Raw genomic sequence first — 144179 nt, 5'->3', positions numbered from 1 at the left:
GTGTCCTTGATAGGTATGTCCCTGTCAGGCAGGGAGGAAATGGCCGAGTGAGGGAACCATGGTTCACAAAAGAGGTGGAATGTCTTGTGAAAAGGAAGAGGGAAGCTTATGTAGGGATGATGAAACAAGGTTCAGATGGCTCGATTGAGGGTTACAAGTTAGCAAGGAATGAGCTGAAAAAGGGGCTTAGGAGAGCTAGGAGGGGACATGAGAAGTCCTTGGTGGGTCGGATCAAGTAAAACCCCAAGGCTTTTTACTCTTATGTGAGGAATAAAAGAATGACCAGGGTGAGGTTAGGGCCGGTCAAGGACAGTAGTGGGAACTTGTGTATGGAATCAGTAGAGATAGGCGAGGTGATGAATGAATACTTTTCTTCAGTGTTCACCAAGGAGAGGGGCCATGTTTTTGAGGAAGAGAAGGTGTTACAGGCTAATAGGCTGGAGGAAATAGATGTTCGGAGGGAGGATGTACTGGCAGTTTTGACTAAACTGAAGGTCGATAAGTCCCCTGGGCCTGATGAAATATATCCTAGGATTCTTTGGGAGGCAAGGGATGAGATTGCAGAGCCTTTGGCTTTGATCTTTGGGTCCTCACTGTCCACGGGGATGGTGCCAGAGGACTGGAGTGTGGCGAATGTTGTTCCTCTGCTTAAGAAAAGGAATAGAAATGACCCTGGTAATTATAGACCGGTTAGTCTTACTTTGGTGGTTGGTAAATTGATGGAAAAGGTCCTTAGGGATGGGATTTACGACCATTTAGAAAGATGCGGATTAATCCGGGATAGTCAGCACGGATTTGTGAAGGGCAAGTCGTGCCTCACAAATTTGATAGAATTTTTTGAGGAGGTAACTAAGTGTGTTGATGAAGGTAGGGCAGTTGTTGTCATATACATGGATTTTAGTAAGGCATTTGATAAGGTCCCCCATGGTCGGCTTATGATGAAAGTAAGGAGGTGTGGGATAGAGGGAAAGTTGGCCGATTGGATAGGTAACTGGCTATCTGATCGAAGACAGAGGGTGGTGGTGGATGGAAAATTTTCGGACTGGAGGCAGGTTGCGAGCGGAGTGCCACAGGGATCAGTGCTTGGTCCTCTGCTCTTTGTGATTTTTATTAATGGCTTAGAGGAGGGGGCTGAAGGGTGGATCAGTAAATTTGCTGATGACACCAAGATTGGTGGAGTAGTGGATGAGGTGGAGGGCTGTTGTAGGCTGCAAAGAGATATAGATAGGATGCAGAGCTGGGCTGAAAAATGGCAAATGGAGTTTAACCCTGATAAATGTGAGGTGATTCATTTTGGCAGGACTAATTTAAATGTGGATTACAGGGTCAAAGGTAGGGTTCTGAAGACTGTGGAGGAACAGAGAGATCTTGGGGTCCATATCCACAGATCTCTAAAGGTTGCCACTCAAGTGGATAGAGCTGTGAAGAAGGCCTATAGTGTGTTAGCTTTTATTAACAGGGGGTTGGAGTTGAAGAGCCGTGGGGTTATGCTGCAACTGTACAGGACCTCGGTGAGACCACATTTGGAATATTGTGTGCAGTTCTGGTCACCTCACTATAAGAAGGATGTGGAAGCGCTGGAAAGAGTGCAGAGGAGATTTACCAGGATGCTGCCTGGTTTGGAGGGTAGGTCTTATGAGGAAAGGTTGAGGGAACTAGGGCTGTTCTCTCTGGAGCGGAGGAGGCTGAGGGGAGACTTAATAGAGGTTTATAAAATGATGAAGGGGATAGATAGAGTGAACGTTCAAAGACTATTTCCTCGGGTGGATGGAGCTATTACAAGGGGGCATACCTATAGGGTTCATGGTGGGAGATATAGGAAGGATATCAGAGGTAGGTTCTTTACGCAGAGAGTGGTTGGGGTGTGGAATGGACTGCCTGCAGTGATAGTGGAGACAGACACTTTAGGAACATTTAAGCGGTTATTGGATAGGCACATGGAGCACACCAGGATGATAGGGAGTGGGATAGCTTGATCTTGTTTCAGATAAAGTTCGGCACAACATCGTGGGCCGAAGGACCTGTTCTGTGCTGTACTGTTCTATGTTCTATACTCTGTGCCTCTCTTTATAAACCTAAGGATCCTATAAATCTTGTCAACAACTGTTTCAATGTGCCTGACCATCTTCAGAGAATGATGCACTTGAACCCAGAGCCCCTCCCCCCCGCTCCTGTACTCCCCTTAAAGTTGTACCATTGAGCCTGGATTGTTTCCCCTTGTTTCTTCTGCCAAAATGCATTACCTCACGTTGTGCTGTGTTGAAATTCATCTGCTCGGTGTCTGCCCATTTGGCCAACTTGTCCATGACCTTCTGAAATCTCTCCACATCATCCTCACAATTCACTATTCTCCCTCGCTTAATATCACCTGCAAATTTAGAGATTTTGACCTCAACGCCCATCTCTAAATGGTTCATTTAAATCAGAAAAGGCGAAGGTCCCAACACTGATCCCTGGGCAACACCATTTTCAACTCATCTCCAGTCCGAGAAATGCCCATCTATACCTACCCTCTGTTTCCTATCTTTGAGCCTATTTCTAATCCATGCTGCCAAGGAGCCATCAATCCCAAACATTTCTAATTTGTTAACCAACCTGCCACATGGCACCTTATCAACCGCTTTCTGAAAGTCCAAATATACAACATCCACGGCACTCCCTTCATCCACTGCCTGTGTCACCTCATCAAAGAACTCAATTAAATTTGTCTGGCATGACTTGCCTTTGACAAAGTCATGTTGATTGTTTCATATTAACTAATTTTTTAACTAACTGCAATTATCTTATCCCGAATTATGGTTTCCATCAGTTTTCCCAGTATTGATGTCAAACTGACAGGTCTGTGGTTTCCTGTGCTATCCTTTGCTCCTTTCTTAAACAACGGCGTCACATTTGCAATCTCCCAGTCCCCCAGAACTAATCCTGTGTCCAGAGAGACCTGGAGAATTTCTGTCAACAGCTCTGCAATTTGCTCCCTTGCCTCTCGGCAATCTAGGATGCATCCCAACCTGGCCTGGCGTCTTCTCTACTTGGAGTGCTGCCAGCCTTTTTAGCCCCTCTTCTTTATCTGTCACTATACTGCTCAGTTGCTCAACATCCACATTTTCAACTGGGTCACTGTGGCATCTAAATTTTAAAAAAATTCTGCAGAGCAGTGGAACATTCTAATGAAGCTCTAGCAGCCAAACTGGAGATGATGGGAGGAAAGGAGACTTTAGGCTAGGAGAGGATCTGGGCCTTTCCTGAAACACGAGCAACAGTGTTGTGGTACTGTTTTTAGAAAGAGAAAAGAGAGGTTGATGAGTCTGCCGAGTGTTTCCAGGATTTGCTGTTTGATCGGTTGGAACTGATATTACTGTCAGCATGCCCACAGTTCTTTGATCTCTGTGTTGAGTGCCAAACAGCAGAGGAAAGATTTTAATGTGTTCAGCAGCAGTGCTGCTTCCTGTTCTCACCCTGAACTGGAAAGTTTCATTGACCTTGTTTCCAATTTACACCCTTTTCTCACCTTCACATGACCCATCTCTGACTTTTGCCTTCCCTTCCTGGACTTCACTGTCTCCATTTCTGGGGATAAGCTGACAATATTTATTAGAATCCCACAGCTGCCTTCCATTCCATTCTCCCAGTTGCTCTGTCTCCACCACTTCTATTCAGATGGTGCAACCATTCATTCTAGCACTTCCAAATTTAATTCCTTTTACCTCATGCCTGCCGGCATAGTTTGCAATCCCTCCACCTATTGCAAGCACTTTTCTCTTGCCCCTTCCTCCACCTTCCAGAATCATAATAAGTTTCCCTTGTCTCATCTTCCATCCCACCTGCCTCCATATTCAACCATTTCATCCTCTGCCATTTTTGTCCCTTTCAGCGTGATGGCCGCCATCAAATAGCTGCACCATTTCAGACTGTAAACTCTGCCTCCATCTTGTGTGTGTTTTTCCTTTGCTGGTTTGGTCTTGTCATTTCCATCCAAACAGCTGAAATGTAGTCATTCGCACCTCATCTGAACACATTTTGTTTCTTTTTGTCTCTCTGGTTTTTTCACCATGGAACCTTTTGTAATTTAATCTCCCCCGCCCTGCATTGTATCACAGACCTTCCCTTTTCTCTTGTTGCTCCTTCCACGTGTAAATAAACTAAGCTTGTCAATGTCATTGAGGATTTATTCCACTCTCCAGCATCAAATCAAACTGCATTATACTTTGCATTTATATTTAAGATGTAAATTCAATGCAATTATCACTCAGTGCATTGACTGACTGGAGTAGATCATTGATTGTGCATCTGTGTTTTCAGTTGTGAAAATTTATTGCAACTAACTTGACTTTTTCTCTCTCCACCCCACTCCCTCCACCTCAGCAGTTGCCTCGTGGTTGCGGCTCAGTCTGAAAGGGATAATGGAAAAGTTTCTAATAGCTGAGCTGCTGAATTCTCCCACTACTAGAACTCCTGCCTGGCAATGGGAAGTCAGTGATTCACTTTGTGCTGTAGAGCCTTCACCTGATGGAAGTTGATCACTTTACTGCCTTATGCCAGCTTTGAAATGGTTGCAGAATCCTGCTATCACTGAACTAACTTCGAATCCAGAATTAGCTCATGCAACATTTCTCAAAGTTGCTCATTTTAGGCTCCAAACCGATCATTTCAGGGATTAATCGTTTTACTGAGATATTTGAGGATCGCTGAGAAATGTGATCTGGTTACCTGACTTTTATGGTCGAACTTATTCACTTTAAGCATATTGTTGCACTAAAATTGTTTTATTTTTGTTTGGTCTTTCATTATTTTAAATGGAATTGGCCAATTGCAGCAAAACATTATAAATTATGAGGTGTTTCTGAACATTCAAGTTGTTTTAGATTTATGCCTTATTTGTATAGAAAACTATTTGAGATGCATGGGAGGGAAAATTGCACAGATGCGCAAGTAACTGAGTGTTAGCTCAATGTTCTGTGTTTCTACCCCAAAGCGTCGATACACATTATGGCGTGAAGATGTTACTTTCTGTAACATAAGTTTATTAGATTTTTCAAAGCATTTATATTTAGCTGGCAACAGCAACAAATTAGGCAGAGAAGTATCTAACATTATTGACAATGAAACCACACAAAATGTTTTGTAACAAAGTGAAGAATTAAAGGGAGTGTTATCGATATCCATTAATTTTTCCAAGAGTTGCAGAAAGGCCCAGAACTCAATGCAGGTGACGGAATGCAATTTCTGCTGTTAATATTGGCAAGTAATTGGAATATGTCAGCTGCCAGCACACTCATAGTGACACCCCCTTCATGGCGTGAGCCCTGGTGCAGTAGGAGTGTTTGTATTGAGATGGGGAGTACCAATGCAAATATTCCAATCCTTTTTAAGTTTTAATTGTGTATCTTTTTAATAATCAAAGCAGTAGATTTATAAACTAATGCAATAAGGCATTATAATCAATTTTAGTTGCTTGCAGACATTTTGTGTAAATATTATATAATGTGTTGTATGATATATTAATTCATTCTTAAAAAAGGAATGCTGCTCGGGACAAGGTTCCAGCTGTTGGTTAACCCCCCTCTCCAGCTCCAGCTGTTGGTTAACCCCCCTCTCCGGCTCCAGCTGTTGGTTAACCCCCCTCTCCGGCTCCAACTGTTGGTTAACCCCCCTCTCCGGCTCTAGCTGTTGGTTAACCCCTCTCTCCGGCTCCAGCTGTTGGTTAACCCCTCTCTCCGGCTCCAGCTGTTGGTTAACCCCTCTCTCCGGTTCCAGCTGTTGGTTAACCCCTCTCTCCGGCTCCAGCTGTTGGTTAACCCCCCTCTCCGGCTCCAGCTGTTGGTTAACCCCCCTCTCCGGCTCCAGCTGTTGGTTAACCCCCCTCTCCGGCTCCAGCTGTTGGTTAACCCCTCTCTCCGGCTCCAGCTGTTGGTTAACCCCTCTCTCCGGCTCCAGCTGTTGGTTAACCCCTCTCTCCGGCTCCAGCTGTTGGTTAACCCCTCTCTCCGGCTCCAGCTGTTGGTTAACCCCTCTCTCCGGCTCCAGCTGTTGGTTAACCCCTCTCTCCGGCTCCAGCTGTTGGTTAACCCCTCTCTCCGGCTCCAGCTGTTGGTTAACCCCTCTTCGGCTCCCTCAGAAATGACATTGTTGGATTTTCAGATTTTTGTGCTTTAGATCTAACAAAATGCTTATTTGATTTTGAGCCAGTGATTGGCTGACCTCTGTCCCACAATAAGGCAGTCCCGTTCTCTCTTCTCTCCCCACCCCCCCCCCCCCACCCCCCCCGCCCCGCCCCCGCCCCACTTCTTGCACTTCCAGTAAGATCATCATCTGCTGGCAAGTGTCTTTTATAAGATCCCTAATCACCTCACCTCTTGAGTGAGTTGCAGACAGAAGCAATTGAGAACTGATATTTCCAGAGCCATTGGATAACGGGTGAATTTTTTGATCGGATGTAAATTAAGTCAGCTTCATCATCGGTCTGCTGCAGGGAGGAGGGTTTTAGTTAGAAATGGGATATTTTAAAGATGCATGCCACTTACAGGTGCCAGGGCTAGTTAATTGATAACACCCATATTTAATAGACAATCGTGGGCTCTTCATTTCACAGTTCCCTCCACCCTTGAATATGACCAAATATCTATGCATGGGATATTGCGTGTGTATGTGTTAATATGGACGTTGCTTCTGAAAAATTAATGCATTATAGAAATTTGAAAAAATATTTTAACATTAGCTTAAATTGGATTGAAATGGAATAATACATACTGTGCATTTAATCAACTGCTTTAATGTTTTTGTGGAAAATCTCCAGTTTAATTGTATACAAGCAGATATACCCAGAGCTCTGTAAATGACTGATTTACAGTAAAAATATTCTGTGATAGTAAGTGCTGCTTACACTGAAATTGTTATAATTGCTTATTGCATGTTGCAGGGGCTTTGAACTTGCATCATATTTTTATACAAACTGCTCTCAATTAAAATTCTGATGATTTTAATTTTTACATTGCTTAGTTCAAATTATTGGATAAATTATTTTAGCACAAAATACAACTCTGAATTGACAAGAGCAGGCTCTATGTACAAGTTTACTGAGTGATTTGATGCTCATTTTATTGTAATGCCTATTTCCCTTTTTGTGTCTTGCATTGTTTGGTGTTCAGATTTTTTTAAAGATACAAGTTCCACCTCACGACTGACATTCAAAATCCTGCCTTTTGTTTAGCTAACAGTTGGTTGTGACCGGGTGAACTCCATTTTTATCTCTATCACTAGTAATTCTTCTGGCATTCCCTGTCCCTGGGCTTCACAAGGTAATGGGGCGGCTCTTCAAAGCCACACTCACTGAGGGAGCAAGACTGTTGGTGAAATGGAGGCCGAATGTAGGTGATTTGCACTTGAGATTTAGGGCTATAAATTGTTTAACTACTGATATTGAACATACAACTAGTTAAAGGATGAAAATAATCAAGGTATTAACTAAGCTGGCAGAATCTGTCCAACTCTATCCAGCTGCTGCCTTTATGCTAGTACATCGAATATTATGTCTGCAATTTTCAAGTCATGCCTTGTTTTATTCACCTGCAATATTTGGATCACTTTATACATTAAAACATTTGCAATAAAAATAAATGGATCAATGAAAATGGGAAAAGATGCTTTATTTGAGAAAATATCTATTTAAGGAAAGATGTAAATGTGTTAGAAGCAGTTCAAAAAGGTTTGCTGAACTAATATCAGGAATGGGTAGGTTATCTTACGAAGAAAGGTTGGACAGGTTTGGTTTGTATCCACTAGAGATTAGAAGAGTAAGAGATGACTTGAACAAAATCTTAAAGACACGGAGGGTTATAGACAGAGTGGAGATGGTGAGGATGTTTCCTCTTGTCGGAATATCTAGAATGAAGGAAATTTTTTCTGAAGGTCTTGAGCCTCTGGAACTCCCATCCTCAAAAGGCAGTGCAAGCAGTGTCTGAATATTTTTGTGGCAGAACTAGATAGATTCTTGATTAACGGGCTGTCGGGGGTAGGCATTGAATACATTCTGATCAGCCACCATCTTATTGAATGCAGAGCAGGCTCGAGGGGCTGAGTGGCCTAATCCTGCTCCTGATTCATATGTTTGTACGATGTTTCATGATTTGTGATATTTTTCTGTCTTTGTATCACCACCTGTTTAATTTGTTCATTTTTACTGTTGGAAACTGTTGTCTTGAGTATTGATCCTCACTTTCATTTGAAAAGTCATTTGCTTTAGGCCACTTTTGATCTCTAATCAACTAATTGTGCTGCAATTTTCTGTGCATTTATATTTATGGATTTTTGTTATGTTGTGGCTATCATGGTGTCTTTTCATAAAATTCATAGTACTGTGCAGGAGGAAGCCATTCAGCCCATCGAACCTGCACCGACAACAATCCCACCTATCCCGTAACCCCACATATTTACCCTGCTAATCCCCTTGACACTGTGGCCAATCAACCCAACCTGCACATCTTTGGAGTGCGGGAGGAAACCGGACCACCCAGAGGAAACCCATGCAGACATGGGGAGAATGTGCAAACTCCACACAGACATGACGTGGAGATGCCAGCGTTGGACTGGAGATTATTAAAGAGGAGATAGCAGGGCATCTGGATAGAAATGGTTTGATCAATCAGACGCAGCATGGATTCATGAGGGGAAAGTCGTGCTTGACGAACATGTTGGATTTTTATGAAGATGTGACTAGGGCGGTTGATGGAGCAGAACCGGTGGATGCGGTGTTTTTGGATTTCCAAAAGGCGTTTGATAAGGTGCCCCATAAAAGGCTGCTGAAGAAGATTAGGGCACACGGAGTTGGGGGTAGTGTGTTAAAGTGGATTGGGGACTGGCTATCTGACAGGAAGCAAAGAGTCGGAATAAATGGGTGTTTTTCCGGTTGGAGGAAGGTAACTAGTGGCGTGCCGCAGGGATCGGTACTCGGGCCGCAACTATTTACCATTTATATAGATGATCTGGAGGAGGGGACGGAGTGTAGGGTAACGAAGTTTGCAGACGACACAAAGATAAGTGGAAAAGTGAATCGTGTGGAGGACGGAGAAGATCTGCAGAGAGATTTGGACAGGCTGAGTGAATGGGCGAGGATATGGCAAATGGAGTACAACGTTGATAAATGCGAGGTTATACACTTTGGAGGAAATAATAACAAATGGGATTACTATCTCAATGGAAACAAATTAAAACATGCTACCGTGCAAAGGGACCTGGGGGTCCTTGTGCATGAGACGCAAAAGCCCAGTCTGCAGGTACAACAGGTGATCAAGAAGGCAAATGGGATGTTGGCCTATATCGCGAGGGGGATAGAATATAAAAGCAGGGATGTCTTGATGCACCTGTACAGGGCATTGGTGAGGCCGCAGCTGGAATACTGTGTGCAGTATTGGTCTCCTTATATGAGGAAGGATATATTGGCATTGGAGGGAGTGCAGAGAAGGTTCACCAGGTTGATACCGGAGATGAGGGGTTTGGATTATGAGGAGAGGCTGAGGAGATTGGGTTTGTACTCGTTGGAGTTTAGAAGGATGAGGGGGGATCTTATGGAGACTTATAAGATAATGCGGGGGCTGGATAGGGTGGAGGCGGAGAGATTCTTTCCACTTAGTAAGGAAGTTAAAACTAGAGGACACAGCCTCAAAATAAAGGGGGGTCGGTTTAAGACAGAGTTGAGGAGGAACTTCTTCTCCCAGAGGGTGGTGAATCTCTGGAATTCTCTGCCCACTGAGGTGGTGGAGGCTACCTCGCTGAATATGTTTAAAGCGCGGATGGATGGATTCCTGATCGGTAAGGGAATTAAGGGTTATGGGGATCAGGCGGGTAAGTGGTACTGATCCACGTCAGATCAGCCATGATCTTATTGAATGGCGGGGCAGGCTCGAGGGGCTAGATGGCCTACTCCTGCTCCTATTTCTTATGGACGCAGTAAGAAGTCTCACAGCACCAGGTTAAAGTCCAACAGGTTTATTTGGTATCATGAGCTTTCGGCACGCTGCTCCTTCATCAGCTGAGTCAACTGATGAAGGAGCAGCGCTCCGAAAGCTCATGCTACCAAATAAACCTGTTGGACTTTAACCTGGTGTTGTGAGACTTTTTACTGTCCACACGGACAGTTACCCAAGGCCAGAATTGAACCTGGGTCCAAAGATGTGCAGGTTAGATTGATTGGCAATGCTAAATTGCCCCTTAGTGTCCCAAGATGTGTAAGTTAGGGGGATTAGCTGGGTAAAAACATGGAGCTATGAAGATCGGGCCTGGGTAAGATGTTCTGTTGGAGGATTGGAGCAAACCTGATGGGCCGAATGGCCTCGTTCTACTCGAGGGATTCTATGATTTGTAAATCAATGGAGAGATCCTAAAGCTTTGTTCTAGAACGTTTTAATTATGCATAGTCCCAGATATAGTCTTGCATGGCATTCTGCCATCAAGCTTGCTGCTTTGTGAGTTCTGTCCTAGACTGTTGACAATGGACTACATAATTTACTCTGTGGACAGTGTCACTCTCCAATCCATCATTTACTCTGCCACCCAGCTTACTCTACAATGCATGCAGATACTATCATCACAATACAATACAAACTTGCATCTTGGCAGTTCTTGCACACAGTTTGTCACTTGTGAAGGAAATGGTTGTGGTACTCTCTGGTACTTAAGTCATGTAATAAAGTTTCTTCTCTTCCTAGCCTTTTGATTCGGCACCTTTTCCATTGATCAATTTAGTTCTTGTGCATTTCCATTAGTGTAACCATTTCAGCAATCTTGTCCTGGCATGTTTCCTTCTCTGCCTGAATTGTTGCTTTGTCTTGTTCTCTCTAACACACCTCCTTCAGCTGAGTAGCTTAATTTAAGCTTAATCTTTCCTTCCATCTTCTGTATCAATCAATCTTCTGCTTAGACCTGAGTTCTTTATTCCATGCATCCGATTTTGCAATCGATTCAATTCATCTGTTCAAGTTTTTTTCCAAGGTGAATCGATCATTCTCTTTGAACAACCCCTTCCTACTTATACCTTGCATCTTTTCACACAACTGCTCCTTTTGTTATAGTTGCATTGAACTCTTACATTCAACATTTCTTTCTACGTTCAGGGTTTCTTTCTTCATTGTCTTTTTTTTATTAGACAATTTTCTGAATTGCTAACTTTTTCCAACAATTGTGTTCTCTCTTTGCTTTGTCCATTGTTTTCACATGCAACTGCAGTTTGATCACTTAATTAGAACCCTAGAAAGTTTAAAGTTTTTAAAAAAGTTTATTAGTGTCACAAGTAGGCTTACACTGCAATGAAGTTACTGTGAAAATCCCCTAGTCACCACGCTCCGGTGAGGGAGAATTTAGCATGGCCAATGCACCTAACCAGCACGTCTTTCGGATAGTGGGAGGAAACAGAAGCACCCGGAGGAAACCCATGCAGACACGGGGAGAATGTGCTGACTCCGCACAAACAATGACCCAAGCTGAGAATCGAACCCGGGTCCCTGGCATTGCGAGGAAGCAGTGCTAACCACTGTGCTGCCCCATGGCTCTGGTAAATTATAGCTCTACTCTAATTTGTGAGATTCTTGCAGTAGATGATACAGGATGAGCGCCGTGGATCAAATGTTTCAGGTGCTTTACCCTGAGACGAGCAGTTCTCACCGATGATGAAATAGATAGCGTCCATTACATGATAATTCCTTGGCTCTTCTAGTCCCATGCTATGACCTCTATAGCTGAGTTCCACCTGTGCTTTTTCTCTCGATCTTCTTACCTTTTATTCACATCTTTATTGTCTAACTCCAGTTCCTTCACCATTTGTTTGTGAGTGTTGTATCGTTTTTTACTGGCCCTGATACTAGCTACTTCCATTTTTTTCATAGTGAAGCTTTGATGTCGCTGGATCTCTTCTCATTAGATTAAGGGTCACAAACTTTATTTTCTATTTGCTGTAGTTCTCAATGAAGTTTATCCAACTCTTCATTCTTACTGCTACTTCTGCTGTGGTTTATCTTTCTGACTGATTACAGCTTTATTGTTTGCTTGTATTTTATTGCTGCAACTTTAAAGAACTTCTCATTTTAATACAAAAGGATGGGACACAACTCTGTTTTGGTTTATGCTGTTCATTTAGGTATTTAGGGTTTTTTGGTGCCCTCTTGCTGGGGTCTTTCATTGCCCTCGGACTTTTTGTGCCCTCCGAGGCCTTTCAGTGCCACCCTTTAGGGACCTTTTGGTGCCCCCCTCTCAAGGGACCGTTACTGCCGACTAGGTCTAGTGTTGCTTCTTTCTTGAGGTCTTAATTTCCTCCTTTTAGGTCTCATTGCTTCAGACCTGCCCTGCCATTTTTAGAGTTGTTCTGAATCTGGGGTCTTCTCTGATTTCCTTGTCCCTTCTCCCTTCTTATGGTTGTGGCATTAAATGTTGTCCAACTTTAAATGTATTACTCTTTTAAGACTGTCCGTTATTTTAAACTGCTAACAGCTGCTGTTTCTGTCTCTCTGCTTTTCCTGCATATTTTGGGTTTTGGCAGGAACTCCTTCTTGGACCTTTTTTTAACTTTTATGAGCTGATGGAAGTTTTTTTAATATCAATATCTGAAGTTTTCCCTTTTTCTGTTTGTTTCCGTTTTTCTCTCCTTTTAACGTTGATGTTTTTGTCAAGTTCACTTGTGGCGTCAGTCGGGAATATTTTAAATATTTTCAACTGCTTTATTTTCAAACAAAATTTCAAACCTGGCTGCCTGCAGACCCCCAGTGCAGGGACCACTGCCAGAGATGGCTCTTCTCGGATCGGGGTCTTACGAGTCTGAGCCTCTTCATCTTCCCATCGCTTTTGGGAGAAGTCCTCTAGCTCCTTGGGGTATTTTCTTTCCTTTTACTTCTGAACTTGTTTAACTGGACCAAATCTCTACCTTTTATTTCAGATTTCTCCTTTTTAAATCTGAAACACAGCTTTATTATAACTGGATATATCCTCCTTGTATTTCAAACTCCTGTCATTTTTTAGTTTCTCTTTCCTGCTTCTGAACTAATCTCCATTTTAAGTTTTAAAATATCTTTCTAAATCTTTGATTTGATTTATTATTGTCACATATTAACATAGTGAAAAGTATTGTTTCTTGCGCACTGTACAGACAAAGCATACCGTTCACAGAGAAGGAAATGAGAGAGTGCAGAATGTAGTGTTACAGTCATAGCTAGGGTGTAGAGAAAGATCAACTTAGTGCAAAGTAGGTCCATTCAAAAGTCTGATGGCAGCAGGGAAGAAGCTGTTCTTGAGTCAGTTGGTACGTGACCTCAGACTTTTGTATCTTTTTCCCGACGGAAGAAGGTGGAAGAGAGAATGTCCAGTGTGTGTGGGGTCCTTAATTATGCTGGCTGCTTTGCCGAGGTAGGGGGAAGTGTAGACAGAGTCAATGGATGGGAGGCTTTTTTGTGAGATGGATTGGGCTACATTCACGACCTTTTGTAGTTTCTTGTGGTCTTGGGCAGAGCAGGAGCCCATACCAAGCTGTGATACAACCAGAAAGAATGCTTTCTATGGTGCATCTATAAAATGTCTTGACTTGTTGGCCACACTGAGTTCGTTACTTGGACTGCCCTCAGAGTCTGACACGGTCCAACAACTCGCGCTGAGTCGAAGAACTATCCTTCTTTTGCAACTTCAATTAAACCTGATACTCTCGGATAATCTGCCAATTAATCGATTCCATTTCGTCATCAATATGTTATGTTGTGGCTGTCATAGCGTTGCCAATAGATTTCAGACTTTGTCAGGAACCAAAGGTATTTTTTGATCAAAGAAATTTTGGTAAAGAGGTTTATGCAGAATGAAGGCTGCCCAGGAGCAGAGCCCAGTTCTTATATGTTTACAACATGGTCCCAGAACACACACTGGCGTAATCATTCACTCAGTTTCCATGTGTCCCTCAGGTCAAGTAACTCACTTCTGCTGTAAAGTTTTAAAAGTTAATTTATTAGTCACAAGTATGGCTAACACTGCAATGAAGTTACTGTGAAGGTACTGTCGTAAAGTGACAGACACCACATAGACATCAATGGTAGCCTCATTATTGCAAAAATTCTTAATTTTAATTTAGTTCTTAACTGACCCAGGGGAGGTTAAATGGTTCAGTGCTGGTCGAATAACAGGTGAGAAATTGCAGTGTTAAATGGCCCAGTAACTAGGTTTACTACAGACTCTGTTCCACTAGTTTGTTTGAAAGTTGCACCTTGAAGTCTAATCCATCAATAACATGGTAACGGTATGATATGGTTGATATCAGACTACCTTTTTGTATTATTGGTTCTTTCTATAGCTGGCTGTAATACGGAAGTCATGATGTGGAGATGCCGGCGTTGGACTGGGGTGAACACAGTAAGAAGTCTCACAACACCAGGTTAAAGTCCAACAGGTTTATTTGGTAGCAAAAGCCACTAGCTTTTGGAGTTCTGCTCCTTCTTCGTCAGGTGAGTGGGAATTCTGTTCACAAACATGGCACGTAAAGACACAAACTCAATTTACAAAATAATGGTTGAAATGGGAGTCTTTACAGCTAATCAAGTCTTAAAGGTACAGACAATGTGAGTGGAGAGAGGGTTAAGCACAGGTTAAAGAGATGTGAATTGTCTCCAGACAGGACAGTTAGTGAGATTTTGCAAGCCCAGGCAAGTCGTGGGAGTTACAGATAGTGTGACATAAACCCAAGATCCCAGTTGAGGCCATCCTCATGTGTGCGGAACCTGGCTATCAGTCTCTGCTCAGCGACTCGGCGTGTGTGTCGTGAAGGCCGCCTTGGAGAACGCTTACCCGAAGATCAGAGGCCGAATGCCCATGACCGCTGAAGTGTTCCCCAACAGGAAGCGAACACTCTTGCCTGGTGATTGTCGAGCGGTGTTCATTCATCCGTTATCGTAGCGTCTGCATGGTCTCCCCAATGTACCATGCCTCGGGACATCCTTTCCTGCAGCGTATCAGGTAGACAACGTTGGCCAAGTTGCAAGAGTATGTACCGTGCCCTCATAAGAACAGGATATGGTGCTCGACTCATCGATCAACAGTTCCGACGCGCCACAGCGAAAAACCACACCGACCTCCTCAGAAGACAAACACGGGACACAGTGGACAGAGTACCCTTCGTCGTCCAGTACTTCCCCGGAGCAGAGAAGCTACGACATCTCCTCCGGAGCATTCAACATGTCATTGATGAAGACGAACATCTCGCCAAGGCCATCCCCCACACCCCCACTTCTTGCCTTCAAACAACCGTGCAACCTCAAACAGACCATTGTCCGCAGCAAACTACCCAGTCTTCAGGAGAACAGTGACCACGACACCACACAACCCTGCCACAGCAACCTCTGCAAGATGTGCCAGATCATCGACACGGATGCCATCATCTCACGTGAGAACACCATCCACCAGGTACACGGTACATACTCTTGCAACTCGGCCAACGTTGTCTACCTGATACGCTGCAGGAAAGGATGTCCCGAGGCATGGTATATTGGGGAGATCATGCAGACACTACAACGGATGAATGAACACCGCTCAACAATCACCAGGCAAGAGTGTTCTCTTCCTGTTGGGGAACACTTCAGCGGTCACGGGCATTTGGCCTCTGATCTTCGGATAAGCATTCTCCAAGGCGGCCTTCACGACACACGACAGCGCAGAGTCGCTGAGCAGAAACTGATAGCCAAGTTCCGCACACGAGGACGGCCTCGACCAGGATCTTGGGTTCATGTCACACTATCTGTAACCCCCACGACTTGCCTGGGCTTGCAAAATCTCACTAACTGTCCTGGCTGGAGACAATTCACATCTCTTTAACCTGTGCTTAACCCTCTCTCCACTCACATTGTCTGTACCTTTTAAGACTTGATTACCTGTAAAGACTTGCATTCCAACCATTATTTTGTAAATTGAGTTTGTGTCTTTATATGCCCTGTTTGTGAACAGAACTCCCACTCACCTGATGAAGGAACAGCACTCCAAAAGCTAGTGGCTTTTGCTACCAAATAAACCTGTTGGACTTTAACCTGGTGTTGAGAGACTTCTTACTGTAATTGGAAGTTAGTGCTCTCAATATGACTTGTATTTAAACTCAAGGCTTCTGTTTCTGTTTCATGAAATGTCACACTATTTGAATTTAACTTGACTAAAAGATAATCAATTCTGCCCATTGATTCTGCACCAACTCTCCAAAAGAACACTTTACCCAGACCCTTCTCTGTCGCATTGCTCCATAATTATTCTAAAGCACTTTGAGACGTCTGCTGCTGTTTTTTTCCCTCAGTGAAGTTTTGAATCATCTGTCTCGAATTTCTTAATGTGGCAATGTCACATCTTGTTTTATAAACCAATGTATAGTATTTTATTATGAACATAGAACTGTACAGCACAGAACAGGCCCTTCGGCCCACGATGTTGTGCCGAGCTTTATCTGAAACCAAGATCAAGCTATCCCACTCCCTATCATCCTGGTGTGCTCCATGTGCCTATCCAATAACCGCTTAAATGTTCCTAAAGTGTCTGACTCCACTATCACTGCAGGCAGTCCATTCCACACCCCAACCACTCTCTGCGTAAAGAACCTACCTCTGATATCCTTCCTATATCTCCCACCATGAACCCTATAGTTATGCCCCCTTGTAATAGCTCCATCCACCCGAGGAAATAGTCTTTGAATAGTCTATTATGTTAAGAGTGTTATATAAATTCAATTTGTTTCTTTTGCTGTATGAATTTTAGTGGTAGTATTTACCAGAATTAACCCCAATTCACATTGATAAAAAAAATTCCACTTGTACTGCTGATGTTTTATAGCCAGAGGGAGCCATTCATTTGCAGTGGTTTTGGAAAGATTGACTCAGCGGCAAATTCTGCAAAATGATCAATTTCTTTTCCATTAATCATCTCTTTTGAGAGGTAATTTCATATAAATGAGGAATTGAAAATGTCTTCAGTAGGAAAATTTTACAAAATTACATGGAAACAACCCTTTTATCCCAGTGTCAAAATATAGTTTTACAACTTCAGTTTCTGATAACTTTGTGTTTTTGACCAATAGGTGAGAGGGTATAAGTGCACTCCGATGTGTCCTTTCATTATTTTCTAAACAATATATTAGCTGAAAACAGGATTATTTTGGCCCACCTTTCCTGAGAGTTATGCTACATATTCCAGGTTTAAACTACTTTAAAGGGGAATTTTTCTTTGGAAAATCCCAGTGGATTAATCGACTAATTGGAAAATATTTCTAGCTATTTAACAGTAGGGAATTTTATAGCTTGTGTCAATAAACGAACAAAGAAAATTACAGCACAGGAACAGACCCTTCGGCCCTCTAAACTTGCACAGACCATGCTGTCCATCTGAACTAATGCCCGCCGCCCATACCAGGCAACATCTTGGTAAATCTTTTCTATACTCTCTCCAAAGCCTCAACATCCTTTTGGTAGTGTGGCAACCAGAATTGAACACTATATTCCAAGTGCGGCCTAACTAAAGCTCTATAAAGCTGCAACACGAGTCGTGCCTCACAAATTTGATTGAATTTTTTGAGGAGGTAACTAAGTGTGTTGATGAAGGTAGGGCAGTTGATGTCATATACATGGATTTTAGTAAGGCATTTGATAAGGTCCCCCATGGTCGGCTTATGATGAAAGTGAGGAGGTGTGGGAAAGAGGGAAAGTTGGCCGATTGGATAGGTAACTGGCTGTCTGATCGAAGACAGAGGGTGGTGGTGGATGGAAAATTTTCGGATTGGAGGCAGGTTGCTAGCGGAGTGCCACAGGGATCAGTGCTTGGTCCTCTGCTCTTTATGATTTTTATTAATGACTTAGAGGAGGGGGCTGAAGGGTGGATCAGTAAATTTGCTGATGACACCAAGATTGGTGGAGTAGTGGATGAGGTGGAGGGCTGTTGTAGGCTGCAAATAGACATAGATAGGATGCAAAGCTGGGCTGAAAAATGGCAAATGGAGTTTAACCCTGATAAATGTGAGGTGATTCATTTTGGTAGGACTAATTTGAATGTGGATTACAGGGTCAAAGATAGGGTTCTGAAGACTGTGGAGGAACAGAGAGATCTTGGGGTCCATATCCACAGATCTCTAAAGGTTGCCACTCAAGTGGATAGAGCTGTGAAGAAGGCCTATAGTGTGTTAGCTTTTATTAACAGGGGGTTGGAGTTTAACAGCCGTGGGGTTATGCTGCAACTGTACAGGACCTTGGTGAGACCACATTTGGAATATTGTGTGCAGTTCTGGTCACCTCACTATAAGAAGGATGTGGAAGCGCTGGAAAGAGTGCAGAGGAGATTTACCAAGATGCTGCCTGGTTTGGAGGGTAGGTCTTATGAGGAAAGGTTGAGGGAGCAAGGGCTGTTCTCTCTGGAGCGGAGGAGGTTGAGGGGAGACTTAATAGAGGTTTATAAAATAATGAAGGGGATAGATAGAGTGAACGTTCAAAGACTATTTCCTCGGGTGGATGGAGCTATTACAAGGGAGCATAACTATAAGGTTCGTGTTGGGAGATATAGGAAGGATATCAGAGGTAGGTTCTTTACGCAGAGAGTGGTTGGGGTGTGAATGGACTGCCTGCAGTGATAGTGGAGTCAGACACTTTAGGAACATTTAAGCGGTTATTGGATAGGCACATGGAGCACACCAGGATGATAGGGAGTGGGATAGCTTGATCTTGGTTTCAGATAAAGCTTGGCACAACATCGTGGGCCGAAGGGCCTGTTCTGTGCTGTACTGTTCTATGACTTGCCGATTTTTAAACTCAATGCCCCGGCCGATGAAGGCAAGCATGCCATATGCCTTCTTGACTACCTTCTCCACCTGCATTGCCACTTTCAGACCTGTGTACCTGTACACCCAGATCCCTCTGCCTATCAATATTCTTAAGGGTTCTGCTATTTATTGTATATTTCCTATCTGTATTAGACCATCCAAAATGCATTACCTCACATTTGTCTTGATTAAACTCCATCTGCCATCTCTCCGCCCAAGTCTGTATCCAAGGCTATACATCTTGCACCCATTATGTCTGGAATATTATAATATGTTCCTGACTATATAATAATGAATAAAGCAGAATCTTGCGAACCTGGAAAATCAGGCTGACCTTTAGGAGCAAAAATAAACAGGCAGTGAAATACTGCAAGATCAAAGATTGCAGGGAGAGTTTACTCTAGGTTCAGTAGGACAACTTGCTGATGGTAGTGTTGCATGTATTTTATTTTGCATTATTGTAAACCTGTGACCTCTACCACCTAGAAGTACAAGTTCCCCTTCAAACAACACACCATGCTAACTTGAAACTCTATTGCTGTCCATTTTCAGAGAGATGGATGATGCCCACCTGCAAAATATACCATGATGTAAGAAACATAGAAAACTACAGCACAAAACAGGCCCTTCAGCCCCACAAGTTGTGCCGAACATATCCCTACCTTTTAGGCCTACCTATAACCCTCCATCCTATTAAGTCCCATGCACTCATCCAGGAGTCTCTTAAAAGACCCTATTGAGTTTGCCTCCACCACCACTGACGGCAGCCGATTCCACTCGCCCACCACCCTCTGTGTGAAAAACTTCCCCCTAACATTTCCCCTGTACCTACCCCCCCCCCCCCCCAGCACCTTAAACCTGTGTCCTCTCGTAGCAGCCATTTCCACCCTGGGAAAAAGCCTCTGAGAGTCCACCCGATCTATGCCTCTCAACATCTTGTATACCTCTATTAGGTCTCCTCTTATCCTACGTCTCTCCAAGGAGAAAAGACCGAGCTCCCTCAGCCTATCCTCATAAGGCATGCCACTCAATCCAGGCAACATCCTTGTAAATCTCCTCTGCACCCTTTCAATCTTTTCCACATCCTTCCTGTAATGAGGTGACCAGAACTGAGCACAATACTCCAAGTGGGGTCTGACGAGGGTCTTATATAGCCGCATCATTATCCCCGGACTCCTAAACTCAATCCCTCGATTGATAAAGGCCAGCACACCATATGTCTTCTTAACCACCTCCTCCACCTGCGGGGCCGATTTTAGAGTCCTATGGACCCGGACCCCAAGGTCCTTCTGATCCTCTACAGTGCTGAGAGTCTTTCCCTTTTTATTTCTCCTTCATCCCATTTGACCTACCAAAATTGACCACTACGCATTTATCTGGCTTGAAGTCCATCTGCCACTTCTCTGCCCAGTCTTGCATCCTATCTATGTCCCTCCGTAACTTCTGACATCCCTCCAGACTATCCACAACCCCACCAACCTTCATGTCGTCGGCAAACATACCAACCCATCCCTCCACTTCCTCATCCAGGTCATTTATGAAAATGACAAACAGCAAGGGTCCCAGAACAGATCCCTGGGGCACACCACTGGTGACCGACCTCTAATTAGAAAAAGACCCATCTATACCCACTCTCTGCCTCCTTTGGTCAAGCCAGTTCTGGATCCACCGGGCAGCAGCCCCTTGGATCCCATGCCCTCTCTCTTTTTCTAGAAGCCTTGCATGGGGGACCTTATCGAACGCCTTGCTAAAATCCATATAAACCACATCTACTGCTTTCCCTTCGTCAATGTGTTTAGTCACATTTTCGAAGAATTCTACCAGGCTCGTAAGGCACGATCTGCCTTTGACAAAGCCATGCTGAGTATTCTTGAGCATACTAAACCTCTCTAAATGCTCATAAATCTTGTCCCTCAGGATCTTCTCCATCAACTTACCTACCACTGAGGTTAGACTCACCAGTCGGTAATTTTCTGGGCTATCCCTATTCCCCTTCTTGAAAATAGGAACCACATCCACAATCCTCCGGCACCTCTCCCGTCTCCATCGACGACGCAAAGATCATCGCCAGAGGCTCTGCAATCTCTTCCCTCGCCTCCCACAGTAACCTGGGGTACATCCCATCCGGACCCGGCGACTTATCTATCTTGATGCCATTCAAAGATTCCAGCACAACCTCGTTGTTAAAGTCCACATACTCAATCTTTTCAGTCCACCGCACGCCCGCAGTACATCCACCCATGTCCTTCTCCTCTGTGAAAACCGAGGCAAAATACCCATTAAGCACCTCTGCCATTTCTACTGGTTCCATACTGATTTTCCCGCCTTCACCTTTTATAGGCCCTAATATCAGTCTAATATCTTTTATCTGTCCCAATAAAACTCATATTGATATAGTACTTTCTGATGGTGTCAAATTTATTTGAAAGACGAGACAATAAAGGAGATATCCCTCCCTCCCTCCCTCTAACCAAAGGAAAAGTGAGAAGGTAAAAGTGAAGGTAAGAGTTTTATAAATTTTCTCAAATAATTTAATTGGTGCTCGAAATGTCGGTCAGTGGGGTTAAGTGCTGCACTTGTGAGATGTGGGAGATCTGTGACGCTTCCAGCGTCTCGGACGACTATGTCTGCAGGAAGTGCACCCAATTGCAGCTCCTTACAGACCGCATGGATAGATTGGAGCAGCAGTTGGATGCACTTAGGAGCATGAAGGAGGCGGAAAGTGTCATAAATAGTAGCTTTAGAGACGTGGTCACGCCCAAGGTGCAGGCAGATGGATGGGTGACTGCTAGAAGAGGCAGGCAGTCAGTGCAGGAATCCCCTGTGGTCGTCCCCCTCTCTAACAAGGATACCGTTTTGGGTACTGTTGGGGGAGATGGGCTATCGGGGGATAACAGCAGAGGCAGCCAAAGCAGTGGCACCACAACTGGCTCTGTTGTTAAGCAGGGAGCGACTAAGAACATTACAGCAATAGTTATAGAGGACTCTATAGTTAGGGGTGCAGATAGGCATTTCTGTGAAAATGAAAGAGACTCCAGGATGGTATGTTGCCTCCCTGGTGCCAGGGTCCAGGATGTCTCTGAACGGACAGAAAGCATTCTGAAGGGAGAAGGTGAACAGCCTGAGGTCGTGGTACATATTGGTACTAACGACATAGGCAGGAAGAGTGATGAGGTCCTGCAGCAGCAGTTTAGGGAGTTAGGTAGAAAGTTAAAAAGCAGGATCTGCAGGGTTGTAATCTCAGGATCACTCCCTGTGCCACGTGCTAGTGAGGCTAGGAATAGGAAGATAGTGCAGCTCAACATGTGGCTAAACAGCTGGTGTAGGAGGGAGGGTTTCAGATATCTGGAACATTGGGGTCTCTTCAGGGGCAGGTGGGACCTGTACAAGAAGGACGGGTTGCATCTAAACTGGAAGGGCATACATATTCGGGCCGGGAGGTTTGCTAGTGTCACACAGGAGGATTTAAACTAGTTTGGCAGGGCGGTGGGAACGAAAGCAAAGGTGAATTAACTGAAGGGGAACCAGAGAATAGGGCCAGTAAGACTCGGAGAAAGAGCAGGCAAGGTGGGGTTGCTAATCAAAGAGGGTCTGGTGGACTGAAGTGCACCTCAATCCGAAAAGTGTAACAGGTAAGGCAGATGAACTTAGAGCTTAGATTAGTACTAGGAACTATAATGTTGTTGCCATTACAGAAATTTGGTTAAGGGAAGGATACAGATGTTTCAGGTGGGATAGAGGGGGATGTAAAAGGGGTGGGGGAGTTGCACTACTGGTTAAGGAGAATATAGTAAGAAGTTTAACAACACCAGGTTAAAGTCCAACAGGTTTATTTGGTAGCAAAAGCCACACAAGCTTTCGGAGCTGCAAGCCCCTTCTTCAGGTGAGTGGGAATTCTGTTCACAAACAGGGCATATAAAGACACAGACTCAATTTACAGAATAATGGTTGGAATGCGAATACTTACAACTAATCAAGTCTTTAAGAAACAAAACAATGTGAGTGGAGAGAGCATCAAGACAGGCTAAAAAGATGTGTATTGTCTCCAGACAAGACAGCCAGTGAAACTCTGCAGGTCCAGGCAGGCTGTGGGAATTACAAATAGTGTGACATGAACCCAATATCCCGGTTGAGGCCGTCCTCATGTGTGCGGAACTTGGCTATCAGTTTCTGCTCAGTGACTCTGCGCCGTCGTGTGTCGCGAAGGCCGCCTTGGAGAACACTTACCCGAATATCAGAGGCCGAATGCCCGTGACCGCTGAAGTGCTCCCCAACAGGAAGAGAACAGTCTTGCCTGGTGATTGTCGAGCGGTGTTCATTCATCCGTTGTCGCAGCGTCTGCATAGTTTCCCCAATGTACCATGCCTCGGGACATCCTTTCTTGCAGCGTATCAGGTAGACAACGTTGGCCGAGTTGCAAGAGTATGTACCGTGTACCTGGTGGATGGTGTTCCATTGTACATGGTACATTGGGGAAACTATGCAGACGCTGCGACAACGGATGAATGAACACCGCTCGACAATCACCAGGCAAGACTGTTCTCTTCCTGTTGGGGAGCACTTCAGCGGTCACGAGCATTCGGCCTCTGATATTCGGGTAAGCGTTCTCCAAGGCGGCCTTCGCGACACACGACGGCGCAGAGTCGCTGAGCAGAAACTGATAGCCAAGTTCCGCACACACGAGGACGGCCTCAACCGGGATATTGGGTTCATGGCACACTATTTGTAACCCCCACAGAGTTTCACTGGCTGTCTTGTCTGGAGACAATACACATCTTTTTAGCCTGTCTTGATGCTCTCTCCATTCACATTGTTTTGTTTCTTAAAGACTTGATTAGTTGTAAGTATTCGCATTCCAACCATTATTCATGTAAATTGAGTTTGTGTCTTTATATGCTCTGTTTGTGAACAGAATTCCCACTCACCTGAAGAAGGGGCTTGCAGCTCCGAAAGCTTGTGTGGCTTTTGCTACCAAATAAACCTGTTGGACTTTAACCTGGTGTTAAACTTCTTACTGTGTTTACCCCAGTCCAACGCCAGCATCTCCACATAAGGAGAATATCACAGCTGTACTCCAGGAGGACACCTCGGAGGGCTCATACAGTGAGGCAATATGGGTAGAGCTCAGGAATAGGAAAGGTGTTGTCACAATGTTGAGGGTTTACTATAGGCCACCCAACTGCCAGTGGGAGATAGAGGAACAAATATGTAGGCAGATTTTGGCAAGGTGTAAAAGTAACAACGTTGTTGTGGGAGATTTTAACTTCCCCTATATTGACTGCACGGTAGGCGGCACGGTAGCACAGTGGTTAGCACTGCTGCTTCACAGCTCCAGGGACCTGGGTTCGATTCCCGGCTTGGGTCACTGTCTGTGTGGAGTTTGCACATTCTCCTCGTGTCTGCGTGGGTTTCCTCCGGGTGCTCCGGTTTCCTCCCACAGTCCAAAGATGTGCTGGTTAGGTTGATTGGCCATGCTAAAAATTGCCCTTAGTGTCCTGAGATGCGTAGATTAGCAGCTAAATGTGTAGGGATATGGGGGTAGGGCCTGGGTGGGATTGTGGTCGGTGCAGACTCGATGGGCCGAATGGCCTCTTTCTGTACTGTAGGGTTTCTATGATTCTATGACTGGGACTCACTTAGTGCTAGGGGCGTGGATGGGGCAGAGTTTGTAAGGAGCATCCAGGAGGGCTTCTTGAAACAGTATGTAGATAATCCAACTAGGGAAGGGGCCATACTGGACCAGATATTGGGGAATGAGCCCGGCCAGGTGGTCGATGTTTCAGTAGGGGAGCAGTTCGGGAACAGTGACCACAATTCAGTAAGCTTGAAGGTACTGATGGATAAAGATAAGTGTAGTCCTCAAGTGGGCAAGGCTAATTACAACAATATTAGGCAGGAACTGAGGAATGTAGATTGGGGGCAGATGTTTGAGGGCAAATCCACATGTGAGAGGCTTTCAAGTGTACGTTGATGGGGATTCAGGACCAGCACATTCCTGTAAGGATGAAGGATAAGTATGGCAAGTTTTGGGAACCTTGGATAATGAGAAATATTGTGAGCCTAGTCAAAGAGAAAAGGGAAGCATTTGTCAAAGCTAGGAGGCTGGGAACACACGAAGCAAGTGTGGAATACAAGGAAAGTAGAAAGAAACTTAAGCAAGGAGTAAGGAGGGCAAAAAGGGGTCACGAAGAAGCATTGGCCAGCAGGATTAAGGAAAATCCCAAGGCTTTTTATACATATATAAAGAGCAAAACGGTAGCCAGAAAGAGGGTTGGCCCACTCAAGGATAAGGGAGAGAATCTATGTGTGGAGCCAGAGGAAATGGGCGAGGTCTTAAATTGAGTACTTTGCGTCAGTACTCACCAAAGAGAAGGACTTGGTGGATGATGAGTCTGGGAAAGGACGTGTAGATAGTTTGAATCATGTTGAGATATCAAAAAGGAGGTGATATTGGGGTTCTTGAGAAACATTAAGGTAGACAAGTCCCAAGGGCCTGATGGGATATACCCCAGAATACTGAGAGGGGCAAGGGAGAAAATTGCTGGGGCCTTGAGAGAAATCTTTGTATCCTCACTGGCTACAGGGGAGGTCCCAGATGATTGGAGAATAGCCAATGTTGTCCCTTTGTTTAAGAAGGGTAGCAAGGATAATCCAGGTAATTACAGGCTGGTGAGCCTTACATCAGTGGTAGGGAAATTATTGGAGAGGATTCTTCGAGACAGGATTTATTCCCACTTGGAAATAAGTGGACGTATTAGTGAGAGGCAATGTGGTTTTGTGAAGGGGAGGTCGTGTCTCACGAACTTGATCGAGTTTTTCAAGGAAGTGACAAAGATGATTGATGAGGGTAGGGCAGTGGCTGTTGTCTACATGGACTTCAGGAAGGCCTTTGACAAGGTCCCTTGACAGACTGGTGCAGAAGGTGAAGTCGCATGGGATCAGAGGTGAGCTGGCAATGTGGATACAAAACTGGCTCGGTCAAAGAAGACCGAGGATAGCAGTGGAAGGGTGCGTTTCTGAATGGAGGGCTGTGACAAATGGCATTCCTCAGGGATCAGTGCTGGGACCTTTGCTGTTTGTAATATATATATAAATGATTTGGAGGAAAATGTAACTAGTTTGATTACTAAGTTTGCGGACGACACAAAGGTTGGTGGATTTGCGAATAGTGATGAGGACCATCAGAGGCTACAGCAGGATATAGATCAGTTGGAGACTTGTGCGGAGAGATGGCAGATGGAGTTTAATCCGGACAAATGTGAGGTAATGCATTTTGGAAGGTCTAATACAGATAGGAAATATACAGTAAATGGCAGAATCCTTAAGAGTATTGATAGGCAAAGGGATCTGGGTGTACAGGTACACAGGTCACTGAAAGTGGCAATGCAGGTGGAGAAGGTAGTCAAGAAGGCATACAGCATGCTTGCCTTCATCGGCCGGGGCATTGAGTTTAAAAATTGGCAAGTCATGTTGCAGCTTTATAGAACCTTAGTTAGGCTGCACTTGGAATATCATGTTCAAATCTGGTCACCACACTACCAGAAGGATGTGGAGGCTTTGGAGAGGGTACAGAAAATATTTACCAGGATGTTGCCTGGTATGGAGGGCATTAGCTATGAGGAGAAGTTGGAGAAACTTGGTTTATTCTCACTGGAATGACAGAGGTTGAGGGGCGAACTGATAGAAGTCTACAAGATTATGAGAGGCATGGACAGAGTGGATAGTCAGAAGCTTTTTCCCAGGGTGGAAGAGTCAATTACTAGGGGGCACAGGTTTAACCTGCGAGGGGCAAGGTTTAAAGGAGATGTACGAGGCAGATTTTTTACACCGAGGTTGGTGGGTGCCTGGAACTTGTTGCTGGGTGAGGTAGTGGAAGCGGATACGGTTGTGACTTTTAAGGGGCGTCTTGACAAATACATGAATAGGATGGGAATGGAGGGATATGGTCCCTGGAAGGGTAGGGGGTTTTAGTTCAGTCGTGCAGCATGGTCGGTGCAGGCTTGGAGGGCCACAGGGCCTGTTCCTGTGCTGTAATTTTCTTTTCTTTGTTCTTATATTAGGCAAAGGCATCAAATTATTGACCAAAGAGGTAGCTATAAGAAGAGTTTTAAAGGAGAAAGCAGAGGAAGAGAGGGACTCTATTCCTGTTTGTGGGAGGGAGTGTTGTCTGGTCATTTACATAAAGTTACTCATTCACAGCCTCAATTCCTACACTAAAAGTTAGAGATTAAGATTCTGATTAAAAGCTACTAAATATAATTTCCTGTTTTTGTCAGCTACAGGAGGTTTGTTGATCTGATATCTGTTTGAGGACAGGAAGTTGAGAGTTGGCTCTGAACAGAAGTGAAGCATAAATTAACTACTTGTCATTGTATAGAATATTTAATAAAATGTCAAAGTTCTTCACATTTTTGCTTGAGTATGAAGACACATATTCCCCATCATCCTGCTCATTTTTCCCATTTTCAAGTATTTACAAATTCCCTTTTGAAAGTTCCTGTTGAATCTGGTTCCACTGCCCTCTTCAGACAGTGCCTTTCAGATCACAACTTGCTGAGTGAAATAAATCTCTTCTTCCCCCACTGTTTCTTTTGCTAATTCCCTTAAGTCTGTATGTCGTGGTTACCAAACTTCCTATCATTGTAAACTCTCATTTATTTTAATCAAAGCCCTCCATAAAATCTCCCCATCTCCATAACCTGCACTGCTGCTGCTGTAAGGACCATGCCAGTTTCTGCAGTCTCTCATAGCAATATAGAAACTCAGACCAGCAGTAGGTCATTCAGTTCTTGGCTTCCACAGCTTTCTGTGGTAGAGAATTCCATAGGTTCACCACCCTGAGTGAAAGAATTTCTCCTGATCTCCATTCTAAATGGTCTACCCCATAGCCTGAGACTGTGACCCCTTGTTCAAGACCCTCCCTCTCCTAGCAGAGGAAACAACATCACTGCATCCAATCTATCCAGCCCTGTCAGAATGTATGGGTTTCAACTAGATCCCCTTTAATTCTTCTAAATTCCAGTGACTACAAGCCTAGTCGACCCAATCTATCCTCGTGACAATCCTGCCATCCCAGGAATTAGTCTGGTGAACCTTTGCTGCACTCACTCTATGGCAAGTATATCTTTTCTTTGATAAGGAGACCAAAACTGCGCACAATACGATGGTGTGGTCTCACCAAGGCCCTGTACAGCTGCTGTAAGACACCCTTGCATGCTTGATTTCAGTGACTGATGTACAAGGACACCTTCATTTGACAACATTTCCCAATCTATCACAATTTAAATAATCCTCTACCATTCTGTTTCTCCATCCAACTTCACACTTATCCGCGTTCTACTGCATTTGCCGTGTATTTGCCCACTCACTCATCTTGTCTGAATCATCTTGAAGCCTCTCAACACCCTCGTCCTCACTCACGTTCCCGTTGGTTGTTGCGGGGTTTTGTGGCGAAGGATTTTATCTTTCTGTGGTTTGAACTAATCAGACTTTCAGATCAGTTGGCAGGAATGAGGCTGGGGAGAAGCTTGGACCTGGAAGGTCTGGACTGCAACAACGTTTCCAGACTATTTCTGTTATTTGTGATTTTTAAAAAATCTTGTCATGGATTTGTTTTTAATCACAAAGCGCCATTCAGGAGGAACCCGGGATGAGGAGCTCTGAAAAGTCAAAGGTTTGACGCATTTCCATTGAGTTTATCCGATCAATGGTCTCACATCGGCGTTACAGACAGTTAACCTTGCCTGTCTTTTAAACGCTGGAATCAGTGGCGGTTACATTGGACTGATCTCAGAGTTAAATTAAAATTATCTCCATTTCAGAGCCAGCTGAGTTAATCATGGACTTTATTTAAAAACTTGCGGCGATGTTAAATACCGAAACGGAACCAGTGACTTCATCGAATATGCTGTGCTTCATAGAATGGCTGCAGCACAGAGGAGACCGTTCGGCCGCTCCTGTCTGTGCTGCCTCTCCTGAAGGAGCAATTCCCTGGCTTCTCCCTGTAACCCTGCACATTCTCCCTTCTCAGAAAATAATCCAATTCCCTCTTGAATTCGCCACCGCTCACAGGCAGCGCGTTCCAAATTCGTGTTAAATAATGAATTTAATCTTATCTCCAAACTTTTCCGGTAGATTTATGGAAGATATTCTAATATTTCTGAGGAAAATTTTTAAGCGCAAAAAACAGAAAAGTAGAGAATCCCTGAAAGAAAATGTCGCCGGAAATGATCAGTTTTCTCATTTGTCTAAGTTTCACTCGGCTAATATCTCCCTCCCTTTTGTTTGAACCAATTGGTCAGAATTGCCGCAAAATAACGAGGATTTTTGCTAAGTGTCCATAAACAGATCACAATAGGAGCACCGGGCTGAATAATAAACAGCCGAGTTTAGATACAAACCCATTTTACTCGAGTCCGCGACCTTAACCTACTAACACAAATTGTTAATTATTAACCTGCCTGGTGCGTTTAAAGTTTAAAATAACAACAGCCAAAATTTCAATGAAACGGAATGCTCTAGACATTAACTTACTGATTTAAATGTGTCTTATTGAAACACCGAGATGATTAGGAACGGAAAGAAAAGCAAAAAAAAAATCCACGCTCGATAAACAAAGGAATGTTTCTCCAAATGAATGATGTGTAATTTGCTTTAAATATTTCACAGTCCAGCAACTCCGTCTCCCGAGCTGACAGGAATCGCGGAAGGTATTCGGAGTAATTGGTGCTGGGACAGGAGTATGGTAATTATTAGGTCCAAGAAACTTCGCAGAAATCAACTTAAATAAAAGATTCTGGATTCAGGATTGATTAACACTGTCAGTGTTTTTGAATCTTGACAACAATTTTATTTCGAATCTGTACCTCAACCCTGGGCGAAGGAAAGATGTGGAGATGCGGCGTTGGATTGGGGTAAACACAGTAAGACGTCTCACAACGCCAGATTAAAGTCCAACAGGTTTATTTGGTAGCACAAGCCATTAGCTTTCGGAGCGCTGCTCCTTCATCAGGTGAGTGGGATTTGTAAATTGAGTTTGTGTCTTTGTGCTCTGTTTGTGAACTGAAATCCCACTCACCTGATGAAGGAGCAGCGCTCCGAAAGCGAAGGAAAGATCCAGAGCTCTCAGTCATTCAAAACATTCCTGCATTGGGAACTAATGATCCTGATATCTTAATGAGAGTCAAATTTGCTCAGTGCCCCAAGCTCTAAATCAGACTGACACTGCATTGCAATACTGAGGGAGTGCAGCACTGTCGGCGATATCTCCTTTGGGACCAAAAGAGAAAATGCTGGAAAATCTCAGCAGGTCTGGCAGCATCTTATAAGGAGAGAAAAGAGCTGACGTTTCGAGTCCAGATGACCCTTTGTCAAAACTGAGGAACCTTCTTTGGGATGGTATTTTAAACAGGGCCCTTGATCGCCTTCCTGGTGGATGGAAAAGATCCCAATGCACCACTCGACTGATATAATTGGGCGCGAAGGCCCGCATTTGTAGCCAATCCCTATTGCCCCGAGGAGGTGGTGGATATTCCTAATACTGCGTTGATTCCCTTCTTCAGAGGGCCGTTAAGAATCACTCAATTTGGTGCGGGACTGGAGTCACATATAGACATTTCCCTTTCTCGAAATACAGATTGATATTAATTGGAATGTAAACAGGAATGATTGGATTTATTAATAAACAAATGGGCGAAATGAAACCCGGTTAAAGTGAAGTATTTTCTTTAATCTATAAAACCACCATCACAAGAAAAACTCCCCCAAAATAGCAAACATTATATTGATGATTTTTACAGAATTGTTGATGCGAATTAAATAACTTATGTAATAGAGTTATTCCGCGACTAAATGCGGAATAAATGTTGAAGTTTTAATTGCGACAAATGTGACGGAAAATGTGGTCCTTTATTCACAGGGCCAGCAGCACTGAACCGAAGCGATGTTACAGCCGCAATAGAGAGCGGTAAATCTCCTTCCGCAAAGACATGAGTGAACTGAGTTTGTACAATAATCCCCAAGCTGTATCAAGGCCACTTTTACTGATTTATTTGCCAATTGTTGTTTCAAACTAGATTTTCCTGAATTATTAATCCAGGTTTCGGTCGGTAATATGAGGCTACACCACAGTATCCAAATCAGATACATCTTCTGTGTGTTATAATAATATTCCATTTTAGCTAATTTGAATTGAGTCCTCACAGGAGTGAAGTAAAGCTATTTAGGGACTTGTCTTTGACATTAATCCGCGGTCACTAAGCAAAGCAAAACAAAATGAAATGAGTTTGAAAGATGTTTTATTATTTTCAATTTTGCAGAATTCTAATGTAAAATTACAAGAGAATGTAACAATTTATCTGTAGCAAATTATTCACAAAATGCGGCATTGGAATGGACAGTAACAAATCCACTTAAAAATCAACTAAGGTCCTTCTACAAAATTAGTCTGCGTAAACAGACAAGCGGAGCAAACATTTGCACAAAATACTGATCTTTTAATCGAAATCTTAAACAGAGGTCGATTGATGTCAGTTAAAGTGGCTTCTTCAAGTCACGGAACCCAACCTTGTGAAAAATGAAGGAGATAATCCCGCAATAGAGCACACTCTTCGCCAGCAGCAGTGTGTATGTAAAGGTCGCAACCTGCAGCGAATTCAATGGCGGTCCTAACAGAATTGAAGAAAGGAAAAACATGTCAATTTCTAGTTCATTAATGTGAGTCATCACTTGTAAATAATGGGAGATGTGCTGCTTGGGAAAAGTAAAATGCAAAGCATGAACCTGGAAGAGTTCCTGTAGTAGCTATGGTAACAATCCACTGTTTGTAATTATTTAGCAGCAGATTGTCAGTAAGACCATAGTTAAAATGGACTAACAGTTAATTCCCAGGTATTAAGCATTTCATTGTTTTAAATCCTGGCGACTAACTACTTCCGGTGGCTTTACAATTCTTTTCCAATTTTTTCTAGTTGCTTCAAGTCAGGGAATAAGATCGGATGAAAGCAATACGATAAAAACTACGGGGTTGTATAGCAGCTAATTTTCACTCGTAAAAAGAAAGATCGGTTTTATTGGGAGGCAGCCCAAATATTAACACCAGCCCAAACATTAACACCAGCCCAAACATTAACACCAGCCCAAACATTAACTTCCCTTCCATTCAATTATATCCTTCCAGAAAAGAAGACCGGTGCTTTGCTGGTTAATAAACCCACATTGCTATATTTAGTGATTTGGACATCTGTACTCTAGGTCACTATATTCCTCTACCCCTCTTACACAAATCTTTCACAAGGATTATGTGATCTTCTTATTCTCCTTACTAAAATGTACTGCCTCACAATTATCTAAATGAACGTTGATTTTCCAAACACATGCTCATTCTGCACGTTTCTCAATGTCTTCCTGTAATTTATCACAATTATTTTATGTATTAACCAAACAACACCTTCACTCTACCCAGCCCCCACCCCCATCAATTTGTTATTGGAAAATGTTGAAATTGCTGTTCCAATAGCTGAGCACAAATCATTAATATAAATACTGAACAGCAATAACCCTAGAACAACCCTTGCTGAACATTTTCCACCATTTTGCCAATTTATGTAACTGCCTTTAACCTCCTATTCATTGCTTCCCTTCCTCTTTGTAGTTAGTTGGCTATCCACTCACCTACTTAGTCCTGATTCCAGGTGTTGGTGAATCTACTCTGCAATGCCTCTCTGAAAATCTTTTGAAAATCCAGCCACTTTATTGCCCTTTTCTCAGCATTCAACTACTTTCTCAAATAATTCAATAACGTTTTTACTCACAACCTTCCTTTTAGAAATCGGGATATTTTCCATTCACAATGTTTGAATATGCATTTGAAGTGCTGTAACTAACAGAGCTATGATCCAAGAACCGGGAAGTGGAATAATGTTGCGACAAATACAATGGACTGTACATTTTCTATGTTTTCACATTTTCATTATTTTCCTATCACAAACATTAAACTTATTGGTCTATAGTCCCAAGACATGTTCAAGCTCCCTTTTTTAGTTATCATAGAATCATAGTATTATTGTATTAGCCATGAGGTGAGATTGAGTAAACTAGGGTTGTTCACCCTGGAAAGACGGAGGTTGAGGGGCGACCTAATAGAAGTTTATAAAATTATGAGGGGCATAGATAGGGTGAACAGTTGGAAGCTTTTTCCCAGGTCAGAAATGACAAACACAAGGGGTCACAAGTTCAAGGTAAGGGGGGCAAGGTTCAATACAGATATGCAGGGGACGTATTTTACACAGAGGGTGGTGAGGGCTTGGAATGCACTGCCAAGCAAGGTGGTTGAGGCAGACATGCTAGGATCATTTAAGACTTAGCTAGATAGCCACATGAACACACTGGGAATAGAGGGATACAAACAGATGGTCTAGTTAGGAACACATGATCGGTGCAGGCTTGGAGGGCCGAAGGGCCTGTTCCTGTGCTGTATTGTTCTTTGTTCATAGAATCCCCACAGTGCAGAAGGAGGCCATTCGGCCCATCGAGTCTGCACTTACCGCAATCCCGCCCAGACCATATTCCTGCAACCCCACATATTTACCCTACTAATCCCCTGACACTAGGGTCAATTTAGCATAGCCAATCAACCTAACCCGCACATCTTTGGAGTGTGGGAGGAACACGCAGACATGGGGAGAACGTACAATCTCCACATAGACAATGATCTGAGGCCAGAATTGAACCTGGGTTCCTGGCGCTGTGAGGCAGCAGTGCTAATGATTGGGCCATCGTGTCACCCTAATATAGAATCTACTTGCCTTGTTTCTCTATTCCCTTTGTTAATGATTGTTTCAAATGTGTGCAATAGTGCCTTTGCTAACTCTGCCTTATTTATAACAAAATACCTGAATGCAATCCAGCCAGATAAGGGATCTTATACAACAACAACTTGCATGTTTATATTCCTTTTAATGTACTAAACTGTCCCAAGGCACTTCACCTTATCACAACTCTTAAAAAAACAAAATCTGACACCGAATCCCATGAAGTAGCGTTAGGAGATGACCAAAAGCTTTGAAAAATGAATAGGTTTTAGAGGAGCAGAGGGACATAATGAGGTAGAGAGATTTCAGCAGGGAATTTCAGAGTTTGTTCTTTTTTTAATTCATTCACAGGATGTGGGTTTCACTGGGTAGGCCAGCATTTATTGCCCATCCCTAATTGCCCTTGAGAAAGTGGTGGTGAGCTGCCTTCTTGAACAGCTGCAGTCCATGTGGTGTGCTCCCATAGTGCTGTTAAGGAGGGAGTACCAGGATTTTGACCCAGCCACAGTGAAGGAATGGTGACATATTTGTAAGTCAGAATAGTAAGTTATTTGGAGGAGCACTTCCAGGTGGTGGTGTTCCCAGGTATCTTCTGCCCTTGTCCTTCTAGATGGTAACGGGTTGTGGGTTTGAAAGTTCTGGCAGTATCTTGTAGATGGTACACACTGCTACCACTGTTAGTCAGTGGTGGAGGGAGTGAATGTTTATGGAAGGGGTAGCAATCAAGTGGGCCTGCTATGTCCTAGATAGTGTCAAACTTCTTTAACTTTGTTGGAGCTGCACTCATCCAGACAAGTGGAGAGTATTCCATTACAGTCGTGACTTGTGTTGTATAGATGGTGGACAGGCTTTAAACTTTCTCTCTAAGTTTGATTAGCTTAGCAATTATCTTCCCTTTTCTATTTGAGTTTTTAAAAATCTCTTCTTTCAATGTCATGTCCACTGTGGTTAGTCTCCCTGGTAAATACGGAGATAAAGTCAAATTCAATATTTCCTCAATTCTGGTGTATGTGACTTTCTATGAGTTTTTCCCTGAGTGCTCCTGTCCCTTTCCTGATCATTTGCTTTATTATTTATGTGACTGCAGAAATCCTCACTATTTATTTTACTATCCATGTTAATTTATTTGTTGTTATCTATTTCCGATTTTTATTGTATTTTATTTTGTCATCCTCTCCTTCTTTGCATTCTTAGTGAATACATTTTCTTTAGTTTTAATTTTACTCTTTTATTCTCTATAGCTGATATTATCGACTTCTGATGTTTGTTTTTTGGTTGGATATATTTCTCCTGGTTAAGGTAGTTCAGTTTCTCGTTCACACTGTTCTCCAACGTTCTCCACCTGCTCTTCTATCTGTCAGCATTTTTCCAGTTTTTCTGAGCTCGATTCTCATCCCCATAAAATCGGCTTTTTCAATGGATCTCTTTTCTCATTTGGTTTATTTTTCCTAAATGAATCTAGCTAAGCAAGAACCAGTTTGAGTGGACTGGAGTTGGCATGAGAGGGAATCTGGCTAAGGACGAGGGCCGTCATTCTGCAGCTCTTCAAGCCGCGTCGCTGCTGCCAGCGAGAACGGAAAATTTGGCGCTCAGCCAAACCTCTGTTCACTGCAGCGGGGCCGGAGAATCCTAACTGCGGGAGAGGTGGTTTCCTTTCCTGCCGGCGTTTTGGACCAGTTGAGGTTCCCTAACAATGGCACTTTTCCTGCACATTCTTCTGACGTTGGCCAGGGCTCACCAGATTCATTCTCTGATGTAATTGCTTTAACATTTGAACCCTGCCCCAGTCCGTCAGACCAGTTGTGTAAACGCAGGAACATATTGAGAAATTACCTTCATCTTTGCTCTCCGTTACTTCCGAAACTTGGGGCGGACAGGTGGAAGCTACAGGATCGGATTTAGTCGTAGCTATAGACAAGGAAAGAACAACAGATTAGAAATAATCGCAAAATTGAGTGATGTAGAGGCAGCTGAGAGCGTGAGAGGACGAACCAAAGAGTTTGCCCATTTACAGAATGGCTTTTGGTGAAAGTTGTGTGCGGAGCTCGGCATCTCAGACAGGGAGTTTAAATATTAAAACGGTAGTTTTCTGCAGTTAAACTATTGACTGTAACGCGTTCTCTTAATAAATGTTTTAATTCTCACTCCCTGGCCTTCGCCCTGTACCGCGTGTTTTGAATTTAACAGTGATTACCTTGCCTCACTTTACCAGACGCACTGTGTATATTTAATGTATAAACCCTTTTTCTGAGAGATATTCGGGCGCATTTCCTCTTTCGGGGTGGTAAAGAATGGTTTCGGGTTTGCGCCGTTCGGAGCGGATCCCCGAGGAACTAGTGGGAACTCCAACATTGACGATTTCCCGCTCCAGCGAAAGTTTATCTTTTTTAAAATTCTACAACTGATAGTTATTAATCTCAAATTTGCGATGATCTCTCAGGTGACACTAGATTTGAGCACGGGTCGGGTGTAGTATTTGAATAAAAGCTACATTTACAATTTAAATACTCAGATGAATGAACGTTTTTACATCTGAATTGTCCCAAACACGTCCTAGTTACAACAAATGTGTCTATTAACTGGCGCCAGAGACAAAGTCCCGGGGCAACAATTGGAACAATCGCGCGAAATTGGATTCGGTACAATTGGATTTCTCCAGTTTCCGATTATTCGACAACTGATTGAGGAAGAGGGTCTTAGAGACAGAAGCATGAAAACGGGCCGAATGAACTTTAACTGTTTGAACCTCCTACATAACCATTAGTTATATTAAAACGTTATCATTAAATGTCCTTTTGAGCGCGGCTGCTTTTCAATACAAATCCTGTTTAAAAAAAAAATTAGAAATTTTTGAACGGGTCAAAGCCAAAAAAAGTCAAAATCAAAGTTAATTAAAATAAAATGAGGAATTCCTCAGTCCTCATGTTGATGTTTTGTTTTGATGGGAAGATACTCTAGCCTGATAGGAGACAGTGGGTTGTTCACAGCCTACCTGCTTTGTTAATAATTTTCTCGAGTGGCTTCCTTTCGTGTTGTGCACCACACGAAATATCCTTTTCGTCCCATTCTTGCGCCGTGATTTCCAGGTGACTGATCACCGAGTAATTCCCGTCCTTCTGTTCCTTCACTGAATCCGTGGTTACCTTGTCCGAGCTGACGATCTTATCCCCGATTTTCCACTCAACCCTAATGACCTCGGGGTAGAAGTCAGTTAGGAGACAAGCCATCAGAGCCTTGCCCGATTCCAGCTCCTGGGCATTCGGTGGGAAAAGGCGGATTGTTGCTCCCTGAACAGCTCTGTCTGGTTAGTTAAAAAAAATTGGAATTTATGTAAACATCTCCGCCAAGGACTGATTTAAACACAATTGGCCACAGAATATTTATCCGATTTCCGTGTTTTCCCACGAGAGGTTTATTTGGAGATTGTTGGAATTTCTGGTTTGTTCCTTGTTAAAGTTCAAATGGGAGCCAGGAATGGAGAAAGAGGGAAGACGGGAGAGAAAGAAAGGATGGGAGGGGAGAGGGAAGGATATGAAAAGTAGGGGATCAAAATGAGAGGTGAAAGGAGAGATGAGAAGAGGGGATGGGAGAGGAGGGGAAGGTAGGAGAGAGAGCAGGGAGAACATGGAGATGAGTGAAGAGGAAGCGAAGAGACGGTGAAATAAGAGGAGAGGGTGGAAGAGGAGAGGGAAAGGGGTTCTGATGGGGTAAGTGAGCGCTTGGCCGCTGATGCGATTAGTTTACACAGAATTGAGTTCAGACAGCGGATTTGAGGCACTTTGATGATGCGGAGAGACTGGAGAAGTTGGGATTCTTCTCCTTCGAGCAGAGGCGATTAAGGAGAAATGTAATAACATCAGGGAAATAGAGTAAATAAGAAAACGTGTATAATAAACAGGGAGGAGAGTAGTAACAGACTCCAGGGAGACAGGCAGTGAGTGGTGAAACGGATAGACATCATTTACACAGTGAAGTGCGGAGTGATTGATTTTTGTAGGACGAATGAGAAGGGCGGCACGGTAGCACAGTGGTTAGCACTGCTGCCACACAGCTCCAGGGACCTGGGTTCGATTCCCGGCTTGGGTCACTGTCTGTGTGGAGTTTGCACATTCTCCTCGTGTCTGCGTGGGTTTCCTTTGGGTTTTCCGGTTTCCTCCCACAGTCCAAAGATGTGCGGGTTAGGTTGATTGGCCGTGCTAAAATTGCCCCTTAGTGTCCTGCGATGCGTAGGTTAGAGGAATTAGCGGGTAGATGTGGGGTTAGGGCCTGGGTGGGATTGTGGTTGGTGCAGACTCGATGGGCCAAATGGCCTCTTTCTGCACTGTAGGGATTCTATGAAATGGTAAATTTTAAATGACGAATTATGTGTCGAGTCAATAAGGGGAAATAATTTCTGGAGGCAGAAGGACTGATGCCGGGATACAGAGTTGAAGTGATTAATAAAAGAACCAGGAGGATTTTTTGCGCTTTAGGGATTCTATGGTTCTTTGGACACAAGTGTGTAAAAGGAGTTCGGCAGCAGGTTCTTGCGAAGTGCAGTGCGCTGCCTGAATGATGATAGAAGCTGATTTAAAAAGTGATTGGATGTTAATCTGAGCAGGAGAAATTTGCAACGCTATAATGAATGAGCAGTACATGGGGCTAATTGGGTAGCTTTCAAATAGACAGCACAGAGTCGATGGGTCGAATGGCTTCATCCTCTATTGCATCATTTTAAAATTCTCCCTAACTTTTACACTTGCGCTTCCCTGGCTAAATTCTTTCTAAACCATCATAAATACAAAGTAGACAGTTTTTTATTAGGAGCTGGAAACCGCTGAAGCCAGATTATCATTTAATTAAAGCAAAAATGATCACTGAATAATCAGTAACTATAATAAATGTATTAACTATAATAATCCAATGATCCCTGATTAACCAGTAAGTATAAATGCTTCCTTTACAAAATCATCTACGCGCTCAAATATTGGAACGGAACCTGAATTTAATCTCAGTATTTCCTTATTTTGATCAGAGTGCAATTCAGGCCCGCCCGGGTTCCGATCCCGCTTCTCTGGGGCTACCTGAGCGGGAACAAGATCTCCCCGCCGGCCTGCCGCATCCCGGGCTAGCTCTCACTTCATTCCCACAGCTTTGACTTTCTGAATGCTTCAGTCAGTGACCTAAACATTCAGGCAAATTCTGAGCGGCTTGGCCCTTTGCTCTTGCTCCCAATCCTGTTCCAGAATACGATCTGTAGGGTGTGGAGAATTTCAATTCACTGCTCCCATATTCATTTAAATCTGATTGGAGTATTGTTCACAATCCCAACTATTTTTGTGTGAACTCTAAACTAATTTCCTTATTAATCTTCAGGATTCACTAAACACTCCCGTTTTCTGCTTGCCATTCTATGATTCTATGATTTCTATGATTCTTAAAGTTTAATGTTTTTTTATTAGTGTCACAAGTAGGCTCACAATAACACTGCAATGATGTTACTGTGGAAAGCCCCTAATCGCCACACTCCCGTGCCTGTTCGGGTGCACGGAAAGAGAATTTAGCATGGCCAATGCAACTAACAAGCACGTCTTTCAGACTGTGGGAGGAAACCGGAGCACCCGGAGGAAACCCACGCAGACACGGGGAGAACGTACAGACAGTGACCCAACCGGGAATCGAACCGGATTCCTGGCGCTGTGAGGCAGCGGTGCTAACCCATTGTGCGCCCCCCCCCCCCAAACCCTAACGAATTAAAGCAACGAGTCGCTCTGAACCTTGTTAAAATGCTGCCTCTCATTCTACATTGGAGCAGGATATGAATTCCCCTCACGAAGCGACAACCAACCTCGTACCAACGCCGAGGTTTCCAAAGCCCGCAGGGGACACTGAAGGCGGCCCGATGTCAACCTCACCTGTTTGGTACCAGCGCTGAACTGAAAACCTATTTTCAGGACAGTTCAAAATCTGCACTGCCTCTGTGAACTAACACTTTCTATAAACTCTCACCATCTCTATTAGTATTGCTCCATCTGTGAATTAGAACTCTTTCTACTAATTATTGTTGCATTTTATCTGACTGGATTTTAACTGTTTCCCTCAGTAAACATTACAGGTTTCTGAATTAGAAAATCGGGAATTCTTGTAAACAGGATTGGAGTGCCAGAATGGACTATCCCGGTACTTGTAGATCCCCTGACCCGCGGGATGTCTCGCAGAGACCTCGTTGTTAACCATTGTGGTTTTATACATCTCCCGGTGTGACAGGCTGGGCTGTTTTAATCCTGGCAGCGCGAGATACCTGAGATCATCTTCTCAACACCCCTGAATCCGTAAAGAAACTGGAGTCAATAACTCCACTGCTCCAATGCACAGCCACCGTTCTGTCCCAGCCTCTATTCTACCTCCATAACTCACCTGTGACGATCAGTTTAGTCCCAGTCCCAAAGAGCTTTCTTCCAGACCACAGCGACACAACCCTGTACAAAAACCCCGCCACTAGCCTGTCCTAGATCTGATTAATAGAAGCTCTGAGCAGGAATAAGGGCTTTGGTGCAGACTCCCTGATTCTATAAACTCTCAGTGAATCACCAAACTCGGAGTAAATATTGGACGGACTGCCTGCGACCCTGATGATATTTCTGTAAAAGATCTCGCCCAGCCCTTTTGTTAGACACAGTGAAACACATTCGCCAGACGAACCTGAAACAATGAGGCGAGTCCCAGAGCCGAATATCTTTCTCCAGCTGCTACTGGTCACACTGTGTTACATTACTTTACAAGAACCATCCTGGGCACCAACCGAATCTCCAGCGTCTCCCCAAAGGGACTGAACCTGCAGCCACTTTGTAGAAACTATCGGGTCCGCTCCTTGAGAAACACAGAGCGGAATTCTCAGATACACAGAGTGTTCCAGTCCATGCTAACTACCATCACTACCACCCGGTTACTCAGCACCGCGAGTTTAACTATTGTAATTTACAACCTTCCTCACACCGAAGCCTCACCTGTAACAAAAAGTTTCGTCCCAGTGCCGAAGATTTTCTCCCTGGTCGCACAGTGCTCCGGCTCCTTACAAGAATCCAGCACCTCTTCCGTCACCACCTTTAACCCGCGGTTAACATGAACAACGCTGCCTTTTCTAGCAAATAATTTCATCCCACAGCCAATCACCTTCTCCGCCTCAACCGATCCGACTTCAGCGACAATTAATCCGGATTGACACAAAACTGGACTCACTGTGACCCGGGCGCGACCGGAAATTCCCGCCCGGAACCCGCGCCCGCTCCGATTCGGTGACGGGCGAGGTGGTAGAATTCAGGTGCCGGACTCAGATCTTCCTGAAGGTATTCTGACCCCTCGTCTGACACGAAAGCGCTTAAATATCAGTTAAGGCAACCCGGAAACAAGCATAAGAATTTGACTGATTTCCAATCAATCAATGAACAAAAAACAACTTCATGATTTCATCGAGCTATCTCTTTACTGTGTTATTGTTTCACAAACCTGGACGATATCCAGGCTTGGGCTGACAAGTGGCATGTAACATTCATGCCACACAAATGCCTGGCAATGGCCATCACCAACCAGAGAGGATCTAACCATTACCCCTTAGTAAGAAGTCTCACAACACCAGATTAAAGCCCAACAGGTTTGTTTGGTAGCACAAGCTTTCGGCGTGCTACCTCTTCATCGGGTGAGGTATGAGACTGAGGTGTGAGACTTCTTACTGTGCCTACCCTGGTCCAACGCCGGCATCTCCACATCATCACCCCTTGACAGTCAATGGCATTACCATTGCTGAATCCCCACCATCAACATTCTGGAAGTTACCTTTGACGAGAAGCTCAACTGGACTAGCCATATAAATACTATGGCTAAAAGAGCAGGTCAAAGGCTAGGAAAACTGTGGCCAGTAACTCACCTCCTGACCGCCCCCCCCCCCCCCGCCAACCCCCCCCCCCCCCCCCCGCCCCCCTCACTCCAAAGCCTGTCCACCATCTGCAAGGCACAAGTTAGGAGTGCCTGGATGGGTGCAGCTCCAACAACACTCAAGAAGCTCAACACCATCCAAGGCAAAGCAGCCCCATTTGATCGCTACCCCTTCCACAAACATTCAATCCTTCCACCACCGATGAACAGTGGCAGCAATTTGTACCATCTACAAGTTGCACTGCAACAACTCACCAAGGTTCCTAATGCAGCACATTCCAAACCCAAGGCCACTACCATCCAGAAGGGCTAGAGCAGCAGATACCTGGGAACACCAGCACCTGGAGGTTGTTCTCCAAGTCACTCACTATCTTGACTTGGAAATATCTCGCTGTTCCTTCACTATGACTGGTCAAAATCCTGGAACAACCTCCTAAGAGCATTGTGGGTGTGCCTACACCAAACTGGATTGCACCGGATTCAAGATGGCAGCTCACCACCCCCTTCTCAAGGGTAATTAGGGATGGGCAATAAATGGTGGGCTAACCAGTGACACCCACATCCCATGAAATTTTACATATCAAACTGCTGAGGGTTTGTAAATTTCCAGTCTTACTCTTCCACCAAATCCAATACTGCACTGCCTGACGCCTGGTATAATTAATGTTGTGAGGTGTTGTTTACAGATCAGCATGTCTTAAATAAGTCTCCAAGTCTTCTGTAGGTTAACCGTAAGTTTTTATTAACTATTAGAACTATTAACTGCTAGAGGTATAGGGTAAAGGGCAGAGCTAGTGGCTGTCTCCGTGTTCAGGGTTATAAATATCTCTGTTCAACACCACACTAATTCTGATCTGGGTCATGTGCAGCACTGTGTGTGCAGTACTGTACTCAGTCCTACATTAACCCTTTTTGTGTCAGACCCTTGTACTACACTGCCTCCTCACATCTTTATCCAATGTATTTGGAGATTCATTAGTTTTGGGGACGGCAGGACTTACTCAGTTAATGGTAGGGCGTTGGGGAGAGTTACAGAACAAAGAGATCTAGGGGTACAGGTTCATAGCTCCTTGAAAGTGGAGTCACAGGTGGACAGAGTGGTGAAGAAGGCATTCGGCATGCTTGGTTTCATCGGTCAGAACATTGAATATAGGAGTTCGGACGCCTTGCTGAAGTTGTACAAGACATTGGTAAGGCCACGCTTGGAATACTGTGTACAGTTCTGGTCACCCTATTATAGAAAGGATATTATTAAACTAACCTACGGTTATAGGTAGGCCTAGAAGGTAGGGATATGTTCGGCACAACTTGTGGGGCCTGTTTGTGCTGTAGTTTTTCTATGTTTCTATGTTTCTTTCTATGTTTCTACTCTCTGGTTCCCCTTCAGTTAATTAATCTTTTCTTTCGTTCCCACCCCCCCTGCCAAACGAGCTGGGACCTGGGTTCAAATCCTGCCATGGCAGGTGGTAGAATTAATTCAATAACAAAAATATTTGGAATTAAGAAGCTACTGATGATCATGAAATCATTGTCAATTGTCGGAAAGACCCACCTGGTTCACTGATGCCCTTTAAGGAAGGAATAGAAACCTAGAAACATAGAACAGTACAGCACAGAACAGGCCCTTCGGCCTACAATGTTGTGCCGAGCTTTATCTGGAACCAAGATCAAGCTATCCCACTCCCTATCATCTTGGTGTGCTCCATGTGCCTATCCAATAACCGCTTTAATGTTCCTAAAGTGTTTGACTCCACTATCACTGCAGTCCATTCCACATCCCAACCACTCTCTGAGTAAAGAACCTACCTCAGACATCCTTCCTATATCTCCCACCATGAACCCTATAGTTATGCCCCCTTGTAATAGCTCCATCCACCCGAGGAAATAGTCTTTGAACGTTCACTCTATCTATCCCCTTCATCATTTTACAAACCTCTGTTAAGTCTCCCCTCAACCTCCTCCGCTCCAGAGAGAACAGCCCTAGCTCCCTCAACCTTTCCTCATAAGACCTACCCTCCAAACCAGGCAGCATCCTGGTAAATCTCCTCTGCACGCTTTCCAGCGCTTCCACATCCTTTTTATAGTGAGGTGACTAGAACTGCACAGAATATTCCAAATGTGGTCTCACCAAGGTCCTGTACAGTTGCAGCATAACTCCACGGCTCTTAAACTCCAACCCCCTGTTAATAAAAGCTGACACACTATAGGCCTTCTTCACAGCTCTATCCACTTGAGTGGCAACCTTTAGAGATCTGTGGATATGGACCCCAAGAAATCTGTCATCCTTATCTGGTCTGGCATACATGTGACTCCAAAGCCACAGCAATGTGGTTGACTCTCAATTGCCCTCTGAACGAGGGCAACTATGGATGGGCAATAAATGCTGGCCAATCAGCGACGCCCATGTCCCACAAATGAATTTTAAAAAACTTCATGTCTTGCATTATTATCATGCATTCATTTACATTGCTGTTACTACATTCTCACTATTTCTACATTCTCACTATTTCTATATTCTCACTATTTCTACATTCTCACTATTTCTATATTCTCACTATTTCTATGTTCACACTTTTTCTACATTATCAGTACTCCATCAGGTCATTGAATTTAGAGATTCAGGTGGTCTGGAGCCCTTCCACAGCTCGTTCAGTTCTGTCGGAGGAGTGCTAGACTCTTTTGTTGCTGTTCGTCCTGTTGGTCTGGAGGGTGAGCTGGTATGAGCTTTCATTCTGTTTTTCCATTTCTTCATGATGAATCACGTTAGGTTCTGCCTTTGCAGTGATTGGTGATTGCTGCTATTCTAACTCAATCTTGCACGACATTGTCTCCTTGTTGCTTCTTTTTGCTTTATTTCTCATCATATGGATTGCCTTGATGTCCACTGTGGTTGAGGAAAAGTGTTCCTGTGGTGAGAAGGTAGTGTGATGTTTCGCTCACTTCTGCTTTTCATTGTCAGCCATGGACAGGTGCCAGCAGGTTCCAGCATCTGTTATAGCTTTGGCAATGCTAGCTGGCAGATGCAGCATATTTACAGTGTCCAATCTTGTTGCATGGGAAGTACTGGGCTGCATTTGCAGGATTGTTATGTCACCTGTGAGGGTGCTTCACTCCATATCGCTATTATGCTCACTCTTCAAGTCTGTCCCATTATTGCTTTCCCTGACCTAGGCTGTCCCTGTGTCTTTTTGCTTAACCAGCTGGACTGAGGGTTGGCCTCTGCACCATGTTCAATTCTTCCCCGCTCATGGAGCTCTGAATGTCTAACTATTTGAATGGGCTTTTCCAGAGTTGGATTTTCCTTTCCCTACAGACGTGCATAATCTGTTACCCCCACCCCTATTCCGTCCCTGATGAGTTGAAGTTTAAATCTCCATATTCACAATCTTCTGCTATCCAATAGAAATCACAGATGAATGAATCACTGGTTCTCCTGGCAGTTGGACTCTCGTATTGGAATTAGTTATTTGGAGTAATTTATTACTTCTGAGATTAAAATAAATGTTGAATGATGTTAGTACCTCTTTAAAATTTATGGATGATTCATTAATTCCTTGTCTTACAATGACATCATCTACAATGGAATCTGCTGAGTAATGTGTTCATCTGCTCTTTTTCAGACTTTTTATTTAAACTTGAAGCAATGCTGTATTTTAAGAATCTTTTCCTCCAAAGTCCCCAATTTTCTTATGGGTCTGGGCCTTGATTAATCCAAATTGACTTGGAAGTGTGGAATTCTGATCCATATTAAAATATTTCAAAAGTTTATGTTCAACTTTAAGAGCTTTCTGAATTTCAAGAGGGAGGTGAAATTCACTCAGAGAGAGTTTGGCCAGTTTTGGTGGGTTCTGCACAATGGTGATTAAATTATACAATGGCTGCCTGGATCAGCAGCTTGTACACTTCTTTTGTTCAGTAGTTTATTCTTCAATCTGTCAAATTGGAGTTTCTACTTGATTTTTACTGCACTGGTCAGTCTCAACATTCCAGATATATTTAATTCTTTCTTTGGACAAGCTTGGATGCATCAATTCAAAGATTGGGTTTTAGTGATGGGTTTCTTTCAAACTGCACATTTGACACTGAATTACTTAAAGGAGTTCACATGATTTGCTGCAACCTGGATTTTTCAAAGATTTAGCTCACCCTTGCAAGTTCTGTCGGCACTACATTCTGAAGCTGGCCTCCCAAAGAGTTTCAATGGAAGCCTCTGCTACAGGAAAGAATTTTAAATCACTGCCTTTCACTTCCAAATTTGTTTTGGAGCTTTGCCTGGTGATATTCCTTCTGTATCTCTGCTTTTTTCATAGCTTCTCTTCATATTACCGCGGTGCAGAGGGTAGACAACTTAGAGGGGTCATGTACTGAGTCGCTGTGGGTGGAACTCAGAAACAGGAAGGGTGCAGTCACTATGCTGGGGGTGTACTACAGACCACCCAACAGCCCACGGGAAGTGGAGGAAAGGATATGTCAGGAGATTCTGGATAGGTGCAGAAAAAATAGGGTTGTTGTAGTGGGGGACTTTAATTTCCCTGGCACAGACTGGAAAGTGCTTAGAGCTGGGGGTCCGGACGGGGAGGAATTTGTAAAATGCGTACTGGAAGGTTCTTTGGAACAGTATGTAGATAGCCCGACTAGAGAGGGGGATATACTGGACCTAGTTCTGGGAAATGAGCCCGGTCAGGTCGTCAAAGTTTCGGTAGGGGAACATGTGGCAAATAGTGACCACAACTCTGTTAACTTTAGGATAGTAATGGACAAGGATGAGTGCTGTCCTACAGGCAGGGTGCTAAATTGGGGGAAGGCTAACTATAGCCGGATTAGGCAGGAATTGGTGGATGTTGATTGGGAGAGGATGTTCGAGGGTACGTCCGCATCTGGCATGTGGGAGTCTTTTAAGGAACTATTGATAAGGCTGCAGGATAGGCATGTACCTGTAAAAAGGAAAGATAGGAAAGGTAGGATTCGAGAGCCGTGGATAACCAGGGAAATTGAGGATCTGATTAAAATGAAAAGGGAGGCATACCTTAAGTCCAGGCAACAGAAAACAGATGGAGCTCTGGAGGAATACAGAGAGAGTAGGAAAGAACTCAAATGGGGAGTTAGAAGGGCAAAAAGAGGTCACGAGATGTTCTTGGCAGGCAGGATTAAGGAGAATCCTAAGGCATGCTATTCATACGTTAGGAACAAAAGAGTTGTCAGGGAGAAAATCGGACCTCTCAGGGACAAAGGAGGGGAATTATGCTTAGAACCCAAGGGAATAGGGGAGATCCTAAATGAATACTTTGCATCGGTATTCACGAAGGAGAGGGGCGTGTTAACCGGGAGTGTCTCGGAGGGAGGTGTTGACCCGTTAGAGAAAATCTCCATTACAAGAGAGGAAGTGTTAGGTTTTTTAGGGAACATTAAAACTGACAAAGCCCCAGGGCCTGATGGCATCTATCCTCGACTGCTCAGGGAGATGAGAGATGAAATCGCTGGGCCTCTGACGGAAATCTTTGTCGCTTCTTTGGACACAGGTGAGGTCCCTGAGGATTGGAGGATAGCGAATGTGGTCCCATTGTTTAAGAAGGGTAGCAGGGATAACCCAGGAAATTATAGGTCGGTGAGCTTGACGTCCGTGGTAGGGAAGTTGTTGGAGAGGATTCTTAGAGACAGGATGTATGTGCATTTAGAACGAAACAATCTCATTAGTGACAGACAGCACGGTTTTGTAAGAGGGAGGTTGTGCCTTACAAATTTGGTGGAGTTTTTCGAGGAAGTGACAAAAACGGTCGATGAAGGAAGGGCCGTGGATGTCGTCTATATGGATTTCAGTAAGGCATTTGACAAAGTCCCACATGGCAGGTTGGTTAAGAAGGTTAAGGCTCATGGGATACAAGGAGAAGTGGCTAGATGGGTGGAGAACTGGCTTGGCCATAGGAGACAGAGGGTAGTGGTCGAAGGGTCTTTTTCCGGCTGGAGGTCTGTGACCAGTGGTGTTCCGCAGGGCTCTGTACTGGGACCTCTGCTATTTGTGATATATATAAATGATTTGGAAGAAGGTGTAACTGGTGTAATCAGCAAGTTTGCGGATGACACGAAGATGGCTGGACTTGCGGATAGTGAAGAGCATTGTCGGGCAATACAGCAGGATATAGATAGGCTGGAAAATTGGGCGGAGAGGTGGCAGATGGAGTTTAATCCGGATAAATGCGAAGTGATGCATTTTGGAAGAAATAATGTAGGGAGAAGTTATACAATAAATGGCAGAGTCATCAGGAGTATAGAAACACAGAGGGACCTAGGTGTGCAAGTCCACAAATCCTTGAAGGTGGCAACACAGGTGGAGAAGGTGGTGAAGAAGGCATATGGTATGCTTGCCTTTATAGGACGGAGTATAGAGTATAAAAGCTGGAGTCTGATGATGCAGCTGTATAGAACACTGGTTAGGCCACATTTGGAGTACTGCGTCCAGTGGAGGCGTTAGAGAGAGTGCAGAGAAGGTTTACCAGGATGTTGCCTGGTATGGAGGGTCTTAGCTATGAGGAGGAATTGGGTAAACTGGGGTTGTTCTCCTTGGAAAGACCGAGAATGAGGGGAGATCTAATAGAGGTGTATAAGATTATGAAGGGGATAGATAGGGTGAACAGTGGGAAGCTTTTTCCCAGGTCGGAGGTGACGATCACGAGGGGTCACGGGCTCAAGGTGAGAGGGGCGAAGTATAACTCAGATATCAGAGGGATGTTTTTTACACAGAGGCTGGTGGGGGCCTGGAATGCGCTGCCAAGTAGGGTGGTGGAGGCAGGCACGCTGACATCGTTTAAGACTTACCTGGATAGTCACATGAGCAGCCTGGGAATGGAGGGATACAAACGATTGGTCCAGTTGGACCAAGGAGCGGCACAGGCTTGGAGGGCCGAAGGGCCTGTTTCCTGTGCTGTACTGTTCTTTGTTCTTTGTTCTTTATATACTGCACCTTGTGTGAATAGGTGCTTCTTATTAAAACATGGAGTGAATCAAATAGGTGAAGACTGACACCTTTGATGTTGGGGATCAGATGATTCATTCACTCAGCAATTCTGGGAGAAGATGGTTGCAAATGCTTTGCTGGTTCCGCTACAATTGAGGATGGGAAGGTTCATGGAGCCGTCTCCTATGAGTTGCAAAGGCTTCAACCTTGCCTTTTATACTCACATGCTGCACTCTTCCTATAATTGCTTAGTTATCTTTACTGATCATGACTGGATATGGCAGAACTGCAGAGTTTTGATGTGTTCTGGTGATGTGGAATCTTTCAGCGTTGTCCAGAGCATGCTTCTTCCACTGTTTACCATACATGCTGTCTTGTGTTGTAGCGTCGCTAGATTGTGTAAGTTTTAGGGCAAATCCTCCATGATTAAAAAAACCCAGGGATAAGGAAAATGGCCGACTGGCTGTCAGGAACCTTTACAGCCACATGAATATGCAAGAGGCTGGGAATAACGAGAAGGTCGAGACAGGGATAATCTAATCAACAGGAAACAAAGGAGAAACCATGACCAGCAGACAAGGAGTAAATAGCCCAGCAGCAAGACAATGAGAACAGAGATCATTCATTCCACAGACAACATCAAGACTCAGCTCGCTGATGGGATTCCAATCAGGCAACATCCTGGTAAACCTTCTCTGCACTCTCTCTAACGCCTCCACTGGACGCAGTACTCCAAATGTGGCCTAACCAGTGTTCTATACACCTGCATCATCAGACTCCAGCTTTTATACTCTATACTCCGTCCTATAAAGGCAAGCATACCATATGCCTTCTTCACCACCTTCTCCACCTGTGTTGCCACCTTCAAGGATTTGTGGACTTGCACACCTAGGTCCCTCTGTGTTTCTATACTCCTGATGACTCTGCCATTTATTGTATAACTTCTCCCTACATTATTTCTTCCAAAATGCATCACTTCGCATTTATCTGGATTAAACTCCATCTGCCACCTCTCCGCCCAATTTTCCAGCCTATCTATATCCTGCTGTATTGCCCGACAATGCTCTTCACTATCCGCAAGTCCAGCCATCTTCGTGTCATCCGCAAACTTGCTGATTACACCAGTTACACCTTCTTCCAAATCATTTATATATATCACAAATAGCAGAGGTCCCAGTACAGAGCCCTGCGGAACACCACTGGTCACAGACCTCCAGCCGGAAAAAGACCCTTCGACCACTACCCTCTGTCTCCTATGGCCAAGCCAGTTCTCCACCCATCTAGCCACTTCTCCTTGTATCCCATGAGCCTTAACCTTCTTAACCAACCTGCCATGTGGGACTTTGTCAAATGCCTTACTGAAATCCACATAGACGACATCCACGGCCCTTCCTTCATCGACCGTTTTTGTCACTTCCTCGAAAAACTCCACCAAATTTGTAAGGCACAACCTCCCTCTTACAAAACCGTGCTGTCTGTCACTAATGAGATTGTTTCGTTCTAAATGCACATACATCCTGTCTCTAAGAATCCTCTCCAACAACTTCCCTACCACGGACGTCAAGCTCACCGACCTATAATTTCCTGGGTTATCCCTGCTACCCTTCTTAAACAACGGGACCACATTCGCTATCCTCCAATCCTCAGGGACCTCACCTGTGTCCAAAGAAGCGACAAAGATTTCCGTCAGAGGCCCAGCGATTTCATCTCTCATCTCCCTGAGCAGTCGAGGATAGATGCCATCAGGCCCTGGGGCTTTGTCAGTTTTAATGTTCCCTAAAAAACCTAACACTTCCTCTCTTGTAATGGAGATTTTCTCTAACGGGTCAACACCTCCCTCCGAGACACTCCCGGTTAACACGCCCCTCTCCTTCGTGAATACCGATGCAAAGTATTCATTTAGGATCTCCCCTATTCCCTTGGGTTCTAAGCATAATTCCCCTCCTTTGTCCCTGAGAGGTCCGATTTTCTCCCTGACAACTCTTTTGTTCCTAACGTATGAATAGAATGCCTTAGGATTCTCCTTAATCCTGCCTGCCAAGAACATCTCGTGACCTCTTTTTGCCCTTCTAACTCCCCATTTGAGTTCTTTCCTACTCTCTCTGTATTCCTCCAGAGCTCCATCTGTTTTCAGTTGCCTGGACTTAACGTACACCTCCCTTTTCATTTTAATCAGATCCTCAATTTCCCTGGTTATCCACGGCTCTCGAATCCTACCTTTCCTATCTTTCCTTTTTACAGGCACGTGCCTATCCTGCAGCCTTATCAATAGTTCCTTAAAAGACTCCCACATGCCAGACGCGGACGTACCCTCGAACATCCTCTCCCAATCAACATCCACCAATTCCTGCCTAATCCGGCTATAGTTAGCCTTCCCCCAATTTAGCACCCTGCCCGTAGGACAACACTCATCCTTGTCCATTACTATCCTAAAGTTAACAGAGTTGTGGTCACTATTTGCCACATGTTCCCCTACCGAAACTTTGACGACCTGACCGGGCTCATTTCCCAGAACTAGGTCCAGTATATCCCCCTCTCTAGTCGGGCTATCTACATACTGTTCCAAAGAACCTTCCAGTACGCATTTTACAAATTCCTCCCCGTCCGGACCCCCAGCTCTAAGCACTTTCCAGTCTGTGCCAGGGAAATTAAAGTCCCCCACTACAACAACCCTATTTTTTCTGCACCTATCCAGAATCTCCTGACATATCCTTTCCTCCACTTCCCGTGGGCTGTTGGGTGGTCTGTAGTACACCCCCAGCATAGTGACTGCACCCTTCCTGTTTCTGAGTTCCACCCACAGCGACTCAGTACATGACCCCTCTAAGTTGTCTCCCCTCTGCACCGCGGTAATATGCTCCTTAACTAATATCGCTACTCCCCCACCTTTTTTAGCCCTTCCTCTGTCTCGCCTAAAATACTTATACCATGGAATATTCAGCTGCCAGTCCTGTCCTTCTTTTAACCAAGTTTCCGTCACCGCAACCACATCCAAATTCCGCATAAGCATTAAGGCCCTAAGTTCGTCTGTTTTACCCATTACACTCCTCGCATTGAAGCAGATGCACTCCAGACCTCCAGGCCCAGTCAGGTCCTCCTCCTCCAGAGTGCTCCTCTTCTTAGCTAGCCTTGCCCTGGCCCCCAGCTCAACCCCAGCCTCAGTATTTACTGACCTCCTGTTTTGTTCCCCACCACCCTACCACACTAGTTTAAATCCTGCCGAAACACTCTAGCAAAACTCCCAGCCAGGATATTTGCTCCCTTCCAGTTAAGGTGTAACCCATCCTTTCTGTACAGTTGCCATCCTGACTTGAAGATTTCCCAGTTATCTATGAATTTAAAACCCTCCCTCTTGCACCAGTCCTTTAGCCACGCGTTCAACTGTAGAATCTCCCTGTTCCGAGCCTCACTTGCACTAGACACCGGGAGCAGTCCAGAGATTGCCACCCTGGAGGTCTTACTTTTTAGCCTAGCACCCAACTCCCTGAATTTCTCTCGTATGACCCCCCTGCTCTTCCTACCTACATCATTTTCACCAATGTGTACAATCACATCAGTTTGACTACCTTCCTTTTTAAATATGCTTCCTACCCTCTCGGAGACATCCAGTACCCCGGCACCAGGGAGGCAGACTACCATCCTGGATTCTCGTTCACTCCCACAGAACCGCCTGTCCGTGCCTCTAACCATTGCGTCCCCCACAACTATCGCTCTCCTAAACCCCTTCTTTCCCTTCCGGACCCCTGAGCCTGTCTCCGTGGAGGCGATCTGGTCCTCGTGGCTTACCCCTGGAGGGTCATCCCCCTCCACAGAATCCAAAACAATATACCTATTTTGGAGGGGGACAACCACAGGGGATCCCTCCACAGACTGCTCACTCCCTTCCCTTCTCCCATCTGTTGCCCATCCCTTTCTTTTGTGGGAGACTGCCACTGGGGTACTTTCTGGCACATCACCCTTCTGACTATTACCCCTCCTAACTGTGACCCACGTGTCTTCCTTCCGAGACCCTGGTGTCACTACCTGACTATAACTTTTATCTATTAATCTCTCATTTTCCCTAACTAAACTGAGTTCATCGAGCCTCAGCTCCAGCTCCCTTACACGATCCTTCAGGAGTTGCAGTTCCACGCATCTGGCACAGATATGGACTTCCGGGAGGCAAGTTGTCTCCAGGAACTCCCACATCCCACACCGAATGCAGTATACTGGCCTCCCACTCATACCAGCCATGTCCTTTTTAGTTTTTGGGAGATAAAACAAAAAGGGGTGTAACCGAAGAAAAACAACCTTCCTCGCCTTCGCCGAAGCCCTGTGAGCCAAAGCCCTTACAGCTCTCACTCTGTCCCCTGCTCACTCCGCTGCCCGCTAACGACGCTGCCCGCTCAAAGGTGCGGCCTACTTTTAAACCCTTCAAAACCTTCCCAGGCTGCTGCTGGGCCTATTTCCTGTTTAGAAAAAAAACTCGCGACTGACTTTGCAGTTTGGCGGGGAGGTTCAGTGACCCGCCTCGATGTACAAGAGGCCTGCCTGCTGTAGAGAGATTTACCACTTTACCAAATAAACCTTTTGGACTTTAACCTGGTTTTGTGAGACTTTTTACTGTGCTGTAGAGAGAACCAGGCTGAGAGATCAACCACCAATGCGAGTGTCCAGGGGCTAAAGCTCTGCAGTGAAGAATGAGCAACTGGGGGTTCTCCGGACAGATGGGAGGAGGGAATGGCCCCATAGTTTGGAAATAGAGAGGACTAAAACTCTAAGAGTAGTCTCCAGAGCTGCCATGATCTTACAGCTGAGGTCGATGGATTGACAATCTCCAGAAAGTTCTTTCTGCAGCTTTACAAAACGGGAGGTTTTTGTACTAAGGTTCAATACAACAACAGCGCCGTGGGATATAACGGCGCAGTAATAAGTGGCCGTGTCGCCCAATGTAATGCGATCGATCACAAGTACAACAGAACTGTCAATAATTTCCACATTGAATCGGGAGGTAAAGTCTGGGTGCAGCCAACTGTTTTTCTGGGACCTGTGATAGACAATACCGCGGATATGTGTCCCTCTCTGTTGGTACCAGTATATGGGCTGTGACATTATATTATCCAAGTGTTCAATCTGGCAGACGAATCGCGCCGTTTTCCCAGAGCCTCTGGTAATGGATAAAAACTCTTGTTTCAAGGACACGAGGGCGACACACACGGCTGGAGAGAGACAGAAAGAGAGAGGCATTGGAATCAGAGACCATTGCTGCTATTCGAGTCTTTACAACAAAACATGCTGCGGATATCAGCACAAAGAGGATAAGCCAAATGGCCTCCTCTGTAACACCCGATTCTACCATGCCATGCCAGAGTGTTTCATTTCTAAACTGTTTAATTGTCTCTGGGTAACTTACAAGACAGCAGAGTAAGCGCTAGGCCGAATGAAAGGAACATCTTCCCTGACTCCGGGATTGTTTTCTGTCCAAAAAGCCGGCTCCAGCAGGAGTGGCGGAGGAAGTGAGTCGGAGCGGCCCTGGCTTAGTGTGAACTGGCCGGTCACCTCTTGCTGAGCCTCTCGTGATGACCCCGGTATATATTCTACACGAAGGGAGGAGTCATCATAGCCATATGATGGGCAGATGGAGACCATTGCTGCTCTGCACGGACCATTTAGCAATTTCACACCGTGAACTCTCTCCTCTATTTGATTCTGGGTTTTTTACCATGTGATTTCTGTACCTTGTTTTCAATGTGTTTGATTTCCGAGGAGATTTCCATTATTCTGCCATTAAAACTCACTGGGCTAATGCTGCCTTCCTTTCCTACAACCACCCATTCCCTCTGACATCTTTGCCATTTAATCTCCCCAGGATCTGGCCTATTCCAGACTTGTTCCTGCGCTCTGCCTCCCCCTCCCCGCTTTCGACAACATAAAACCGTCACATTTCTACCTCTCTTCAGTTCCAAAGAAGTCATATCTGACTGCAAACTCTAACTCCCTTTCTCTCTCCACAGAAGCTGCCGGCACTGCGGATATTTCCCGGTATTTCTGTTTTATTACAGGTAGCCATGATGTGGAGATGCCGGCGATGGACTGGGGTAAGTACCAAATAAACCTGTTGGACTTTAACCTGGTGTTGTGAGACTTCCTACTATTATTAGAGGTGGAACAGGGAATTTTAGCCGGCATGTTTTCATTCCCCTTGGTGGAGAGCAGCAGGGGAGCTGTGAGCAGCCAGGAAAGGTGATCTATGGAGCTGCTGAACACGGATGCGGGTGAGAATGTAATTGAAAATAAGGAAAAGATAGAATTGTTAAAGGAGTGTTTTGCATCCGTTTTCACACTGGAAAAGAAAATCGATAAATAAATGATCGAGTACCGGGTGGCCTAAAAATGCATTGAGAGGAACCGTGTGTGTGTGTGTGCATATGTATGTGTATATGTGTGTACCGGCAGCATGATGGCACAATGGTTAGCACTGCTGCCTCACAGCACCAGGGACCAGGGTTCAATTCCCGGCTTGGGTCACTGTCTGTGTGGAGTCTGCACATTCTCCCCGTGTCTGCATGGGTTTCCTCTGGATGCTCCGGTTTCCTCCCACAGTCCGAAAGATGTGCTAGTTAGGTGCATTGGCCTTGCTAAATTCTCCCTCAGTGTACCCGAACAGGCACCGGAGTGTGGCGACTCGGGGATTTTCATAGTAACGTTAATGCCGTGCTAAATTAAGCCTATTTCTGACACTGATAAATAAACTTTGCACTTTAATATAGAAACATAGAAACATAGAAAAACTACAGCACAAAACAGGCCCTTCAGCCCCACAAGTTGTGCCAAACATATCCCTACCTTTTTGGCCTACCTATGACCCTCCATCCTATTAAGTCCCATGTACTCATCCAGGAGTCTCTTAAAAGACCCTATTGAGTTTGCCTCCACCACCACTGACGGCAGCTGATTCCACTCGCCCAACACCCTCTGTGTGAAAAACTTCCCCCTAACATTTCCCCTGTACCTACCCCCAGCACCTTAAACCTGTGTCCTCTCGTAGCAGACATTTCCACCCTGGGAAAAAGCCTCTGAGAGTCCACCCGATCTATGCCTCTCAACATCTGATATACCTCTATTAGGTCTCCTCTCATCCTACATGTCTCCAAGGAGAAAAGACCGAGCTCCCTCAGCCTATCCTCATAAGGCATGCCACTCAATCCAGGCAACATCCTTGTAAATCGCCTCTGCACCCTTTCAATCTTTTCCACATCCTTCCTGTAATGAGGCGAGCAGAACTGAGCACAGTACTCCAAGTGGGGTCTGACGAGGGTCTTATATAGCTGCATCATTATCCCCGGACTCTTAAACTCAATCCCTCGATTGATAAAGGCTGGCACACCATACGCCTTCTTAACCACCTCCTCCACCTGCGGGGCCGATTTTAGAGTCCTATGGACTCGGACTCCAAGGTCCTTCTGACCCTCTACAGTACTAAGAGTCTTTCCCTTTATATTGTACTCCTTCATCCCATTTGACCTACCAAAATTGACCACTACGCATTTATCTGGCTTGAAGTCCATCTGCCACTTCTCCGGCCAGTCTTGCATCCTATCTATGTCCCTCTGTAACTTCTGACATCCCTCCAGACTATCCACAACCCCATCAACCTTCGTGTCGTCGGCAAACTTACCAACCCACCCCTCCACTTCCTCATCCAGCTCATTTATGAAAATGACAAACAGCAAGGGTCCCAGAACAGATCCCTGGGGCACACCACTGGTGACCGACCTCCATTTAGAAAAAGACTCATCTATACCCACTCTCTGCCTCCTTTAGGCAAACACAGTAAGAGTTTTATCAACACCAGGTTAAAGTCCAACAGGTTTATTTGGTAGCAAATACCATTAGCTTTGGGCAAGTCAGTTCTGGATCCACAGGGCAGCAGCCCCTTGGATCCCATGCCCTCTCACTTTTTCTAGAACGCCTTGCTAAAATCCATATAAACCACATCTACCGCTTTCCCTTCGTCAATGTGTTGTCACATTTTTGAAGAACTCCACCATATGTGTATGTTTGTGTGCGTATGTGTGTATGTCCATGTCTGTGTGTGTGTATGTGTGTATATGTGGTGTATGTTTGTGTGTGTATTTGTGTATGTTTGTATGTATGTATGTAAGTGTGTGAGTGTTTGTGTATGTTTGTATGTGCGTGTATGTACCTGTGAGTGAGTGCTTGTATGTGTGTGTATGTGTACATGTGTGTGTGTGTACGTGTGTATATGTATATTAATGGGTGAAAGGATAGAGAGCTGTAATTTGTGTAAATGGAAACAGCAAATTACAAATGGACATTAGCAGTTTAAACAAAGAGGCAAATGTTGATCAATGCGTGGAAATGTAAGCTCATTCACTGATGCTGAGAATGTAGGAAGTGCGGGAGAGCGGTAGCATTTTAGTGTTCAGGCCTCTAAAAGAAAGGAGTAAAGTGTAATCAAGAAGAATATTCAAAAATTGTTTTATTGTTGCAAAGAGAGAAAGCAATACTTTTGCAGTGTATTCGCTGTAAAATAAAACGCAGCAGTCAATTTGCACAAAGCTTGGCTCTGCATACAGCAGTGAGATGACATAACGAATCTGATGACAATACAGAGAAGTTTGCCTCCAAACAGTGTTATGGAGTCACCCGACAGACAGGCAGCACTCAGTTCATGTCTCAGTTGGTACGTGGCATCTGGGTAATGCAGCACTCCTTCACTAAAACGTCAGCATACATCCTGTATTTAGGTTTCTAGAGATGGAATTGAACTCATGACTTTCCAACTCAGAAGTGAAAGTGTTGCCACTAAACCACAAAGTCTTGATCACACCCTAACTGAAGAACTGCCTTCATTTTGAATGCCCTAGGCCAGGGAGGGTACCTTAAACGTTTGCATAATGATGGGTTAAGTTATGATGACAGAATACATAAACTAGGCTTGTATTCTCTTGAGTACAGATGATTGAGGTGTGTTTAAAATGATTTAAAAAAAGAATTCCTTAGAATAGATGCAGAAATATAATTTCCTCTAGTGGGGGAATATTGAACAGGGAACCATTCAGCAGTGACATCACTAATCACAGGAGGGAGGTTTCGCAAATATCCCCCCCCCCCCCCCACCCCCACCCCCCAACCACCCCCCACCCCCCATCCCTCACCGCATAGGCTTTAGTGACTGAATGATGATGAACCAAAGTGTTACTAGATAACAGAGTCAGAGATTGCAGCTGTATAAGATGCTGGTGAGGCCTCACCTGGAGGACTGGTCTCCTTACTTGAGAAAGGATATACTGGCACTGGAGGGGGTGCAGAGGAGATTCACTAAGTTGATTTCGGAATTGAGAGGGTTGGCTTATGAGGAGAGGCTGAGTAGACTGGGGCTATACTCATTGGAATTCAGAAGAATGAGGGGAGATCTTATAGAAACATATAAGATTATGAAGGGAATAGATAAGGTAGAAGCAGGGAAGTTGTTTCCACTGGTGGGTGAAACTAGAACTAGCCTCAAAATAAGGGGAAGCAGATGTAGGACTGAGTTGAGGAGGAACTTCTTCACACAAAGGGTTGTGAATCTGTGGAATTCCCTGCCCAGTGAAGCAGTTGAGGCTACCTCATTGAATGTTTTTAAGGCAAGGATAGATACATTTTTGAACAGTAAAGGATTAAGGGTTATGGTGAACGGGCGGGTAAGTGGAGCTGAGTCCACAAAAAGATCAGCCATGATCTTATTGAATGGCGGAGCAGGCTCGAAGGGCCGGATGGCCAACTCCTGCTCCTGCTCCTAGTTCTTATGTTCTTATTAGGTCCGTAGGATATGGCTCAAGGTATAAGGTGAGGGACTGTCACAGGGAGAGGGTAAAACTTTAGAAATAGGGATGAAAAGTAATGGATAATCTAGGCTCAGAGAACCAATCACAGCTAAAACAAAAACTGTGGGGAACTGGGAAGATTCAGTCAGTGTCAACACTGATGAGTAACCCCTGACTACCATCAGTGGAGAGCATTAATGGGGCATTTCACTCACTTGTCCTGTCTGCGCTATTCCAGGCTCCCTAATGGTAAAGGGATGAAGGGGCAGGTAAGGGTAGCTGTTTACTTTGTGTCCATTTTATGACATGTTGCCTCCCTGGTGCCAGGGTCCAGGATGTCTCTGAACGGGTAGAAAGCATTCTGAAGGGAGTGGGTGAACAGCCAGAGGTCGTGGTACATATTGGTACTAGCGACATAGGCAGGAAGAGTGATGAGGTCTTGCAGCAGCAGTTTAGGGAGTTAGGTAGAAAGTTAAAAAGCAGGATCTGTGGGGTTGTAATTTCAGGATTACTCCCTGTGCCACGTGTCAGTGCAGCTAGGAATAGGAAGATAGTGCAGCTCAACACGTGGCTAAACAGCTGGTGTAGGAGGGAGGGTTTCAGATATCTGGAACATTGGGGTCTCTTCAGGGGCAGGTGGAACCTGTAGAAGAAAGACTGGTTGCATCTAAACTGGAAAGGCATAAATATTCTGGGCGGGAGGTTTGCTCGTGTCACACGGGAGGATTTAAACTAGTTTTGCAGGGGGGTGGGAGCCAAAGCAAAGGTGAATTAACTGAAGGGGAACCAGAGAGTAGGGCCAGTAAGACTCAGAGAAAGAGCAGGCAGGGTGGGATTGCTAATCAGAGAGGGTCTGGTGGACTGAAGTGCATTTGTTTCAATGCGAGAAGTGTAGCAGGTAAGGCAGATGAACTTAGAGCTTGGATTAGCACTTGGAACTATGATGTTGTTGCTATTACAGAGACTTGGTTAAGGGAAGGACAGGATTGGCAGCCTAACATTCCAGGATATAGATGTTTCAGGCAGGATAGAGGAGGATGTAAAAGGGGTGGCGGAGTTGCACTACTGGTTAAGGAGGGTATCACAGCTGTACTGTGGGAGGACACCTCAGAGTGCTCACACAGCGAGGCAATATGGGTAGAGCTCAGGAATAGGAAGGGTGTAGTCACAATGTTCGGAATTTACTATAGGCCACCCAACAGCCAGCAGGAGATAGAGGAACAGATATGTAGGCAGATTTTGGCAAGATGTAAACATAACAGGGTTAGAACATAGAACATAGAAAGTCACAGCACAAACAGGCCCTTCGGCCCACAAGTTGCGCCGATCACATCCCCACCTCTAGGCCTATCTATAGCCCTCAATCCCATTAAATCCCATGTACTCATCCAGAAGTCTCTTAAAAGACCCCAACGAGTTTGCCTCCACCACCACCGACGTCAGCCGATTCCACTCACCCACCACCCTCTGAGTGAAAAACTTACCCCTGACATCCCCCCTGTACCTACCCCCCAGCACCTTAAACCTGTGTCCTCTCGTAGCAACCATTTCAGCCCTTGGAAATAGCCTCTGAGAGTCCACCCTATCCAGACCCCTCAACATCTTGTAAACCTCTATCAGGTCACCTCTCATCCTTCGTCTCTCCAGGGAGAAGAGACCAAGCTCCCTCAACCTATCCTCATAAGGCATGCCCCCCAATCCAGGCAACATCCTTGTAAATCTCCTCTGCACCCTTTCAATGGCTTCAACATCTTTCCTGTAATGAGGTGACCAGAACTGCGCGCAGTACTCCAAGTGGGGTCTAACCAGGGTCCTATAAAGCTGCAGCATTATCTCCCGACTCCTAAACTCAATCCCTCGATTAATGAAGGCTAGTACGCCATACGCCTTCTTGACCGCATCCTCCACCTGCGAGGCCGATTTAAGAGTCCTATGGACCCGGACCCCAAGGTCCTTCTGATCCTCTACACTGCTAAGAATGGTACCCTTCATTTTATACTGCTGCTCCATCCCATTGGATCTGCCAAAATGGATCACTACACACTTATCCGGGTTGAAGTCCATCTGCCACTTCTCCGCCCAGTCTTGCATTCTATCTATGTCTCGCTGCAACTTCTGACATCCCTCCAAACTATCCACAACACCACCTACCTTGGTGTCGTCAGCAAACTTACCAACCCATCCCTCCACTTCCTCATCCAGGTCATTTATGAAAATGACAAACAGCAAGGGTCCCAGAACAGATCCCTGGGGCACTCCACTGGTCACTGACCTCCATGCAGAGAAAGACCCCTCCACAGCCACTCTCTGCCTTCTGCAGGCAAGCCAGTTCTGGATCCACAAGGCAACAGCCCCTTGGATCCCATGCCCTCTCACTTTCTCAAGAAGTCTTGCATGGGGGACCTTATCGAACGCTTTGCTGAAGTCCATATAGACCACATCCACCGCTCTTCCTTCGTCAATGTGCTTGGTCACATTTTCAAAGAACTCAACCAGGCTCGTAAGGCACGACCTGCCCCTGACAAAGCCGTGCTGACTACTTTTGATCATACTAAACTTCTCTAGATGATCATAAATCCTGTCTCTCAGGATCCTCTCCATCAACTTACCAACCACTGAGGTTAGACTCACCGGTCGGTAATTTCCCGGGCTGTCCCTGTTCCCTTTCTTGAATATAGGGACCACATCCGCAATCCTCCAATCCTCCGGAACCTCTCCCGTCTCCATCGACGATGCAAAGATCATCGCCAAAGGCTCCGCAATCTCCTCCCTCGCCTCCCACAGTAACCTGGGGTACATCCCATCCGGTCCCGGCGACTTACCAACCTTGATGCCATTCAATAGTTCCAACACATCCTCTTTCTTTATGTCCACATGCTCGATCCTTTCTGTCCTCCGCAATCCAGCAGTACAACCACCCAGATCCCTTTCCACCGTGAATACCGAGGTAAAGTATTCATTAAGCAGCTCCGCCATTTCTAACGGTTCCGCACAAACTTTTCCCCCTTCACCTTTTAAGGGTCCTATGCCTTCACATCTCATCCTTTTACTCTTGACATATTTGTAGAAAGCCTTGGGATTCTCCTTAATCTTACCCGCCAAGGTCTTCTCATGACCCCTTCTCGCTCTCCTAATTTCCTTCTTAAGCTCCTTCCTACATCGCGTATACTCCTCTAAATCCTTAACACCTCCTAGCTCTCTGAACCTTCTGTACGCCTCTCTTTTCTTATTCACCAGGTTCATCACAACCTTCGTGCACCACGGTTCCCGTACCCTACCAACACCCCCCTGTCTCATCGGAACGTTGTCATGCAGAGCTCCAGACAAACATTCCTTGAAAATCCTCCACTTTCCTTCGGTACTTTTCCCCAAGAATGCCTCCTTCCAATTTACCCGTCTAATTTCCTCCCTGATGACACTGTATTTCCCTTTACTCCAGAGAAACACTTTCCTAGCCTGCCTGACCCTATCTCTTTCCAATGCTATCGTGAAGGAGATAGAATTATGATCGCTATCCCCAAGATGTTCACCCACCGAGAGATCCTCCACCTGTCCAGGTTCATTAGCCAGCACCAGATCAAGAACAGCCTCTCCTCTAGTAGGCTTATCCACATACTGTGTCAGGAAACTCTCCTGGACACACCTAACAAACTCCTCTCCATCCAAACCCCTAGCCCTAGGGATATTCCAATCTATGTTTGGGAAATTAAAATCTCCCATCACGACAACTCTGTTATTCCTACATCTCTCCAGGATCTGTTTCCCCATCTGCTCCTCAACATCTCTGTTACTATTGGGCGGCCTATAGAAAACACCCAGCAAAGTTACCGACCCCTTCCTATTCCTAACCTCCACCCACAGAGATTCCGTAGTCAGTCCCTCCACGGCGTCCACCTTCTCTACAGCCGTGACACTATCCCTGATCAACAGTGCCACTCCCCCCCCTCTCTTGCCTCCCTCCCTGTCCTTCCTGAAACATCTAAAACCCGGCACCTGAAGCACCCAGTCCTGTCCCTGAGACATCCAAGTCTCCGTAATGGCCACCACATCACAATTCGAAGCAGCAATCCACGCTCCAAGCTCATCCACTTTATTCACTACACTCCTGGCATTAAAATAGACACATCTCAGACCTTCAGCCTGAGCACTTCCCTTCTCCCTCACTCGTCTAACCTCCCTCTTACCCTGTCTACATTCCTTATCTATTTGCGAGCTAACCTCCTCGCTCTCAGTCCCCTCATTTCGATTCCCTCCCCCCAACCTTTCTAGTTTAAAGTCTCACCAGTAGCCTTAGCCAACCTTCCCGCCAGGATATTGGTCCCCCTGGGATTCAAGTGCCACCCGTCTTTTTTAAACAGGTCACACCTGCCCCTAAAGAGGTCCCAATGATCCAAGTACCCAAATCCTTGTCCCTTGCTCCAGTCCCTCAGCCACGCATTAATTCTCCACCGATTCCTGTTCTCACTCTCCCGCGGCACAGGCAGCAATCCCGAGATTACTACCTTTGCATTCCTCTTTCTCAGCTGTCTACCCAACTCCCTATATTCTCTTTTCATGACCCCTTCCCTCTTCCTACCTATGTCAGCAGTACCTATATGCATCACGACCTTGGGCTCCTCTCCCTCCCCCTTCAGGATTTCTGGGACTCGACCAGAGACATCCCGGACCCCTGCACCAGGGAGGCAAACCACCATCCGAGAGTCCCGTCTGTGTCCGCAAAAACGCCTATCTGACCCTCTCACCGTAGAGTCCCCAATTAGCACTACCCTCCTTTCCTTACCCCTTTGCACTACTGGGCCAGGCTCAGCTCCAGAGACACTGCCACCGCTGCTTCCCCCAGGTGGGCTGTCCACCCCAGTAGTACTCAGACAGGAGTACTTATTATTAAGGGGCACATCCACCGGGGTGCTCACCATCACCCGAGCTTTCTCCTTCCTCACTGTTACCCAGTTACCCTCCTCCCGTGGTCCCGGTGTGACCACCTGCCGATAGCTCCTGTCAATGACCTCCTCACTATCCCTAACCCGGCGAAGGTCCTCGAGCTGCAATTCCAGTTCCCTAACATGGTCCCTTAGGAACCGCAGCTCAACACACCCAGCACAGATATGGTCGTCCGGGAGGCTAGGAGCCTCCAGGACCTCCCACATCCTACATTGGGAACAACATACTGGCCTGACAGTCATAATTGCCCTTTTAAACACAGGGAAAAAGTGAATGAAGATTATTCCTCTCTGTTCCAAATTATTTCTACCAAGGTACCCGGAGAAAAGTAACTTATAAATAAAATTTTTTAAAAATAAGAAACTCACCCCTGCTCGCCCTTTCTGCCTAAGCCCGATGAGCCAAAGCCCCTCAGTTCTCACTCAGCTCCGTCTCACTCCGCTGCCCGCTCCCAACGCTGCCCGCTAGATAGTGGGACCTGCCTTTTAAACCTCCTGTGCACTAAAAAAAAAACTCAAGAGACCCTTCCCAGTAAACCCCGCGGCCACTGCCGGTTGCGCGCCAAAATTTAAAACTATATTAAATAAATAAATAACACCCGCGGAAAAGTACTTAAAACTAATTCTTACCCCAAAAATCCTGTCACCAGTCACAGCTCTGCCTTTCTCCACAGCAACAAGAGGGTTGTTGTGGTGGGAGATTTTAATTTCCCCTATATTGACTGGGACTCACTTAGTGCTAGAGGCGTGGATGGGGCAGAGTTTGTAAGGAGCATCCAGGAGGGCTTCCTGAAACAGTATGTAGATAGTCCAACTAGGGAAGGGGCCAATACTGGACCTGATATTGGGAAATGAGCCCGGCCAGGTGGTTGACGTTTCAGTAGGGGAGCAGTTCGGGAACAGTGACCACAATTCAGTAAGCTTTAAGGTACTGATGGATAAAGATAAGTGTAGTCCTCAAGTTAAGGTGCTAAACATTGGGAAGGCTAATTACAACAATATTAGACAGGAACTGAAGAATATAGATTGGGGACAGATGTTCAAGGGCAAATCAACATCTGGCATGTGGGAGGCTTTCAAGTGTAAGTTGATAGGAATTCAGGAACGGCACATTCCTGTAAGGATGAAGGATAAGTATGGCAAGTTTTGGGAACCTTGGATAACGAGAGATATTGTGAGCCTAGTCAAAGAGAAAAGGGAAGCAGTTTGTCAAGGCTAGGACACCGGGGACACACGAAGCAAGTGTGGAATACAAGGAAAGTAGAAAGAAACTTAAGCAAGGAGTAAGGAGAGTTAAAAGGGGTTATGAAAAGTCATTGGCCAGCAGGATTAAGGAAAATCCCAAGACTTTTTATCCATATGTAAAGAGCAAGAGGGTAGCCAGGGAGAGGATTGGCCCACTCAAGGACAGGGGAGGGAATCTAGCATGGAGCCAGAGGAAATGGGTGAGGTATTAAATGAGTACTTTGCGTCAGTATTCACCAAAGAGAAGGACTTGGTGGATGATGAGTCTGGGGAAGGGTGTGTAGATAGTTTGAGTCATGTTGAGATCAAAAAGGAGGAGGTATTGGCGTTCTTAGTAGACAAGTCCCCAGGGCCTGATGGGATATACCCCAGAATACTGAGAGAGGCAAGGGAGGAAATTGCTGGGGCCTTGAGAGAAATCTTTGTATCCTCACTGGCTACAGGGAAGGTAGAATCATAGAAATCATAGAATCATAGAAACCCTACAGTGCAGAAGTAGGCCATTCGGCCCATCGAGTCTGCACCGACCACAATCCCACCCAGGCCCTACCCACTAATCCCTTTTTTTTTTACCCGCTAATTTACCCACTAATCCCTCTAACCTACGCATCCCAGGACTCTAAGGGGCAATTTTTAACCTGGCCAATCAACCTAACCCGCACATCTTTGGGCAGTACAGTAAGAAATCTCACAACATCAGGTTAAAGTCCAACAGGTTTATTTGGCAGCAATAGCTTTCAGAGTCTCCGGCTCCTTCATCAGGTGAGTGAAGAGCTGTGTTCACAAACAGGGCATATAGAGACACAAACTCAATTTACAAGATAATGGTTGGAATGTGAGTCTTTACAGATAATCAAGTCTTAAAGGTACAGATAATGTGAGTGGAGAGAGGGCCAAGCACAGGTGAAAGAGGTGTGTATTGTCTCCAGCCAGGACAGTTAGTGAGATTTTGCAAGCCCAGGCAAGTCGTGGGGGTTACAGATAGTGTGACATGAACCCAAGATCACGGTTGAGGCCATCCTCGTGTGTGCGGAACCTAGCTATCAGTTACTGCTCAGGGATTCTGCATTGTCACAAATTCAGCCTTCAGGAGAACAGTGACCACGACACCACACACCCTGTCACAGCAACCTCTGCAAGACATGCTGGATCATCAACACGGATGCCATCATCTCATGTGAGAACACCATCCACCAGGTACACGGTACATACTCTTGCAACTCGGCCAACATTGTCTACCTGATACGCTGCAGGAAAGGGTGTCCCGAGGCATGGTACATTGGGGAGACCGTACAGACGCTACGACAACGGATGAATGAACACCGCTCGACAATCACCAGGCAAGAGTGTTCCCTTCCAGTCGGGGAACACTTCAGCAGTCACGGGCATTCAGCCTCTGATCTTCGGGTAAGCGTTCTCCAAGGCGGCCTTCACGACACACGACAACACAGAATTGCTGAGCAGAAACTGATAGCCACGTTCCGTACACATGAGGACGGCCTCAACTGGGATCTTGGGTTCATGTCACACTATCTGTAACCCCCACGACTTGCCTGGGCTTGCAAAATCTCACTAACTGTCCTGGCTGGAGACAATATACATCTCTTTAACCTGTGCTTGGCCCTCTTTCCACTCACATTATCTGTACCTTTAAGACTTGATTACCTGTAAAAACTCACATTCCAACCATTATTTTGTAAATTGAGTTTGTGTCTGTATATGCCCTGTTTGTGAACACAACTCCCACTCACCTGATAAAGGAGCCCGAGACGCCGAAAGCTAATGCTGCCAAATAAACCTGTTGGACTTTAACCTGGTGTTGCGAGACTTCTTACTGTGCTTACCCCAGTCCAACGCCGGCATCTCCACATTAAATGGGAGGTCCCAGAGGATTGGAGAATAGCCAATGTTGTTCCTTTGTTTAAGAAGGGCAGCAAGAATAATCCAGGTAATTACAGGCCGGTGAGTCTTATATCAGTGGTAGGGAAATTATTGGAGAGGATTCTTCGAGACAGGATTTACTCCCACTTGGAAATAAATGGATGTATCAGCGTGATGCAACATGGTTTTGTGAAGGGGAAGTCGTGAATCACTAACTTGATCGAGTTTTTCTAATCTCCCTGACAACTTTGTCTGCAGGAAGTGTGTCCAGTTGCAGCTCCTCACAGACCGCTCAGTTGGAGCGGCAGGTGGATGCACTGCGGAGCATACAGGAGGCAGAGAGTGTGATAGACACTCGTTACAGGGAGGTTGTCACACCACAGGTTCAGACAGGTAGATGGGTGACCGCCAGGAGAAGCAGGCAGGTAGTGCAGGAGTCTCCTATGGCTTTTCCCCTTTCAAACAGGTATATCGTTTTGGATACTGTTGAGGGGTGTAAGGGGAAAAACGTAAGGAAAGCACACTTTAAAATAACTGCCTGGCACACAAAGAGTTAACTGGGAAAGGAACCATAAAACAGACACCGGCTTCCACTTAGACAAAGATCACTTGAAATCAAACCCAACAGACGAGCCATTTAGAATCACAGACAGTGATTTAAAGTTAACAAACACCTCAGGAAGCCAGCCAAGGATCGAGACATCCTTTAGATAAGGGAAAACCCGAGACAAAGGGAGTAGATTAGTCATAGAAAGAGTGGGAAAATATGAATGCGGGAAAACCGATTAGCACCTGAATGAGCCGAAACCAACCATTGATAGCCACAGACATAGGAAATGTACCCATTCATAAGAACAATACTATGTTAAATGTTTGTATCTGTTTGTATCTGCCTATAACGATGTGATAATGTTCAAATCTCCGGTCCATCTATTGTGTAAAAAGTATAAAGATGGACCGTTCCAGTCATTTTACTGAGCAAAGGTTTGCTACTGACTTGTGCCTTGTCTCCACGGAGCTCCGTTGAATAAACTGTATTTTTGGAACCTTGAGATCTGACAACTAGTGGCATTTTTCCCACAACAGGGGGATAGCCTGTCAGGGGGAGATACCAGCGGCAGCCAGGCCTGTGGCACCACACCTGGTTCTGCTGTGGGACAGGGTCGGGCAAAGAGCAAGTGAGCAGTAGTAATAGGGGACTCGCTAGTTAGAGGCACAGACAGGCGTTACTGTGGCTGCAATCGAGACTCCAGGATGGTGTGTTGCCTCCCTGGTGCCAGGGTCAAGGACGTCTCTGAGCGATTGCAGGACATTCTTAAGGGGGAGGGTGAGCAGCCAGAAGTTGTTGCACATATTGGTTCCATAGGTGGGAAAAGGGATGAGCTCCTGAAGTGTGAATATAGAGAGTTAGGCAGAAGGCTAAAGTGCAGGACCTCGAATGTAGTAATTTCGGAACTACTACCGGTGCCATGTGCTAGTGAGAGTAGGAATAGGAAGATTAGGAAGATGAATGCGTGGCTTCAGAGCTGGTGCAGGGGGCAGGGATTTAGATTTTTGGATCATTGGGATCTTTTCTGGGGAAGGGGTGACCTGTTCAAGTGGGATGGGTTGCACCTGAACTGGAGGGGGACTAACACCCTGGCGGGGAGATTTGCTAGAGCCACTCGGGAGGGTTTAAACTAGTTTGGCCGGGGGGTGGGATCCAAAGCAGTAGGGAGAGAGAAGAGAAGGTTGAGGACAGCACAGAAGTTAAAGAGAGTGCATTAAGTAGTAAAGGCAGTGTCAGTAATTCTATAACCAAACAGATCAGGCAAAAGCAAGACAGAGAGCAAGGGAAGTCCAGATTAAATTGCATTTATTTCAATGCAAGAGGCCTGACAGGCAAGGCAGATGAACTCAGGGCATGGATGGGTACGTGGGACTGGGATATTATAGCAATTACTGAAACATGGCTAAGGGAGGGACGGGACTGGCAGCTCAATGTTCCAGGGTACAGATGCGAGAGGAAAGATAAAACAGGAGGTAAGAGAGGAGGGGGAGTTGCACTTTTGATTAGGGAAAACATCACGGCAGCACAGAGAGGGGATATATCCGAGGGTTCGGCCACTGAGTCTATATGTGTAGAAGTGAGAAATACGAAAGGGGAAGTCACTTTGATAGGGTTGTACTATAGTCGGCGGGAAATTGAGGAGCAAATATGTAAGGAGATTACAGATAGCTCCAAGAAAAATATTGTGGTAATAGTCGGAGATTTTAACTTTCCCAACATTGACTGGGACAGCCAAAGTATTAAAGGGTTGGATGGAGAGAAATTTGTTGAGTGTATTCAGGAGGAATTTCTCATTCAGTATGTGGATGGCCCGACTAGAGAGGGGGCAAAACTTGACCTCCTCTTGGGAAATAAGGAAAGGCAGGTGACAGAAGTGTTAGTGAGGGATCACTTTGGAACCAGTGACCATAATTCTATTAGTTTTAAGATAGCTATAGAGAATGATAGGTCTGGCCCAAAAGTTAAAATTCTAAATTGGGGCAAGGCCAATTTTGATGGTATCAGGCAGGAACTTTCAAAAGTTAATTGGGGGAGTCCGTGGGAAGGCAAAGGGATGTCTGGCGAGTGGGAGGCTTTCAAAAGTGTGTTCAGGGTAAACACATTCCTTTTCGAGTGAAAGGCAAGTCTGGCAGAAGTCGGGAACCCTGGATGACTCGGGGTATTGAGGCCCTGCTCAAAAAGAAGGAGGCACATGACATGCATAGGCAGCTGGGATCAAGTGAATCTCTTGAAGTGTATAGGGGGTGTAGGAGTAGAGTTAAGAGAGAAATCAGGAGGGCAAAAGGGACACGAGATTGTTTTGGCAGATAAGGCAAAGGAGAATCCAAACAGCTTCTACAAATACATAAAGGGCAAAAGAGTAACAAGGGAGAGAGTATGGCCTCTTAAGGATCAAGAAGGCCATCTATGTGCAGATCCACAAGGGATGGGTGAGACCCTAAATGAATGTTTCTCATAATTATTTACTGTGAGAAAAGCATGGATGTTAGGGAACTTGGGGAAATAAATAATGATGTCTTGAGAGTGTACATATTACAGAGAAGGAGGTGCTGGAAGTCTTAAAGCGCATCAAGGTAGATAAATCCCCGGGACCTGATTAAGTGTATCCCAGGACATTGTGGGAGGCTAGGAAGAAATTGCGGGTCCCCTAGCAGTGGATGCTGTCTACATGGACTTCAGTAAGGCCTTTGTCGAGGTCCCTCATGGCAGACTGGTGCAGAAGGTGAAGTTACACGGGATCAGAGGTGAGCTGGCAATGTGGATACAGAACTGGCTCGGTCATGGAAGACAGAGAGTAGCAGGGAAGGGTGTATTTCTGAATGGAGGGCTGTGACAAGTGCTGTTCCTCAGGGATCAGTGCTGGGACCTTTGCTGTTTGTAATATATATAAATGATTTCGAAGAAAATGTAACTGGTTTGATTAGTAAGTTTGCAGATGACACAAAGGTTGGTGAATTTGTGGATAGTGATGAGGACCATCAGAGGATACAGCCGGATATAGATCAGTTGGAGACTTGGGCGGAGAGATGGCAGATGGAGTTTAATCCAGACAAATGTGAGGTAATGCATTTTGGAACACCTAATACAGATAGGAAATATACAATAAATGGCAGAACCCTTAAGAGTATTGATAGGCAGAGGGATCTGGGTGTACAGGTACACAGGTCACTGAAAGTGGCAACGCAGGGGGAGAAGGTAGTCAAGAAGGCATACGGCATGCTTGCCTTCATCGGCCGGGGCATTGAGTTTAAAAATTGGCAAGTCATGTTACAGCTTTATAGAACTTTAGTTAGGCCCCACTTGGAATATAGTGTTCAATTCTGGTCACCACACTACCTGAAGGATGTGGAGGCTTTGGAGAGGGTACAGAAAAGATTTACCAGGATGTTGCCTGGCATGGAGGGCATTAGCTATGAGGAGAGGTTGGAGAAACTTGGTTTGTTCTCACTAGAACGACGGATGTTAAGGGGCGACCTGATAGAAGTCTACAAGATTATGAGGGGCATGGACAGAATTGATAGTCAGAAGCTTTTTCCCACGGTGGAAGAGTCAATTACTAGGGGGCATAGGTTTAAGGTCCGAGGGGCAAGGTTTAAAGGAGATGTACGAGGCAAGTTTTTTACAGAGGTTGGCGAGTGCCTGGAACTCGCTGCTAGGGCAGGTCGTGGAAGCAGATATGATAGTGAGTTTTAAGGGGGGTCTGGACAAATACATGAATAGGATGGGAACGGAGGGATATGGTCCCCAGAAGGGTAGGGGGTTTTAGTTCAGTCGGGCAGCATGGTTGGTGCAGGCTTGGAGGGCCGAAGGGCCTGTTCCTGTGCTGTAATGTTATTTGTTCTTTTGTTCTTTGATACGCGGCAGAGTAAACCTTTAACTGAAGGTTGTGGCAGTTATCAGCTAAATGGGATGTGGTTTTGAGGTGGTGTTTGAGTTGTAACGCGTTGAGAGTTTTTGTAAGCGGGTTGAATTGCTGTTTAATGCTGTGTCTTTCCAATAGGCGCAGTAATAGATGGCGGAATCCTCTGCCTTTATATTCTGAATACGCAGATTGTATTGTTTCGATCCAGTCTTCTCCGAATCAAACCTTCGGTCCGATGTACTATCCAGATGTTTAGTTCCATCGAAGTAGAGCACCCGAACGGGCGGCCCTCCCGCTGCCTGTTTGTACCAATGGATGATGGTGGTGCTGACGGATTGACCCAGTTCACAAGTAATTGTCAAAAATTGCCCCCGTTTCTTGGTCATTGACAGTTGCTCCTGTTTCAAATCTTGAGCAAAATATCCATCTGTGGAAAAATAAATACCGAATTACAACTAGTTTTAAAGTCTAAAGGTAACAAATAAAATGTAGCTGATGCATTAATCAACTTACGTAGAAAAAATGTAACTAAAACCAGCCAACGCAGAACCATGTTTTCAGCCTGAGTTATTAACATCGACATTAAATAATACAGGACAAAGACTGACAAAACACCCCGCCTGATACTCGACTTGCTGGCAGTGAATGGGGCGGCTCTGTTATATTGCTCCCTCCTGGGGCACCAACCGCGCCTTTCTGGCAGATTTCCAACGTCATCTACTTGCTTCACCTCTCGTCATTTCCTCATTATCACTGGGTCAAAATTCTAGAATTCCCTCGTGAACACATTGTGGATTCAGTCATTACTGATCACCGACTCACCCAGATTCCCAGGTATCAACCGCATTTCTTCCAGTTGTCCATTTGTTTTATATGTGGGAAAAGACTGGGGCCTCAGCCACCGGAGAGTTCTGCAAAACTCTTCGAGCACAACTCCTGTATCTGCCTCGCTGTTAAACTGGATTGTCTGAGTTCCTCGGACACTGTCAGATTGTGGAGTTTGCGTTAGTAAGGTGATGGGTCAGGTGTTCTGTCCCAGAGCATTCAGACATTCCCTTTGTCCCTTTGGCCATCATTAAATAACGAGAAAAAAGCGCTGGAGGTACTTCCGAGTGACTGCCAAATCTGACTGATATTCTTGCTGTTGCCACCTGTAAATCTGAGTTCCAAAAACGTGATGCATGAGAATAGCATTTCTGGCCACTGCTCATTATCCATTCGTCTTCAACCCGCCATCTCTACATTTAGTCATTAAAGCTCAAAAATAGTCACCCAATATCCCTCCACCAAAACCTTCCACCTCGCCCCAACTACTTTCCTCCCTTACTTCCTCACCCAACCCTTCCCGTAATGCCCCTTATCCACTGCCCTACTCCCCACCCCCTACCCCACCTCCTCTACCCCCTTCCCCCTCACTTCCCTTTGCCCATTCCTACCCTAATCGTATCCCCTCCCACTCCCCTCCCCTACACCCCAACCCTTCCACTACCCCATTCCTCATCTGCTCCTCTACCCCACCTCTCTTACACCCTCTCCTACCTCCTAACCCTCTGTCCCCTAACCACTCATCCTTTAATCGACCCCTGTTCTGTTAGCTTTCCTAATTACTTGCTGTACTTGCATACTAGCCTTTTATAATTCATGCACTAGGACACCCAGATCCCTCTGCATCTCAGAGCTCCACAATTTCTCATCATTTTAATAAGCTTCTTTGTTTAAATTTCAGTTTACTCAGTTTTTTGTTGCACCAAACCTCTTCTTTCAGAAATTTGGTCCTCAGCCTCTTGAATGACAGAAATATGCAAATGTAACACCCTCCCCCCATCTGAGCAAAAAGGTTGAGCATGTCTTCATTTGAAGTAGTTCAGAGAAGATTTACCAGACCAATACCTGGAAAGGGTGGACTGTCCTTTTTTTATTCATTCATGGGACATGTGCATCACTGGCTGGCCAGCATTTACTGCCCATCCATAAGACCATAAGACCATAAGACATAGGAGCGGAAGTAAGGCCATTCGGCCCATCGAGTCCACTCCACCATTCAATCATGGTTGATTTCAACTCCATTTACCCGCTCTCTCCCCATAGCCCTTAATTCCTCGAGAAATCAAGAATTTATCAATTTCTGTCTTGAAGACGCTCAACGTCTCGGCCTCCACAGCCCTCTGTGGCAATGAATTCCACAGACCCACCACTCTCTGGCTGAAGAAATTTCTCCTCATCTCTGTTCTAAAGTGACTCCCTTTTATTCTAAGGCTGTGCCCCCGCGTCCTAGTCTCCCCTGTTAATGGAAACAACTTCCCTACGTCCATCCTATCTAAGCCGTTCATTATCTTGTAAGTTTCTATCAGATCTCCCCTCAACCTCCTAAACTCCAATGAATATAATCCCACGATCCTCAGACGTTCATCGTATGTCAGGCCTACCATTCCTGGGATCATCCGTGTGAATCTCCGCTGGACCCGCTCCAGTGCCAGTATGTCCTTCCTGAGGTGTGGGGCCCAAAATTGCTCACAGTACTCCAAATGGGGCCTAACCAGTGCTTTATAAAGCCTCAGAAGTACATCCCTGCTTTTGTATTCCAAGCCTCTTGAGATAAATGACAACATTACATTTGCTTTCTTAATTACGGACTCAACCTGCAAGTTTACCTTTAGAGAATCCTGGACTAGGACTCCCAAGTCCCTTTGCACTTTAGCATTATGAATTTTGTCACCGTTTAGAAAATAGTCCATGCCCCTATTCTTTTTTCCAAAGTGTACGACCTCGCACTTGCCCACGTTGAATTTCATCAGCCACTTCTTGGACCACTCTCCTAAACTGTCTAAATCTTTCTGCAGCCTCCCCACCTCCTCAATACTACCTGCCCCTCCACCTATCTTTGTATCATCGGCAAACTTGGCCAGAATGCTCCCAGTCCCGTCATCTAGATCGTTAATATATAAAGAGAACAGCTGTGGCCCCAACACTGAACCCTGCGGGACACCACTTGTCACCGGTTGCCATTCTGAGAAAGAACCTTTTATCCCAACTCTCTGCCTTCTGTCTGACAGCCAATCGTCAATCCATGTTAGTACCTTGCCTCGAATACCATGGGCCCTTATTTTACTCAGCAGTCTCCCGTGAGGCACCTTGTCAAAGGCCTTTTGGAAGTCAAGATAGATAACATCCATTGGCTCTCCTTGGTCTAACCTATTTGTTATCTCTTCAAAGAACTCTAACAGGTTTGTCAGGCACGACCTCCCCTTACTAAATCCATGCTGACTTGTCTTAATCCGACCCTGCACTTCCAAGAATTTAGAAATCTCATCCTTAACGATGGATTCTAGAATTTTGCCAACAACTGAGGTTAGGCTAATTGGCCTATAATTTTCCATCTTTTTTCTTGTTCCCTTCTTGAACAGTGGGGTTACAACAGCGATTTTCCAATCCTCTGGGACTTTCCCTGACTCCAGTGACCTTTGAAAGATCATAACTAACGCCTCCACTATTTCTTCAGCTATCTCCTTTAGAACTCTAGGATGTAGCCCATCTGGGCCCGGAGATTTATCAATTTTCAGACCTTTTAGTTTCTCTAGCACTTTCTCCTTTGTGATGGCAACCATATTCAACTCTGCCCCCTGACTTTCCTGAATTGTTGGGATATTACTCATGTCTTCTACTGTGAAGACTGACGCAAAGTACTTATTAAGTTCCTCAGCTATTTCCTTGTCTCCCATCACTAGATTACCAGCGTCATTTTGGAGCGGCCCAATGTCTACTTTTGCCTCCCGTTTGTTTTTAATGTATTTAAAGAAACTTTTACTATCATTCCTAATGTTACTGGCTAGCCTACCTTCATATTTGATCCTCTCCTTCCTTATTTCTCTCTTTGTTATCCTCTGTTTGTTTTTATAGCCTTCCCAATCTTCTGACTTCCCACTACTCTTTGCCACATTATAGGCTCTCTCTTTTGCCTTGATGCATTCCCTGACTTCCTTTGTCAGCCATGGCTGCCTAATCCCCCCTCTGATAACCTTTCTTTTGTTTGGGATGAACCTCTGCACTGTGTCCTCAATTACTCCCAGAAACTCCTGCCATTGCTGTTCTACTGTCTTTCCCATTAGGCTCTGCTTCCAGTCGATTTTTGTCAGTTCCTCCCTCATGCGCCTGTAATTACCTTTATTTAACTGTAGAACCTTCACATCTGATTCTGCCTTCCTTTTTTCAAATTGCAGACTGAATTCTACCATATTATGATCACTGCTTCCTAAGTGTTCCCTTACTTTAAGATCTTTTATCACGTCTGGCTCATTACATAACACTAAGTCCAGAATAGCCTGTTCCCTCGTGGGCTCCCACATTGGCTCTGGAGTCACATGTAGGCTAAACCAGGTAAGGATGGCTGATTTCCTTCTCTAAAGGACATTAGTGAACCAGATGGGGTTTTTCCGACAATCAACAATGGTTTCGTAGTCATCTGTAGATTCTTTATTCCAGATTTTTTAACTGAATTCAAATTCCACCAGCTGCCGTGGCGGGATTCAAACCCAGGTCCCCAGAACATTAGCTGAGTTTCTGGATTAATAGTCTGGCAATAATACCACTAGGCCATCACCTCCCCTAATAGAGATATGTAGCACAGAAACAGACTCTTCAGGCCCAACTCGTCCACGCTGACCGGGTTTCCTAAACTGAACTAGTCCCATTTGCCTGCATTTGGCCCATATCCCTCTACATCTTTCTGTTGTGGGAAAAATCCACTAGTAGTCAGACTTTGAGATTCAGAAAATACGATTTATTAAACGGATCCGTGGAGACAAGGCACATTGGTCTGTAGCAAACCTTCTCTCAATAGTATGTCGGGAGCGGTTCATTTTTATACCCTTTACACAATGGGTAAACCGGTGATTCGAACATTATCACATTGTTTAAGTGAGCACAAGTATTTAACATTTTATGAATGGGTACATTTCCTCATGTTTACAAAAGTACAAACAGGTATAGACATTTAACATTTTATGAATGGGTACATCTCCTTATGTCTGTATCTATCAATGGCTAGTTTCGTCTCGTTCAGGTGCTAATCGGTTCCCTCGCATTCATATTTCCCGCCTTCCTTTAATGTTAATCTAAGCTCTTTGTTTTGGGGTTTCCTTATCTTAAAAAGATGTTTTGACCCTTGGCTTGGCTTCCTGAGGTGTTTGTTTGCTATGAGTCACTGTCAGTACTTTGGAAGTGGCTTGTCTGTTAGGTTTTTCTGAACAGCAGGAGCCTGTGTCTGCTCTTTTGGCTTTCCCAGTTAACCCTTTATGTGCCAGGCAGCCATTTTAAAGTGTGCTCCCTTGTATTTTTCCCCTTACATTTCCTATCCATGTACCTGTCTTTTTCAACATTCCCTGTCATCTTCAGTGACATATGTGCATATATACTGAGGTCCCTCTATTCTTGCAATGCCTTAAGAGTTTCTCCCTTTATTTTATAGTCTTCCCACTTTATTTTGTACTGTCTCCCCATATCAGTATATTTCACAGGAAAAACATAGACTTTGAGGGTATATGTTGAGGTTTTTAAAATAATGGAATTGTTAAGATTCTGTCCACATGGATAGACTTGAAAGGCAGGGCAAGATGTACAGGCCCCCAAATAAGCTACCAAAGCATTTGGTGAGATTAGGTGCTTGGATGCATTCTTTTCAGAATTGTCAACATCATTTAGTGAGTGCATATTTGCAGCAAATGCTTAAAAGAGAATTCTACCAGTTTCTGCCTCTATTACGACATCAAGTAAGTAGAGGTTAGATGGATCAGTTACTGTAGTCTCCTGGAGTTTTCTTAATTGCTTCTGGGGCATGAAGAGGAATTTTCCAGAGCTTTCCCTGCCAATCCCATCCCATAATAGCCAATTGTTCTGTTTATTCCCGGAGATTATGTGAATGTGGAGGCAGAGGTTGGAAAGATGGAAATGGTGGTTAATATACCTTGCAATGTGTCAGATGGGACACTTTGATGGATCAGTTAATCTTTTTCTGACATTTTATATGCTTACTTTCAGACAATGAGGTCCTAAACTCTGGAATTTCTTTCCTAAACCTCTTTGCTTCACCAACGCTCCCTCCTCCTTTAAGACACTTATGACTTTGACTAAGGTTTAGCCACTCATCCCAATATCTCATTCCTTGGCTTGGTGAATTTCTGTCTAATTGCTCTCCTTTGACATTTACATTATTTGACACTAAATACAAATAGTTGTCTGGCTGAAGTAAACCTGGAAAAACAGGCCACTGAGTTCACAACCAATGGCTTGATTTTAGCTGCAGAATCATCAAATAAATAAAGATTGTTGTTAGCTCATGAAATGTCCTACCAAAAATAGCAGTGGAAGTAAAATATATAATGGTTTTTAAGTGGATAAATATTATAAACAGCTCTTTTAGAAGGCCAGCATAAGTGTGATGGACCAAATTGACAGGAAAGATTGGACATATTACATTTGTACACGATGGAATTTAGTATTAGTGGTGACTTGATTGAAACATTTAAGATCCTGAAGGCCTTGAAAAGGTGGATGTGGAGAGGATGTTTCCTGTTGTTGGAGAATCTAGAACAAGGGGTCACTTTAAAAATAAGAGGTCATCTATTTAAAAGAGATATGAGGAGAATTTTTTGGCTTGGAGAGTAGTGGGCCTTTGGAACTCCCTTCCTCAAAAGGCAGAGAAAGCAGAGTCTTTGAATGTTTTCAAGGCAGTGATAGACGGATTATTGATAAATGAGGTGTGAAAATTGTCAGGGTAAGCATGAGGTTACAGTCAGATCAGCCATGATCTTATTGGATGGCCGAGCAGGCTGGAAGGGCTGAGTGGCCTACCCCTGCTCCTAATGTTCAAGGCCATGATGAAAAGACGTAAGTTATCATGCTCATTTGGAGAGCCAGTGCAAATACAAATGGACGAATGGCCTCCTTCTGCCCCAATAAGCACACAAGAAACAATACTTTTCACTGTATACTAATACATGTGACAATAATGAATCAAATCAAAAATAAAAATTTGTGACAGTTATCACAATTGTTCATATGTCTCTCTTATCTGACTTCTATTTGGACCAAAATTTTGATAAGGTCTGAAGCTGATAAGCTGAGCATCAGTGAACAGATTATCATTATGTAAATACTGCTTGTTAGACTGATGGAGAAGTAATTGGTTGATTCGGTTTGTCTTGCTTTTCATTCATCAGACTTACCTGAGCAATTGTACACATTGACCAGGTAGATAGTACTGTAGAGGATCAGAAGGACCTTGGGGTCCGGGTCCATAGGACTCTGAAATCGGCCCCGCAGGTGGAGGAGGTGGTTAAGAAGGCGTATGGTGTGCTGGCCTTTATCAATCGAGGGATTGAGTTTAGGAGTCCGGGGATAATGATGCAGCTATATAAGACCCTCGTCAGACCCCACTTGGAGTACTGTGCTCAGTTCTGGTCGCCTCACTATAGGAAGGATGTGGAAAAGACTGAAAGGGTGCAGAGGAGATTTACAAGGATGTTGCCTGGATTGAGTGGCATGCCTTATGAGGATAGGCTGAGGGAGCTCGGTCTTTTCTCCTTGGAGAGACGTAGGATGAGAGGAGACCTAATAGAGGATCACGAGGGGTCACGGGCTCAAGCTGAGAGGGGCGAAGTATAACTCAGACATCAGAGGGATGTTTTTTACACAGAGGGTGGTGGGGGCCTGGAATGCGCTGCCAAGTAGGGTGGTGGAGGCAGGCACGCTGACATCGTTTAAGACTTACCTGGATAGTCACATGAGCAGCCTGGGAATGGAGGGATACAAACGATTGGTCTAGTTGGACCAAGGAGCGGCACAGGCTTGGAGGGCCGAAGGGCCTGTTTCCTGTGCTGTACTGTTCTTTGTTCTTTGAGGTGTATAAGATGTTGAGAGGCATAGATCGGGTGGACTCTCAGAGGCTTTTTCCCAGGGTGGAAATGTCTGCTACGAGAGGACACAGGTTTAGGGTGCTGGGGGGTAGGTACAGGGGAAATGTTAGGGGGAAGTTTTTCACACAGAGGGTGGTGGGCGAGTGGAATCGGCTGCCGTCAGTAGTGGTGGAGGCAAACTCAATAGGGTCTTTTAAGAGACTCCTGGATGAGTACATGGGACTTAATAGGATGGAGGGTTATAGGTAGGTCTAGAAGGTAGGGATGTGTTCGGCACAACTTGTGGGCCGAAGGGCCTGTTTTGTGCTGTAGTTTTTCTATGTTCTATGTTTCTATATCAGTATTGTAGTTGTGGCTGCACTGAAATTCCTTGACTAGGGGCATGGCCAGTTCTGGAGCACAAATCTTCTCCATAATAACCAGGATATTGTCAGGGCCCATAGTGTTTGCTGTTTCTAATGTTGTTTAATGTGGAGTTATACCGATTCATTGGTTGAGGGAGGACAGTACATGATAATCAATTAAAGGTTTCCTCATCCATTTTAGACTTGTTGACATGAATCTTCATGGGTTCCAGATGCAAATGTTTTGGACTCCCAGGGCCACTTTCTCCCACTTATATATCACTGTGTGCATGTCACATACAAACATATGTGGGTATAGTGATGGAGGAAATGGGACATTGGCAGCAAGGTATGATTCTGTGAGTGTGATGCTTGACTAGTTTTGGGCACAAGATCCCAGATGTTATGTAGTTATTAGTAAAATTGATATGAGGGGACTTATTTTGCGCAATGAGCGGTAAGGGTGTGGAATGCATTTCCTGAGAGTCTGGTGGAGGCCAGTTTAATCAAAGTATTCAATCACAATTCGATTATTATCTGAAAAGGAAGAATGTGCAGAGTTACAGCAGATGGGGTGGAGGTTGGGGAATGGCACTAGGTGAGTTGTGCATTTGGAGAGTCAGCATAGACATGATGGGCCAAAAGGCCCCCTTCTGCACCATGACAATTCTGTGGTTTTGTGATCCTCAGTTGATTTTTCTCTGGCAGTTCCATGCAACCTGTTGGCTTTCTGGAAAATTTGAGAGGGCTATTTAGAATCAGTCATTATGTCATAAGGCTGGAGTTATATACAGAATGACAGATTTCCTTCTCTTAAAGGGCATTCTTAAACCAATTGTGTTTTTATAGACAGTTCAGTCGCTTCATAGTCATCATTACTAAGTCGAGCTTTTGTTTATTTAAGTTCCACAACCATCAAAGTGGAATTTGGAGTTCATGTCTCTGTCAGGCTCAGGGTTGCTAGCCAGGTAATATTACCACTATACTAGTCACCCCGAAGAACATTATATTGTACCATCACCACTATTACCACTAGGAAATTACCACTATGCTATTACCTCAAGGTGATGTCACCATAGCCCCGATGACTATAGGCCATAGACCATTTCGAGGGAGGGAGCTGATTGGTGGTGATTTAACCTGAGGGGTCACCGAGCACTGGCAAGGGGCAAGGTTTAGAATAACCTCAGCGGGATTCACTATTACACTAGCAAATTGCCACTAAACTATCACCACTATTACCATGAGTAACATTACAACAATACTATCCTTTCCAATAATGCCATGTGGAGCCAAAAGTGAGTAAATGGAGGAGCCAAAAGTGAGTAAATGGAGTTAAGTCACAGATCAGTCATGGTTCCACTGAATGGGCTCCTCTTGTTCCTATTGCCTTATATAGTTAGGACTGAGAAAGTTAGTTTGTTAGTTTGGTGCATATTCATTGACGGCCGTTTGACCACAGGAAGTTTCAGGCTCTTCCTATAATGTGATTAAGCAGACGGAGCCATTCATTGAAACAGTGTGAGAATTGTATCCATTTTCGAATCAAGTCAGAATTGTCATACTTAAATCTCATGGGTTTAACAAAGTAATTTTATTGATTCAAGTGAAAAAATAATATGCAAATAAGATGATGAAAATAACATGGTATCCAGCCAGCCCCCGGTGGAGTTCAAAGCTGGATGGAAATCTCCAAAGGCTCCAGATGTGTTTTGTGTATGAGCAGCTTGCACAGAATGAGCATGGCATGGTGTTGGGTTTTTGTATGGGTTTCCCTATGCTTTCAGTCACTGTGACTCCATAAAGCACAGTAATAGATTCCGGAGTCATCCTCCTTGATATCCCGCAGCAGCAGACTGCAGGTTTTGCTTGCTAGTCTTTTTTCAGGAAATAATACTTTATTGGTCATATCATGAGCAGTCTCGGATGGATTCTTATAATATAACATGCGTTGCAACCCTTGGCCAGGGCTTTGCCGGTACCAATGGATAACGGCACTCTCGAAGTCTGTTCCGTCGATCTTACACTCAAACCGGACAGTCTTCCTCTGACTCTTGGTCATGGAAAGTGGAGATTGTGTTAACGTTTGAGCGTCAGCTTCCCCTGCAGGAGATAAAAACACAAATCAGTCAGATGATTTGTCAATAAGGGACGGGGAGCAGAATGATGAATATGAAAAATAATCAGTTGGAACCTCCAATACTGACTGAGGAAAGAGGTTAGTAAAATCATAACAATGTGACCCTTCATGTTTGCGTGTCCAACATTGAACTGATCCGGGTTTACTAATAACTGTCACTAGGTCGCTGCGATGCCGGAAATTATGTCAATCGGTTTTACCCAATATTGAATCTCCACGTCGCCTCAGGCTGTCGTTTCCATTTGGCGGTTGTGATGTTTCATCTTGTTGTTGACTCTCGCTTCAATCCGCCTTTCATCGCAACTATGAAGTCCATTCACTCGCTGTGACCAGTTTTCTGGTGGTTCATCCTACCAGGTTTCTCCAAGTTTCCTTGCCCCATTCAGACAGTTTCAAAGTAACAGATCTACAATTCCCGTTCCAGTAACAATCTTACACAGCTGGAAGGACACCTCCCCAACACCTCCTGGTCAGAACCAGGGCCCCAAATCTCTCCAGTATTTGTGCTCCTGACATTAGGACCATCCTTCAGTCTGTGCACTGCCTGCAGTACATTAATGTATCCTGTGTTTGTGCCTGAGTGACTAGAGGGGGAATCATTACTCCATGTCATCTAACTCGAGGTTCTATACAGTCTGCCCGTTACCTCTTCTGATTATTGAAGGCGAACTTTTCATTGCCTTTGTGATTGCTGCTTTTAGCTGGTTGGACTATTGATCACTGAGTTTACTTTCACTCCCCCTAAAAATAATCCTTATCCCCATTGTTGCTGCCAAGTGCGTAGCTCGCTCTTTCTTTTTATTTTTCTTTCTCGCTATCTTTTCTTCCCTCTGCATTCTCTCTCCTTCCTCTTTCTTCCTGTCTCTCTCGCTATTTCTCTCTCTCTCACCCCTTTTTGCTTTGTCTTTGGCCCAGCCAGCAATGCCCACATCCCATGAACAAATTAAAACATCTCCTTCTCTATTTTGTTCTTTCTCTTTCCTTTTTCTATTTTTCTCATTCTTATTTTAGGTTCTTTTTCCATTTGTTTCTCTCATTTTCTGTCTTTCACACATTCTGAGAGTGTTGCTGTTCAGAGGGACCTTGCTGTATTCGTACAAGAAACTGGACAGGACTGGAACCAATGTCCTAGGGGGAGTCTTTGCTAATGCTGTTGGGGAGGGTTTGAACTAATGTGGCAGGGGGGTGGGAACCGAGGCAGGAAGTCAGAAGGAAGTAAAGTGGGGACAGAAGCAAAAGGCAGTAAAGGGAAAAGTGAAAGGCAGAGAAACCAAAGACAAAAATCAAAAAGGGCCACAGTACAGAGTACAGAGACTATGGAGAACTCAGTGAATGGGTCCAGTAAGGCTAAGAGAAATAAAACACAGGGAGAGTGTACAAAATATGACAGGACTGATGGTCTGGGTTTGTTTGCTTTGGCACAAGGAGTATGACAGGTAAGGTGGATGAACTTAAAGCTTGGATTAATACATAGAACTATGATGTTGTGGAAATTACAGAGACTTGGATGAAAGAAGGGCAGGACTGACAGCTGATCATTCCAAGATCTAGATGCTTGAAGATACTTGTAGAAAAGAATAGAAATAGTCCCAGAGTGAAAGTACTAAACTGGAGGAAGGCTAACTATGCCAGTATTAGGCAGGAGCTCGAGAATGTGGACTGGGGGCGGCTGTTTGAGGGAAATCCACATCCAAAATGTGGGAGTCCTTTAATAGCAGTTGTTAACAATTCAGGACAAGTATGTCCCTGTAAAAATGAAGGATAAAGATGGCAAGATTCAGGAACCCTGGATGACAAGAGAGATTGTGAGCTTAGTGAAAAAGAAGAAGGAGGCATACATAAATTTCAGGAAATTGAAAATGGATAAGGCTCTTGAGGAATACAAATATAGCAGGAAAGAGCTTAAACAGGACTTAGGAGGGCAAAAAGAGGCCATGAAATGTCCTTGGCAGGCAGGATTAAGGAGAAGCCCAAGGCTTTTTATGCATATATAAGGAGGAAGAGAGTAACTAAGGAAAGGGTGCGTCCACTCAAGGACAGTGGAGGGATTTTGTGTGTGGACCCAGATGAGGTGGGTGAGGTCCTCATCGAGTACTTTACATCACTATTCACAAAGGAGAAGGATGAGGAGTGTAGAAAGGAGGATGATGACATTCTAGGACATGTTGAGATAAAAAGGGAGGAGGTATTGAAAAACATTAAGGTGGACAAGTCCCCAGGGCCAGATAGGGTCTATCCTAGAATACTTGAAAGAGGTGAGGGAGGAAATTGCTGAGGCCTTGGCCAAAATCTTTGTATCCTCTTTAGCCACCGGTGAGGAACCAGAGGATTGGAGATTAGCTAACATTGTTCCTCTGTTTAAGAAAGACAGAAGACACAATCTGGGAAATTACAGGCCTGTGAGCCTTACATCAGTGGTGGGGGAATTATTGGGGAAGATTCTTAGGGACAGGACGTATTCACATCTGAAAGAGAATTGGCTTATTAGCGATAGGCAGCATGGTTTTGTGCAGGGAGGTCGTGTCTCACAAACTTGATTGAGTTCTTTGAGGAAGTGACAAGAAAAATTGACCAGGGCAGGGCAGTGGATGTTGTAAACATGGACTTTAGTAAAGCCTTCGATAAGGTTCCTCATGGCAGGCTGATACAGAAGGTGAAGTCATATGAGATGCGAGGTGAGCTGGTAAGATGGGTACAAAACTGGCTTGGACATAGAAAGCAGAGAGTAGCAGTGGAAGGGTACTTTTCTAACTGGAGGTCTGTGACAAGCGGTGTTCCACAAGGATCAGTGCTGGGGCCTCTGTTGTTTGTAATATATATAAATGGTTTGGAGGTAAATGTAGATGGTCCGATTAGCAAATTTGCAGATGATACAAAAATTGGGGGAGTAGTAGATGGTGAGGAGGATTGTCAGAGGGTACAGCAGGATATAAATTGGCTGGAGACCTGGGCCAAAAGATAGCAGATGGAATTTAACCTGGAAAAATGTGAGGTGATGCGATTTGGAAGGTCTACTGTAGAAGGAAAGTATACAGTAAATTGTAGAGCCCTTAGAAATATTAGCATACAGAGGGACCTAGGCGTGCAGATCCACAGTTCCCTGGAGATGGCAACTCAGGTGGACAAGTGGTCAAGAAGATGTGTGGCAGGCTGGCCTTCATCAGTCAGGACGCTGAGTATAGGAATTGGAGAATCATGCTGCAGCTGTATAAGACTTTAGTTAGGCTGCATTTGGAGTATTGTGTACAATTCTAGTCGCCACACGACCGGAAGGATGTTGCTGCATTGGAGAGGGTGCAGAAGAGATTTACCAGAATGTTGCCTGGTTTGGAGGATATGGACTATGAAGAAAGGTTGAACAAACTTGGATTGTTTTCATTGGAGCATCGGAGGATGAGAGGGGAACTGATGGAGGTTTACAAGATTACTGCAGGCTTGGATAGAGCGGATAGTCATCGAGTCTTTTTCCCAGGGTCGAAGGATCAATTACTCGGGGGCATAGGTTAGAACATAAGAACATAAGAACTAGGAGCAGGAGTAGGCCATCTGGCCCCTCGAGCCTGCTCCACCATTCAATAAGATCATGGCTGATCTTTTTGTGGACGCAGCTCCACTTACCCGCCCACTCACCATATCCTTAATTCCTTTACTGTTCAAAACTTTACTTATCCTTGCCTTAAAAACATTCAATGAAGTAGCCTCAACTGCTTCACTGGGCACGGAATTCCACAGATTCACAACCCTTTGTGTGAAGAAGTTCCTCCTCAACTCAGTCCTAAATCTGCTTACCCTTATTTTGAGGCTATGCCCCCTAGTTCTAGTTTCACCCGCCAGTGGAAACAACTTCCCTGCTTCTATCTTATCTATTACTTTCATAATCTTATATGTTTCTATAAGATCTCCCCTCATTCTTCTGCATTCCAATGAGTATAGCCCCAGTCTACTCTGTCTCTCCTCATAAGCCAACTCTCTCAACTCCGGAATCAACCTCTGCACCCCCTCCAGTGCCAGTATATCCTTTCTCAAGTAAGGAGACCAAAACTGTACACAGTACTCCAGGTGTGGCCTCACCAGCAGCTTATACAGCTGCAACATAACCTCGCTGTTTTTAAACTCCATCCCTCTAGCAATTCCATTTGCCTTCTTAATTATCTGCTGCACCTGCAAACCAACTCCTTGAGATTCCTGCACAAGGACACCCAGGTCCCTCTGCACAAGAGCATGCTGCAATTTTTTAGCATTTAAATAATAGTCCATTTTGCTGTTATTCCTACCAAAATGGATAATCTCACATTTACCAATATTGTACTCCATCTGCCAGACCCTCGCCCACTCACTTAGACTATATCCTTTTGCAGACTTTCAACATTCTCTGCACACTTTGCTCTGCCACCCATCTTAGTGTCATCTGCGAATTTTGACACACTACACTTGGTCCCCAACTCCAAATCATCTATGGAAATCGTAAACAGTTGCGGTCCCAACACTGATCCCTGAGGCACACTGCTAGTCACTGATCGCCAACCAGAAAAACACCCATTTACCCCCACTCTTTGCTTTCTGTTAGTTAACCAATCCTCTATCCATGCTAATACATTACCTGTAACACCGTGCGCCTTTATTTTATGTAGCTGCCTTTGGTGCGGCACCTTGTCAAATGCCTTCTGGAAATCCAGATACACCACATCCACAGGTTCCCCATTGTCCACTGCGCATGTAATGTCCTCAAAGAATTCCACCAAATTAATCAAACATGATCTTCCCTGCATGAACCCATGCTGCGTCTTACCAATGGGACAATTTATATCCAGATGTCTCGCTATTTCTTCCTTGATGTTAGATTCAAGCATTTTCCCTACTACAGAAGTTAAGCTAACCGGCCTATAGTTACCTGCCTTTTGTCTATCTCCTTTTTTAAACAGTGGCGTCACATTTGCTGTTTTCCAATCTGCGGGAACCACCCCAGAGTCCAGCAAATTTTGGTAAATTATCACTAGTGCATTTGCTATTTCTCCCGCCATCTCTTTTAGTCCCTGGGATGCATTCCATCAGGGCCAGGAGACTTGTCTACCTTTAGCCTCATTAACTTACCCAACACTGCCTCTTTCGTGATAATGATAGTTTCTAGGTTCTCACCGGCCATAGCCTTCCTGTCATCAATTTTTGGCATGTTATTTGTGTCTTCCACTGTGAAGACCGACACAAAATACCTGTTCAATGCCTCAGCCATTTTCTCATTTCCAGTTATTACATCCCCCTTCTCGTCCTCTAAAGGACCAATGTTTACTTTAGCCACTCTTTTTCGTTTTATATATTTGTAGAAACGTTTGCTCTCTGTTTTTATATTCTGAGCTAGTTTACTCTCATAATCCATCTTACTTTTCTTTATAGCTTTTTTCGTGGCTTTCTGCTGACCTTTAAAGATTTCCCAATCCTCTAGGTTCCCACTAATCTTTGCCACTTTGTATGCATTTTCTTTCAGTTTGGTACCCTTCTTTATTTCCTTAGATATCCATGGCTGATTATCTCATTCTCTACAGTCCTTCCTTATCACTGGTATATACTTTTGCTGAGCACTGTGAAAGATCGCTTTGAAAGTCCTCCACTGTTCCTCAATTGTCGCAACATAAAGTTTTTGCTCCCAGTCTACCTTAGCCAACTCCTCCCTCATCCCTTTGTAGTCTTCTTTGTTTAAGCACAAGACACTGGTATTAGATTTTACCTTCTCACGTTCCATCTGTATTTTAAATTCAACCATACTATAATCGCTTCTTCCACGCAGATCCCTAACTGCAAGATCATTAATTATTCCTGTCTCGTTACAAAGGACCGGATCTAGGATAGCTTGCTCCCTTGTCAGTTCTATTACATACTGTTTAAGGAAGCTATCACGGATGCATTCTTCCTCAAGGCTGCCTTGACCGACCTGGTTTGACCAATTGATATGTAGATTAAAATCCCCCATGATAATTGCTGCACCATTTTTACATGCATCAGTTATTTCTTTGTTTATTTCTTGCCCCACCATGATGTCATTATTTCGTGGCCTATAGACTACGCCTATCAGTGACTTTTTCTCCTTACTATTTCCAATTTCCACCCAAATGGATTCAACCTTTTTTTCCATAGAACCTATATCATCTCTCACTACTTCCCTGATGTCATCCTTAAATATCAGAGCTACGCCATCTCCCTTACCTTCCTGTCAGTCCCTCCGAACAGTTTGATACCCCTGGATATTCAACTCCCAGTCGTGACCATCCTGCAACCATGTCTCTGTAATGGCCACCAAATCATACTCATCCGCAATGATTTGTGCTGTCAACTCATTTACCTTGTTTTGAATGCTGCGAGCATTCAGATAAAGTGCCCTGATGCGAGTTTTTGTACCTTCTTTTTGAATTCTAACACTTCCATTAATAACATCTCCCGAGTTCTCCTTCCCTCTAACTTTTTTCCTGATTTTTGATGTAGTTGGAACCTACTCCCCACATTTTGTCCTTGCTCCCTCCTTCTCGGACTCCTTGCATAGGTTCCCATCCCCCTAGCATATTAATTTAAACCCTCTCCAACTGCTCTAGCAAACACTTCCCCTAGGACATCAGTCCCAGTCCTGCCCAGGTGTAACCCATCCAATTTGTACAGGTCCCACCTCCCCCAGAACCGGTCCCAATGCCCCAGGAATCTGAAACCCTCCCCCTGACACCATCTCTTCAGCCACGTATTTATCCGATATATTCTCTCATTTCTACTCTGACTAGCACGTGGCACCGGTAGTAATCCTGAGATCACTACCTTTGAAGTCCGATTTCTTAACTTTTTTCCTAGCTCCCTGCATCCTGCTTTTAGGACCTCATCCCTGTTTTTACCTGTCGTTTGTACCGATGTGTACCACGACCACTGGCTGTTCGCCCTCTCCCTTCAGAATGTCCTGCAGCCGCTCCGAGACATCCTTGACCCAAGCACCAGGGAGGCAAAATACCATCCTGGAGTCTCGTTTGCGGCCACAGAAATGCCTATCTATTCCCCTTACAATTGAATCCCCTATAACTATTGCACTGGGACACTTTTTATCCCTCCCTTCTGCAACAGAACCAACTGTGGTGCAAAAAGTTTGTCTGCTGCTTCTTTCCCCAGAGAGGTCATTCCTCTCACAGTATCCAAAGCCGTATATCTGTTTTGCAGGGGAATGGCCACAGGAGATTCCTGCACTACCTGCCTATCTCTCTTGCTCTATCTGGTGGTTACCCATTCCCTTCCTGCCTGCAGCATCTGAGCCTGCAGTGTGACCAACTCTCTATCCATGCTATCCACAATACTCCCTGACTCGCGGATGCTCCATAGTGTCTCCAGCCGCTGCTCCAGCTCTGAAACTCGAGCTTCCAGGAGCTGTAGCTGGAGACATTTCCTGCACCTATGCTGACCCAGGGGACTGGAACTGTCCCCAGCCTCCCACATGGAGCAAGAGGAGCAAACCATGGCTTGGAGCTGTCCTGTCATGTTTTACCCCTTTAATTTAAACTTTTGAAAGATGTTTTGTTTCAGATTATATCCAATTTTCTAGGGCCCTTCTTTCCTGCTCTTTGTTACTTCCGAGTGTAACCTTTTCAAACTATAAACCACAGAAATTACACAGAAACACTATAATTGTGTACAACAACAACTACAATGCCAAAAGCAAAAAGAAAAAATAACACTTACTGACCAATCAGCACTCTCCCCTGTAGCCTCAGCTGTTTGTTTCACCGAACTCCCTGTGTTCACCCAACTCCAAAAGCGCTCCTCACAGTCACGCAGCACTCACCGTGCAGACGGAGCAGCACTCACCGTGCAGTCAGAGCAGCACTCACCGTGCAGACAGAGCAGCACTCACCGTGCAGTCAGAGCAGCACTCACCGTGCAGACAGAGCAGCACTCACCGTGCAGTCAGAGCAGCACTCACCGTGCAGACAGAGCAGTACTCACCGTGCAGACAGAGCAGCACTCACCATGCAGACAGAGCAGCACTCACCGTGCAGTCAGAGCAGCACTCACCGTGCAGACAGAGCAGCACTCACCGTGCAGACAGAGCAGCACTCACCGTGCAGACAGAGCAGCACTCACTGTGCAGGTGGAGCAGCACTCACCGTGCAGGTGGAGCAGCACTCACCATGCAGTCAGAGCAGCACGCACAGTGCAGACAGAGCAGTACTCACCGTGCAGTCAGAGCAGCACTCACCATGCAGTCAGAGCAGCACTCACCGTGCAGACAGAGCAGCACTCACCGTGCAGTCAGAGCAGCACTCACCGTGCAGACAGAGCAGCACTCACCGTGCAGGCACAGCAGCACTCACCATGCAGTCAGAGCAGCACTCACCGTGCAGACAGAGCAGCGCTCACAGTGCAGTCAGAGCAGCACTCACAGTGCAGACAGAGCAGTACTCACCGTTCAGACAGAGCAGCACTCACCGTGCAGTCAGAGCAGCACTCACAGTGCAGTCAGAGCAGCACTCACAGTGCAGACAGAGCAGTACTCACCGTTCAGACAGAGCAGCGCTCACCATGCAGTCAGAGCAGCACTCACCGTGCAGACAGAGCAGCACTCACCATGCAGGCAGAGCAGCACTCACCGTGCAGTCAGAGCAGCACTCACAGTGCAGTCAGAGCAGCACTCACAGTGCAGACAGAGCAGCACTCACAGTGCAGTCGGAGCAGCACTCACCTTGCAGTCAGAGCAGCACTCACTGTGCAGTCAGAGCAGCACTCACCATGCAGGCAGAGCAGCACTCACAGTGCAGACAGAGCAGCACTCACAGTGCAGGCAGAGCAGCACTCACAGTGCAGGCAGAGCAGCACTCACCGTGCAGTCAGAGCAGCACTCACCGTGCAGGCAGAGCAGCACTCACAGTGCAGACAGAGCAGCACTCACAGTGCAGACAGAGCAGCGCTCACCATGCAGACAGAGCAGCACTCACAGTGCAGGCAGAGCAGCACTCACCGTGCAGTCAGAGCAGCACTCACCGTGCAGGCAGAGCAGCACTCACAGTGCAGACAGAGCAGCACTCACAGTGCAGGCAGAGCAGCACTCACCGTGCAGTCAGAGCAGCACTCACCGTGCAGTCAGAGCAGCACTCACCGTGCAGACAGAGCAGCACTCACCGTGCAGTCAGAGCAGCACTCACCGTGCAGTCGGAGCAGCACTCACCGTGCAGTCAGAGCAGCACTCACCGTGCAGACGGAGCAGCACTCACTGTGCAGTCAGAGCAGCACTCACCGTGCAGACAGAACAGCACTCACAGTGCAGACAGAGCAGCACTCACCGTGCAGGCAGAGCAGCAGTCACCATGCAGGCAGAGCAGCTCTCACAGTGCAGTCAGAGCAGCACTCACCGTGCAGTCAGAGCAGCACTCACCGTGCCGACAGAGCAGCACTCACCGTGCAGTCAGAGCAGCACTCACAGTGCAGACAGAGCAGCACTCACCGTGCAGTCAGAGCAGCACCCACCGTGCTGACAGAGCAGCACTCACCGTGCCGACAGAGCAGCACTCACCGTGCCGACAGAGCAGCACTCACAGTGCAGACAGAGCAGCACTCACAGTGCAGACAGAGCAGCACTCACCGTGCAGTCAGAGCAGCACTCACAGTGCAGACAGAGCAGCACTCACCGTGCAGACAGAGCAGCACTCACCGTGCAGTCAGAGCAGCACTCACAGTGCAGACAGAGCAGCACTCACCGTGCAGACAGAGCAGCACTCACAGTGCAGACAGAGCAGCACTCACCGTGCAGGCGGAGCAGCACTCACCGTGCAGGCACAGCAGCACTCACCATGCAGACGGAGCAGCACTCACCATGCAGGCGGAGCAGCACTCACAGTGCAGGCAGAGCAGCACTCACCGTGCTTTCAGAGCAGCACTCACCGTGCAGTCAGAGCAGCACTCACCGTGCAGTCAGAGCAGCACCCACCGTGCAGACAGAGCAGCACTCACCGTGCAGTCAGAGCAGCACTCACCGTGCAGGCAGAGCAGCACTCACCGTGCTTTCAGAGCAGCACTCACCGTGCAGTCAGAACAGCACTCACAGTGCAGACGGAGCAGCACTCACCATGCAGGCAGAGCAGCACTCACCGTGCAGTCAGAGCAGCACTCACAGTGCAGTCAGAGCAGCACTCACCATGCAGGCAGAGCAGCACTCACAGTGCAGACAGAGCAGCACTCACAGTGCAGGCAGAGCAGCACTCACCGTGCAGTCAGAGCAGCACTCACCGTGCAGGCAGAGCAGCACTCACAGTGCAGGCAGAGCAGCACTCACAGTGCAGACAGAGCAGCACTCACAGTGCAGGCAGAGCAGCACTCACCGTGCAGACAGAGCAGCACTCACAGTGCAGGCAGAGCAGCACTCACCGTGCAGGCAGAGCAGCACTCACCGTGCAGGCAGAGCAGCACTCACCGTGCAGGCAGAGCAGCACTCACCGTGCAGGCAGAGCAGCACTCACCGTGCAGACAGAGCAGCACTCACCGTGCAGTCAGAGCAGCACTCACCGTGCAGCCAGAGCAGCACTCACCGTGCAGACGGAGCAGCACTCACCGTGCCGACAGAGCAGCACTCACCGTGCAGCCAGAGCAGCACTCACCGTGCAGACAGAGCAGCACTCACAGTGCAGACAGAGCAGCACTCACCGTGCAGACAGAGCAGCACTCACCGTGCAGTCAGAGCAGCACTCACCGTGCAGCCAGAGCAGCACTCACCGTGCAGACGGAGCAGCACTCACCGTGCCGACAGAGCAGCACTCACCGTGCAGTCAGAGCAGCACTCACCGTGCAGCCAGAGCAGCACTCACCGTGCAGTCGGAGCAGCACTCACCATGCAGACAGAGCAGCACTCACCGTGCAGCCGGAGCAGCACTCCCCGTGCAGACAGAGCAGCACTCACCGTGCAGTCAGAGCAGCACTCACCGTGCAGTCAGAGCAGCACTCACCGTGCAGTCAGAGCAGCACTCACAGTGCAGTCGGAGCAGCACTCACCGTGCAGACAGAGCAGCACTCACCGTGCAGTCGGAGCAGCACTCACCGTGCAGTCAGAGCAGCACTCACCGTGCAGACAGAGCAGCACTCACCGTGCAGCCGGAGCAGCACTCACCGTGCAGCCGGAGCAGCACTCACCGTGCAGTCAGAGCAGCACTCACAGTGCAGTCGGAGCAGCACTCACCGTGCAGACAGAGCAGCACTCACCGTGCAGCCGGAGCAGCACTCACCGTCCAGTCAGAGCAGCACTCACCGTGCAGACAGAGCAGCACTCACCGTGCAGCCGGAGCAGCACTCACCGTGCAGTCAGAGCAGCACTCACCGTGCAGTCAGAGCAGCACTCACCGTGCAGGCAGAGCAGCACTCACCGTGCAGTCAGAGCAGCACTCACCGTGCAGCCGGAGCAGCACTCACCGTGCAGACGGAGCAGCACTCACCGTGCAGCCAGAGCAGCACTCACCGTGCAGTCAGAGCAGCACTCACAGTGCAGGCAGAGCAGCACTCACAGTGCAGACAGAGCAGCACTCACAGTGCAGGCAGAGCAGCACTCACCGTGCAGACAGAGCAGCACTCACCGTGCAGACAGAGCAGCACTCACAGTGCAGGCAGAGCAGCACTCACCGTGCAGGCAGAGCAGCACTCACCGTGCAGGCAGAGCAGCACTCACCATGCAGACAGAGCAGCACTCACCGTGCAGTCAGAGCAGCACTCACCGTGCAGCCAGAGCAGCACTCACCGTGCAGCCAGAGCAGCACTCACCGTGCAGACAGAGCAGCACTCACAGTGCAGACAGAGCAGCACTCACCGTGCAGACAGAGCAGCACTCACCGTGCAGTCAGAGCAGCACTCACCGTGCAGCCAGAGCAGCACTCACCGTGCAGACGGAGCAGCACTCACCGTGCCGACAGAGCAGCACTCACCGTGCAGTCAGAGCAGCACTCACCGTGCAACCAGAGCAGCACTCACCGTGCAGTCGGAGCAGCACTCACCATGCAGACAGAGCAGCACTCACCGTGCAGCCGGAGCAGCACTCACCGTGCAGACAGAGCAGCACTCACCGTGCAGCCAGAGCAGCACTCACCGTGCAGACAGAGCAGCACTCACCGTGCAGCCGGAGCAGCACTCACCGTGCAGACGGAGCAGCACTCACCGTGCAGCCAGAGCAGCACTCACCGTGCAGACGGAGCAGCACTCACCGTGCAGACGGAGCAGCACTCACCGTGCAGACAGAGCAGCACTCACCGTGCAGGCAGAGCAGCACTCACCGTGCAGGCAGAGCAGCACTCACCGTGCAGCCAGAGCAGCACTCACCGTGCAGTCGGAGCAGCACTCACAGTGCAGACGGAGCAGCACTCACCGTGCAGTCAGAGCAGCACTCACCGTGCAGCCAGAGCAGCACTCACCGTGCAGTCGGAGCAGCACTCACCGTGCAGACAGAGCAGCACTCACCGTGCAGTCAGAGCAGCACTCACCGTGCAGCCAGAGCAGCACTCACCGTGCAGCCAGAGCAGCACTCACCGTGCAGACGGAGCAGCACTCACCGTGCAGGCAGAGCAGCACTCTGAGGCCTCTGTTTTTATAGGCACAACTTACAAGGCTCTGGAAATGATTTTAAGTAGTTGTACAAACAACCAGCCAAGTTCAGTTGAGAGCTGACTCAGCTGATTCCTGTTGCAGGAATTCATTAAAGTGCAGCTTTTAACTTTCCAACTATGAACTAATTTAGCTCACCCTGAAAGCAAGTTTAATGACTACTTACCTCATAACTCCCTGTGTTCATCCAACTCCAAAAGCACTCTTCTCAGTCAGGCAGCACTCACCGTGCAGGTTGAAAGTGAGCGGGGGAAATGTTTAAAAGTGATGTAAGGGGCATGTTTTTCTCACAGAGGGTGGTGAATGCCATAAGACCGTAAGACATAGGAGCAGAATTAGGCCACTCGGCCCATCGAGTCTGCTCTGCCATTCAATCATAGCTGATATTTTTCTCATGCCCATTCTGCTGCCTTTTCCCCATAACCCCCGATCCCCTTATTAATCAATACTTGGAATGCGCTGCTCGAGGAGATAGTGGAAGCAGATTTTATAATCCCATTCAAGGGGTGTTCTGGATAGATAGATGATTAGGCAGGAAATAGAGGGATATAGACCACATAGAGGCAAGGAAATCTTAGATTAGAGAGGCATCTGCGTTGGCACAGACTTGGTGGGCCGAAGGGCCTGTTCCTGTGCTGTCCTTTGAACACAAAGTTAACATGCAGGTGCAGCAAGCAATTAGGAAAGCATATGGTATGTTGGTCTTTATTGCAAAGCGGTTGGAGTACAAAGTTAAGAAAGCTGTGCTGCAATTGTACAGAGATTTGCTGAGGCCACAGCTGCAGCACCGTGTAGTTTGCTCTCCATAGTTAAGGAAGAATATATTTACATTAGAAAGGCTCCAGCAAAGGTTCACTAGATTGGTTTATCAGATGGAAGGTTGTCCTATATCGAGAAGTTGAGTAAATTGGTCAATATTCTCTGGAGTTTAGAGGAATAGGAGGTGATTTCATTGAAAGGTAGATGATTCTGAAAGGGTTTAGTAGGAGAGACAGTGATAGGTTATTTCCCCTGACTGGGGAATCTAGAACACAGGTGAAAAGTCTCAGGATAAGGGGCTGATCATTTAGGATTGAGATGAGGAAAAACGTCATCACTGAGGTTTGTGATTCTTTGGAATTCTTCACTGCAGGGGGTTGTAAATGTTCTATTGTTGAGTATATTTAAGGAGACTTCTGGTCTTTGAGTGAATCAAGGGATGTGGAGAGGGGCCGAGAAAGCAGACTTGAGCCCATGACTGTATTGGATGGCGAGCAAGCTCCGGGGCTCGTATGGTCTCCTGCTTCCCTGTTTTCTATCGACTATTTGAGGTGGATGGTGATCAATCCGTGGTGCTACGAAAGCAACCGGGTGTCCTGACCAATATTTATTCCCAACTACCGTCACTTAACCTTTGTTTTCAGATATAAGTTATTTACTGTTTGAGGAATCTGGCTGCGTCTCCATGCTGGCCAACATTGCAATAACCATGAAAACCTTTAACAAGTCTCGAGTTGATGAAAGATGTGATGTAATTGCAAGTCCTCTCTTCTTTCTATGTGATGTGCACTGGCTAGCCACACCATCCCGAACTATCATTTAATCCGAACAGATAATTCATGTGTTTCAAAGTCAGAAATTAATCAACCTCATTTCTGTGAAAAGATCCATAAACCCATCTGGCCCATGGAGCCGAATCCTCCACGAAACAATATACAACCTGCTCTGTAATGGGCTTATCAACTCAACCAGCCGCTGAGAATCACTTCGACCAAGTTTCATTCTGCTGTCCGGATATGAATTTAATATAACTTCAGAAAACCTGTTCTAAGCTTATAGCCCACACCGTTTATGCAGAAGCCGTTACCTTTTCTTTGTTTAAAGCAGCAACTGGAAAGCTACCTGTAACAAATTCCACTGTTCCTCCATGTGTGTCTGCACTTTCAGTCTGTGCTCCGATTCGCTAACAGGTTGTAAGGAAATTGTTTGAAGTATCACGTGTATAATTTCAAGAACACTAGCATGTCCTGTACCAAAGCTGCTTCACTATTGGTTCCCATCAGAATGACCACTGGACCACATTGGGAAAATTCCCATCCCCCACAATCTTTTTAAAATGGCTTATGTTATCCTCTGGCCTCAATTCTACAATTGCCCCATGGTCCTCCCAAGGGATGCGCTGGTTTCTGCCTCCCACTTGCAGCTGATCCCATGCACAGACAAGGGTGGCTCGATGCAACAAACCCAACATCACATCAGTCATCATTACCTACCCCCACACCATTCCTACCCCTACAGGGGGTTAAGTGAACTACCTGTGTCAAATAAAATGCAAATCAGAATGAGTGACGTTCAGTCACTCCTGGGTCAGAAAATATGTCTAGGATCCAGTTTTGGAGGGAATCTTGGCTTCTTCTCCCTCCGCAACCACCCCCTCCCCGCCACCCCGCCTTCCCCCACGCCGAGGCTCCAACCAAAGCCGCCATTGACATGGTACAACTTTGACCAGGAACCAAAGGCCAAACAATCTGCCTCAGCCCTTGGGTGAGCATGGCTGGATGGCTGGCAGCGTGGACATTTATTCGATTACAAATAGATGTTTGCGGGCAAATCAATATCTGGCACATGGGAGGCTTTCAAGTGTAAATTGATAGGGCTCCAGGACTGGCACATTCCTGTAAGGATAAAGGATAAATACGGCAAGTTTTGGGAACCTTGGATAACGAGAGATATTGTGAGCCTAGTCAAAGAGAAAAAGGAAGCTTTTGTCAAAGCTAGGAGGCTGGGAACACACAAAGCAAGTGTGGAATACAAGGAAAGTAGAAAGGAACTTAAGCAAGGAGTAAGGAGGGTTAAAAGGTGTCATGAAAAAGCATTGGCCAGCAGGATTAAGGAAAATCCAAGGCTTTTTATACATATGTAAAGAGCAAGAGGGTAGCCAGGGAGAGGGTTGGCCCACTCAAGGACAGGGGAGGGAATCTATGTGTGGAGCCAGAGGAAATGGGCGAGGTATTAAATGAGTACTTTGTGTCAGTATTCACCAAAGAGAAGGACTTGGTGGATGATGAGCCTGGGAAAGGGTGTGTAGATAGTTTGAGTCATCTTGAGATCAAAAAGGAGGAGGTATTGGGGTTCTTGAGAAACATTAAGGTAGACAAGTCCTCAGGGCCTGATGGGATATACCCCAGAATACTGAGAGAGGCAAGAGAAGAAATTGCTGGGGCCTTGAGAGAAATCTTTGTATCCTCATTGGCTACAGGGGAGGTCACAGTAAGGAGTCTAACAACACCAGGTTAAAGTCCAACAGGTTTATTTGGTAGCAATAGCCACGAGCTTTCGGAGCGCTGCTCCTTCGTCAGGTGGAGTGGGAGATCTGCTCACAAACAGGGCATACAGAGACACAAACTCAATTTACAGAATAATGATTGGAATGCGATTCTTTACTGTAAGCTGTGTTTAGCTGTAAAGAATCGCATTCTAATCAGTATTCTGTAACTTGATTTTGTGTCTCTGTATGCCCTGTTTGTGATCAGATCTCCCAGTCCACCTGACGAAGGAGCAGCGCTCCGAAAGCTAGTGGCTATTGCTACCAAATAAACCTGTTGGACTTTAACCTGGTGTTGTGAGACTTCTTACTGTGTTCACCCCAGTCCAACGCCGGCATCTCCACATCATGACTACAGGGGAGGTCCCAGAGGATTGGAGAATAGCCAATGTTGTTCCTTTGTTTAAGAAGGGTAGCAAGAATAATCCAGGTAATTACAGGCCGGTGAGTCTTACATCAGTGGTAGGGAAATTATTGGAGAGGATTCTTCGAGACACGATTTATTCCCACTTGGAAATAAGTGGACGTATTAGTGAGAGGCAACATGGTTTTGTGAAGAGGAGGTCATGTCTCATGAACTTGATTGAGTTTTTCGAGGAAGTGACGAAGGTGATTGATGAGGGTAGGGCAGTGGATGTTGTCTACATGGACTTCAGTAAGGCCTTTGACAAGGTCCCTCATGGCAGATTGGTGTAGAAGGTGAAGTCGCATGGGGTCAGAGGTGAACTGGCAAAGTGGATACAAAACTGGCTCAGTCAAAGAAGTAAGAAGTCTCACAACACCAGGTTAACAAAGAACAAGGAACAAAGAACAATACAGCACAGGAACAGGCCCTTCGACCCTCCAAGCCCGCGCCGCTCCCTGGTCCAAACTAGACCATTCTTTTGTATCCCTCCATTCCCACTCCGTTCATGTGGCTATCTAGATAAGTCTTAAACGTTCCCAGTGTGTCCCCCTCCACCACCTTGCCCAGCAGGGCATTCCAGGCCCCCACCACCCTCTGTGTAAAATACGTCCTTCTGATATCCATGTTAAACCTCCCCCCCCTCACCTTGAACCTATGACCCCTCGTGAACGTCACCACTGACCTGGGAAAAAGCTTCCCACCGTTCACCCTATCTATGCCTTTCATAATTTTATACACCTCTATTAGGTCACCCTTCATCCTCTGTCTTTCCAGTGAGAACAACCCCAGTTTACCCAATCTCTCCTCATAACTAAGCCCTTCCATACCAGGCAACATCCTGGTAAACCTCCTCTGCACACTCTCTAAAGCCTCCACGTCCTTCTGGTAGTGTGGCGACCAGAACTGGGTGCAGTATTGCAAATGCGGCCAAACCAACGTTCTATACAACTGCAACATCAGACCAGAACTTTTATACTCTATGCCCCATCCTATAAAGGCAAGCATGCCATATGCCTTCTTCACCACCTTCTCCACCTGTGACGTCACCTTCAAGGATTTGTGGACTTGCACACCCAGGTCCCTCTGCGTATCTACACCCTTTATGGTTCTGCCATTTATCGTATAGCTCCCCCCTACGTTAGTTCTACCAAAATGCATTACTTCGCATTTATCTGGATGTCCAACAGGTTTATTTGGTAGCAAAAGCCACTAGCTTTCGGAGCGCTGCTCCTTCGTCAAGTAAGTGGGAGTTCTGTTCACAAACAGGGCATATAAAGGCACAAACCCAATTTACAAAATAATGGTTGGAATGCGAGTCTTTACAGGTCATCAAGTCTTAAAGGTACAGACAATGTGAGTGGAGAGAGGGTTAAGCACAGGTTAAAGAGATGTGGATTGTCTCCAGCCGGGACAGTTAGTGAGATTTTGCAAGCCCAGGCAAGTCATGGGGGTTACAGATAGTGTGACATGAACCCAAGATCCCGGTCGAGGCCATCCTCATGTGTGCGGAACTTGGCTATCAGTCTCCGCTCAGCAACTCTGCATTGCCGTGTGTCGTGAAGGCCGCCTTAGAGAACGCTTACTTGAAGATCAGAGGCCGAATGCCCGTGACCGCTGCAGTGTTCCCCAACAGGAAGAGAACACTCTTACCTGGTGATTGCCGAGCAGTGTTCATTCATCCGTTGTCGTAGCGTCTGCCTGGTCTCCCCAATGTACCATGCCTCGGGACATCCTTTCCTGCAGCGTATCAGGGAGACAACGCTGGCCGAGTTGCAAGTGTATGTACCGTGTACCTGGTGGATGGTGTTCTCACGTGAGATGATGGCATCCGTGTAGATGATCTGGCATGTCTTGCAGAGGTTGCTGTGGCAGGGTTGTGTGGTGTCGTGGTCACTGTTCTCCTGAAGGCTGGGTAGTTTGCTGCGGACAATGGTCTGTTTGAGGTTGTGCGGCTGTTTGAAGGCAAAAAGTGGGGGTGTGGGGATGGCCTTGGCGAGATGTTTGAAATCATCAATGACATGTTTAAGGCTCCGGAGAAGGTGTCATAGCTTCTCCGCTCTGGGGAAGTACTGGACGACGAAGGGTACTCTGTCCGCCGTGTCCCGTGTTTGTCTTCTGAGGAGGTCGGTGCGGTTTTTCGCTGTGGCGCGTCAGAACTGTTGATCGATGAGTCAAGCACCATATCCTGTTCTTATGAAGGCATCTTTCAGCGTCTGGAAGTGTCTGTTGCGATCCTCCTCATCCGAGCAGATCCTGTGTATACGGAGGACTTGTCCATAGGGGATGGCTTCTTTAACGTGTTTAGGGTGGAAGCTGGAGAAGTGGAGCATCGTGAGGTTATCCGTGGGCTTGCGGTACAGTGAGGTGCTGAGGTGACTGTCCTTGATGGAGATGCGTGTGTCCAAGAATACAACCGATTCCAGAGAGTAGTCCATGGTGAGTCTGATGGTGGGATGGAACTTGTTGATGTCATCATATAGTTGTTTCAGTGATTGTTCACCATGAGTCCAAAGGAAGAAAATATCATCGATGTATCTTGTGTATAGCATTGGTGGAAGGTACTGTGCGGTGAAGAGGTCTTGTTCGAACCTGTGCATGAAGATGTTGGCATATTGAGGTGCGAATTTGGTCCCCATGGCTGTTCCATGTGTCTGAATGAAGAACTGGTTGTTGAAGGTGAAGACATTCTGGTGCTGGATGAAGCGGATGAGATGCATCTGGAGATTGGCAGTTGTCGTCGTTGAGTACTGAGGCAGTTGCAGCAGTGCCATCATCATGGGGGATGCTGGTGTAGAGTGCCGAGACATTCATTATGACGAGGAGTGCTCCTGGTTCAACTGCTCCATGTGTGCTGAGTTTCTGTAGGAAGTCCGTAGTGTTGCAAGAAAAGCTGGGGGTTCTTTGTACAATGGGTTTCAGGATGCCCTCGACGTAGCCGGAGAGGTTCTCGCACAGGGTCCCATTGCCTGATACGATGGGACGGCCGGGTGTATTTGCCTTGTGTATCTTCGGGAGGCAGTAGAGATCTCCAACACAGGGTGTACCTGGGATGAGAGCACGGAGGGTGCTCTGAAGGTCTGGATCAAAGGTCTTGATCAGTCTGTTGAGTTGACCGGTGTGTTCTTTGGTCGGATCTGCAGGTAACTGTAGTGTTCCTCGTTGTTTAGTTGTCGGTACACTTCTTTGCAGCAATCCATTCTGTTCAGTATGACAATGGCCCCTCCTTTGTCTGCTGGTTTGATGACAATGTTGCAGTTGGTCTTGAGAGCGTGGATGGCGTTACGTTGTGCTTGGGTGATGTTCGGGGCTGTCCTGTGAGTGCGGCTGATGAATCTGGTATTGACGCACCTCCTGACGGCTTGGGCATACATGTCAAGTCGACGACAGATGGAACAGCCATGGGGACCAAATTCGCACCTCAATATGCCAACATCTTCATGCACAGATTCGAACAAGACCTCTTCACCGCACAGGGCCTTCAACCAATGCAATACACTAGATACATCAATGATATTTTCTTCCTTTGGACTCATGGTGAACAATCACTGAAACAACTATATGATGACATCAACAAGTTCCATCCCACCATCAGACTCACCATGGACTACTCTCCGGAATCGGTTGTATTCTTGGACACACGCATCTCCATCAAGGACAGTCACCTCAGCACTTCACTGTACCGCAAGCCCACGGATAACCTCACGATGTTCCACTTCTCCAGCTTCCACCCTCAACACGTTAAAGAAGCCATCCCCTACGGACAAGCCCTCCGATGCACAGGATGTGCTCAGATGAGGAGGATCGCAACGGACATCTCCAGACGCTGAAAGATGCCCTCATAAGAACAGGATATGGCACTCGACTCATCGATCGACAGTTCCGACGCGCCACAGCGAAAAACCGCACCGACCTCCTCAGAAGACAAACACGGGACACGGCGGACAGAGTACCCTTCGTCGTCCAGTACTTCCCCAGAGCGGAGAAGCTATGACACCTTCTCCGGAGCCTTAAACATGTCATTGATGATTTCAAACATCTCGCCAAGGCCATCCCCACACCCCCACTTTTTGCCTTCAAACAGCCGCACAACCTCAAACAGACCATTGTCCGCAGCAAACTACCCAGCCTTCAGGAGAACAGTGACCACAACACCACACAACCCTGCCACAGCAACCTCTGCAAGACGTGCGGGATCATCTACATGGATGCCATCATCTCACGTGAGAACATCATCCACCAGGTACACGGTACATACACTTGCGACTCGGCCAGCGTTGTCTCCCTGATACACTGCAGGAAAGGATGTCCCAAGGCATGGTACATTGGAGAGACCAGGCAGACGCTACGACAACGGATGAATGAACACCGTTCGACAATTACCAGGCAAGAGTGTTCTCTTCCTGTTGGGGAACACTTCAGCGGTCACATGCATTCGGCCTCTGATCTTCAAGTAAGCATTCTCTAAGGCAGCCTTCACGACACACGACAACGCAGATTTGCTGAGCAGAAACTGATAGCCACGTTCCACACACATGAGGACGGCCTCAACCGGGATCTTGGGTTCATGTCACACTATCTGTAACCCCCATGACTTGCCTGGGGTTGCAAAATCTCACTAACTGTCCCGGCTGGAGACAATCCACATCTCTTTAACCTGTGCTTAACCCTCTCTCCAATCACATTGTCTGTACCTTTAAGACTTGATGACCTGTAAAGACTTGCATTCCAACCATTATTTTATAAATTGGGTTTGTGCCTTTATATGCCCTGTTTGTGAACAGAACTCCCACTTACCTGACGAAGGAGCAGCGCTCCGAAAGCTAGTGGCTTTTGCTACCAAATAAGCCTGTTGGACTTTAACCTGGTGTTGTGAGACTTCTTACTGTGTTTACCCCAGTCCAACGCTGGCATCTCCACATCATGTCGGTCAAAGAAGACAGAGGGCAGCAATGGAAGGGTGCATTTCTGAATGGAGGGCTGTGACAAGTGGCGTTCCTCAGGGATCAGTGCTGGGATCTTTGCTGTTTGTAATATATATAAATGATTTGGAGGAAAATGTAACTGGTTTGATTAGTAAGTTTGCGGACAACACAAAGGTTGGTGGATTTGAGGATAGCGATGAGGACCATCGGAGGATACAGCAGAATATAGATCAGTTGGAGACTTGGGCGGAGAGATGGCAGATGGAGTTTAATCTGGACAAATGTGAGATAATGCATTTTGGAAGGTCTAACACAGATAGGAAATATACAATAAATGGCAGAACCCTTGAGAGTATTGATAGGCAAAGGGATCTGGGTGTACAGGTACACAGGTCACTGAAAGTGGCAATGCAGGTGGAGAAGGTAGTCAAGAAGGCATACGGCATGCTTGCCTGCATCGGGCGGGACATTGAGTTTAAAAATTGGCAAGTTATGTTGCAGCTTTATAGAACCTCAGTTAGGCCGCACTTGGAATATAGTGTTCAGTTCTGGTCAGCACACTACCAGAAGGATGTGGAGGCTTTGGAGAGGGTACAGAAAAGATTTACCAGGATGTTGCCTGGTATGGAGGGCATTAGCTATGAGGAGAGATTGGAGAAACTTGGTTTGTTCTCACTGGAATAACAGAGGTTGACTGGTGACCTGTTAGAAGTCTACAAGATTATGAGGGGCATGGACAGAGTGGATAGTCAGAAGCTTTTTCCCAGGGTGGAAGAGTCAATTACTAGGGGGCACAGGTTTAAGGTGTGAGGGGCAAGGTTTAGAGGAGATGTACGAGGCAGACTTTTTACACAGAAGGTGGTGGGTGCTGGAACTCGTTGCCAGGGAGGTAGTGGAAGCGGATATGGTAGTGACTTTTAAGGGCGTCTTGACAAATACATGAATAGGATGGGAATAGAGGGATATGGTCCCCAGAAGGGTAGGGGGTTTTAGTTAAGTTGGGCAACATGGTTGGTGCAGGCTGGGAGGGCCAAAGGGTCTGTTCCTGTGCTGTAATTTTCTTTGTTCTTTGTTATAAACCATTTGGAGATAAACATGCTATCACTAACAATTTGGGAAAATAATGGAAATCCACGATTTATTTCACTTCTGTTCCAGAATGGAAGGAAGGAAGAAAGAATTGTTAGTAAAGTGCGAGTATTGTTTATCAGAGAGTGCAATGGGAGATTCCGAATAAGGAATTGAAGTGGGACATTGTCCTGCCTGGGGAATGCATTAGATTGGACCACTGGAGAATAGTTGTTACTGAAAATCCACTAAAGCAATCACGGAAACTGATATTCCACTGGTTTGTGATGACGACCCATGGCATTTAGTATCTTTGGATACTTCGTCTCATTTTTAAGAATTCTCAAACAGATTAAAAACTGTTGACAATCTCACCGTAACGTGAGGAAACAGTTTGAAAAAACATGTGTCTCCTATTTAAATACAAAACCAAATGATTTGATTTGATTTATTATTGTCACATGTATTAGCATACAGTGAAAATTATTGTTTCTTGCGCGCTATACAGAAAAACATACCGTTCATAGAGTACAATGGGGAGAAGGAAAGGAGAGAGTGCAGAATGTCGTGTTACAGTCGTAGCTAGGAGGTGGAGACAGATCAACTTAATGCAAGGTCGGTCCATTCAAAAGTCTGATGGAAGCAGGGAAGAAGCTGTTCTTGAGTCGGTTAGTATGTGACCTCTGATTTAGAAATTATAAATGTTCACAGAAGAATCCGCCGTGTAATAAAAGGGAACAGCTTCACTGGGTGAAATAATTGATAAACTGTTTCGGAAAGAGATGCTACATCTCCTGTGCTATATTCCCGTTGTCCACGCGAATCTCCGGATTTAAAGCCGCAAATGCCGTTGTTTCCGTTTTAAATTTTGAAATAAAAGTTACTTCGGTGTTCCTTTTACAATCTGAAATTCCACCTAGAAAGATTTCACCTTTGCTCCGGGGACTCGCTGGGAGTAGCGGGGAGCTGTGAGGGGTTTGTGTAATGGGCTTCTTACCGTTGTTTCTCACTGTGGAGATCCAGTAAGCGCAGTAATAAATGGCCGCATCAGACAGCTCAATGTTATCGATTACAAGAAAGAATGAAGAGTCACTTTTCTCAGCTGAGAATTTGGGTGAGATTCCCGAATCCAACACCGCGTCGCTTTTGCTGTATCGGATTATTCTTCTGGGCGCCTGGGGAGCTTGGTGCTGGTACCAGTGGATGGTTTCTGTGCTTTGTGTCACGCATTGGATTTTGACCGTTGTAGTCTTAGGCTTAGTAATTGATACTGGAAACTGCTTCAAGACCTCTGCAAAACATTCACCTGCAAATAAAACAGAAAAGCCACATTGTTGTGAGGATAGCAACAACCACAAAGACAGCAGAGAAACTGTCTCGCGTGGCGGAAGGGCCGAAAAGCAGAGGATTTAAGCTGGTGGGTGACATGGGGTGTGGTTCGGGCTGCAGTCCCTGTGAAAGAGAGATTGCTGCTGGAGGCAGCGTCAAACAAGGCAACCTAGCAGACGCCAGAAGGGAAAACTATCGCAAAACTTTGGGGGAAAGAGGAGCTAGGCGTGGGATTGGCTGAGCTGCTCTTGCAGAGAGCCAACATGCAGATGACGGGCCGAATAGTCTTATTGAATGCTGTAACCGTTCGTTGATTCTGAGTGATAGCTGCCGCACTTACTGGGAGTAAGTATCAGCACAATAACCCAACAATGGAACGACATGATGCAGCAATGAAGATCGCGGTGCTTTCTGTTAAAGCAGGTGGTTAGAGAGGAAATGTCTCCACTCTCACACCCAGTTAATGAAAACGGTTCCGTTTCCTGGCGCTATCATCATCTGTACAGGACAGCAGCGATTCAAACCTATTGTAAACTATAGACGATGCACATTTTATATAACATTGAGATAATTAAATGATTCGATTTCGGTGCGTTTTTACTCCTATGAATGTCGTTTTGCAATCATTACTGACAACCACTGTTCGCTTTTAATCCTTTCCTTCTCTTTGTATGACGGCAGATGTCACTGCATTATCTTCATGGCGGGATTTACCTGCTATTTCCCAATTTCGCATTTTCTGGGCCTTTGCATTTATTTTTCACACTCCGTGAGGAATAAACCTGGCGGCAATTGTTTTCAGATTCTAGAAGTTTAATCAACGTCAGCTCAGTTGCAATATTAATCACTCAGTTATCATCAGTAATATAGATTTTCTGGTCATTTGTCACATTGTTGTTTGTTGAGCTTGGTGCCGGCTAATTAGCTGCCACTTTTCAACAGGGATTACTAAACGGTTTCATTGGCTGTAAAGCTCTAGGGATGTTCTGTGGTGGTGAAGGGTTCTCGAGAAACTGATATTTTTTTCATTATCAGCAGGAAGGTGGACTAAGAAGATAATAAAGGGAGAGAAAATAAACTACAAGGGCAAACTAACGAGGAATATAAACACTGATAATAAGAGTTTTAAAAAATATATAAAAAAGGAAGAGCGAGGTCAAAGTGAACATAGATCCATTAGAAAATGAATCTGAGGATCGAGGAAATGGCAGAGGAGTTAAACAGATATTTTGCATCAGTCTTTACGGTGGAAAATACTTTGAACATCCCGTCACTACTAAAGAATAAGGGGGAGGAATTAAAAACCATCGCCACCGCCAGGTAAGTAGTATCAGACAAACTAATGGGGCTAAAGGCAGATAAGCCCCTGGCTCTGATGGTTTGAATCCTCGAATCCTAAAGGAAGTAGCTACAGAGATAGTGGATGCATTGGTTGTAATTTTGCAAAATTCATTCACTTCTGGAGACGTACCGGAGGATTGGATAACTCCCAATGTGACACCCCTATTCAAACAGGGAAGGAGGCAAAAAGCAAGTAGCTAAAGGCCAATTACATCTATTGTTGGGAAAATGTTGGAATCAATTATTAAGGAAGTTTTAGTGGCACATTTGGAAAATCTAATCAAGCAGAGTCGGCATGGGTTTATGAAAGGGAAATCATGCCCAAATAATTTATTAGAGTTTGTTGAGGAAATCTCAAACAGAGTGGATAGAGGGGAACCAGTAGATGTGTTGTATTTGGACTTCCAGAAGGCGTTCAACAAGATACCTCACAGAAGGTTAAGTTATAAGATAGGAGTCCATGGTGTTTGAGGTAGTATATTAGTTTGGGTAGGAAATTGGCCACTGGGCAGGAAACAGCGAGTGGGAATAAGGGCTTTTTTTTCAGGTTGGTGGCCTGTAATGAGTGGTGTTCTATAGGGATCAGTGCTGGGACCGCAATGGTTTACAATATATATTTATGACTAGGAGGAATGTCCCGTAGCCAAATTTGCAAACAACATGAAAATAGGTGGAAATGGATACAAACAGTTTATAAAGAGATATTTATTGGTTCAGTAAGTGGGCAAAAAGGTTGGCCAATGGAGTATAATGTGGAAAATGTGAAGTTGTTCATTTTGGAACGGAGAACAAAAGAACTGAGTATTATTTAAATGAAGAAAAGCTGCAGAAAGTTGCAACACAAAGGGACTTGGGGAAAACTTGTGCATGAAACACAGAAAGTTAGCACACAGATACTGTAGACATTCAGGAAGGCTAACAGAATGTTGGTCCTTATTTCAAGGGGGTTGGAGTATAAGAGTCGAGAAGTCTTGCTACAACTGTGCAAGGTACTGATGAGACCACATCTGGAGCACAGGGAGCAGTTTTGGTCCCATTATTTAAGAAAAGGTATTATTTCATTGGAGACAGTTCAGAGAAGGTTCACCAGGATGATCCCCAGTATGGAGGAATTGTCTTATGAAGAAAGGTGAACAGGTTGGGACTCATTGGAATTTAGAAGAATGAGAGGTGATCTCATTGGAGCATATTGGATTCTTAAGGGACTTGACAGGGTAAATGCTGAGAGGATGTTTCCCCTCATGGGCAAGTCTAGGACCAGAGGTCAGTGTCTCAGAATAAAGGGGCACCAATTTAAGACTGAGGTTAGGAGAAATTTCTGCTCTCAGAGGGTTGAGAGTCTTTGAAACTCCTTGCCACAGAGAGCTGTGGGGGCAATGTCATTGTGTATATTTAAGGCTGAGATAGATAGATTTTTGATCAGTAAGGGAATCAAGGGTTATGGGGAAAGGGCAGGAAAATTGACATGAGGAATGTTGGATCAGCCATGATCTTATTGAATGGTAGAACAGGCTCAATAGGCTGAATGGCCTACTCCTGTTCTTGTTTCTTATTGTCTAAGGTGGGCTCTGGCTTTTGTGGTACACAATTCACAACAAATGCCTTTCTCTAGGTGTCATCTTTGAGAATGGCAGGAGATCATCATCATAGAAATCATAGAAACCCTACAGTGCAGAAGGAGGCCATTCGGCCCATCGAGTCTGCACCGACCACAATCCCACCCAGGCCCTACCCCCACATATTTACCCGCTAATCCCTCTAACCTACGCATCTCAGGACTCTAAGGGGCAATTTTTAACTGGCCAATCAACCTAACCCGCACATCTTTGGACTGTGGGAGGAAACCGGAGCACCCGGAGGAAACCCACGCAGACATGAGGAGAATGTGCAAACTCCACACAGACAGTGACCCGAGCTGGGAATCGAACCTGGGACCCTGGAGCTGTGAAGCAGCAGTGCTAACCACTGTGCTACCGTGCCGCCCAGTACACTAGGAGATGTAGGTAAACGTCGGTTGTGTTAGTTTGATTTCCATGAACCTCCAGACCTTATTGGAGAGAGGAAGCTAATAGAGTGTCCTGCCTTTTTAATGTGAAATATTTCCCTACATGAGCTGACAGTGGAATTTTGGGTCATTAAATGTTACATCACCGACAGAGGCCATTCGACCCATTCTACCTATGCTGCTTCTTTCAACAAGCTCTCCAATTAATACATGGAAACATAGAAACATAGAAACTAAAAGCAGGAGTAGGCCATTCGGCCCTTTGAGCCTGTTCTGCCATTCATTATGATCATAGCTGATCATCAAATTCAATATCCTGATCATCCTCCCCACCCCCCCCCAAACCATCCCCCCATATCCCTTGATCCCTTTAGCCCCAAGAACTAGACCTAATTTCTTCTTGAAATCAGACGTTTTGGCCTCCACTACTTTCTGTGGTAGTGAATTCCACACATAAGTTTTTATGAGGTCCCACTCACTCTTCTAAATGCAAATGAATGTAATCCTAACCAGCTAACTCTCTCCTCATAGAACAGACCTGCCATCCCAGGAATCAGCCTGGTAAACCTTTGCTGTACTCCCTCTATGGCAAGGACATCCTTCCTCAGATAAGGACACCAAAACTGTACACAATACTCCGGGTGTGACCTCACCAATTGCAGTAAAACATCCCTATCCCTACACTCAAATCCTCTCGCTCTGAAGGCCAATGTACCATTTGCCTTCTTACTGCCTGCTGCACTTACACGCTTACTTTCCATGACTGATGCACGAGGGCACTAAGGTCTTGTTGACTATCCACCTCTCTCAATTTACACCAATTCAAACAATAATCTGTCTTCCTATTATTGCTACCAAAGTGGATAACCTCACATTTATCCACATTAAACTGCATCTGCCATGCACATGCCCACACACTCAACCTGCCCAAAACATGCTGAAGCATCTCTGTATCCTCCTCACAGCTCACCCGCCCACCCAACTTTGTATCATTTGCAGCATCTGGGCGGCACGGCAGCACATGGTTAGCACTGCTGCTTGATGGCGCCAGGGTCCCAGGTTCCTGGCTTTGGGCCACTGTCTGTATGGAGTTTGCACGTTCTCTCCGTGTCTGCGTGGGTTTCCTCCAGGTGCTCTGGTTTCCTCCCACATTCTGAAAGACATGCTGGTTAGGTGCATTGACCCGAACAGGCGCCAGACTGTGACGACTAGGGGAATTTCACAGTAACTTCATTGCAGTGTTAATGTAAGCCTTACTTGTGACTAATAAATAAACTTTAAAAGAACTTTTAAAAAAACTTTTAAAATTTGGAGATAATACATTCAGTTCCCTCTTCCAAATCATTAATATATAATGTGAATAGTTGGAGTCCTTGCACAGGTCTCTACGGAACCCCACTAGTCACTGACCACCAATCAGAAAAAGACCCATTTATGTCAACTCTTTGCTTCCTATCTGCCAACCAATTTTCTACCCATCTCAAGACACTACCCGCAATCCTAGTGCCTTGTCTTTCTCCTATTTGAAAATTGTCCACTTTCAAATATTTTATCATAGAAACTAGAAGTAGCAAGAGGCCATTCGGCCCTTCAAGCCTGCTCCACCATTCATTTTGATAATGGCTGATCATCAAATTCAATAGCTTGATCCCCCCCTTCTCCCCAAATCCCTTGATCCCTTTAGCCCCAAGAGCGAAATCTAATTCCTTCTTGAAATCAGACAATATTTTGGCCTCAACTACTCTGTGGGAGTGAATTCCACAGGCTCACCACCCTCTGGGTGAGGAAATTTCTCCTCACCTCAGTTCTAAAATGTTTACCCCTTATCCTCAAACTATAACCCCTAGTTCTGGACTCCCCCACCATTGGGAACATTCTTTCTGAATCTACTCTGTCTAACCCTGTTAGAATTTTATAAGTTTCTAAGAGAAACCCTCTCACTCTTCTAAACTCCAGTGAATATAATTCTAACTGACTTAATCTCCCCTCATATGACAGACCTGCCATCCCAGGAATCGGCCTGGTAAATCTTCGCTGTACTCTCTCTACTTCCTTTAGAAAGTTACTATTGGAATTGCTTCTGCCACACTTTCAGACCAAAACTTGTCACACCAAATAAAAAATCATTAGCCCTCAGGTTCTCATCTAATGAAATCTGTGTGCTGTGACTGATGACTGATCTTGTTTACTCTATTAACAGCTTTCATCATTTTGGACACCTCGGTTAAATCTCACCAACCAGCAGTTCCAGCCTCACCAATTACTCCATCTAACTGAAGGCCTTTAGCCCTGGCATACTATCCTTCTGTACCTTCTCCAAGGGCCTTGAAATCCTTCCAAAAATATTTTGCCCAGAACTCCAGTGGAAATAATCATTAGTTTACAAATGTTTAGTATAATCTCGCTGCTTTTTACTCCGTGCCACTGTTTATTAAGCCCAGGATCTGATTTAATAGGAAGATTTTTGATTAAGCCACCGAATGTGAAACATGCCTCCTGAAGCTCAATGACATTCGGCCTGTTTCGCTGGCTATGATATCCTGAAAGTGGATGTGTGAATGATCAAATCTGTAGCCCCGCCAGGAGAACGCCGCCAGGGGAAACTCAAAACAACATGGGCAAAGCAGGTCCACCTCTACCAAAGCTAACCAGCTGGAAGTCAATATTCAGTCGAAACACATAGATCAAATTGACCGAGATTTCGTTCACAAGACATGACATAATCATTCATGGGTTTAGACGTAAAAGGCGAAAAGGCAAATCCCGCTGTGGTGTCGCTGCTGCTTTCCGGATGCGGGGAGGAGTTGAACCTCAAATGGTTCAGGGTTTTTGTACAAAGTGTGTATCTCTGTCCCGCACTGTGTAACCCAAAACGCACAATAATAAGTGGCCGCGTCCTCCGCCTTTATGTTTTGGACTGTGAGATAAAATTCACTGTCTTCATTCTTCCCAGCTTTAAACAATTCACCAAATCCCGGATCCCGGACTGTGCTTGTCCCATAATAGAGAATTCTGGTCGGAGCCTGGCCGGGTTTCTGGCGGTACCAGTGAAGGGGATCATTACTTGTGATCTGTGCACCGTCCACTTGGCATTGGAATCTACCGGTTTTACCCAGAGCTTTGGTAACGGATGGGATAATTTGTGTCAATGTTTGCGCATAATATCCGCCTGAGGAAAGAATACACACAATTACAAATAAACAGAGTGATGAATGAGACTGAATAACAGCATGATAACAACCTCAGAAACACGTACAAGGCAAAACATTCACCACAATGAGCCAGAATTGTAGAGACATGTTCACTCCACTGCTCAAGAACCATTCACTCAACCAGCTGCTGAGAAACTAAAAGGAATCGATTCACTTCCCTCAAGACAAACAGTGAGACATTGCTGGAGGTGTTGGACACGCCCCTTCCTCTCCCTCTGCTCTTTCCAGATACCCGGATGGGTGTTTTCAATAAAACAGAAAATGCTGCAACAGTTCAGCGAACCAGGCAGTTTCTGTAGAGACTGACACACACAGTTCATGTCTGAGATCCCTCAGTTTTCCCCAGAACTGGAAAATGTTACAGATGTAAGAAAAGTTTAGGCAAGTATAGAGGTAGGGAAAGGAGAGAGAGATACTCACAAGAGGGTAAGTTTGTCGTGGGGGTGGGCCACAGGTGAGGTTAAATATCAAAAGGGATGACGGTGCAAAGCAATGGAGTGAGTGACAGATCGGCAAGGAGGTGGAAATGCAACATTACCAAAAACTGGGTAAATGTGGCAGAGGTTAAAGCCTGAAAATATTGAACTCGGTGTTAAATGGAAAAGCTGTGGATAAATCCATCACTTGCAGCATTCTGATTGTTCCGGGCAAGTGAAGATGTGTGTTTCAGATAGACCTGAGATTCTTCTGAAATTCCAGCTTTCATTCCATTGAGAAAGTAAAGGATATGATTAACCGAGATAACTCCTTTTGGATGGTAGAAATGGGAAGAGGCCATTCAGCCCCTCGAACCTGTTCCGTTATTCAGTGTGACTGTGGCTGCTTTGCATTTCAGTTCCACTCTCCCGCCCGCCTTTGCTCCAGGTCTCTTTAATACTCTCTCACACACATATATCTCTCCATCACAGGCTTGCGAGTTTCATCCGAGCACCCAAGTCCACGGAGTTTTGGGGAAAGTGTTCTAGATTTCCTCTCCCCGCGGCGATGATGTTCAGTTATAACTTCATTGTAGGGAATAGTTTTCTGTATCTAATCCTCGCTATCTCTTCATCGTTTTAAATACCTCGATTAGATTGGTTTTCAATCTTCTAAACGCAAGGGAATGTGAGCCGAGTTTATGGAACCCGCCTTCGGAACTTAATCCTTTAGACACTGAATAAATGTGAGACTCGGGGGGAGAGGGGGGAGGGAGGAGGGGTTTGAAAACATAAAATACCAGCCACAAAACACGGCTGCTGACTTAAACCTCAGTCCCTGCCAGCTTTTGTCTGATAATGCCGCCTCTGATGTTCTTTGGGAAAGTTTAATACGTTTAGAGCGCTTTTTAAATGTAAGTTGTTGTGTGGCGAGTGCAGGGGGAGCGAGCTGGAGTGGGGTTTTTGTAAAGGGTTTCTGTCTCTAGTCAACACTGTGCTGTCCCAATAGGCGCAGTAATAAATAGCAGCGTCTTCCTCCGCGATGTTTTTGATTATTAGAGTGCACAACTTGTCTGTTTTATCGACTGAGAACCTCTCGTCGAAATCTGCATCCCGAATTTTCTTGGAATCATAATAAAGAACTCTGCGGGGCGCCTGCCCGGAGCGGTGCTGGTACCAATGCACCACAGTGCTCCCTCCGTCCACCAAACACTTAAACCTGGCAGTTTTCTTCATCTTGCTTACAAATGATATTGCTGTCTGAGTCAAAGGTCCCGCCAAACACCCATCTGGAAAAAAAATGCGCAATAATTATCTTATTTGAAAATGATGAAGATTATTGGACAGAATCAAATTAAATGCAAGAACATACAAGGCAAAACTAGCGCCACAATCGCCCAGAACATCGTGCAGTGACAGACTCGCTCGGTGCTCAGTTATTCCTCCAGATTAGAGGTATAAAGCATCCCTATCTCTCTCCCCGCCCCCAACCAGCCTAAAGCCGCGCACTTCCTGGGTCAGCGCAAAACCCGCCCAGTCGGCGCTCTCTCTATAAAATGTGAAAGGGTTACTCACAATGACAGTCGCCTCTTTTTATTGTTTTCATCCCTTTTGCCATCGCGGAAAGTGCTCATTCCAAATTATAATTTTAAAATAAGAGATGAATCGCTCCGAGTTGAAGAGTATCCTTAAAGGTGGCAGCACAGGTGGAGAGGGTGGTCAAGAAGGCATGTGGCATGCTGGCCTTTATTGGACGGGGCATAGAATATAAAAGTTGGCATATGATGTTGCAGCTGTACAGAACGTTGGTTAGGCCACATTTGGAATACTGCGTCCAGTTCTGGTCGCCACACTGCCAGTAGGACGTGGAGGCTTTGGAGAAAGTACAGAAAAGGTTTACCAGGATGTTGCCTGGTATGGAGGGTCTTAGCTATGAGGAGAGATTGGGTAAACTGGGGTTGTTCTCCCTGGAAAGATGGAGGATGAGGGGCGACCTAATAGATGTGTATAAAATTATGAAGGGCATAGATAGGGTGACCCAGGTCGGAGGTGACGAACACAAGGGGTCACGGGTTCAAGGTGAGGGGGGTAAGGTTCAACACTGATGTCAGGGGGACGTATTTTACACAGAGGGTGGTGGGGGCCTGGAATGCACTGCCAAGCAAGGTGATTGAGGCGGACACGCCGGGATCGTTTAGGACTTACCTAGATAGCCACATGAACAGACTGGGAATAGAGGGATACAAATGAATGGTCTAGTTGGGCACATGAGCGGCACAGGCTTGGAGGGCCGAAGGGCCTGTTCCTGTGCTGTATTGTTCTTTGTTCTTTGTTCTTATCAGAGGATGGAGGAGGGTAATGCTGTTGATGTAGTGTACACAGATTTCCAAAAAGGCATTTGATAAAGTGCCGCACAACAGACTAGTAATCAAAGTTATTGTTCAAGGAGGCAGGTGAGACAGTAAGTAGCAGATTGGATGCGAAATCTTCATCATCCGCCGGCTCTGAAGCTCAACACAAACTCAAGGACCAGCGCCCGACTGGGAACTTTACAGTGTTCTGGACTCAGCACCAATTTCGCACCCTGAACTCTTCCCCCATTTTGATTTCTTTTGTTTCTTTCCAAATGTTTGTTTCTTTGCTACAGCCATTATCACTCTTTTGTTCCGTGCCTTTTTTGCATGTACTCTGCACCAGCCCCTTTCTCGTGTTCTTCCTCCCCTTTCCTCTTTCAATGGCAGAAAGCCTATCAAATACTACTCTCCATGTCTGAGGGAGAGTCAAAACATTGTTTGAAATGGTTCCTCTCTCCAGAGGTGTAGCCAGACCTGCCGAATATTTCCAGCATTGTTTGTTTCATAATTAAATCATTTTCTGAATTGGAAAATGCAGAGTAAAGTGAAAAGGGGTTGGATTGGGATGGGGGAGTGGGATTGGGATGGGGGAGTGGGATGGGGGAGTGGGATTGGGATGGGGGAGTAGGGTTGGGATTGGGATGGGTGAGTGGGATTGGGATGGGGGAGTAGGGTTGGGATTGAGATGGGTGAGTGGGGTTAGGATTGGGATGGGGGAGTGGAGTTGGGATTGGGATGGGGAGTAGGGTTGGGATTGGGATGGGGGAGTAGGGTTGGGATTGGAATGGGGGTGTGGGATTGAGATTGGGATGGGTGAGTGGGGTTGGGATTGGTATGGGGGAGTGCAGTTGGGGTTGGGATGGGGGAGTGGGATTGTGATTGGGATGGGGGAGTAGGGTTGGGATTGGGATGGGGGAGTGGGATTGGGATGGGGAAGTGGGGTTGGGATTGGGATGGGTGAGTGGGATTGGGGTGGAGGAGTAGGGTTGGGATTGGGATGGGTGAGTGGGGTTAGGATTGGGATGGGGGAGTGGAGTTGGGATTGGAATGGGTGAGTGGGGTTGGGATTGGGATGGGGAGTAGGGTTGGGATTGGGATGGGGGAGTGGGATTGGGATGGGGAAGTGGGGTTGGGATTGGGATGGGTGAGTGGGATTGGGATGGGGAGTAGGGTTGGGATTGGAATGAGGGAGTGGGATTGGGATGGGGGAGTGGGGTTGGGATTGGTATGGGGGAGTAGGGTTGGAATTGGGATGGGGAGTAGGGTCGGGATTGGAATGAGGGAGTGGGATTGGGATGGGGGAGTGGGGTTGGGATTGGTATGGGGGAGTAGGGTTGGAATTGGGATGGGGAGTAGGGTTGGGATTGGGATGGGGGAGTGGGATTGGGATGGGGGAGTGGGGTTGGGATTGGGTTGGGGGAGTGGGGTTGGGATTGGGATGGGGGAGTGTGATGGGGAGTGGGGCTGGGATTGGGATGAGGAATGGGATTGGGATGGGGAGTGGGATGGGGATTGGGATAGGGGAGTGGGGTTGGGATTGGGTTGGGGGAGTGGGGTTGTGATTGGGTTGGGGGAGTGGGGTTGGGATTGGGTTGGGGGAGTGTGATGGGGAGTGGGGTTGGGATGAGGAATGGGATTGGGATGGGGAGTGGGATGGGGGAGTGGGGTTGGGATTGGGTTGGGGGAGTGGGGTTGTGATTGGGTTGGGGGAGTGGGTTTAGGATGGGGGAATGGGGTTGTGATTGGGATGGGGGAGAGGAGTTGTGATTGGGATGGGGGAGTGGGATTGGGATGGGGAGTGGGGTTGGGATTAGAATGGGGGAGTGGGGTTAGGATGGGGGAATGGGGGTGGGATTGAGATGGGGGATTGGGATGGGGAGTGGGATGGGGGAGTGGGATTGGGATGGGGGAATGGGGTTGGGATGGGGGATTGGGATGGTGGAGTGGGGTTGGGATTGGGATGGACGATTGGGTTGGGGGTGTGGGATGGGATTGGGTTGGGGGAGTGGGACTTGGTGAGTTATTTTGCCAGAGTGTTAGCATAAACACAACAGACTAAGTGACCTCCTACTATACTGTTAACATTTTATGATTCTTTGCATTGGAAAGATATTCATTCGCCATTATTCTCTGCTTTCTGTCACTCAGGCAATTCCTTTTTCATGTAACAATTCTCCCTTAAATCCCATGGTTCCAATGCTGCTAACCAGCCCATTATTTGATACTTTATTGAACGCCATTTGGAAATCCAAATACATAATATTATTCACATTAACCAAGAACAGACACTCCAAAACATCATCAAAGACCCCAATCAAGTTAGTTACACACAATTACTGAAAGGAAGGACAGTGGGCAGGTAATGGCAGGCATTCAAGGTACGAATAGGTGAACTCCAAGAGTTGTTTATTCCTACTTGGTGCAAGAGTGGAAAGATAACTGTGGCCAAACCATGGCTTACAATGGAAATTAAATATAGTATTAGATTCAAAGAGGAAGCCTATAACTTGGCAAGAAAAGGCAATAGACCTGAGGATTGGGAGCAGTTTAAAATTCAGTAAAGATGGACTAAGGAATTGATTAAGAAGGGGAAAATAAAGTATGAAAGTAAGCCAGTGGGGAACATAAAAAAATGACTGCAAAAGTTTCCATAGATATGTAAAGAGAAAAATATTGACAAAAATGAATATAGGTGCCCTACAGTTAGAAATGGGGGAATTCATAATGGCAAAACAAAGAAACAACTGAGGAACTAAATTCATACTTTGCTTCTGTATTCACAAAGGAAGACATGAATAATGTACTGGAAGTTCTAAGAAACATAAGTTTTAGTGCGGAGCTGAAGGAAACCAGAAGTAATAGAGGAATGGGTTTGGGGAAATTAATGGGATTGAAGGTAGATAAGTCCCCAGGACCTGATAATCTTCATCCCACAGCACTTAAAGAAGTGGTCCTAGAAATAGTAGATCCAATGGTGGTCATTTTTCAAACTTCTTTGGACTCTAGAATGGTTCGTTCAGATTGGAGCATGGGTAATGTTAGCCCGCTATTCAAAAAGGGAGGTAGAGAGAAAACAGAGAACGATAGACCAGTGAGCCAAACGTCAGTCGTAGAGAAGTTGCTTGCATCTATTAACAAGGATTTCATAGCTCAGCATTTGGAAAGCAGTGGTATAATCAGACAAAGTAAGCATGGATTTACAAAAGGAAAATCATGCATGACGAATCCACTGCAATTCTTTGAGGAAATAACTACTTGAGTTGACCAGGGTGAACTGGTGGATGTAGTTTATTTAGACTTTCAGAAGGCTTTCAACAAAATCTCACATAGCAGACTACTATGTAAAGTTAAAGCACATGGGATTGTGGGTAGTGTCTTGAGATGGTTAGGAGACAGGAAGCAAAGTGTGAGAATAAATGGGTCTTCTTCCAATTGGCAGGCAGTCATGAGTGTTGTACCGCAGGGATCTGTGCTAGGACCCCAACTGTTCACATTATATATTAATGATTTGAAAGAGGGAACTGAATGTGTTATCTCCAAATTTGTAGATGATACAAAGTTGGGGGGAGGATGAGCTTTGAGGAGGATGTGGAGATGCTTCAGCGTGATTTGTACAGGTTGAGTGTGTAGGCATATGCATGGCAGATGCAGTATAATGTGGTTAAATGTGAGGTTATCCACTTTGGTAGCAAACATGAGAAGACAGATTATTATTTGAATGGCTGTAAATTGAGAGGGGTGGTTACTCAACAAGACCTTGGTGTCCTTGTGCATCAGTCACTGAAAGTAAGTGCGCAGATACAGCAGGCAGTAAAGAAAGGAACTTTTTTTGGCCTTCATAGCGAGAGGATTTGAGTATAGGAACAAGAATGTTTTACTGCAATTGTATAGGGTGTTTGCGAGGCCACATCTGGAGTATTGTGTGTAGTTTTAGTGTCCTTATCTGAAGAAAGATGTTTTTGATATAGAGGGAGTACAGCAAAGATTTATCAGGCTGATTCCTGGGATTGCTGCTCTGTCAAATGAGGAAAAACTAAGTCAGTTAGAATTATAGTCATTAAAATTTAGAAGACTGAGAGGAGATCTCATAGAAAGTTATACAATTCTAACAGGATTTGACAGAGTGCAGTCAAGGAAGAATGTTCCCAATGGTGGGGGAGTCTAGAACTAGGGATCATAGTTTGAGGATAAGGGGCAAACCTTGTAGGACTGAGGTGAAGAGAAATTTCTTCCCCCAGAGGGTGGTCAATGTGTGGAATTCACTCCCACAGAAAGTAGTTGAGGCCAAAATATTGTGTGATTTCAAGAAGGAATTTGATATACTTTTGGGGCCAAAGAGATCAAGGGATATGGGGGGGAAGGCGGGGTCAGGGTATTGAGTTTGATGATCAGCCATGATCATAAAGAATGGCGGAGCAGACGCGGCGGGCCGTATGGCCTACTCCTGCTTCCATTTTCTATGCAAATCTGACAGCATTTGTGGAGAGAGAATAGAACCAGTGTTTCGAGTCTGGATGACCCTTCCTCACAGCTAAGAGCATAGAAATCCAGACAAGATTTATACGATGAGAGTGGGCGTGGGTTTTGGTGGGGGGCGGGGGAGGGGGCTGTAATTTGACAAATGATGATGAAGAAGGCTGAGAAAGGTGCTAAAAGTGTCCATTAAATAATCAGAATGTGTGAATGGCAAAACAGAGGGACAGATTGTTAAGGGACTACCTGAGGAAGGTGGCAGTTGCCTTCCGGACTGAACATTGAGTTCAACAACTTCAGAGCATGAAGTTTCTCTTCCCCCTTCACCCCATTTCCATTTATTTCATTTAATTTCTTCTTTTCATCCAATTCATCCGTTTTTATCACTCTTCATTCTCACTTCCATTTTTCCACTTTTCCATTCTCGCTCTCCATCTTGTCTCCAACCACCCTCCCCCCCCCCCCCCCCCCCCCCACCACACACACACACAACTCCCGAACCTTCCAGGGCAACTTCTACATTCTGCTGCATTGTTTTGGCATCATCAATACCCGGAAGTTCTAGTGATGCCATATGTTTATGTCGTTGTTGATATGGGATTTTCTTAATTATCTTAATCTTATGCAGTACAAGATGCATGTCCAGCTTGTTCTTTATGATGAACAGTCCAATGTTTGAAATACAAGGGCTTCCCTCAGTCACCATGCAAGATCCTAGATCAAGCAATGAGGTGGTTAGTGGCAAAATGATTAATGGTTTCTGAAAAGGAAGATTTCTGTTAATGAGTATCCTTGCGAATGAATCAAGTTGAAAAGCAGTTTGCTTTTTTTAAAAGCCCCCTTACCCGAGGATCTGGATTGAAATGTTGGTGAGTGGGATGACGGAAACATGTCATTGTTCTCCGATATTTTGCATTTTCAAGAAGGCTGGCATAATGCAACATTTCCTGTGTAAGGTATTTGATATTGTTAAAGTAAAATATCCATCATTTATCTGGAGCAAATTTTGAATCCTTAAAACTAGTGGAAGGCTCTGCTGATGCTCAGTGTGTAAAAAAACACACTCATTCATGAATCAATGCTTCACTTAGCTGTTGTCAAGGGAAGAGAAACTCTTGTCGCTATCGAAACATGAGCGATATTGCACGTGTCCATGCTGTTGTCAGTAACATGGTGACAATCACATAGAAACATAGAAAATAAGAGCAGGAGTAGGTCATTCGGCCCTTCGAGTCTGCTCCATCATTCATTATGAACATAGCTGATTAATAGCCTGATCCCACCTTCCCTCCATATCCTTTGATCGTTTTTGCCCCCAGTGCTAACTCCTTCTTGAAAACATACAACATATTGGCCTCAACTGCTTTCTGTGGCAGCAAATTCCACAGGCTCATCACTCTCTGGGTGAAGAAATTTCTCCTCACCTCAGTCCATATCCTTAGATTATATTCCCTGGTTCTGGACACCCTCACCATCAGGAACATTCTTCTTGCATCCACCCTGTCTAGTTCTGTTAGAATTTTATTGGTTTCTATGAGATGTCCCCTCATTCTTCTGAACCCCAGCGAATATAATCCTAACCAACTCAATCTCTCCTCATACATCAATCTCGTCATACCAGGAATCAGTCTGGTAAACCTTCTCTGCACTCTGTAGCAAGAACATCCTTCCTCAGATAAGGAAACCAAGACTGCACAATATTCCAGGTGTGGCCTCACCAAGGCCTTGTATAATTGCAGTGAAACATCCTTGCTCCTGTACTCGATTCCTCACAATACGGAGGCCAACATGCCATTTGCTTTCTTTACCACCTGCATGCTTACTTACCGTCAGCACCTGGTGTAACATGACACCCAGGTCTCATTGAACATTCCCTGCTCTTAATTTATTGCTGTTCAGATAATAATCTGCCTTCCTATTATTGCTACCAAAGTGGATAGCCTCACATTTATCCACATTTTACTGCATCCACCATTTGCCAACTCACTCAGCCTGTCCAAATCACACTGAAGCATCTCTGCGTCCTCCTCACAGCTCACCCTCCCACTCAACTGTGTGTCATATGCAAATTTGGAGATATTACATTTAATTATCTCATCGAATTAATATATATTGTGAACAGCTGGGGTCTCAGCACTGATCCCTGCGGTACCCACTAATCACTGTCTGTCATTCGGATGGAAATGTCCAAAGGCTCCAGATGTGTTTTGTGTGTGAGCAGCTTGCACAGAATGAGCATGGCATGGTGTTGGGTTTTTGTATGGGTTTCCCTATGCTTTCAGTCACTGTGACTCCATAAAGCACAGTAATAGATTCCGGAGTCATCCTCCTTGATATCCCGCAGCAGCAGACTGCAGGTTTTGCTTGCACGAACTTTTTCAGCAAATAATACTTTATTGGTCATATCATGAGCAGTCTCGGATGGATTCTTATAATATAACATGCGTTGCAACCCTTGGCCAGGGCTTTGCCGGTACCAATGGATAACGGCACTCTCGAAGTCTGTTCCGTCGATCTTACACTCAAACCGGACAGTCTTCCTCTGACTCTTGGTCATGGAAAGTGGAGATTGTGTTAACGTTTGAGCGTCAGCTTCCCCTGCAGGAGATAAAAACACAAATCAGTCAGATGATTTGTCAATAAGGGACGGGGAGCAGAATGATGAATATGAAAAATAATCAGTTGGAACCTCCAATACTGACTGAGGAAAGAGGTTAGTAAAATCATAACAATGTGACCCTTCATGTTTGCGTGTCCAACATTGAACTGATCCGGGTTTACTCATAACTGTCACTAGGTCGCTGCGATGCCGGAAATTATGTCAATCGGTTTTACCCAATATTGAATCTCCACGTCGCCTCAGGCTGTCGTTTCCATTTGGCGGTTGTGATGTTTCATCTTGTTGTTGACTCTCGCTTCAATCCGCCTTTCATCGCAACTATGAAGTCCATTCACTCGCTGTGACCAGTTTTCTGGTGGTTCATCCTACCAGGTTTCTCCAAGTTTCCTTGCCCCATTCAGACAGTTTCAAAGTAACAGATCTACAATTCCCGTTCCAGTAACAATCTTACACAGCTGGAAGGACACCTCCCCAACACCTCCTGGTCAGAACCAGGGCCCCAAATCTCTCCAGTATTTGTGCTCCTGACATTAGGACCATCCTTCAGTCTGTGCACTGCCTGCAGTACATTAATGTATCCTGTGTTTGTGCCTGAGTGACTAGAGGGGGAATCATTACTCCATGTGATCTAACTCGAGGTTCTATACAGTCTGCCCGTTACCTCTTCTGATTGTTGAAGGCGAACTTTTCATTGCCTTTGTGATTGCTGCTTTTAGCTGGTTGGACTATTGATCACTGAGTTTACTTTCACTCCCCCTAAAAATAATCCTTATCCCCATTGTTGTAGGTAATAAACCTCTGACACTATTAGTGGATCAAAATGCAGGTTTATTTTCACAATTGTGGGAGACGTGAGGTTCCTAACATTGGACCCCCAAACGTCTCATCAAATATGAGTTAAGAACAGAGTTTTATACCTCTCGGTCCCGCCCCTTATTATAAATTTTTACTGTCTATAATTCATGGTCAGATTCCCGCTGTATGAGCAATCTCCAAGGCTGCGATCGTTCGTCATTGCCTTGAAACAATATCACAGGTCTTGCACAAACAAGTTAATCTGATATACATTCAGGAACATAGAACATAGAACATAGAACATTACAGCGCAGAACAGGCCCTTCGGCCCACGATGTTGCACCGACCAGTTAAAAAAAAAACTGTGACCCTCCAACCTAAACCAATTTCTTTTCGTCCATGAACCTATCTACGGATCTCTTAAACGCCCCCAAACTAGGCGCATTTACTACTGATGCTGGCAGGGCATTCCAATCCCTCACCACCCTCTGGGTAAAGAACCTACCCCTGACATCGGTTCTATAACTACCCCCCCTCAATTTAAAGCCATGCCCCCTCGTGCTGGATTTCTCCATCAGAGGAAAAAGGCTATCACTATCCACCCTATCTAAACCTCTAATCATCTTATATGTTTCAATAAGATCCCCTCTTAGCCGCCGCCTTTCCAGCGAAAACAATCCCAAATCCCTCAGCCTCTCCTCATAGGATCTCCCCTCCATACCAGGCAACATCCTGGTAAACCTCCTCTGCACCCTCTCCAAAGCCTCCACATCCTTCCTGTAATGTGGGGACCAGAACTGCACACAGTACTCCAAGTGCGGCCGCACCAGAGTTGTGTACAGTTGCAACATAACGCTACGACTCCTAAATTCAATCCCCCTACCAATAAACGCCAAGACACCATATGCCTTCTTAACAACCTTATCTACTTGATTCCCAACTTTCAGGGATCTATGCACACATACACCTAGATCCCTCTGCTCCTCCACACTATTCAAAGTCCTCCCGTTAGCCCTATACTCAACACATCTGTTATTCCTACCAAAGTGAATTACCTCACACTTCTCCGCATTAGGAGACAACGGTTTTCCCTTATCTGATCCGAATGTAAGAAACAATGAATTCTAACCAAAACAATGAATTCTACAGCACTTCTCATACAAGCTCTAAATATCACAGAGGTCACTTTGACACTTTGAGTTTTGAAGTTTATTAACCCATTCCCGACTTCACTCCCCCCTTTTTGGTCCGGTGCCAGGTGGTCTACACATGGCCCCTATGACCAACTCAGAACCAAATGTTACCAGCATATGGGCCCAGCTCTTCCTTTTTTGGGAGGTCTGTCCCCTCTGCCTGTACACTTGCGACTGTCATAATCCGCGCTGTTACTATTTTGCAACAGGCGTTCAATAATGCCATACAAACACAGCAAGTAATTACAATTACAATTAATACAATCAATCCATGCATCAGGTATGAACCCCATGATCCGAACCATTGCCCCAGCCAGCCCGGAGGGTTATAATCATGATATTGGTTCCCTTCTTCCTGTATTGCTTTTGCTACTTGTTTAATATGATCTGCTAAGCGAGTTATATTCTCCGAAGCTTCGGGAATATACATACAACATTTGGAGCCAACTATGGCACATGTTCCTCCTTGGGAGGCTAGCACATAATCAAGTGCCAATCAGTTCTGTAACGCCACAGTTCGAATAGCTACGACGTCTGCTGATATTTCAGAGACGGCCGTGCTCACCTCCTCGAACCCATTTTTAGTCTCATTTGCACTTTTCTCTAGGGTTGAGGCCATCTGTATAAGTTCCTGTGCTGCCTTTGCCATCCCAAAAAATGGGTAGGCTATCATAAAGAACCGTTGTGTCCCACTAATGGCTCGCTTAGCCCTAAGCAGGTGTATCTCGGGGTGATCCCGTAAGTCAGTGTAATGGTGAATATAAGGCACCACATATGCCTCATTGCGTCTTGGAAGTGCAGCAGAGAGGGAGAGATTCGCGAGAGGAGTGCTGCGGGTAAGCGCTGTTATTTTTTAACTTACTTTTTCGCGGGTTTTTTCTTTAAAAATATCTAAACCCGGAAGTGGTCGCGCAGGGAGGTCTGGGAGAGAGAGATGTGTCTATTTTAATGCCAGGAGTGTAGTGAATAAAGTGGATGAGCTTAGAGCGTGGATTGCTGCTTCGAATTGTGATGTGGTGGCCATTACGGAGACTTGGATGTCTCAGGGACAGGACTGGGTGCTTCAGGTGCCGGGTTTTAGATGTTTCAGGAAGGACAGGGAGGGAGGCAAGAGAGGGGGGGGAGTGGCACTGTTGATCAGGGATAGTGTCACGGCTGTAGAGAAGGTGGACGCCGTGGAGGGATTGACTACGGAGTCTCTGTGGGTGGAGGTTAGGAACAGGAAGGGGTCGGTAACGTTGCTGGGTGTTTTCTATAGGCCGCCCAATAGTAACAGAGATGTTGAGGAGCAGATGGGGAAACAGATCCTGGAGAGATGTAGGAATAACAGAGTTGTCGTGATGGGAGATTTTAATTTCCCAAACATAGATTGGAATATCCCTAGGGCTAGGGGTTTGGATGGAGAGGAGTTTGTTAGGTGTGTCCAGGAGAGTTTCCTGACACAGTATGTGGATAAGCCTACTAGAGGAGAGGCTGTACTTGATCTGGTGCTGGCTAATGAACCTGGACAGGTGGAGGATCTCTCGGTGGGTGAGCATCTTGGGGATAGCGATCATAATTCTATCTCCTTCACGATAGCATTGGAAAGAGATAGGATCAGGCAGGCTAGGAAAGTGTTTCTCTGGAGTAAAGGGAAATACAGCGTCATCAGGGAGGAAATTAGACGGGTAAATTGGAAGGAGGCATTCTTGGGGAAAAGTACCGAAGGAAAGTGGAGGATTTTCAAGGAATGTTTGTCTGGAGCTCTGCATGACAACGTTCCGATGAGACAGGGGGGTGTTGGTAGGGTACGGGAACCGTGGTGCACGAAGGTTGTGATGAACCTGGTGAATAAGAAAAGAGAGGCGTACAGAAGGTTCAGAGAGCTAGGAGGTGTTAAGGATTTAGAGGAGTATACGGGATGTAGGAAGGAGCTTAAGAAGGAAATTAGGAGAGCGAGAAGGGGTCATGAGAAGGCCTTGGCGGGTAAGATTAAGGAGAATCCCAAGGCTTTCTACAAATATGTCAAGAGTAAAAGGATGAGATGTGAAGGCATAGGACCCTTAAAAGGTGAAGGGGGAAAAGTTTGTGCGGAACCGTTAGAAATGGCGGAGCTGCTTAATGAATACTTTACCTCGGTATTCACGGTGGAAAGGGATCTGGGTGGTTGTACTGCTGGTTTGCGGTGGACAGAAAGGATCGAGCATGTGGACATAAAGAAAGAGGATGTGTTGGAACTATTGAATGGCATCAAGGTTGGTAAGTCGCCGGGACCGGATGGGATGTACCCCAGGTTACTGTGGGAGGCGAGGGAGGAGATTGCGGAGCCTTTGGCGATGATCTTTGCATCGTCGATGGAGACGGGAGAGGTTCCGGAGGATTGGAGGATTGCAGATGTGGTCCCTATGTTCAAGAAAGGGAACAGGGACAGCCCGGGAAATTACCGACCGGTGAGTCTAACCTCAGTGGTTGGTAAGTTGATGGAGAGGATCCTGAGAGACAGGATTTATGATCATCTAGAGAAGTTTAGTATGATCAAAAGTAGTCAGCACGGCTTTGGCAAGGGCAGGTCGTGCCTTACGAGCCTGGTTGAGTTCTTTGAAAATGTGACCAAACACATTGACGAAGGAAGAGCGGTGGATGTGGTCTATATGGACTTCAGCAAGGCGTTCGATAAGGTCCCCCATGCAAGACTTCTTGAGAAAGTGAGAGGGCATGGGATCCAAGGGGCTGTTGCCTTGTGGATCCAGAACTGGCTTGCCTGCAGAAGGCAGAGAGTGGCTGTGGAGGGGTCTTTCTCTGCATGGAGGTCAGTGACCAGTGGAGTGCCCCAGGGATCTGTTCTGGGACCCTTGCTGTTTGTCATTTTCATAAATGACCTGGATGAGGAAGTGGAGGGATGGGTTGGTAAGTTTGCTGACGACACCAAGGTAGGTGGTGTTGTGGATAGTTTGGAGGGATGTCAGAAGTTGCAGCGAGACATAGATAGAATGCAAGACTGGGCGGAGAAGTGGCAGATGGACTTCAACCCGGATAAGTGTGTGGTGATCCATTTTGGCAGATCCAATGGGATGAAGCAGCAGTATAATATGAAGGGTACCATTCTTAGCAGTGTAGAGGATCAGAAGGACCTTGGGGTCCGGGTCCATAGGACTCTTAAATCGGCCTCGCAGGTGGAGGATGCGGTCAAGAAGGCGTACGGCGTACTGGCCTTCATTAATCGAGGGATTGAGTTTAGGAGTCGGGAGATAATGCTGCAGCTTTATAGGACCCTGGTTAGACCCCACTTGGAGTACTGCGCGCAGTTCTGGTCACCTCATTACAGGAAAGATGTTGAAGCCATTGAAAGGGTGCAGAGGAGATTTACAAGGATGTTGCCTGGATTGGGGGGCATGCCTTATGAGGATAGGTTGAGGGAGCTTGGTCTCTTCTCCCTGGAGAGACGAAGGATGAGAGGTGACCTGATAGAGGTTTACAAGATGTTGAGAGGTCTGGATAGGGTAGACTCTCAGAGGCTATTTCCAAGGGCTGAAATGGTTGCTACGAGAGGACACAGGTTTAAGGTGCTGGGGGGTAGGTACAGAGGAGATGTCAGGGGTAAGTTTTTCACTCAGAGGGTGGTGGGTGAGTGGAATCGGCTGACGTCGGTGGTGGTGGAGGCAAACTCGTTGGGGTCTTTTAAGAGACTTCTGGATGAGTACATGGGATTTAATGGGATTGAGGGCTATAGATAGGCCTAGAGGTGGGGATGTGATCGGCGCAACTTGTGGGCCGAAGGGCCTGTTTGTGCTGTGGCTTTCTATGTTCTATGTTCTAAATAACACAATCCTGTCCAATTCCAGGGAAGCCACGGATAGGCATTGTTTCCACAGACAAAATAGGTCCCATTATATGCAGTCATCGCGCTTATATAAGTGGAGGAGAGGTTAACCGGGACGGTGGCTATGGATTGGGACCTGTATCATGGCCTCAGCATCATTAGTGATATCAATCCGCTGTATACAGTAGCTACGGCCAACAGGTATGGTTCCATTTCTTGTCAGGCAGATAACTCCCCTTTGTTGATTTTTCACAGTGAAGTAGGGTGGGGAATCTGATCTGTCGTAGCTGGGCTGGTAATTCTTCTTAAAGGTCGATAAAGTGCACCCTCCGCCCCCTAGCCTTGAAACAACATCACTGTTGCTGATACCCTGCATAGTGGTACCCGATGGGGTTTTAAATGTCAGTTTCCTTGACCCTTTCTGGGTTCCATTCTGATTTAAAACCCATTCAATTACTTCTGGAGCTGATAAAGGGATAGGAAATAAGGGAATTCCTCCCTTTCCTCCATGCATGGGAATGTGTGAACAGACCCAGCACTTGCTCAGGTTCGATTGTGATGCATACAGATAAGACATATACACAAAGGTGTTCATACAATAGACAGAGTCATCATTACAGAGATGATCACTGTGCTTCGTCCCTAAATCCTCATAATTCCAGTTATCCTTTCCGGCTATGGCTAATAGGGCCAGGGTCGTGAGAAGCAGCATGAGAAGCATCTTATCACTTACTAATATCCCGCGCGACTGTTATACAATGGTCCAAAGGCTATATCGCCCGCGCGCGACACCACGAACCTGTGAACCCGTTCAGCTTGCTTGTAGATCAATGTTTGCAATTGGATCTGTTTGTTTTGTACCTGGGCAACAAAGATACTTCCAAGGATTACTTCGGCATGGCATTGGAGGATGAGAAACTGGTTACTGCCTCTCAACTAGGAAATAAAGAAGTGAAAATAGACTCCAGGAAAGTAGTCTTTGACACATATATTCCAATTAATTTCAGCATATTCAACTGAGTCTATACAGGCACAGGTATCTCCACTAATTATAACTTCATATGGCTCATTCCATTTTTGTACAAGCCCCTGATTTGTTAGGTAATATTTTTACTAGGACATCCCACTGTTGGGACTGTCAGGGAGCATTTCAAGCTCTCTCTGCATCTCTTAAGTAATCCGGTTTCACTTCCTGTCATGTTAATGTTAATTGTGCAAGTTATTACAAATTATGGCAAAGAATGGTTACATGTTTGGAATAACTAGCCTTTTTTCCCACAGCATTCTGTTTTTATTACTACACAATATATATTATAAAATTGGTTGAGGCTTTTCAGGATTTGCTTTTCTCGGGTATCTCAAAACCCTCTTAATTTAATTTTTAAATTAATCTGTTTCCATTTTTAAACTGAGCTCCAGATCAGAATTCCTTGCACTTTTAGAACAATAACAAGCACAATACATATAACAATAACAAGAGTTACCTGATTAGAAATGTTTTGGTTTGCTTCCTAGCTAGCTAGGTTCTAAGCTTTGCAGTGTTCTTAGATTTGGAAAACCTTGAACAATAGATGGCACAATTCCAACGGCAGTATATAATTTTAACTAGCTACCCTATCAGAACTATCATCAATGTTAGATGATTTAAATGATGTAATTTGTTGCATGTTATCGGAACATCACACAAGTCTTGAATTTCATATCGGTAACTAAACAGTATATTCACCTTATTCATTTGTTCCTGCTTTTCTATTTTTCACAAAATTACTTATTTTTTAACTTCTCAACTACACTCTTATAATTTCAACTTCAAGACAAGGAAAGAGCACATGGTCCTTCCAAGGTTTAACTCCTTTCTCAACATTAAAACGAACAACAACAAAACATTCACGCAATCACGTTGTTAAACACACAGATACACACAGATACACATGGAAGCTTCCAACATTTATTCAGACTTAACATCTTAAACTGGGGTGGAAGTAAAACATTTAAGAATACAGACCGTTGATTAACAGTCGCTTTTATGCTGCTGCCTTCCAAGCTGTAATTCAACTCAAAACAGAACTAAATTCAAGAAATCTTATCACTTTAATCTTTAACCGTTTGTAACAAATACTTCCCCAGCATTTTCTTATCTTACTTATTCCACTGAATTATTTCCCTCATCTCTAATTATATTGATTTGTCAATTTGGTATTATAGGCGGGCACTCCCTTTTAGCCCGTCTGTCATTTAATACAGTTTCCTGGTTGATCCATGTAACACATTTTAATTAGAATGCATTATGGCAGTATAATAATTCCCAGTATGACACACGCACTCCCATTCTACCTTATGTAACTCCCTTCTCTGTTAAATTTTGACTATATCTTAAAATTACTGCAAGTCTTATAACTCAGAGGAACATAAACAAGTGATTAATCATCATTTCAAATACGCAGGAATAATTCTTTCTATTTATCTTTTCAACTTCAGTTCTATCAAGAATACATTTTCAAATTTAACAAAAGCCTGATCCAAATAATCCATTTATTTTATCACTTTTAAATATCCCTACTAAATTAATTAATTATTTTTACACAGGCAGATGCAAGATCGAATCTACTGTCTGCTTAAATGGTTAACTCTCCTTACCACTCTTCAGATGTAATCTAATGCTATTATTCCCACATTCCCCAAATCTCTGTCTGATGCATTATCGTAAAATTTACTGGGGAACGTAATTTATTAAACTCACATTGATCTGCTATACCCCATTCCAGCACATGAGGCTCTCAATCGCAATTACATCTTTCTCTCTCGAGTGAGAGAGAAATTTACAGCCTGCTTGTTTTCTTTTAACCCTTCACTCCCCTTTTAACTGTTTTGTTGCGGTAATTGGTGTATTCCTTTAACTGAGTCCAATGCTTCCAGACACCCCTACCTTGCATATCTATGCAGGCACAGGTGTCTCCACTGATAATGACATCATAGGGGCCTTTCCTAAGGGGGGCCTTTGCTAAGAAGAGGAGCACTCTGGAGGAGGATGACCTGAGTGGGCCTGGAGGTCTGGAGTGCATCTGCTTCAATGCGAGGAGTGTAACAGGTAAAACAGACGAACTTAGGGCCTTAATGCTTATGCGGAATTTGGATGTGGTTGCGGTGACGGAAACTTGGTTAAAAGAAGGACAGGACTGGCAGCTGAATATTCCGGGGTATAAGTGTTTTAGGCGAGACAGAGGAGGGGCTAAAAAAAGTGGGGGAGTAGCGATATTAGTTAAGGAGCATATTACCGCGGTGCAGAGGGTAGACAACTTAGAGGGGTCATGTACTGAGTCGCTGTGGGTGGAACTCAGAAACAGGAAGGGTGCAGTCACTATGCTGGGGGTGTACTACAGACCACCCAACAGCCCACGGGAAGTGGAGGAAAGGATATGTCAGGAGATTCTGGATAGGTGCAGAAAAAATAGGGTTGTTGTAGTGGGGGACTTTAATTTCCCTGGCACAGACTGGAAAGTGCTTAGAGCTGGGGGTCCGGACGGGGAGGAATTTGTAAAATGCGTACTGGAAGGTTCTTTGGAACAGTATGTAGATAGCCCGACTAGAGAGGGGGCTATACTGGACCTAGTTCTGGGAAATGAGCCCGGTCAGGTCGTCAAAGTTTCGGTAGGGGAACATGTGGCAAATAGTGACCACAACTCTGTTAGCTTTAGGATAGTAATGGACAAGGATGAGTGCTGTCCTACGGGCAGGGTGCTAAATTGGGGGAAGGCTAACTATAGCCGGATTAGGCAGGAATTGGTGGATGCTGATTGGGAGAGGATGTTCGAGGGTAAGTCCGCATCTGGCATGTGGGAGTCTTTTAAGGAACTATTGATAAGGCTGCAGGATAGGCATGTGCCTGTAAAAAGGAAAGATAGGAAAGGTAGGATTCGAGAGCCGTGGATAACCAGGGAAATTGAGGATCTGATTAAAATGAAAAGGGAGGCGTACGTTAAGTCCAGGAAACTGAAAACAGATGGAGCTCTGGAGGAATACAGAGAGAGTAGGAAAGAACTCAAACGGGGAGTTAGAAGGGCAAAAAGAGGTCACGAGATGTTCTTGGCAGGCAGGATTAAGGAGAATCCTAAGGCATTCTATTCATATGTTAGGAACAAAAGAGTTGTCAGGGAGAAAATCGGACCTCTCAGGGACAAAGGAGGGGAATTATGCTTAGAACCCAAGGGAATAGGGGAGATCCTAAATGAATACTTTGGATCGGTATTCACGAAGGAGAGGAGCGTGTTAACCGGGAGTGTCTCGGAGGGAGGTGTTGACCCGTTAGAGAAAATCTCCATTACAAGAGAGGAAGTGTTAGGTTTTTTAGGGAACATTAAAACTGACAAAGCCCCAGGGCCTGATGGCATCTATCCTCGATTGCTCAGGGAGACGAGAGATGAAATTGCTGGGCCTCTGACAGAAATCTTTGTCGCTTCTTTGGACACGGGTGAGGTCCCTGAGGATTGGAGGATAGCGAATGTGGTCCCGTTGTTTAAGAAGGGTAGCAGGGATAACCCAGGAAATTATAGGCCGGTGAGCTTGACGTCCGTGGTAGGGAAGTTGTTGGAGAGGATTCTTAGAGACAGGATGTATGTGCATTTAGAACGGAACAATCTCATTAGTGACAGACAGCATGGTTTTGTAAGAGGGAGATCGTGCCTTACAAATTTGGTGGAGTTTTTCGAGGAAGTGACAAAAACGGTTGATGAAGGAAGGGCCGTGGATGTCGTCTATATGGATTTCAGTAAGGCATTTGACAAAGTCCCACATGGCAGGTTGGTTAAGAAGGTTAAGGCTCATGGGATACAAGGGGAAGTGGCTAGATGGGTGGAGAACTGGCTTGGCCATAGGAGACAGAGGGTAGTGGTCGAAGGGTCTTTTTCTGGCTGGAGGTCTGTGACCAGTGGTGTTCCGCAGGGCTCTGTACTGGGACCTCTGCTATTTGTGATATATATAAATGATTTGGAAGAAGGTGTAACTGGTGTAATCAGCAAGTTTGCGGATGACACGAAGATGGCTGGAATTGCGGATAGCGAAGAGCATTGTCGGGCAATACAGCAGGATATAGATAGGCTGGAAAATTGGGTGGAGAGGTGGCAGATGGAGTTTAATCCGGATAAATGCGAAGTGATGCATTTTGGAAGAAATAATGTAGGGAGGAGTTATACAATAAATGGCAGAGTCATCAGGAGTATAGAAACACAGAGGGACCTAGGTGTGCAAGTCCACAAATCCTTGAAGGTGGCAACACAGGTGGAGAAGGTGGTGAAGAAGGCATATGGTATGCTTGCCTTTATAGGACGGGGTATAGAGTATAAAAGCTGGAGTCTGATGATGCAGCTGTATAGAACGCTGGTTAGGCCACATTTGGAGTACTGCGTCCAGTTCTGGTCGCCGCACTACCAGAAGGACGTGGAGGCATTGGAGAGAGTGCAGAGAAGGTTTACCAGGATGTTGCCTGGTATGGAGGGTCTTAGCTATGAGGAGAGATTGGGTAGACTGGGGTTGTTCTCCTTGGAAAGACGGAGAATGAGGGGAGATCTAATAGAGGTATACAAGATTATGAAGGGTATAGATAGGGTGAACAGTGGGAAGCTTTTTCCCAGGTCGGAGGTGACGATCACGAGGGGTCACGGGCTCAAGCTGAGAGGGGCGAAGTATAACTCAGACATCAGAGGGACGTTTTTTACACAGAGGGTGGTGGGGGCCTGGAATGCGCTGCCAAGTAAGGTGGTGGAGGCAGGCACGCTGACATCGTTTAAGACTTACCTGGATAGTCACATGAGCAGCCTGGGAATGGAGGGATACAAACGATTGGTCTAGTTGGACCAAGGAGCGGCACAGGCTTGGAGGGCCGAAGGGCCTGTTTCCTGTGCTGTACTGTTCTTTGTTCTTTCCATTTGGGGGCAAATCCAGGTTTTCCTGGTAGTGTTTCTACCATAACCTTGCTGCCTGCCGGGGGTACCTCCGGGGTCTGTTCTAGTCTATTGTGCTCATCTATCACTCTTTGTTTGTCCCGTACTGTTTTCCGCATATCTTTCAAATGGGAGCTTAACTCTAATACATATCATCTAATCCTGTCCCGTACTGGGCCTACATCTGCCCCTCCGGTAATGATGGACTCGGGCAGTTGCATAGCCCTTCCGGTCATTAGCTCATATGGTGTCAACCCAGTGGTCCGATTTGTAGTGGCCCTGAGTTTCATTAATATGGCGGGTAATACTTAGATAGATAGATAGAGAGATAGAGGTTTACAGCATAGAAACAGACCCTTCGGCCCAACTTGTCCATGCCGCCCTTTTTTTAAAATCCCTAAGCTAACCCCAATTGCCCGCATTTGGACCATATCCCTCTATACCCATTTTACCCATGTAACTGTCTAAATGCTTTTTAAAAGACAAAATTGTACCCGCCTCTACTACTATCTCTGGCAGCTTGTTCCAGACACTCACCACCCTGTGTGAAAAATTGCCCCTCTGGACACTTCTGTATCTCTCCCCTCTCACCTTAAACCTATGCCCTCATAAATAACTAAATTCCTTTGAAAAATAATTGAAACATACTGGTAATAAGTGACAAGCTGACATCATTGTAAAAGTATTAATACAACTGAAAAACTAAACCAAGCAAAGAGAAAAAAAATGGTTGAAATAGGAAGTACGGGCTCATAAATTCTCAAAAGAGCCACAAAAATGGCCAGTAAGAGTGTCGTAAAAAGGAGTCAAAGGATTAGGTGCATTGTGGATATTGGAATCAAAAGAATCATAAATAAAAATAACTTCTGTCCATCTCTGTCCTGATTCCTGCATGGCCTTGGAAAGGGAGGTCTTAAGTGTCCTATTCATACGTTCCACCATTCCTGAGCTTTGAGGGTGGTAGGGTATGTGAAACTTCTGTTTTATCCCCATCAGTTGACATATGGTCTTTACTACCTTCCCTGTAAAGTGTGTGCCTTGATCAGAGTCTATTTGCAAAGGCACCCCCCCATCTTGGGATGACTTCCTCAGCTAGTATTCTAGCCACTGTAGTGGCAGAACAATTTTTTGTCGGGAATGCTTCTACCCATCTGGTGAATTGATCAATTATTACTAAGCAGTAGGTTTTCCCGTGTGACTGTGGAAGAGGTCCTGTAAAGTCAATTTGCAGGTGTTCCCAGGGACCCTTGGGGCGAGGCTGGTGCCCCATCCTGATTTTTACGGGTCTTCCAGGGTTATACTGTGCACAGGTTATGCACCGGTGACAATATCGGGCAATGTCCCGTCCCATTCCTTTCCACCACCATTCCTTCCCTATACTGGTCATCATGGCAGCTCTTCCCACATGCGACAGCCCATGGTGTAACTGCATCAGAGTATGCTGGATACATTCCGGGACTAGAACTTTATCATTTAATCTCCATACCCCCTCTCCATCAGGTGTAGCTCCTTGAGCTTTCCCCCTCACATGTTCTTCTTCAGGGGTATCAGCATGTAGCTGTGAGATGTCTATCGGGGTTTTGGTTTTAGCCGAGGCGGTCGGCAAGGCCGGCACCTCCCCCGTTTCCAAGGTGGATCGTGCCGCTCTGTCGGCTGCCTGGTTTCCCTTAAAGATATGCCACTCAGGACTTTGTTTCTCTGGTTCCCTTTGATGTGCCTTTACCTTCAATACCGCGGCTTTCGCTGGCTTTCAATAAAGTTGTTATTATTTGGCCATGTTTAATTGGAGTGCCTCCCGTAGTGACGAATCCCCTTCTCCCCCAAACGGTCATATAGTCATGTATAATTCCGAACGCATATCTGCTATCGGTGTGAATGTTGACCCTTTTCTCTGCCGCCTCGGTAAAAGCCTGAGTTAAGGCTATTAGTTCCGCCACTTGTGCTGACTTGCTTCCCTCTATCCTTCCTGCTTGAACAATTTGTAAATCCACATTTACTACCGCCCATCCTGTCCGTGGTGACCCTTCTACATATTTCCGTGATCCATCTACAAACAGGACCAAATCTGGTGCCTCCAGGGGCACATCTTTTATTCTACTCTCCTCTACGTCTTCGTCCACGTCCCCACATGAGTGGGGAGACCCTTCACCTAACATTCCTTCTGCGGGGTTCATTCCCATGTCTCGTACAATGGTGATGGACTTAGTGGGTGGGAGAAGCACTGCCTCCCACTTCGCCCTTCTCATATTTGAGACAGACCGCAATTTTCCTGTGTTCAGCATTTCCACCAAGGTGTGTTTGGTGTAAAACAATATTCCCCGACATTATGATGGGCTCGCTGACCTTTACTGCCCATGCCGTGCAATCTAGTGTGGCTATACATCTGGGCAACCCGGCTACTACGGGGCCCTCCGCTGTGGAATAATAACCCACGGGTCGCTGCTTGTCCCCATGGACCTGTGTGACTACTGCCGAATAAAACCCCCCTTCGTTATTACAATAGATATGAAAATCTTTACTAGCGTCAGGCAGTCCAAGTCCTGGAGCCTTCATTAGTTCTACTTTTAGTTTACTATATGCCCTTTCCTGTTCTGATCGCCATTCTATAACTTCTAGAACGGGCTTCCCCCCTTTTACTAGCCTCTGTATTGGTTTGGCTAGCCTTGCGAATTCTGGTATAAAGTTGCGGCTGTAATTAAACAACCCCAAAACCTTCCTTACCCCTCGGACGGTTACTGGTCTTGGCATTTGCTGTATGGCTGTTTTCCTGTCCAATGGCATTTTTTTGGTCCCCTGGGATATCAGGTGTCCCAAATATAACACCTGCGCTTTCCCTATTTGGGCCTTCCTGGGGCTCGTCTTTAGTTCCTGTTCTTCTAAGTGTTTCAGGACTGAGTATAGTGCCGTCTGGTGTTCTGCTCTAGTTTCAGAGGCTATTAAGATGTCATCTAAATACTGCAGGATTGTGCTCCCCCTTGGGACCTCTACTTGTTCTAATATCTTACTCATTACTCGGTGAAATATAGCCAGGCTATTGTGGAAGCCTTGCGGGAGCCGAGTCCATGTGTACTGTTTATCGCCTACGGTAAATGCAAATTTATCTTGTGAATTAAGGTCCAGGGGAATGGACCAAAATCCGTTGGCGATATAATACCGTAAAGATTCCATGGGATGGTGATAACCCGTTTAAAATGGTAGAGGGGCAAGCCACGATGGGGTGTAGCTTGGGGGTCACTTTATTTAAAGCGGTATAATCAATGGTTAATCTATAACTCCCATCTGGTTTAGGCACCGGCCAGGTGGGGGAGTTGGTGGTACTAGTGGTCTCCCGTAGGATCCCCCTTTTTACCAATCCCTTTACAATTTCTTCGACTGCCTTTTTGGCCTCGGGCTTAATCGGGTATTGTCGGTGTGGTTGATGTTCTGGTCCTTCCACTATTATAGGGGGAATGTTGACGAATCCAGTATCTGGTCTTGTTTCCGCCCATACCCCGGGGATTGAGGCGCAGATGGTGCCAAATCCATTACCTTCTAACTTCCAGTCACGTCCCGTTGCAGATGCTGCATGGATGGTTCCTAATTGGTTTGCATATGTTCCGACCCTGTCTTTTCTCCCATCGGGGCGGGGCCAAATCAATTCGCCTTTCCCGCAATCTATTAAGACTTCGTATTCCTTCATCAGGTTGTTTCCCATAATGGTTCCTTCATTATTTTGACATACATAAAATCGCATAGGTATATACAAGTTATTAATTTCTACTAGGGTGGTTTCACTTAAGTAGGCAGGGGTCTTCTGTCCGTTAACACCCCTTATATAAATCATTTTATTCGTGGTGGGCAAGGGTAGATCAGTCATGGATATGGAGGCTCCCGTGCCCACCAGCATTTCGCATGGTCTGCCCCCTACTAGTGCAGACACGTAGATTCTACCCTCCTTTCTACCCTCCTTTCTACCCAGGCTTGCGGGGGTTGCCTCCCGTCAGTTCCCTTCCTCCACGGGGGGAGTGGGAAGGGGAAGTTGGCTCGGTCTGCCGTGCTTGCTCCAACAGGTGGCCTCAGTGTGGCCAACCCTATTGCAAAACAGACAGGTAGGGGCCTTCCTACTACCCCTCTTTGGAACTCTACAGTTTTTGATGAAGTGACCCAGTTTCCCACAATTATGGCACGCACCCCTTGGTTTATCTTCTCCACTGTTTGCACTAACATTTTCCTGTTTTATTCGTGGGTATGGTTGCTCATCTGGTCCATTTCTAATTCCAGATGCCCATTCTACTAATTCATCATAAGTCTGGTTATTGAGAACTCCCATTTTAAGGATTTTTTGGTGAGCTGGCGACAGCCCATCTTTAAATGCTTGTGAAAAGGCTCTATCTGTTCGGGCAGTTTCGGGTACTCCCCAACATTCTTGGTATGCTCTAAAGAGTCGCTCCCCAAATTCGGAGGCTTCCTCACTCCTTTGTTGTTTAATATTGGTAATTCTGGACCAATTGGTTGGTGCGTTGCCCAAGACCCGTTGGACTTCCGCCTTAAACCGATTAAATGGTTCAATCATGTCCTCGATCCCGGCGTTTGTCGCTGTCGTGTACGTCCACCTCCCGCCTCGGTAATCGAACCGAGGTCGTTCGGCGTCAGCTTGACCCACCCCGTCACCCATTAGTCTCCACTTATCCTGGGGGCAAGCAGCCCGTACCAACTGGTGTATATCTCGCAAATGTAACTGGTGTCCAACCCAAAGGGTGTACAATTCTGCCCAAATTTGCTATTGTTGCTCCGGGGCTGGAGCTTTCCCAGGGATGTCAGAACTTGCTGTCTTTCTCCTGGGGTAAAAGGTTGGTATCGTGCAATGGGATTCGGCAATGTCCCGGCCCGAGTTATGGGAGCGAGATCATGGACCTCTTCCTCACCGGGGTCTCCCACTGGTGCCGTGGATTGTACGACCGGCCCATAGGGAGGCAAGGATCCCCAGCCAGGGTCCTCTAAACGTTGGTTTCTCTTTTCCAATTCTCTATTGCATGCTTCCAACATTTTAATTTTTTCTTTGTCATCAGCCTATCTCTTACCCGAGACTGAAACCTGTTCAATTAATCCGGCCAATTGATGAACTAAGAGAACTCCAATTTTCTTAGTTTTGTTTTTCTTTTCCTTTTCCAACCATTTTCGTTGTTGGTCTAGTGGGTGGTCTAAATCCCATCCCCCTTTTATCATCTGTTTTATGAGTTTGTCCCTCTTAATCATAAATTCATTTATTAGGGACCCAGGGGGTCCCCACTGTCTTTGTCCCACCATAACACTGATAAGTTTATACTCACCACCTGGAGTGACTTATTCTCCTTTCTCGCTCTCCCCCTCCCAGGTCGCTCTTATCGGAGTCCGGTGATACCTGTAAAAGGGTTGATCAGATCCCTCCGTACCACCGCTTATACTATATATTTGTTTAAGCCGGCTTTTCCTCAGAAGGCTTTTCCTTCTAACTCTGACGATCACTCAGACAGTCTCTATCTCACTCACATCTGAACATCACACACTCTTATCACAGATGATTACCCACTGCATTTTGACCCACTCTATTTAAATTTCGATAATCTATTCTGGTGTCCCGGTCGTGGCCATTCGACCGGACCGTAAACAGATTATCCCGGACGAGCCCCCGATTGTTGTAGGTAATAAACCTCTGACACTATTAGTGGATCAAAATGCAGGTTTATTTTCACAATTGTGGGAGACGTGAGGTTCCTAACATTGGACCCCCAAACGTCTCATCAAATATGAGTTAAGAACAGAGTTTTATACCTCTTGGTCCCGCCCCTTATTATAAATTTTTACTGTCTATAATTCATGGTCAGATTCCCACTGTATGAGCAATCTCCAAGGCCGCGATCGTTCGTCATTGCCTTGAAACAATATCACAGGTTTTGCACAAACAAGTTAATCTGATATACATTCAGGAGACAACGGTTTTCCCTTATCTGGTCCGAATGTAAGAAACAATGAATTCTAACCAAAACAATGAATTCTACAGCACTTCTCATACAAGCTCTAAATATCACAGAGGTCACTTTGACACTTTGAGTTTTGAAGTTTATTAACCCATTCCCGACTTCACTCCCCATTGTTGCTGTCAAGTGCGTAGCTCGCTCTTTCTCTTATTTATTCAATCCCTCTCTATCTTTTTCTTCATTCTGTATTGTCTCTCCTTCCTCTCTTTATTTATCTCTTTCTCATCATTTCTCTCTGACCTTCTTTTGTTTTGACTCATTTTCTCTCTCATTCTCTCTTGTCCTCTTTCTCTCTTTCTGTCTTTCTCTAATGTCCTTTAGGGAAGGAACTCTGCCGTCCTTACTTGGTCTGCCCTACATGTGACTCCAGACCCCACTGCGATGTGGTTGACTCTTAAATGCCCTTGTGGATGGGCAATAAATGCTGGCCGAGCCAGCAATGTCCACATCCCATGAACAAATAAAAAAACTCTGCTTTATTTTGTTCTTTCTCTCATTCTTATTTTTTTTCAATTACTCGTTGTTTATCTCACTTCTCTCTTTCACACACTCTGCAAATTTGCTGTTCAGAGGGACTTTGCTGTATTCAAACAAGGAACACAAAGTTAACATGCAGGTGCAGCGAGCAATTAGGAAGGCAAATGGTATGTTGGTCTTTATTGCAAGAGATTTGGAGTACAAAATGAAGAAAGCTGTGCTGCAATTGTACAGAGATTTGCTGAGGCCACAGCTGCAGCACCGTGTAGTTTGCTCTCCATAGTTAAGGAAGAGTATATTTACATTAGAAAGGCTCCAGCAAAGGTTCACTAGATTGGTTTATCAGATGAAAGGTTGTCCTATGATGAGAAGCTGAGTAAATTGGTCAATATTCTCTGGAGTTTAGAGGAATAAGATGTGATTTCATTGAAAGGGTTTAGTAGGAGAGACAGTGATAGGTTATTTCCCCTGACTGGGGAATCTAGAACACAGGTGAAAAGTCTCAGGATAAGGGGCTGATCATTTAGGATTGAGATGAGAAAAAACCTCATCACTGAGGTTTGTGACTCTTTGGAATTCTTCATTGCAGGGGGTTGTAAATGTTCTATTGTCGAGTATATTCAAGGAGACTTTTGGTCTTTGAAGAAATCAAGGGATGTGGAGAGGGGCCGAGAAAGCAGACCTGAGCCCATGACTGTATTGGATGGCGAGCAAGCTCCGGGGCTCGTATGGTCTCCTGCTTCCCTCTGTTTTCTATTGACTATTTGAGGTGGATGGTGATCAATTCGTGGCACTGTGAATACAAATGATAAGTTCTCCCGGTGTCCTACATAGAAACATAGAAACTAGAAGCAGGAGTTGGCCATTCAGCTCTTCGAGCCTGCTCCGCCATTCATTCTGATCATGGCTGATCATCAAATTCAATAGCCTGATCCTGCCTTCATCCCATATCCCTTGATCCCTTTAGCCCCAAGAACTATATCTAATTTCTTCTTGAAATCACACAATTTTTTGGTCACAACTATTTCCTGTGGTACTGAATTCCACACACTCACCACTCTCCAGGGCAGCACGGTGGCACAATGGTTAGCACTGCTGCCTCGCAGCACCAGGGACCCAGGTTCAATTCCTGGCTTGGGTCACTGTCTGTGCGGAATCTGCACATTCTCCCCCATGCCTGCATGGGTTTCCTCTGGCTGCTCCGGTTTCCTCCCACAGTCCGAAAGACATGCTGGTTAGGTGCATTGGCCATGCTAAATTCTCCCTCAGTGTGCACGAACAGGCTACGAACAGGGTGTAGCGACTCGGGGATTTTCACAGTAATCTCATTACAGTGTTAATGTAAGTCTACTTGTTGACACTAATAAATAAAATAATCTCTGGGTGAAGAAATTTCTCCTCATCTCAGTTCTGAAAGGTCCCCTTACCCCTTATCCTGAAACTATGATCCCTAGTTCTGGACTCCCCCACCATTGGGAACATTCTTTCTAAATCTACTCTGTCTAACCCTGTTAGAATTTTATAAATTTCGATGAGATCCTCTCTCACTCTTCTAATCTTCAATGAATATAATCCTAACCGACTTAGTCTCTCCTCGTAAGACAGACCTGCTGTCCTAGGAATCAGCCTGGCAAACCTTTGCTGCACTCTCTCTATAGCAAGGACATTCTCTAAATGATATACAGCCTGCTCTGTAATGGGTTCTATCCACTCAGTCAGCTGCTGAGAATGGCTTCTACCAAGTTTCACTGTACTGTTCATTTAGCTCTCTCATCTAATTTATTAATATATACAAAGAACAAAGAACAGTACAGCACAGGAAACAGGCCCTTCGGCCCTCCAAGCCTGTGCCGCTCCTTGGTCCAACTAGACCAATCGTTTGTATCCCTCCATTCCCAGGCTGCTCATGTGACTATCCAGGTAAGTCTTAAACGATGTCAGCATGCCTGCCTCCACCACCCTACTTGGCAGCGCATTCCAGGCCCCCACCACCCTCTGTGTAAAAAACATCCCTCTAATATCTGAGTTATACTTCACCCCTCTCACCTTGAGCCCGTGACCCCTCGTGATCGTCACTTCTGATCTGGGAAAAAGCTTCCCACCGTTCACCCTATCTATCCCCTTCATAATCTTGTACACCTCTATTAGTGAAAAGTCTATATATTGTGAAAAGCTGGGGTCCCAGCACTGATCATATGGTACCCCACTAGCCACTGTCTGCCATTCAAAAAATTACTTCATCTGTTTGTTCTGCTGTTCTATCAGCTTTGTGTTCAGTTCCTACTTACCAACCGTCGAATGGGACTTCATGGCTCCCCACTTTGGCAGAGGGGCTAGTAAAGGGTCTGAGAGTCAGGCCAGATAGCTTATATGGTACTGATTGGTTGGAACTCTGTTGATCCTCTGTGAAATTTGACATTGACAGACCCAGTGGTGATGTTGGGCCATTTGTAATCATATGAGACCATTAATGGACATCTCTTTCATTCACATTTTAAATTGATTACCTTAGTTAAATGTTTACATGTGCAGATGAACAGGAAACCACTTTGACCCAGGCAACCATAGGAACATTGGAACATGGGAGCAGGACTAGGCCATTCAGCCCCTCGAGCCTGCTCTGCCATCCAATTAGATCATGGCTAATCATCTAGCCACTTCCCCCATATCTATTGATGTCATTAGTATCTAGAAATCTATCAATCTCGATCTTGAACCTCCACAGTTATCTGGGGTTGAGAATTTCAATGATTCACAACCTTGTGAGTGAAGTAAATCCCCCTAATCTCAATCCTTGTGCCCCTTGTTCTGAAACACCCACCAAGGGAAGTATTCTTCCTGCATCTACCCTGTGCTGTCCTTCAAGAATTGTGTATGCTTCAATGAGGTCACCTCTCATTCTTCAAACCTCTGGAGAATACTGGCCCAGTCTCCTCAAACTCTCCTCGGGTGGATGGAGCTATTACATGGGGGCATAACTATAGGGTTCGTGGTGGGAGATACAGGACGGATATCAGAGGTAGGTTCTTTACGCAGAGAGTGGTTGGGGTGTGGAATGGACTGCCTGCAGTGATAGTGGAGTCAGACACTTTAGAAACATTTAAGCGGTTATTGGATAGGCACATGGAGCACACCAGGATGATAGGGAGTGGGATAGCTTGATCTTGGTTTCAGATAAAGCTCGGCACAACATCGTGGGCCGAAGGGCCTGTTCTGTGCTGTACTGTTCTATGTTCTAAGACCATCCCACCATCCCAGGAATCAGCCTGGTAAACACTCACTGCAGTCCGTCACTGGCAAGAATGCCCTCCGTTAGGTAAAGGGACCAAACTTGTACACAGTACTCCAGATGCATCTCACCAAAGCTCTATGTAATTGCACCAAGAAATCTTTACTCCTGTACTCAAATCCTCCTGTAGTAAAGGCCAACATTTCATTTACCTTCCTCGTCACTTATCCGCATCCTAACCTTTCCAGATCCATGTGCCAGGACACCTTGATCCCTCTGGACCAGAGAATTCTGCAATCTCTCTCCATAGAACATAGAACATAGAAAGTCACAGCACAAACAGGCCCTTCGGCCCACAAGTTGCGCCGATCACATCCCCACCTCTAGGCCTATCTATAGCCCTCAATCCCATTAAATCCCATGTACTCATCCAGAAGTCTCTTAAAAGACCCCAACGAGTTTGCCTCCACCACCACCGACGTCAGCCGATTCCACTCACCCACCACCCTCTGAGTGAAAAACTTACCCCTGACATCCCCCCTGTACCTACCCCCCAGCACCTTAAACCTGTGTCCTCTCGTAGCAACCATTTCAGCCCTTGGAAATAGCCTCTGAGAGTCCACCCTATCCAGACCCCTCAACATCTTGTAAACCTCTATCAGGTCACCTCTCATCCTTCGTCTCTCCAGGGAGAAGCGACCAAGCTCCCTCAACCTATCCTCATAAGGCATGCCCCCCAATCCAGGCAACATCCTTGTAAATCTCCTCTGCACCCTTTCAATGGCTTCAACATCTTTCCTGTAATGAGGTGACCAGAACTGCGCGCAGTACTCCAAGTGGGGTCTAACCAGGGTCCTATAAAGCTGCAGCATTATCTCCCGACTCCTAAACTCAATCCCTCGATTAATGAAGGCTAGTACGCCATACGCCTTCTTGACCGCATCCTCCACCTGCGAGGCCGATTTAAGAGTCCTATGGACCCGGACCCCAAGGTCCTTCTGATCCTCTACACTGCTAAGAATGGTACCCTTCATTTTATACTGCTGCTCCATCCCATTGGATCTGGCAAAATGGATCACTACACACTTATCCGGGTTGAAGTCCATCTGCCACTTCTCCGCCCAGTCTTGCATTCTATCTATGTCTCGCTGCAACTTCTGACATCCCTCCAAACTATCCACAACACCACCTACCTTGGTGTCGTCAGCAAACTTACCAACCCATCCCTCCACTTCCTCATCCAGGTCATTTATGAAAATGACAAACAGCAAGGGTCCCAGAACAGATCCCTGGGGCACTCCACTGGTCACTGACCTCCATGCAGAGAAAGACCCCTCCACAGCCACTCTCTGCCTTCTGCAGGCAAGCCAGTTCTGGATCCACAAGGCAACAGCCCCTTGGATCCCATGCCCTCTCACTTTCTCAAGAAGTCTTGCACTTAAATAATATGCCGGTGTTCTCCTCCTCTCCCAAATTGGACCAGCTCACATTTTTCCACTTTATACTCCATCTGCCAAACCCTTGCCCTTTGCTGCATTGAGCAACTAAAGATGCAGGATA

General features: G+C 45.7%; 2 protein-coding genes and 1 gene segment (V, D, J or C); 1 reads left to right on the top strand and 2 right to left on the bottom strand.

Moving 5' to 3' along the window:
- Nucleotides 1-6984, top strand: part of stard3nl (STARD3 N-terminal like) — a 45916-nt gene extending 38932 nt beyond the window's left edge. For 4 of the 5 annotated variants that reach the window (XM_078216956.1, XM_078216958.1, XM_078216955.1 and 1 more), the window contains one exon: nt 4363-6984. The gene's annotated coding sequence lies outside the window, so the exon portion shown is untranslated. The remainder of the gene's footprint in view (nt 1-4362) is intronic. The other variant, XM_078216959.1, reaches the window with a different exon arrangement.
- Nucleotides 6985-31072: 24088 nt separating this feature from the next.
- Nucleotides 31073-113190, bottom strand: LOC144496004 (immunoglobulin lambda-1 light chain-like). 9 transcript variants are annotated; one of them, XM_078216951.1, is made up of 6 exons: nt 113120-113190; nt 112739-113036; nt 40285-40334; nt 36596-36904; nt 35437-35511; nt 31073-31458 (listed from the first exon to the last, which is right to left on the bottom strand). In XM_078216951.1, the coding sequence occupies exons 1-6, from the start codon at nt 113151-113153 to the stop codon at nt 31325-31327; spliced, it is 900 nt and encodes a 299-aa protein (XP_078073077.1). In that variant the 5' UTR covers nt 113154-113190; the 3' UTR covers nt 31073-31324. The 9 variants fall into 9 exon arrangements, with proteins under 9 accessions (XP_078073077.1, XP_078073078.1, XP_078073080.1 ...); XM_078216952.1 differs by having other exon boundaries at nt 40285-40331; XM_078216954.1 differs by having other exon boundaries at nt 40285-40328.
- Nucleotides 104092-105169, bottom strand: LOC144496005 (T cell receptor gamma variable 5-like). The segment is given in 2 exon segments: nt 104092-104750; nt 105114-105169. Coding segments are annotated over 2 exon segments (564 nt in total).
- Nucleotides 113191-144179: the final 30989 nt, after the last annotated feature.

This window comes from Mustelus asterias, chromosome 7, assembly GCF_964213995.1.
Source record: "Mustelus asterias chromosome 7, sMusAst1.hap1.1, whole genome shotgun sequence".
NCBI classification, from domain to species: domain Eukaryota; kingdom Metazoa; phylum Chordata; class Chondrichthyes; order Carcharhiniformes; family Triakidae; genus Mustelus; species Mustelus asterias.
Note: the sequence above shows the minus strand (reverse complement) of the source record. Positions and strands in the feature narration are given on the sequence as shown.

What these genes read in the sequence shown, in the direction of transcription:
- LOC144496004 (XM_078216944.1), bottom strand. Translation starts at nt 111,418, where the DNA reads ATGTCTCTACAATTCTGGCTCATTGTGGTGAATGTTTTGCCTT. An exon ending in GAAAATTATTAACAAAGCAG is followed by an intron (nt 35,512 to 36,595) that starts GTAGGCTGTGAA and finishes CCTTGTCTATAG; the next exon opens with CTACGACTAAATCCGATCCT. An exon ending in AACGGAGAGCAAAGATGAAG is followed by an intron (nt 31,459 to 35,436) that starts GTAATTTCTCAA and finishes CAATTCTGTTAG; the next exon opens with GACCGCCATTGAATTCGCTG.